The 144,179-nt window shown below is 49.4% G+C and overlaps 1 protein-coding gene across 1 annotated transcript; it reads right to left on the reverse strand.

The window, feature by feature from the left end:
• Positions 1 to 10,153: 10,153 nt before the first annotated feature.
• Positions 10,154 to 94,094, reverse strand: STIMATE (STIM activating enhancer). The gene is made up of 8 exons (XM_075321765.1): positions 93,856 to 94,094; positions 80,456 to 80,504; positions 78,601 to 78,696; positions 76,199 to 76,320; positions 54,597 to 54,709; positions 52,309 to 52,389; positions 38,443 to 38,592; positions 10,154 to 13,319 (listed from the first exon to the last, which is right to left on the reverse strand). Exons 1-8 carry the CDS (start codon positions 94,001 to 94,003, stop codon positions 13,203 to 13,205), a joined length of 876 nt encoding a protein of 291 aa, XP_075177880.1. The 5' UTR covers positions 94,004 to 94,094; the 3' UTR covers positions 10,154 to 13,202.
• Positions 94,095 to 144,179: the final 50,085 nt, after the last annotated feature.

Here is a 144,179-nt window from a genome sequence, read left to right on the forward strand (position 1 = left end):
CGAACAGGCAGCGAAACGAAGAACGGAGAAGACAGCCTGCGCTGGAAGAAAAACACCGAAGACACCCGCTCGGCAGAAGAACAATCGGACCGGAACACCGCAAGGCAGGAAAGACCAACGGACAGAGCCGGATAGGCGCGAACACGCCCCGCAGAAGCAAGGGCGACCAAGAGATAGCACCGCAACGGACGAGGAGGAGAAGAGACGCAGAGTCGAAGCAGGAAGCCCAAGGCACCAGGGCAGGCGGAAGGCCAGGGAGGCGCAAGGCGGCAGCGGCGCAATGCCAAGGCAGGAAGGACCAACCAGGAGCGCCGCAAGAAGCAAGCCCATACGACCAGGAGGCCCCAAGGCACAGAGGCCAAGAGGTATAGAGGTACAGAGGCACAGAAGCCAAGAGGCCCCAAGGCCCAGAGGCCCAGAGCCCAAGAGGCCCAGACCCAATAGGTCCCGAGCCCAAGAGGCACAGAGGCCCAGAGACACAGAGACCAAGAGGCACAGCGCCCAAGAAGCACAGAGCCCAAGAGGCACAGAGACCAAGAGGCACAGAGACCAAGAGGCACAGAGACCAAGAGGCACAGAGACCAAGAGGCACAGAGACCAAGGGCCCAGAGGCCAAGCGGCACAGAGGTCAAGCGGCACAGAGACCAAGCGGCACAGAGGCCAAGCGGCACAGAGACCCCGAAGCCAAGAGGCCCAGAGGCACAGAGGCATAGAGGCACGGAGGACAAGAGGCCCAGAGGCCCAAAGGCCCGGAGGCCCAGAGTCCAAGAGGGCCAGAGGCCAAGAGGCCCCGAGACCAAGAGGCAGAGAGGCGAAGAGGCACAGAGGGCAAGAAGCACAGAGGCACGGAGCGGAGGCCAAAAGGCAAGAGGCAATGCGGCACAAGGGCCAAGAGGCACAGAGGCCAAGAGGCACAGAGGCCAAGAGGCACAGAGGCACAGAGGCCAGACGGCACAGAGGCCAAACGGCACAGCGGCCAAAGGGCACAGAGGCCAAGAGGCACAGAGGCACAAGGGCCAAAACGACAAAGGCCAAGAGGCACAGAGGCCAAGAGGCACAGAGGCATAGAGGCCGGAGCCAGGAGGCACAGGGTCAGGAGGCCCAAGCCAGCAGGTACAGAGACCAGGAAGGCCCAGAGGCCAAGAAGGCATAGAGGCCAAGAAGGCACAGAGGCCAAGAAGGAACAGATGCCCAGAAAGCACAGAGGCCAAGAAGGCACAGAGGCCAAGAGGCACAGAGGCCAAGAGGCACAAAGGCCAAGAGGCACAGAGGCCCAGAGGCACAGAGGCCAAGAGGCACAGAGGCACAAGGTCGGAGCCAAGATGCACATAGGCCAAGAGACCAAGAGGCACAGAGGCCGGACACAGCAGGCACAGAGGTACAGGGCCGGGAGGCCCAGAAGCCAAGAAAGGCACAGAGGCCAAGACGGCACAGAGACCAAGAAGCCAAGAGGCACAGAAGGTCAAGAGGCACAGAAGGTCAAGAGGCACAGAGGCCAAGAGACACAGAGGCCCGAGCCAGAAGGCACAGAGGCACGGGGCCAGGAGGCCCAGAGGCCCGGAACCACACAGAGGTCCGGACCCCACACAGAGGCCCGGAAGGCACACAGAGGCCCGGAAGGCACACAGAGGCCCGGAAGGCACACAGAGGCCCGGAAGGCCCACAGAGGCCAGGAAGCCACACAGAGGCCAGGAAGCCACACAGAGGCCAGGAAGCCACACAGAGGCCAGGAAGCCACACAGAGGCCAGGGAGCCACAGAGACCAGGAACCCGAGAGGCCAGAGGCACCGAGGCAGGAGGCATGAGGCCAGGAGGCAACCGAGGCGCGTGGCCAGGAGCCCAAGGTGCAGCGACAGTACACACAGAGGCCCGAAGGCAGGAGGCACCGAGGCCAGGAGGTACACAGACCCCAGGCTAAGAAGGCACAGAGGCCCGAAGCCAGAAGGCACAGAGGCCCGAGGCCAGAAGTCCCAGAGGCCCGAGGCCAGAAGTCCCAGAGGCTCGAGGCCAGAAGTCACAGAGGCCCGAGGCCAGAAGTCACAGAGGCCCGAGGCCAGAAGACACAGAGGCCCGAGGCCAGAAGGTACAGAGGCCAGAAGGCACAGAGGCCCGAGGCCAGAAGGCACAGAGGCCCGACGTCAGAAGGGATAGCGGCCCCAAGGCCAGGAAGCACAGTGGGCAAAGGCAAGGATGAACAGCGGCCCCAGGCCAGGAGGCACCAAGGGCAGGCAACACAGAGGGCAAAGGCCATGAGGGACAAGGGACCAAGGGCAGGCAGCATAGAGGAACAGCATGAGGCCGAGAGACACAGAGTCCCGAGGCCAGGAGGCCCGGGCCACTACGACCGAAGGCGCAAAGGCCAGGAGGCTCAGAGGCTGGGAGGGCCCGAGGCCCGGAGGACCCGAGACCAGAAGACAGGAGGTCCAGAGGACACAGAGGCCACAGAGACCAGGAGGCTCAGGAGCCACAGAGGTCAGGAGACCCAGAGGCCAGAAAAAACACACACAGGCCACATGGGCCAGGACATACAGAACACACAGGGGCCCGGAGGACACAGAGGCCACAGGAGCCCGGAGGCCACAGGGACCAGGAGGGCACAGAGGCCCCAGGGGCCAAGAACCTACAGAGGCCAGGAACCCACAGGGGGCCATCACGAGTCCATAGAGCCCACAGGAGCCAGGAGTCCACAGAGGCCACGAGGGCCAGGAGTCCATAGAGGCCACGAGGGCCAGGAGTCCACAGAGGGCACGAGGGCCAGGAGTCTCAGAGAGGCCACGAGGGCCAGGAGTCTCAGAGAGGCCACGAGGGCCAGGAGTCTCAGAGAGGCCACGAGGGCCAGGAGTCCACAGAGGCCACGAGGGCCCGGAGTCCACAGAGGCCACGAGGGCCCGGAGTCCACAGAGGCCACGAGGGCCAGGAGTCCACAGAGGTTACAGTGGCCCGGAGTCTACAGAAGCCTTACAGGGGCCATGAGTCCACAGAGGGCACGAAGGCCAGGAGTCTCAGAGAGGCCACGAGGGCCAGGAGTCCACAGAGGCCACCGTGGCCCAGAGTCTACAGAAGCCTTACAGGGCCCATGAGTCCACGGAGGCACAGGGTGCCAGGCAAACACAGGGGCTACAGGGGCCCCTGGCCATGCGGCAGAAACCAGCTCCAAAGTTTGATCAGGAAGCCACACAGCCCGGCCCGAAGCCACGTACCGACCCCGGACTAGCGCAGGCAGGGACTCCGGGACGATCCTCCTTGCACTACCGGGACACCGCCGAGGAGACAGAGCGGGGACGCGGCCCCGGACACAGCGCACCCGCCGTGCAACCGGAGGCGCAGCCCGCTCCACAGAGAGGCGCCGGCTGCCGAGCACCGTACAGCAACTTACCCCGCGTCCGGCACAGGAAGGAGGGATCCACGGCCTTCCAAGGAACCTGCTCGGTCCACTCCCCCGGAAGCGCTCCAGTGCACTTCCGGGTCACGGCAGCAGAGAGCGCGCGGACACGGCAGGGTCCCCCCTGCCGTCCACAGAGCCAGGCGCGCGCAGGTGCCGGCGTCATTACCCCGGAGGCAAAGCCGAACCAAGGGGAAGAGGACGAGGCACACCGGAGGACGGAGTCCACGACCGTGCTTCTGGACCTAGAGCTCCGCCGTTCCCACGGAGACCGCACGGACTCAACCGGACCCAGGTACTGTAGGTTCCTCTCCATTCAGGACAGGAAACCAACTGATGAGGGAGGGGGACTGCCCCTTTTTTTATCTGTAGGTTTCCTGTCCTGAAGGGGGCGGATCCCTCTCTCGTGGGTGCTGTCGTGACGAAAGGAAAATACTCATTTGCCTAATAATTCTGCACACAGTGTATTCCCCACCTTCCTCTGCTTGACTGATAGTTCGCTGTGTTGGTCAGGCCCTGAGTAGTGCGCTATCAGAGAAGCAGAGGAAGGTGGTGTTAGGTAGGAAATAGAGTCAGAAAGTCAAAATGTTGGGATGTGCTTTGACACTCCCGGAGCACTCAAGCCTCATTTACATCTGAATAAAACAGTCATTTTTCAGCAATAGATTGTGTGACGCCCTGGCTATACCAGCGTGTTGCTGGGTTCTGCACTGCCTTTATCTTAGGTGCAGGGCCCACCCTCCTTGGTTCTGGGAACCTTGACTCGGGGCACTGAACACCAGCACACAAAATCCTAAGCCACCTCACACCATACCCTGCCAGCACACCAGTGGGTAGGACCAGTTGGGAACGGGCCTGCCCACCTAGAGGCTAGAGAGGATGGTGGGAGGGATATAGTGAGGAGTTCAGGAAGTAGCAAGGAGTTCGAGTGGTGACTCAAGAGGAGAGGACACAGGGAGTTGGAGCTCCCAGGGAGGGATTGTAGCCCCTAGAAGACGGCTAGGTTGCAGACAGGTGGTCCAGGACCACAGGAGTCAGAGACCTGGTCGCAGGGGACTGGATTGGTGGTCCACTAACCAGTCCACTACTGAGCACAGCAGGGTACATGGACCTTAGGTCGGGGAGTAGCTGTATGCAACCCGGCAATCAGCCTGTAGCGAGCAGTCTACATGTTCTACTCCCATGCGCCCAGAGATTGACAGCGCCAGCACATCGAGGGGGATAGGCTTCCCAAATAATGGCCAGAAAATCCCACGTGCCTGCAGCCAAGAGCATTGCTCCACATAACTGGGGAGCAGGACCTGGCTGTTTCAAGCCTAAGGGTCAATCATTAACAATTTGTGCACGGAGGAGGGCCTTTGGATCACCCAACAGGGCCATAGGAAGAGGCATACCCGGATGGGTTCTCCCAGGAGGCAGTGGCACCCAGAGACTTGGTTTAACATTAGAAGTCCCAGAAATTTCGAGCTCACACCTGAAGTCCCGAAACAGGGTCAAATGACATACAATAAACTGAATAGAACTAACTAGAAACAAAATGGCTAAACTCAATGGAAAACAACAACCTCCTGTGGTGCGACAGTAATGGCCTTAATTACAGAACAAAAGGCAGTGATTATAGCATGTTAGCTAAAATCCTTCAGGTCATTCGACCAGTCTCTGGGTTCCAAAAGGTAGAAATGTTAAATGACCCCTCTCTGGGACTTCTAGTGTTAACATCTGTGCCTGTGAATTCTTCTCGTCTGCTTGCTACTACTATGATGATCTGAGTGAGTACCCTGCAGCCCAGACCCTACTGCCTGCCCTGCGACCCACACAGCGCTCCCCAGCATCATTCTCCCAAGTCCCAGGGCCTCCCTACCTGCGGAGGGAATCCCCACCAGGCTGACCCAACACCATCAGCCCCGATACTCCATTGGCAGCGGCGGTACTCCCAGTTACCGTAACCCGCAGGTGGCGTCACGAACTCTCCCCTGTATATATCCCCTTTTTATTCAGGAGTGTCCACTAGGCCCCCGGGTCCGGGTCCCTTAAGCCACGACCATCCCCGGATTCGAGCAGTCCGAGCACTCAGGGGCGGTACAATTGCATCAGTAAAGGTGAGGATAACATTATATGACCGTGCTGTTCTCTGAAATATAAACAGTTTTGGGTGGTGGGTTGTGCAGATTCCTTTTTAAAGGATTTGATTATTTTTTTTGCGGGGGGGGGGGGGGGGCGCAAAAAAACAGTGCAAGTCTAGTCCATGGTTTGTGTCTCACATCAAAATAATGGGACCATGTGAGGAATTTACAGGGACATACCCTCATTTGGTAACACCCATTTGTCAATTTATTCATAAACTTTTAGGAGGAAGAACAAAGGGTTTGCACAAAGCAGCGTTCATATGAGAATTGCTCAAATAATGGAATTTTTAGAGGAATAAATGTACTTAAAGGGAATCTGTCAGCAGGTTTTTGCTACCTCAGCTGAGGGCACCATGATGTAGACAATGAGATTCGGAATCCAATGATGTATCACTTAGATTACTGGCTGCAGCCGTTCTGAATCAACATTTTTAGATTTAACAATGCAGCAGAGCTGAGAGAGCTGTGCAACCAGCAACAGACTCTATAAACATTGAGCATTGACAGTAAGTTGTCAATCACAGCAGGGAACAATGTAGTCCGAGCAATGATAAGTCCTGATGCTTAAACAAAGATATCAAATAAACAAAATATCGGACTGTGACAAGACAGACATCCCTGAATTCTATGTTTTAACCATTGCAGCATGCGGTCTTCAGATTACATAGCAAAAACCTGCTGACAGATTCCCTTTAATACAGATATTATCAGTATGCTTAAAATAGATCTGAAGTTCAGGAGCAAAAATCTATGGTGAGTATCAAAAGTGGTCCACCTTCCACCTAAAGTATCCTTTCACTGTGTGGATCAAATGTTTTTCTAGTTCACAAATGTTACCACTGAGATATTCATACTTATGTTTATTCATAAAACAGTATGGTTAAAGAATTATTCCCAGCATAAAAAAACCTCTGAGAGCGTTTTGCAAGACAAGCAAAGCTTTGTACAAATTTGTAACTTGGTGTAAGACCAATGCTTTGCAAGAAGAGCAAATACTCACCATGCACACTTCCGCTTCTGTCCTTTTACCACACTGACCTGCACTGGAAGTAACTTTCTGTACATATGTACTGTATACATTGTACAGTATATACTATATATATCATGTTTATCAGTTTACATTTGTGGATACAGTATTGTACTTTCTTTCTGATAACCAGTACAGCACATTGCTTATACTGTGCCTCTTGCACACCAACAACAAGTCTATGGTAAGGTAATGTGCAGTTTAATTTGTTTTATATGTTTTTTACTGTACAGTATGTGTATTAGTGTACTGTAATAATTATATGAATTCAGTACATTTGGTATTACTGTAAGAAGTTTGTATAAATACAGTAAATATTTTTGGGTCATGGAATGAATTGTCTGCGTTTCAATTATTTCCTATGGGAAAATTCACTTTGATATCAGAGTAACTTGGTTTAAGAGCACAGTCCCGGAACCAATTATGCTCGTCATCCAGGGGTCCACTGTATATCGCTTGTGTATTTCCAGCAGTCCCAGGACAATGAATGGAGCGGAGGTGGCGTATAAGCATCTCTATTCCATGAGAGGCAAAAGAGCTGCAGAGCCAAATTTTGGGGATCCTTAGTGACGTTGTCAAGATTATAGGATCAGAAAGGGAATACAGTGCCTACAAGTAGTATTCAACCCCCTGCAGATTTAGCAGGTTTACACATTCGGAATTCACTTGGCATTGTGACATTTGGACTGTAGATCAGCCTGGAAGTGTGAAATGAACTGCAGCAAAAAAGAATGTTATTTCTTTTTTTATTTTTTTTTTAAATTGTGAAAAGTTTATTCAGAGGGTCATTTATTATTCAACCCCTCAAACCACCAGAATTCTGTTTGGTTCCCCTAAAGTATTAAGAAGTATTTCAGGCACAAAGAACAATGAGCTTCACATGTTTGGATTAATTATCTCTTTTTCCAGCCTTTTCTGACTAATTAAGACCCTCCCCAAACTTGTGAACAGCACTCATACTTGGTCAACATGGGAAAGACAAAGGAGCATTCCAAGGCCATCAGAGACAAGATCGTGGAGGGTCACAAGGCTGGCAAGGGGTACAAAACCCTTTCCAAGGAGTTGGGCCTACCTGTCCCCACTGTTGGGAGCATCATCCGGAAGTGGAAGGCTTATGGAACTACTGTTAGCCTTCCACGGCCTGGACAGCCTTTGAAAGTTTCCACCCGTGCCGAGGCCAGGCTTGTCCGAAGAGCTCCGGGAAGATCTCATGGCAGTGGGGACATTGGTTTCAGTCAATACCATAAGTAACGTACTCCACCGCAATGGTTTGCGTTCCAGACGAGCCCGTAAGGTACCTTTACTTTCAAAGCGTCATGTCAAGGCTCGTCTTCAGTTTGCTCATGATCACTTGGAGGACTCAGACAGACTGGTTCAAGGTTCTCTGGTCTGATGAGACCAAGATCGAGATCTTTGGTGCCAACCACACAGGTGACGTTTGGAGACTGGATGGCACTGTATACGACCCCAAGAATACCATCCCTACAGTCAAGCATGGTGGTGGCAGCATCATGCTGTGGGGCTGTTTCTCAGCCAAGGGGCCTGGTCATCTGGTGTGCATCCATGGGAAGATGGATAGCACGGCCTACCTGGAGATTTTGGCCAAGAACCTGCGCTCCTCCATCAAGGATCTTAAGATGGGTCGTCATTTCATCTTCCAACAAGACAACGACCCAAAGCACACAGCCAAGAAAACCAAGGCCTGGTTCAAGAGGGAAAAAATCAAGGTGTTGCAGTGGCCTAGTCAGTCTCCTGACCTTAACCCAATTGAAAACTTGTGGAAGGAGCTCAAGATTAAAGTCCACATGAGACACCCAAAGAACCTAGATAACTTGGAGAAGATCTGCATGGAGGAGTGGGCCAAGATAACTCCAGAGTCCTGTGCCGGCCTGATCAGGTCTTATAAAAGACTATTATTAGCTGTAATTGCAAACAAGGGTTATTCCACAAAATATTAAACCTAGGGGTTGAATAATAATTGACCCACACTTTTATGTTGAAAATTTATTAAAATTTAACTGAGCAACAAAACTTGTTGGTTTGTAAGATTTATGCATCTGTTAATAAATCCTGCTCTTGTTTGAAGTTTGCAGGCTCTAACTTATTTGCATCTTATCAAACCTGCTAAATCTGCAGGGGGTTGAATACTACTTGTAGGCACTGTAACTATGCATATTCGGTACATGATGGAAATCTTTTACATGTTGTAGTCTCCATTAAAACCACCAGGTAGCCACACAGACATAACAGCATAGACATCTTGTGGCATAGAGTATCACAGACTTGCATTTTGACTGGATTTTTCTCTTTAGAGAAAACTTTCCCCCCCCCATATGGTTTGCACTACTTTTCAAGCACTGATGCGCTTCCACAGCTTTCACTATGGCTTATCCAGATGTCCGTGCAAATCGGTCCGATTATAGGCCGCAATTTCCCAGGCTGGCCGGAGGTCTCTGAACTAAAGAGTCACAGCCTCATAGAAATATATGAAGTTGCCATGCTCCGGTCAGGACACATGCAGCCACCAGTCCACGCATTGCGGTCAGAGACTGAATTAACGTCTACATGAGGCATAACAACAAAAAAAAAAACAGACAGTTACACTCTGTAGTGTTAAGATATGTGGAACAATGAATATAAGTTTAGCTAAGAGCGCAAAATAGTGTCTTACCAGATATTAAAATAAAAGTATGTTACTGTACACTCACCTAGTGTGGTTGTGAAAGTCACAACCAACACAAAAAACACACAGATAATAGACAGCTGCCGCAGCCCCACATATAGATATCTTCAATGCTGGAGAGTAGAAGGGGTTAAAGCCGTGCTGTCACCAAAGAATGATAAAAAAAAATTTGTTGATTCAATGAAAGATTTTATTCCATAGGTCTACGCGTTTCGAGGTGAAGACCTCTTCTTCAGGACCTCAAAAATCAGAAAAATCAACAATATAAATTTGTGCTAAATTCACATTTGTTCATTGGCTCAATAACCTTCAATTAAAAATTCATTAAATAAAAAAATAAAAACTTAAAACATTTGGCACATTATGGAATATTGGGTAAAAATGTGCAGGTATTGTTGATTTTTCTGATTTTTGTGGTCCTGAAGAAGAGGTCCTCACCTTGAAACGCGTAGACCTCTGGAATAAAATAATCTTTCATTAAATCAACCAATTTCTTCTATCATCCTTTGGTGACACCACAGCTTTAACCCCTTCTACTCTCCAGCATTCAAGAGAACAATAAATATGAATATGCATTACTACTATGAAAAACATTTGATAGGGACCCAACATTAAAAGGTCACCTTGGTGTTGGCTGTTGGGCTCAGATAAAACTGGTCATTTTTGGGTGCCAAGTGTCTCAATTTTTTTTGTTTTTCATAACAGTAATGCATATTTATATTCCCATATTCATTGTTTACATATCTTAGCACTGCAGAGTGCAGCTGTCTTTTTAGTTAATATATCTCATGTTCAGTCTGCACCTGTTCACATTAGACTGTTAGGATGTGCCATCAGATTACATGAGGGCGGGTATTTCTCCAAACTGACAGACGTGATACAATCTTGTAAGTGAAAAAAACCCCAAACATTTGACACAGATACAAAACATAGGATGAATATTTGGAAACTTTTAATTATGGTAAGGAAACAAAAAAAGGGGGGAAAACACTTAGCAGCCCCCATCTCACCCCACTTATTAAAAAGTGCATACATCCAATACACGGATCCCTTGTAGGAAAGCACTTAGCAATGTAACACATTCCTTTAACCTCATGTCGGCCAAATCCCCATCACTGCTTTCCATTGGCAGGACGGGTTAAGAATCCCTGAAAAACATCATCTACGTACTAAAATGTGTCCTTGTCCATGTAAGATTATGTGCAAAATCCCAGACCCAAAACTGAAATACTCTCGGACTGAAACACGGTGGAACAAAACTAAAATCTGATTTTGTACCTCCAGCGTATTCCACGTAACACAAGATCACTTATGAAGAAATTAAACCCTTTTTGACCTGTTGCAAAAAAAAAAAAAAAAAAAAAAAAAAAAAATAGTATGAAAATATAAATTAAAAAGGCTCAAAATAACACTAAACATACTGCAAAACGCTCCAAGCTGCCGGAAGGAAGAGCGATGCGTTGCACAGCAATAGCTCGCCCCCCACCGAGAGCAAAGGAGTCTGGGAATGATCGATCGGAGGTCACCGGAACAGTAAAACAAAAGTTAAGGCAGAGTCTTCCATAAAGGATTAGGAGAGGGGTTGCGCCATACTGTGGATCTGGTTGGTTTGAAGCCTTTGTTCAGTCCATTTGATCTGGTGATGCTGTATGAAGTCACTTGTATATACAGATATGGGGGAGAATCCGTTTTCTTGAAAGACATCAGTGTTCCATGTATCAAGATGGAGAAGGTGTAAAGGAGTTCTCCCATTTCAGACATTAATGCCATAAATGTTTGATAGATGACAGAACGGGCCTTGCTGCCTCCAACAAGAAGCATGAATGTAGAGCTGGTCTGCTGCACGCACGCCGCTCTTAACTCATCATGTGCAGGGTCGTCTGGAATTTGCCAAGTGCTGGAGAGAAATACTCCTTTAAGGCCTACAGGTAAACTTAAAGGGGTTTACTCATCTTCAATTGGTAAAATGTCAAAGCACTTGTAATAACAAGCACAGCTCAGGCCAATGCCACAGCCATGCCCTCCTGAAAAACAACATGAGAAAACCCCTTTAAATGGGAATCTGTCAGCAGGTTTTTGCTATGTAATATGAATGCAGAATGATGAAGGGGCAGAAACCCTGATTCTGGTGAGGCTGTGATTTGCAGTTTCAATAAAATTAGTGTTTTATCAACAGGAGATTATCACTACTGGACTGGCTGACTCATGCCTCCTGGTCCAGTGCCGCCACAGCATTGATTAGCAGATTTCTGTCAATATACCCCTGTATGTGTATACTGGACCAGGGTACACAGAAAGCTACCGGAGTAATTTACTCATACCTCCTGATTCAGTCCTGTACCTACCACTGATTAGCAGCTTTCTGTGAATATACAGAGTACACAAAGCTACTGGACTAGCTGACTCAGGGCTCCTGGTCCAGCCCCCACCCCCACCATTCATTAGCAGATTTTTGTCCATATACAGAGTACACAGAAAGCTACCGGACTAGCTGACTCAGGACTCCTGGTCTAGCCCCACCCCCACCATTATCAGCTTTCTGTCCATATACAGAGTACACAGAAAGCTACCGGACTAGCTGACTCATGGCTCCTGGTCCAGCCCCACCCCCACCATTATCAGCTTTCTGTCCATATACAGAGTACACAGAAAGCTACTGGACTAGCTGACTCAGGGCTCCTGGTCCAGCCCCACCACTGATGATTAGCAGCTTCTGTCAATACACAGTGTACACAGAAAGCTACTGGATCAGCTGACTCATGCCTCCTGGTCCAGCCCCACCCCCACCACTGATAGCAGCTTTCTTTCAATATACAGCATACACAGAAAGCAGACAGTGGTGTGGGCGGGGTTATACACAGCTCAGCATTCTGAGCTCTACATCAGGGAAAACAAATTTTATCACAACTGCTGCACCCAGTAAGCTAAGTGATACATCACTGGAATCAGTGTCTCTGTCCCTAAATTATTCTGCTGTCAGACTACATAGCAAAAACCTGTTGACAGATTTCCATCAATGTATTAAGCCCACACTTAAAATAACAGGATTAAAGGCAATTAAATTAATATGAGGACATTGGGGTTGGGGACCCAAAGCCAAATCTGTAACAGGGTCCCATTTATGGAACCATTGCATTACTGTGCGAAAAATCGGTGTCTGCCCCCCTCTGGTACCAGGGTCCATGTCCAAATAAATGTAACCTCTCCTTGCCAGTAATTTAATGTAAATGGATAGGGAGAGCCATGAAGCCTTGGAAATGTCTTAATTAAATAACATGGCTTCGATCTTACGGCCACTGTCAAATGAACTGGTTACAGTGTAGTGTAGGCACAAGCTGAGATGCCATCTTGAAATGTAATAATGCATAGACAAGAATATATTGGAATGGAAAGAGAAGATTATGCCCAGTGTCCCTGCATTACTGGTACAATGACGGATGCATCTGGGATTATACGTCACATTCTGAGAAATAGCACAGCAGCGTGATGCAGATCAGAATAAAAGCATGCCCGCACCATACTATGATGTGTACAGCCGGTATCGGGCATGAGGTGTTAATGGGGGCAAATAAAATACCCTTGTCCTGATTAGTAAGATATATAAACAAAAGGAAAAAAAAAGGAACATTATGGGACAAGCAGATGGGTTAGAACAGTTATTGACCATTATCTCTGTAGAGAGCAGCAGGTATTTGCAGATTTTACACTTGCAGGACCTGTGCCGGGTACAAGTGGGCAGTATCTTGTAGTGCAATCAAAGTCCAATACCCACTCCGTAATGCTCCGACTGCTAAAATCACACAGTGTGTATCGCCGCCATCTCTGAACGCTGACAACACAGCAGAGGTAGTGGCTCAAAGTCTCCTGCGCGAAGAAGCCAGACCTGGTTTACTCCTGGAAACCTCAGTTCAGTGGAGGCATAATTGTGCAAAAGCTCCGGGCGCATCATACGGGCGCATCATACGGGCGCATCATACGGGCGCATCATACGGGCAGGCCGAATCGGTGCTTCTTTTTCTTGACAGACTTGGAATTTGTCAGCCTGCGGAGGTCCTCGTCGCCATCAGACTCTTCCATTTCATCATCGGCTGAAATGAGAATCTACAGAGGAAAATAACAAAAACCAAAATATTACATTATGCAAAATTCATATTTCAATCAGAGTTTAAATACAAGGAAATGCCATTAAACAGCACAGGAACAGGCCGACCCTGACGATTGATTACAGGAAACAATGAGGAAACATGGGGAACAGGGACAACCGGTGACCAGAGCTGGAATAAATGAGTTTGGTGCAAAACCACTTTTAAAGCAGTTTTCTACAGTATTTCCCAAAACTACTTCTTAAAGGGAACCAGTCACCAGAATTTTCGCTATTAAACTAAAAGCATCCCCTTCTGCAGCTCCTGGGCTGCATTCTAGAAAGGGTCATCTTGCTACTGGCCCCCCCTTTCAGACCTACATTATAAAATGACCAGAGCTGGAATAAATGAGTTTGGTGCAAAGAAGGGAATTTTGTTTACTTACCGTAAATTCCTTTTCTTCTAGCTCCTATTGGGAGACCCAGACAATTGGGGTGTATAGCTTCTGCCTCCGGAGGCCACACAAAGTATTACACTTTAAAAAGTGTAACCCCTCCCCTCTGCCTATACACCCTCCCGTGGATCACGGGCTCCTCAGTTTTGGTGCAAAAGCAGGAAGGAGGAAACTTATAAATTGGTCTAAGGTAAATTCAATCCGAAGGATGTTCGGAGAACTGAAACCATAACCAAAAGAACAATTCAACATGAACAACATGTGTACACAAAAGAACAACAGCCCGAAGGGAACAGGGGCGGGTGCTGGGTCTCCCAATAGGAGCTAGAAGAAAAGGAATTTACGGTAAGTAAACAAAATTCCCTTCTTTGTCGCTCCATTGGGAGACCCAGACAATTGGGACGTCCAAAAGCAGTCCCTGGGTGGGTAAAAGAATACTTCAATAAAAAGAGCCGAAACGGCCCCCTCTTACAGGTGGGCAACCGCCGCCTGAAGGACTCGCCTACCTAGACTGGCGTCTGCCGAAGCATAGGTATGCACTTGATAGTGTTTCGTGAAAGTGTGCAGACTAGACCACGTAGCTGCCCGACACACCTGCTGAGCCGTAGCCCGGTGCCGCAATGCCCAGGACGCACCCACGGCTCTGGTAGAATGGGCTTTCAGCCCTGAAGGAAGCGGAAGCCCAGAAGAACGGTAGGCTTCGAGAATCGGTTCCTTGATCCACCGAGCCAAGGTTGACTTGGAAGCCTGCGAACCCTTACGCTGGCCAGCCACAAGGACAAAAGAGCGCATCTGAATGGCGCAGGGGCGCCGTGCGAGACACGTAGAGTCAGAGTGCTCTCACCAGATCCAAGGAGTGCAAATCCTTTTCACATTGGTGATTTGGATTAGGGCAAAATGAAGGCAAGGAGATATCCTGATTGAGATGAAAAGGAGATGATACCACCTTAGGGAGAAATTCCGGGACAGGACGCAGAACCACCTTATCCTGGTGAAACACCAGGAAGGGGGCTTTGCATGACAGCGCTGCAAGCTCAGACACTCTCCGGAGTGATGTAACTGCCACTAGAAAGGCCACCTTCTGCAAAAGACGTGATAAAGAGACATCCCGCAGCGGCTCGAAAGGTGGTTTCTGAAGAGCCGTTAGCACCCTGTTAAGATCCCAGGGTTCCAGCGGACGCTTGTAAGGTGGGACTATGTGGCAAACTCCCTGCAGGAACGTGCGGACCTGCGGAAGCCTGGCTAGACGCTTTTGAAAAAATACGGAGAGCGCCGATACTTGGCCCTTGAGAGAGCCGAGTGACAAACCCTTGTCCATTCCAGATTGAAGGAATGAAAGAAAAGTGGGTAAGGCAAACGGCCATGGAGGAAAACCGTTATCAGAGCACCAGGATAAGAAGATTTGCCAAGACCTGTAATAGATCTTGGCGGACGTTGGTTTCCTGGCCTGTCTCATGGTGGCAATGACATCCTGAGATAACCCTGAAGACGCTGGGAGCCAGGACTCAATGGCCACACAGTCAGGTTGAGGGCCACAGAATTCAGATGGAAAAACGGGCCTTGTGACAGCAAGTCTGGGCGGTCTGGAAGCGCCCACGGTTGACCCACCGTGAGATGCCACAGATCCGGGTACCACGACCGCCTCGGCCAGTCTGGAGCGACGAGAATGGCGCGACGGCAGTCGGACCCGATCTTGCGTAACACTCTGGGCAGCATTGCCAGAGGGGGAAACACATATGGTAGTCGAAACTGCGACCAATCCTGAACTAACGCGTCCGCCGCCAGAGCTCTGTGATCCTGAGACCGAGCCATGAATGCCAGGACTTTGATGTTGTGCCGTGACACCATGAGATCGACGTCCGGCGTTCCCCAGCGGCGACAGATCTCTCGAAACACTTCTGGGTGTAGAGACCATTCCCCCGCATCCATGCCCTGACGACTGAGGAAATCTGCTTCCCAGTTTTCTACGCCCGGGATGTGAACTGCGGAGATGGTGGAGGCTGTGGCTTCCACCCACTGCAGAATCCGCCGGACTTCCTGGAAGGCTTGACGACTGCGAGTGCCGCCTTGGTGGTTGATGTATGCGACGGCAGTGGCGTTGTCCGACTGGATACGGATCTGCCTGCCCTCCAGCCACCGATGGAAAGCCAATAGGGCTAGATACACTGCCCTTATCTCCAGAACATTGATCTGAAGGGAAGACTCTATTGGAGTCCAGGTTCCCTGAGCCCTGTGGTGGAGAAAAACCGCTCCCCACCCTGACAGGCTCGCGTCCGTGGTGACCACAGCCCAGGTTGGGGGTAGGAAGGATTTTCCCTGCGATAGAGAATTGGGAAGGAGCCACCACTGAAGAGACGTCTTGGTTGCAAGGGAAAGAGAGACGTTCCTGTCGAGGGAAGCCGACCTCCTGTCCCATTTGCGGAGAATGTCCCATTGGAGTGGCCGCAGATGGAATTGTGCAAACGGCACTGCCTCCATCGCTGCCACCATCTTCCCCAGGAAGTGCATGAGGCGCCTTAAGGGGTGTGACTGACCCCGAAGAAGTGATTGTGTGACGCCCCTGGACTAGTCCAGGGTGTCACAGGGAACTGCACTATTCTCTATCCTTGGTGCAGGGCCCACCCTCCTTGGTTCCGGGGTCCGCAACAGTGATTCTGTACTAACAGCACAAATCCTAGTCACCCAAACACTACACTTGTCAGGCACACCAGGGGCGTGGTTCCAGCTGGGAAAGGAACCGCCCACCTATGAGTCAGACAGGCTGGTGGGAGGAGTCAGTTAGACAGTTGGTAGTAACTGAAAAAGAGAGAGGACCTGGGGATTAAGAGCTCCCTGAGGAGAGCCTGGCTGGGTCGCAGACAGTGGCCTGTACTTGACGGCTCAGAGATTAGCGGCGTCAGCACAGCGGAGGGATAGGACTTCCCACACAGAGCAGTCACAGAAAATCCCACGTGCCAGCTGCTAAGAGCAGGTCCCAATTAAAAAGAGGGACGGGACCCGAAGGTTTCAAGCCAACGGGGCCAGGGACACACACAGTATACAGTGTATGGAGGAAGGCTCCAGTCCACCACAGAATCACTGAAAGGGACCACCGGACGTGCTGTCACCGAGTGCAGCAGTACCAAGAGACTTTGTTTACCTCAGAGTCTGTGTCCACTGAATGCGTCATCACACCTGAGTGAGTACCCTGGCTCCCCAGCGCCCTGCCGGCCCTATATCAATATAGGCTGTTCCTACCTATTCCCTACCCTGAGTCCCGGGGCCCCTACCTGCGGAGGGAATCACCACCAGGCTGCCCCAACACCATCAGCCCCGGCACTCCCATACAGCAGCGGCGGTATTCCTTATTACCGCACACCGCAGGTGGCGTCACAAATATTCTCCCCCGTAAAAAACCTTTTTGTTTTTCATCAAAGTGTCTGCCGAGCAGTCCGACTGCTGCTAGGGCGTCACACATAGATTTTTGGCGTCACGAACAGGATAGGACTGGACCCACTAACCTGGGTGACGTGCGCCTTCTCCAAAACTGTTGAGCCCAAAGTGAATAAAAAAAAAAAAAATTCAGTTGCCGCCATCTTGCTGCTGAAAACCAAGGGGGCATAGAAAGATGTCGGCGCCGGGTGAAGCGAGCGCAGCGGCAGTTCCCCCTCAAGATCAAGGTGACATGGACGCACGAGCGACCGCGCAGATAATGCCAATGACTTTACCGTATGTGCCAGGCGCTACCTGGCTACCACAATATGATGGTTCCCCTGACACTCTGCAAGGATTCAAAAGAAAAATCCGCACACTCCTGGATATGTTTGGGATGAATGACCGGCAGCAAGCGTCTGTACTACTCGGCCAGTTATCAGGCGCCGCAGAGCTGGAGGCGGAGACCTGGACAGATCAGGACCGGGCCTCAGTAACTGCCATTTTTGAACGTCTGCGACTTTCCTTTGAAAACCGCACTGAGGCAGAACTCCGGATAAAGTTTTACAACTGCAAGCAGCGCCCACAAGAAAGCATTAGAGACTATGCTCTGAGGCTGCAATCAGCGCTACGGACTCTCAAACTAACCATTCCCATCAGTGAAGCTGAAGGAAACAAGGTGCTTGTTGAACAGTTTCTGCAAGGCCTGGGGTCAGTGGAGGACCGCAAGCAGCTACGGCTGTGGACTCTGGAATATCCTGCAATGGACTTTGCTGTTTTAAAAGACCGAGCCATCAAGGCTTTGCAAACCCCAGAGCCAACTGATTCTCCTGCTACGTCCTGGCAAGCCGGCACTTCTCCTCTACATGTGCCACCTCCTGTTAGAGCACTGCCAGAGCCAAAGACCCCAGCAGCGCCTGCAGGCGATACCAGTGATTTGTCTTTACAGGTGCAGCAGCTGAGCAGTGATGTTGCAAGGATCCTAGAGGCAATGCAGCTCAAGCCCAAGACCAAGCCGGCGGAGAAGATCCAGCTTGCTAACTGCCCAGATGACGTCCCTTGGATGAGAGGGAGGACCTCGACATACAGAGGAAGGAACCGTGACCGGTATGAAAACCTTGTTTGTTATAGGTGCAACAAGACTGGTCACTACGCCCGTTATTGTCCTTTAAACGGGCCACCCCTGGGGCCAAGGGCCACTCCCCAGGACTAAATCAACAAGGCCCAGCAGACTGGCGGGAGCGGTATGTTGGAGGAAGGACCATCGTTTCCATCACCTTGGATGGGATTCCGACTTCAGCACTTCTTGATACCGGCTCCCAGGTAACAACTATACCCCAAGTACTGTATACCAAATTCTGGTCAACTGAGGAACTCGCCCCACCGGACAATGACCTCACCATTTATGCTGTAAATGGTTTACCAGTAACACAACTCGGGTTCAAGGAGGTAACCATCAAGGTGGGCAGGGTGGAGTTAGCACGCCAAGGACTCATAGTAGTGCAGAATGACCCTAGTGACCGGAACCCTAAGATGATTTTGGGGACTAATGTTATTGAGAATTGTATGGGGGAAGTATTGTTTCTTCTCCAACAGCTCTCTGAAACTGCAGGAACGGGACGCCAGAGGGTCCTGCAAAGAGAGATTCGAGACCTCCAGCAGAGGCAACAGGTAAATTTGTCTGGTGGGGAAATTGGCGGTGTACGGGTAATGGATGCAGCTCCTGTGGTAGTGCCCCCACGGAGTGAGATGATGATATGGTGCAGGGCAGCTGTAGGCTCCCGTGGACAGAATTACCAGGCAGTGGTAGAGGCCCTACCTTCAGAGCACTGGTCTACAGTACTGACAGCCAGAGGGGTAGTCGATGTCCGTAAGGGGAGAGTGCCCGTGCGAGTGTTGAATTGCGGGGAGGAAGAGGTTAGACTGCCCAGGTATGCTACCATAGCCAAATTGTACACTGTGAGTGAGAATTTCATCCAGACAGTAAAGTCCTCAGCCACACCAGATCAGTCAGCCACAGACAGTTCCCAGATTCAGCAAGAACAGTGGTGTCAAGAGTTACATGTAGGTACTGACTCCACTCCACTACATCAAAAACAAGGGGTCTACAGGGTGGTTCAGGAGTATGAGCAAGTGTTTAGTAAACACCCATTAGACTTTGGGAGGGTGAAAGGGGTTCAGCATCATATACCCACAGGCATTCATCCACCTATAAAGGAAAGGTATAGGCCCATACCACCTGCTCACTACCAGTGTGCCAAAGACATGCTGAGAAGTATGAAGGAGGCTGGGGTCATCCGTGATAGTTGCAGCCCCTGGGCAGCCCCGCTAGTCCTAGTGAAGAAGAAAGACGGCACTATGAGGATGTGCGTGGACTATAGGAGAATTAACAACATCACACATAAGGATGCCTATCCACTGCCCAGAATTGAAGAGTCCTTGACTGCATTAAGATCTGCAAATTACTTCTCTACCCTTGACCTCACTAGTGGTTATTGGCAAGTGTCCGTTGCTGAGGAGGATCGCGAGAAGACCGCCTTTGCCACCCCGATGGGATTATGTGAATTTAACAGCATGCCATTCGGGCTGTGCAATGCACCTGGTACGTTTCAACGACTCATGGAGAGCTGTTTAGGCCATTGCAACTTCGAGACTGTCCTGCTGTACCTGGACGACGTAATTGTATATTCCAAGACCTATGAGGAGCATCTGGGACATCTGGCAGAAGTATTTGAAGCCCTTTCCAGGTACGGGATGAAACTAAAACCCTCCAAATGTCACCTGCTGAAGCCCAAAGTCCAATACCTGGGGCATGTGGTAAGTGCCGAAGGTGTGGCTCCGGACCCTGAGAAAATCACAGCTATCCAGAACTGGCCCAGGCCTCAGAACATCAAAGGGGTGCGCCAATTCCTGGGATTGATGGGGTACTACCGGAGGTTCGTGAAAGGCTATACCAAGATGGCATCCCCCTTACAAGATCTCCTAGTCGGACAAAGAAAGCACGGCAAGACTTCTGGCTCTCCATTCACATGGGGTGAGGAGCAGGAGAAGTCCTTCAAGTGGATGAAGTCAGCTTTGACAGGAGATGAGATTCTGGCATATCCTGACTATAACCTCCCATTTGTGCTGTACACTGATGCCAGCAACGTGGGGCTGGGAGCTGTTCTATCCCAGGTACAGGATGGCAAGGAAAAGGTGATTGCATACGCCAGCAGGAAACTCCGTCCAACAGAAAGAAATCCTGAGAACTATAGTTCTTTCAAGCTGGAGTTCTTAGCACTTGTTTGGGCAGTGACAGAGAAGTTTAAGCATTACCTGGCTTCTGCAAAATTCACCGTATATACAGACAATAACCCGTTGACACACCTGGACACGGCGAAGCTTGGAGCTTTGGAGCAGCGGTGGGTAGCACGACTGGCAAATTACGATTTCACTATAAAGTACAGGGCTGGTCGCAAGAACGCTAACGCTGATGCGTTGTCCAGGATGCCCCAGTTGTGTGATGATGGGAGGCATGAAGATGACCTGGAGGAGATTGAGATACCTGCTTTCCATCGCCCTACTGATAGAGTGAAACCCCGATATTATAGTGATCAGCAAGAGGCGACCTTCAACCCATTGCCCCACCATGGTTGGCAAGAAGCCCAAGATAATGACCCTGCAATCAGATTGATAAAGGCATTGATATCCGAGGCTGATTCACACCTTGAACCAGATGCTCCAGAAGAAGCTAAGAAATTGTGGAAAGAAAGAAGTCGTCTGTGTTTCCATGGAGGCAAGTTGTGCAGAAGTCTCATTAATCCAAAAACGCATGAGAGAATATGCCAGATAGTAATACCCACAGCATATGCACCAGTGGTGTTGGAGGCCTATCATGATAGAGCTGGGCACTTTGGTTGGAAGAAGTTGGAAATGTTGCTGAGAAGTCGCTTTTATTGGACTGGGATGAGAGATACCATAGAAGCTTGGTGCAGGAACTGTGGTCCATGTACATTAAGGAGAAAAGATAGCACCAGTCAGCGAGCGCCATTGCAACCAATAGTAACTACCCAGCCTCTAGAACTCGTTGCCTTAGACCACGTCAAGCTCACACCAAGCAGGAATGGGTACACCTATGCACTCACCATAGTAGATCACTATTCAAGATTCCTGGTGGTGGTACCTGTCAAAGATCTAACTGCCAGCACTGCGGCGAAGGCTTTCCAGGCACATTTCTGCAGACCCCACGGTTACCCAGATCACGTCCTAACAGATCAAGGTCCCGCTTTTGAAGCAGAAATCTTCCAGGAATTTTGTAAATTGTATGGGTGTAAGAAGATACGCACTGCCCCCTACCACGCACAAACAAATGGGATGTGTGAGAAGATGAACTATGTAGTCATCAACCTGCTGAAAACTCTACCCCTTGAGGAGCGGAACGAGTGGCCTGAAAAATTGCCAGATCTTGTGGACATGTACAATAGTATTCCTGTGAGTTCCACTAAATGCACACCCGCTTATCTCATGAGGGCTAGACCTGGGAGACTGCCAGTGGATCTGGAGATGGAAGTTGAGATGCCTGAAGTTTATTCCCCAAATGCAGATTGGGATACCAAGCGTAGAGCTCAATACAGGCAAATTCAAGAGTATGTCGAGGAGAATCTGGACCAAAGTAGGGAAAAGCAAGAAAGAAGCTTTAACAAGCAAGCCCAAGCCCCTCCATTTTCACCAGGAGAAGTGGTCTTAAAAAGAAAAAGAAAGATGCATAAACTGGACGACCAGTGGGAAAGAGAGCCATATGTGGTCCAGCCTTCCAATTTCAACAACCAGAAGACCTGTCTTGTCAGCAAGGACCAAGGAAGAACCACAGCTGTAATTTCCCGTGACCACTTGAAAAAGTGCCCTGAACCCCTGAACATCCAGAAGGAAGAACAGCCCCAACCTCAAGTGACTGAGAAAAAGAAGAGAGTGATCCACACCATCCTAGGTGACTTCCCGGAAGATTGGCCTATGTACAATGGTGCAGTGATTGTGCCTGTACTCACATTCCCGCAACCCGCGGAAGAACCAGAACCAAGGAGGCCTGAAATCATTGCACCTAGAGAAGTACCCATACCAGCACCACGAACACGTAGATTACCACCTACAACACCTAGCACCAGTAGTGGGGAACAGGTAGTAGCAAACACCACAGTACAAGGGTTAGAGGGAAGCCAGGAGCTGAGAAGGTCCACCCGTGTGAACTTTGGTCAGCCCCCACATAGGTTCAGAGATGAGGAATGGTAGCGGAACCCGGCTACTCTACCCTAATGTAAATAGTCTAAATATAGAGTAAATTTAAAAATGTTTAGTATTTTCCATGCTTTTAATTCTACTATTTTCCATGCTAAAGATAGTCATGTAAGACATGTTGATATAGAGTGTTGATAAGAAGAATGTTGATTTTATTTTAATTACCTGGATTCATGACCTGATTGACGACCAATGATAAGTTTTATTGAAAATGGACCTTTGGCTACAGGACTGGTGGTAGCCAGCACGAACTGGTGCTATTGTAAATGGTTATTTCCCATTCATAGCCACGGACTGCATCCCCACCTACAGGAGAAGACACAGGTGGAGGAGAGACCTGGGAGACATATGGCCCAGGTCTGGCCACCAACAGGAGCGGTGGCTTGCCTCCTTTTGGAACTTTGGGGGTGGGATGAAGGATTGGGAAAGCGAAACGTTGGGTTCAAGTGCCTCCCCTGCGTGGGATGGATAGATATGTTTTTCTTATTAAAATGTTCACTTTTTGCAGTTAAAAATAAACACTCTGGGTGCACTGTAGCTCGGGGACGAGCTACGTTTAACCAAGGGGGAATGTGACGCCCCTGGACTAGTCCAGGGTGTCACAGGGAACTGCACTATTCTCTATCCTTGGTGCAGGGCCCACCCTCCTTGGTTCCGGGGTCCGCAACAGTGATTCTGTACTAACAGCACAAATCCTAGTCACCCAAACACTACACTTGTCAGGCACACCAGGGGCGTGGTTCCAGCTGGGAAAGGAACCGCCCACCTATGAGTCAGACAGGCTGGTGGGAGGAGTCAGTTAGACAGTTGGTAGTAACTGAAAAAGAGAGAGGACCTGGGGATTAAGAGCTCCCTGAGGAGAGCCTGGCTGGGTCGCAGACAGTGGCCTGTACTTGACGGCTCAGAGATTAGCGGCGTCAGCACAGCGGAGGGATAGGACTTCCCACACAGAGCAGTCACAGAAAATCCCACGTGCCAGCTGCTAAGAGCAGGTCCCAATTAAAAAGAGGGACGGGACCCGAAGGTTTCAAGCCAACGGGGCCAGGGACACACACAGTATACAGTGTATGGAGGAAGGCTCCAGTCCACCACAGAATCACTGAAAGGGACCACCGGACGTGCTGTCACCGAGTGCAGCAGTACCAAGAGACTTTGTTTACCTCAGAGTCTGTGTCCACTGAATGCGTCATCACACCTGAGTGAGTACCCTGGCTCCCCAGCGCCCTGCCGGCCCTATATCAATATAGGCTGTTCCTACCTATTCCCTACCCTGAGTCCCAGGGCCCCTACCTGCGGAGGGAATCACCACCAGGCTGCCCCAACACCATCAGCCCCGGCACTCCCATACAGCAGCGGCGGTATTCCTTATTACCGCACACCGCAGGTGGCGTCACAAATATTCTCCCCCGTAAAAAACCTTTTTGTTTTTCATCAAAGTGTCTGCCGAGCAGTCCGACTGCTGCTAGGGCGTCACAATTGCACCCCTGCCTGCAGAGAAAGCTGTTTGTCCCGCGGTAGCTTGACTACGTCTGACTGTGTATGAAACTCCATCCCGAGGTAAGTCAGTGATTGAGTCGGTGTCAACTTGGATTTCGGGAAGTTGATGATCCACCCGAACTGCTGGAGAGTCGCCAGAGCGACGGTAAGGCTGTGTTGACACGCCACCCGAGAAGGTGCCCTGACTAGGAGATCGTCTAAGTAGGGAATCACCGAGTGGCCCTGAGAGTGTAGGACCGCCACAACGGATGCCATAACTTTGGTGAACACCCGTGGGGCTGTCGCCAGGCCGAATGGCAATGCCACGAACTGAAGGTGTTCGTCCCCGATGGCGAAACGCAAGAAGCGTTGATGTTCGGGTGCGATCGGCACATGGAGATAAGCATCCTTGATGTCGATCGATGCTAGGAAGTCTCCTTGTGACATCGAGGCGATGACCGAGCGGAGAGATTCCATCCGAAACCGTCTGGTGCTCACATGTCTGTTGAGCAGTTTGAGGTCCAGGACGGGGCGGAAAGATCCGTCCTTCTTTGGCACCACGAACATGTTGGAGTAAAAGCCGCGACCTTGTTCCTGAAGGGGAACGGGGATCACAACTCCTTCTGTCTTCAGAGCGTCCACTGCCTGAAAAAGTGCATCGGCCTGAGCGGGGGGCGGAGAAGTTCTGAAGAAACGAGCCAGAGGACGAGAGCTGAACTCTATCCTGTAACCGTGAGACAGAATGTCTCTCACCCATCGGTCTTGAACATGTGGCCACCAGGCGTCGCCAAAGCAGGAGAGCCTGCCACCGACCAAGGATGCGGCTCGGGGATGCCGAGAGTCATGAGGAGGCCGCCTTGGAGGCAGTGCCTCCTGCGGCCTTTTGGGGGCGTGACTTGGACCGCCACGCATAGGAGTTCCTCTGGCCTTTCTCCGGCCTGCTGGACGAAGAGGATTGGGGCTTGGCGGAGGGACGAAAGGACCGAAACCTCGATTGTATTTTCCGTTGCTGAGGTCTCTTAGGTTTGGACTGGGGTAAGGAGGAGTCCTTTCCCTTGGATTCCTTAATAATCTCATCCAATCGTTCGCCAAACAAGCGGTCGCCAGAAAACGGCAAACCGGTTAAGAACCTCTTGGAGGCCGAGTCTGCCTTCCATTCGCGCAGCCACATGGCCCTGCGGACTGCCACAGAGTTAGCGGATGCCACAGCTGTACGGCTAGCAGAGTCTAGGACTGCGTTCATGGCGTAGGAAGAAAAAGCTCACGCTTGAGAAGTCAAAGACGCAACTTGCGGAGCAGAATTACGTGTGACAGCATTAATCTCAGCCAGACAAGCTGAGATAGCTTGGAGTGCCCACACAGCTGCAAAGGCCGGGGCAAAAGACGCGCCCGTGGCTTCATAGATGGACTTCACCAGGAGCTCTATCTGCCTGTCAGTGGCATCCTTTAGCGATGAGCCATCTGCAACCGATACCACAGATCTAGCCGCCAATCTAGAGACTGGAGGATCCACGTTGGGACATTGAGCCCAACCCTTAACGACTTCAGAGGGGAAGGGGTAACGCGTGTCAGTGAGGCGCTTAGTAAAGCGCTTGTCCGGAACCGCTCTGGGCTTCTGGACAGCATCTCTGAAGTTAGAGTGATCGAAAAACGCACTACGTGTACGTTTGGGGAACCGAAACTGGTGTTTCTCCTGCTGAGACGCCGACTCCTCTACAGTAGGAGGCGGGGGAGAGAGATCCAACACCTGGTTGATGGACGAGATAAGATCATTCACTAAGGCGTCCCCTTCAGGTGTATCAAGGTTAAGGGCGACGTCAGGGTCAGAGCCCTGAGCTGCGACGTCCGCCTCGTCCTCCAGCGAGTCCTCAAGCTGGGAACCCGAGCAGCGTGAAGAAGTCGGGGAAGATTCCCAGCGAGCCAGCTTAGCCTGTCTAGGACTGTGGTCCGGGCAGGAGTCCTCCACGTGAGACCTAGGGCCCAACCTGGGAGCACGCTGCGGCGCGGACCGAGAGGGGCCTGGAGGCGACGATCCAACAGGGGCCGGGGCCTGTGTAAGGACCGGTCTGGACTGCAAAGCTTCTAGCAGCTTGGCAGACCATTTGTCCATAGACTGAGCCATGGATTGTGAAAGTGACTCAGTGAGTTTCTCAGCAAAAGAGGCAAACTCTGTCCCTGCCGCCTGGACAGGGGGAGCAGGGGGGTCTACATGAGCCGAGGGGCCCACTAGTGACCGAGGCTCCGGCTGAGCAAGCGAAACAGGGGTCGAGCATTGCTCACAGTGAGGGTAGGTGGAACCCGCAGGTAACATAGCCCCACAAGAGGTACAGGCCGCAAAAAAACCCTGTGCCTTAACAGATTTGCTCCTTGTGGACGACATGCTGTTGTCTCCTAGGAGAATGATCACTGAGGGTATACAGTTAGGTCCAGAAATATTTGGACAGTGACACAAGTTTTGTTATTTTAGCTGTTTACAAAAACATGTTCAGAAATACAATTATATATATAATATGGGCTGAAAGTGCACACTCCCAGCTGCAATATGAGACTTTTCACATCCAAATCGGAGAAAGGGTTTAGGAATCATAGCTCTGTAATGCATAGCCTCCTCTTTTTCAAGGGACCAAAAGTAATTGGACAAGGGACTCTAAGGGCTGCAATTAACTCTGAAGGCGTCTCCCTCGTTAACCTGTAATCAATGAAGTAGTTAAAAGGTCTGGGTTGATTACAGGTGTGTGGTTTTGCATGTGGAAGCTGTTGCTGTGACCAGACAACATGCGGTCTAAGGAACTCTCAATTGAGGTGAAGCAGAACATCCTGAGGCTGAAAAAAAAGAAAAAATCCATCAGAGATAGCAGACATGCTTGGAGTAGCAAAATCAATAGTCGGGTACATTCTGAGAAAAAAGGAATTGACTGGTGAGCTTGGGAACTCAAAAAGGCCTGGGCGTCCACGGATGACAACAGTGGTGGATGATCGCCGCATACTTTCTTTGGTGAAGAAGAACCCGTTCACAACATCTACTGAAGTCCAGAACACTCTCAGTGAAGTAGGTGTATCTGTCTCTAAGTCAACAGTAAAGAGAAGACTCCATGAAAGTAAATACAAAGGGTTCACATCTAGATGCAAACCATTCATCAATTCCAAAAATAGACAGGCCAGAGTTAAATTTGCTGAAAAACACCTCATGAAGCCAGCTCAGTTCTGGAAAAGTATTCTATGGACAGATGAGACAAAGATCAACCTGTACCAGAATGATGGGAAGAAAAAAGTTTGGAGAAGAAAGGGAACGGCACATGATCCAAGGCATACCACATCCTCTGTAAAACATGGTGGAGGCAACGTGATGGCATGGGCATGCATGGCTTTCAATGGCACTGGGTCACTTGTGTTTATTGATGAGATAACAGCAGACAAGAGTAGCCGGATGAATTCTGAAGTGTACAGGGATATACTTTCAGCCCAGATTCAGCCAAATGCCGCAAAGTTGATTGGACGGCGCTTCATAGTACAGATGGACAATGACCCCAAGCATACAGCCAAAGCTACCCAGGAGTTCATGAGTGCAAAAAAGTGGAACATTCTGTAATGGCCAAGTCAATCACCAGATCTTAACCCAATTGAGCATGCATTTCACTTGCTCAAATCCAGACTTAAGACGGAAAGACCCACAAACAAGCAAGACCTGAAGGCTGCGGCTGTAAAGGCCTGGCAAAGCATTAAGAAGGAGGAAACCCAGCGTTTGGTGATGTCCATGGGTTCCAGACTTAAGGCAGTGATTGCCTCCAAAGGATTCGCAACAAAATATTGAAAATAAAAATTTTTTTTTTGGGTTTGGTTTATTTGTCCAATTACTTTTGACCTCCTAAAATGTGAAGTGTTTGTAAAGAAATGTGTACAATTCCTACAATTTCTATCAGATATTTTTGTTCAAACCTTTAAATTAAACGTTACAATCTGCACTTGAATTCTGTTGTAGAGGTTTCATTTCAAATCCAATGTGGTGGCATGCAGAGCCCAACTCGCGAAAATTGTGTCACTGTCCAAATATTTCTGGACCTAACTGTATGGGCAAAAAAAGGTATACAGCCCGACCAAACAGAAATATATATATAAATACGTATCTATTCCGGCACCCTAGGGGGACCAGCACCGGGTGACCGGTGTGGCTTACCGACCGCTAAAAAGCGGAGTGTGTGTCCTCCAGATTCCCTGCCTTAGGTCCCCCGGAGCTGCAGAGCTCTTCACTGAGAATCCTCCACCGGCAAAATGCCAAAAAATGGCTGCCGGAGCTCTCAGGGGAGGAGTGGAGCCGTGGGCGGCGCCAGGAAAGTGCGGGAATCTGGGGTCCCCACAGTGATCAGTGAGGGGGGAGGAAACATACAGGATGCTCCGGCCCTCACATCAGACGTCAGGTCGGCAGTCCCGCCCTTACCCCTGACAGGCAGGCCCGGGGGCGGGATTTTTGCGACTAGGCCGCGATGAAGCCGGGGACTAAATTTGAGACCGCACCCGACAAGCAGGCACGGTCGGCGCGGAAGTCCGCCGGCCTTCTCAATTCAGCAGCTGCCGCAGCGTCCGGGAAGAAGGTGCGCTCCCTGCACAGTCCCCAATGGGGACACAGAGTACCTTAGAGTTGCAGGGCCCGGTCCCTGAGGTTGAATAGACTCCGGTCCGGCACATTCCCACAGGGGCTGCGGAGGGAGCACGGTCCCAGTAAATGGATGACCGCTCAGGATCCCACTTCTCCCAGAGCCACTAAGGGATGGTGAAGGAGACGGCATGAGGCTGCGGCCTTTGTACCCGCAATGGGTACCTCAACCTTAACAACACCGCCGACGTAGTGGGGTGACAAGGGAACATGCCGGGGGCCCCGTGGGGGCCCTCTTTTATTCCAACCGACATAACTAATATGAGAATGCATGAGTGGATGTGTGCCTCCTTCCACACAAAGCATAAAACTGAGGAGCCCGTGATCCACGGGAGGGTGTATAGGCAGAGGGGAGGGGTTACACTTTTTAAAGTGTAATACTTTGTGTGGCCTCCGGAGGCAGAAGCTATACACCCAATTGTCTGGGTCTCCCAATGGAGCGACAAAGAAACCACTTTTAAAGGAGTTTTCTACAGTATTTCCCAAAACTACTTCTTAAAGGGAACCAGTCACCAGAATTTTCGCTATTAAACTAAAAGCCCCTTCTGCAGCTCCTGGGCTGCATTCTAGAAAGGGTCATCTTGCTACTGGCCCCCCTTTCAGACCTACATTATAAAATATTACCTTTTCGTATGCTAATGATGTTTTATGGCCACGGGGGCGGGCTGTATTGCGTCCGTTATTCCCCCTCCTGCCGCTGTTCGCCATCCTCCAGTGTTGATTAACAGATGAGGCCGCCGCCCTCATGTTACTCAGTGCTCCTGAAGTCTGGAGCATGCCCAGTGGCAGTATCGCGGGACTGAGCACAGTTCAAATTGTGAGCGCCGGTGATCATATTGATATTGCGCAGGAGCGAGATTATGGGCGGGTACTTGAATGACGCTGGTGATGAAAGCCTGCAATCACAATGTGACTGCAAACTTCTGGATCCTCACAGTGCACACACTGTAAAGACGCAAGTAGGCCATTTGCATAGTTACGGTCACAAGTCAAAGGGAACCTGTCATGTAGAATATGCGTTCGGACCCATCAGCAGACGCATGTGTGCCCTAATTACACCTCCCCACCCATCCCTGTGTTGTAAAATTGTATAATATGAAAGTAATAAACATTGTCATCACCAGCGTCATTCAAGTAGCCGCCCATAATCTCGCGCCTGCGCAATACGATCACTGGCTCTCGCAATTTAAACTGTGCCCAGTCCCGTGATACTGCCACTGCGCATGCGCCTGACTTCAGGAGCACTGAGTAACAGGAGAGCGGCGGCGTCATCTGTCAATCAAAACTGGGAGACGGCGAACAGCGGCAGGAGGGGGGGAATAACGGATGCAATACAGCCCGCCCCCGTGGCCATAAAACATCATTAGCATACCAAAAGGCAAGATTTTATAAAGTTGTTATTTAGGTCTGAAAGGGGTGCCAGTAGCAAGAGGAACCTTTCTAGAATGCAGCCCAGGAGCTGCAGAAGGGGATTCTTTTAGTTTAATAACGAAATTTCAGGTGACAGGTTCCTTTAAATGGATAATATTGAAAAAACTATTTTACATTCTTCTGCTATGAAATGGAACAAGTTATTACTATTGAATTTTACTGTACTGTGAGATATCCTTCTAATGCAGAGTCTGCAGTGTATACTGTTTGGCCACTAGATGTCAGTAATGAAGGGAATTTTGTTTACTTACCGTAAATTCCTTTTCTTCTAGCTCCAATTGGGAGACCCAGACAATCGGGTGTATAGCTTATGCCTCCGGAGGCCACACAAAGTATTACACTAAAAGTGTAAAGCCTCTCCCCTTCAGCCTATACACCCCCCGTACTGCTACGGGCTCATCAGTTTTGGTGCAAAAGCCCGAAGGAGGAAAAAATTATAAACTGGTTTAAAGTAAATTCAATCCGAAGGAATATCGGAGAACTGAAACCATTTAACATGAACAACATGTGTTATACAAAAACAGGGGCGGGTGCTGGGTCTCCCAATTGGAGCTAGAAGAAAAGGAATTTACGGTAAGTAAACAAAATTCCCTTCTTCTTTGTCGCTCCTTATTGGGAGACCCAGACAATTGGGACGTCCAAAAGCAGTCCCTGGGTGGGTAAATAATACCTCATAATAGAGCCGTAACGGCCCCGTCCTACAGGTGGGCAACTGCCGCCTGAAGGACTCGCCTACCTAGGCTGGCATCTGCCGAAGCATAGGTATGCACCTGATAGTGCTTCGTGAAAGTGTGCAGGCTCGACCAGGTAGCTGCCTGACACACCTGCTGAGCCGTAGCCTGGTGTCGCAAGGCCCAGGACGCTCCCACGGCCCTGGTAGAATGGGCCTTCAGTCCTGAGGGAACCGGAAGCCCCGAGGAACGGTAAGCTTCGAGAATTGGTTTCTTGATCCACCGAGCCAGGGTTGACTTGGAAGCTTGTGTCCCTTTACGCCGACCAGCGACAAGGACAAAGAGTGCATCCGAGCGGCGCAGGGGCGCCGTTCGAGAAATGTAGATCTTGGCGGACGTAGGTTTCCTAGCCTGTCTCATAGTGGCAATCACCTCTTGAGATAATCCTGAAGACGCTAGGATCCAGGACTCAATGGCCACACAGTCAGGTTGAGGGCCGCAAAATTCAGATGGAAAAACGGCCCTTGAGACAGCAAATCTGGTCGGTCTGGCAGTGCCCACGGTTGGCCGACCGTGAGATGCCACAGATCCGGGTACCACGACCTCCTCGGCCAGTCTGGAGCGACGAGGATGACGCGGCGGCAGTCGGCCCTGATCTTGCGTAACACTCTGGGCAACAGTGCCAGAGGAGGAAACACATAAGGAAGCCGAAACTGCGACCAATCCTGAACTAAGGCGTCTGCCGCCATAGCTCTGTGATCTTGAGATCGAGCCATGAATGTTGGGACCTTGTTGTTGTGCCGTGACGCCATTAGGTCGACGTCCGGCATCCCCCAGCGGCAACAGATCTCCTGAAACACGTCCGGGTGAAGGGACCATTCCCCTGCGTCCATGCCCTGGCGACTGAGAAAGTCTGCTTCCCAGTTTTCTACGCCCGGGATGTGAACTGCGGATATGGTGGATGCTGTGGCTTCCACCCACAGCAGAATCCGCCGGACTTCCTGGAAGGCTTGCCGACTGCGTGTCCCACCTTGGTGGTTGATGTAAGCCACCGCTGTGGAGTTGTCCGACTGAATTCGGATCTGCTTGCCTTCCAGCCACTGCTGGAACGCTTTTAGGGCAAGATACACTGCCCTGATCTCCAGAACATTGATCTGAAGTGAGGACTCTTGCTGAGTCCACGTACCCTGAGCCCTGTGGTGGAGAAAAACTGCTCCCCACCCTGACAGACTCGCGTCCGTCTTGACCACCGCCCAGGATGGTGGTAGGAAGGATTTCCCCTTCGATAATGAAGTGGGAAGAAGCCACCACCGAAGGGAAGCTTTGGTTGCCTGAGAGAGGGAAACGTTCCTGTCTAGGGACGTCGGCATCCTGTCCCACTTGCGTAGGATGTCCCATTGAAGTGGACGCAGGTGAAACTGCGCGAAAGGGACTGCTTCCATTGCTGCCACCATCTTCCCCAGGAAGTGCATGAGGCGCCTCAAGGGGTGTGACCGACCTTGAAGGAGAGATTGCACCCCTGTCTGTAGTGAACGCTGTTTGTCCAGCAGAAGCTTCACTATTGCTGGAAGAGTATGAAACTCCATGCCAAGATATGTCAGCGATTGGACCGGTGTCAGATTTGACTTTGGAAAATTGATGATCCACCCGAAACTCTGGAGAATCTCCAGAGTAACGTTGAGGCTGTGTTGGCATGCCTCTTGAGAGGGTGCCTTGACCAGCAGATCGTCTAAGTAAGGTATCACTGAGTGACCCTGAGAGTGGAGGACCGCAACTACTGTAGCCATGACCTTGGTGAAAACCCTTGGGGCTGTCGCCAGGCCGAACGGCAGTGCCGCGAACTGAAGGTGTTCGTCTCCTATGGCGAAGCGCAAGAAGCGCTGATGCTCTGGAGCAATTGGTACGTGGAGATAAGCATCCTTGATATCGATCGATGCTAGGAAATCTCCTTGGGACATTGAGGCGATGACGGAGCGGAGGGATTCCATCCGGAACCGCCTGGTCCTTACGTGTTTGTTGAGCAGTTTTAGGTCCAAAACAGGACGGAAGGACCCGTCCTTCTTTGGAACCACAAACAGGTTGGAGTAGAAACCGTGGCCCTGTTGCTGAAGAGGAACCGGGACCACCACTCCTTCTGCCTTCAGAATGCCCACCGCCTGCAGAAGAGCCTCGGCTCGCTCGGGAGGCGGAGATGTTCTGAAGAATCGAGACGGAGGACGAGAGCTGAACTCTATCCTGTAACCGTGAGACAAAATGTCTCTCACCCAACGGTCTTTTACTTGTGGCAGCCAGGTGTCGCAAAAGCGGGAGAGCCTGCCACCGACCGAGGATGCGGTGTGAGGAGGCCGTAAGTCATGAGGAAGCCGCCTTAGTAGCGGCACCTCCGGCGGTCTTTTTAGGGCGTGATTTAGACCGCCATGCGTCGGAGTTCCTCTGATCCTTCTGAGGCCTTTTGGACGAGGAGAATTGGGACCTGCCCGCACCCCGAAAGGACCGAAACCTCGACTGTCGCCTCCTCTGTTGGGGTGTTTTTGGTTTGGCCTGGGGTAAGGATGTTTCCTTTCCCTTGGATTGTTTGATGATTTCATCCAATCTCTCACCAAACAAACGGTCGCCAGAAAATGGCAATCCAGTTAAGCACTTTTTGGAAGCCGAATCTGCCTTCCATTCCCGCAGCCACAAGGCCCTGCGTATTGCCACCGAATTGTCGGCTGCAACCGCCGTACGGCTCGCAGAGTCCAGGACAGCATTAATAGCGTAGGACGCAAATGCCGACGTTTGAGAGGTTATAGACGCCACCTGCGGCGCAGACGTACGTGTGAGTGCGTCAATTTGCGCCTGACCAGCTGAGATAGCTTGGAGTGCCCATACGGCTGCGAATGCTGGAGCAAAAGACGCGCCGATAGCTTCATAGATGGATTTCAACCAGAGCTCCATCTGTCTGTCAGTGGCATCCTTGAGTGAAGCTCCATCTTCCACTGCAACTATGGATCTAGCCGCAAGTCTGGAGATTGGAGGATCCACCTTGGGACACTGAGTCCAGCCCTTGACCACGTCAGGGGGGAAGGGGTAACGTGTATCCTTAAGGCGCTTGGAAAAACGCTTATCTGGACAAGCTCGGTGTTTCTGGACTGCCTCTCTGAAGTCAGAGTGGTCCAGAAACATACTCTTTGTACGCTTGGGAAACCTGAAACGGAATTTCTCCTGCTGAGAAGCTGACTCCTCCACTGGAGGAGCTGAGGGAGAAATATCCAACATTTCATTGATGGACGCAATAAGATCATTCACTATGGCGTCCCCATCAGGAGTATCAAGGTTGAGAGCGGCTTCAGGATCAGAATCCTGATCAGCTACCTCCGCTTCATCATACAAAGAGTCCTCTCGCTGAGACCCTGAACATTGTGATGATGTCGAGGGGATATCATAGCGAGCTCGCTTAATCGGTCTGGGGCTGCGGTCCGTGTCAGAGACCTCACCCTGGGATCCATGAGACACCCCGGGAGGACATTGCTGTTCCAACTGAGGGGGACCAGGGGGCAATGATTCCACAGTGCCCCTGGCTTGAGATGCCGGCCTGGACTGCAAGGCTTCTAATATCTTAGCCATAGTCTCAGAAAGTCTTTCAGTAAAAACTGCAAACTCCGTCCCTGTCACCTGGACAGTGTTAACAGGTGGTTCTCCCTGGGCCGCCCTTAGCAGAGGCTCCGGCTGAGAAAGTGCCACAGGGGCCGAGCATTGCACACAATGAGGGTCAGTGGAACCTGCCGGCAGTATAGCCGTACATGCTGCACAGGCAGCATAGTAAGTCTGTGCTTTGGCACCCTTGCTATTTGTGGACGACATGCTGTTGTCTCCTCTGAGCAATACAGGAGGGTATATAGACAAAAATCAACAGTGCACCATACAGTGTAAAGTATAGTCTATAATTATGTAATCTATAAGTACACTTCTGCACTAGTGGGGCCAGCACCACAGGTGCTGCTTACCGCCTTCGCAAAGCGGTTGTGTGGGCACCAGAAATCCTGCCTGGGTCTCCCTGAGCTTGTCTCTCCTCTCCAGCGTTAGCAGAGCTGAGAGGAATGGCTGCCGGCGTCCAGAGGAGAGGAGGGAGCCGTGGGCGTGACCCAGAAAAGTGCGGGAACTGGTGCCCCACTGTGCAGAGTGAGGGGGGTGGAGTATGCAAAGCATGCTCCAGCCCTCAGTGCTGCCGTCCTGTACAGCGTCCCGCCCTTCCCCTGACTGGCATTTCTGGGGGCGGGAAGAAAACGAGACTAGGCCGCAAAAGCCGGGGACTCGAGTTATAAGCGCGGCCGCCGTATAAGCGCGGTCGGCGCGGAAGTCCCCGGCGCACTAACAGTCCCAGCCGCGCCGTAGTGATAACCATGGCAGCGGCGGTCAGCGCGGCAGTCCCCCTACACGAACACACTCAGCGACGCTGAAGTGTGTAATGGCACAAACGCAGTCAGCGCTGCTGTCCCCGGTGCACTAGCACACCCAGCAATGCTGGAGTGTTGCTGTGCGCGGTCCCCACGGGGACACAGTACCTCAAAGTAGCAGGGCCATGTCCCTGAACGATACTCGGCTCCTATCCAGCATGGTCCTCAGGAGCTGTGGATGGAGCATGGTCTCCTGTGCCTGGAGACCGAAAAGATCCCACTTCACCCAGAGCCCTAATTGAGGGATGGGGAAGGAAAGCAGCATGTGGGCTCCAGCCTCCGTACCTGCAATGGATACCTCAACCTTAACAACACCGCCGACAAGAGTGGGGTGAGAAGGGAGCATGCTGGGGGCCCTGTTATGGGCCCTCTTTTCTTCCATCCGACATAGTCAGCAGCTGCTGCTGACTAAGCTGTGGAGCTATGCGTGCATGTCTGACCTCCTTCGCACAAAGCATAAAAACTGATGAGCCCATAGCAGTACGGGGGGTGTATAGGCTGAAGGGGAGGGGCTTTACACTTTTAGTGTAATACTTTGTGTGGCCTCCGGAGGCATAAGCTATACACCCGATTGTCTGGGTCTCCCAATAAGGAGCGACAAAGAAACTGAAAATTCTAGTGAAACGTCTCCATAAGACCTTACTTATAGGGGACCTGTCACCAGATTTGGTCACTATAAGCTGCGGCCACCAGCAGTGAGCTCTTATGCAGTATACAGCCTTCCAGAATACTGTATATAAGAGCCAAGGCCGCTGTGTATAACAAAAAAACACATCCTCACCTATGGGGTGGTCCAGTCCGATGGGTGTCTCTGTTCTCCGGTCCGGCGCCTCCTCTCTGCTGAGATCTCTGTCCTGCTTCTATTCCGTCCAGTGTGGATTATGCGATCTACATCTTCCACACAGGCCAGCATTGTGATCACCAGATCACCGTATTGTAGTGCATATGCATGGGTGGTCTTTAACCTTTACAAGCGAGTGCGCACTACAATACTTTGCTCTGCCCTTCGCAGCGCACATCACAGTGCTATATACTGCCCCCCGAGGAAGCGCTCTTAGTGAAACACGTCGGGGCTTCCCCCCTCTCTATTGGACTCTCATTCAGCATCTGCACTTGCACTTTACTATGGGTACGTTATTGTCTGTCCAACGTTATTCCACAGGGTATGGATTTTTCCTTACTATAGGCTTTTTAGGGCTTCTAACATTGTGATCCCCTGTGTCATTAACTATGTAGTCTATGGGATTACCCCATTTATTATGCTGCAGAGGTCCTGGACTGGGATATCTCTGATTCTTTTGTATCTCCAATCACTGTTGTATTTTACCTTTTGTACATTCCATGATAACAGTGCCCCTATATGCATTCTTGAAATAATAAAATCATATATATTCTACAGGTGCTTCTTGTAGGTTTTTTTCATAATGAATGGCCATATAAAACTCATTTTTCTTGTTTTTCTATGCACAGGACACAATGCTGGCCAGTGTGGAAGATGTAGATCACATCATCCACACTAGGCAGGATATAAGGAGGACGGCAATCGAAGCAGAGAGGAGGTGCTGAACCAAAGAGCAGCAACACCCACCTGACTGGACCGCCCCTTAGGTGAGTATTATACAAGTGCTTTTTATGTTACACAAAGCGGCCTGATCTCTTATATACAGTATTTTAGAATACTGTATATAACAACTTACTAGTGGTGGCCGTAGCTTATAGTCCCCAAATCTGGTGACAGGTTCCTTTAAGGGGTTTTCCAGTCTTGTGATGAAAGCCTGCAATCGCAATGTGACTGCAAACTTCTGGATCCTCACAGTGCGCACACTGTAAGGATGCAAGTAGGCCATTTGCATAGTTCCGGTCACAATTCAACTAGACGTGCACAGCCTTTCTTAATTGACTTTTATTGAACGAGGCTGAGAACATCTAGTTGGCACGTGACCATATGTATGCAAATGTGACTGTCCGGTCTGCAGACACTGGAGAATCCTGACAGCGTACAGTGTTCGCACTGTGAGGATCCAGACATTTGCAGTCACATTGCGTAACTCTACACTGTCACCACAAGACCAGATAGCCCCTTTAACCTACACCAGAGTTTCAATTTTCTTTTGTCCTGTGCAGAGCAGCCCTCCAGAAAACCATTTTTAGCGACTGTCAGATAGGTTTTCACTGATGAAACATAGACAAGGAGTGACAGAGCTTGTTGGTCTCACTACTTGGCTCAGCTACTCACAATCACACAATAAATGGCATCTTTGCACCACAATCATTGTAGAAAAAAAATTCAGAAGAGACCATATTACACCTCTGGGAGGAGAGAAGGGGTGAGCAACAACTTCTTTTAAAGGGAAGCTGTCACCAGATTTGGTGACTATAAGCTGCGGCCACCAGCAGTGGGCTCTTCTATACAGCATTATAACATGCTGTATATAAGAGCCCAAGCCGCTGTGTAGAACAAAAAAATTACTTTATAATACTCACGTAAGGTGCGGTGCAGACTGGTCGGATGGGCGTCTCCGTTCTCAGAGTTTGGCACCTCCTCTTTCGGCCATCTTTGTACTCCTTCTGAAGCCTGGGTGCATGATGCGTCCTACGTCATCCACACTCGCCGGCATTGAGGTCCTGCGCAGGTAATACTCGAGTTTAAAGGGAACCTGTTACCAGATTTGGCGACTATAAGGCATTAAGGTCCTGCGCCGGCGCACTTTGATCTTCCCTGAGTAGGGCAGATCAAAGTGCGCCGGCGCAGGACCTGAATGCCTTATAGCCGCCAAATCTGGTGACAGGTTCCCTTTAAACTCGAGTATTACCCTAATCATGATCCACTGACACATATTCAGGATTAATCCTCTTCAGTAAGGCAATCAGCAGAATACAAGACAGCATTGTTTCTGGAGAGGACGGGGTATTTGTGTGGCTTCATCAGGAAGTTTACACTTGGCATCCACACTTAAGCTAATACCTTTCCTTTCTAGGGCAGGAGCGTCTGCCAGGCGTACTGTGCCTCCAGCTATGTCGGTGCTACATAACACTAAGGACGTTGTTTTCTGCGCCTGATTTTAATACTACCGCAGATTCCTACTGACAACAAAAAAACATAACCAGCCAATCACTGAGAATTAATGGGGTTTCCGTAAGATAAACATTAAATTGTCCATCCACAGCTCGTGACCCCACTCCACACACCCGTGAATGACAGGTGAGTAACCATTATATCACATCAGGAAGGGGCTAAAATACTTTATATACCGCTCCTTTAATTGTTGCCTTTTGGGAAGATGGTGATCAGATTCAATAGGAGCAACTGGAAATAGTCAACAGATAGGAAAAACACTCACTTCAGATTCTGATTCGTCATACGAGGCTGCCCGCCGGTATCGGACCTTGTTACCATTGCGAGAATCCGGGCTGCCCGCTTTCTCCTCCGTTTTGGCTTTTGTCTTGCCTTTCTTCATCAGAAAGTTGTCCACTACCCAGAACATTAATGCCTGTTGAAGAAACAAGTTCTTATTTATGGAGTTATAGATTGACCAATACAAAATTCAGAAATGAAGCTGCTTGAAAAAGTAATATAAAAGACTAAAGATTAAGTCGATTCATTTTCAGCCGCTTCTGGACCACCCATAGACTTAAAACATCCGGGCGGTCCCGCTCCTATTCCGACTCTGATCTTCTAAAACGCGCCTGCACAGCTGCGGCAGCAGGGATCCTCATGAATATGGCACAGATGGCTTATTACAGTCTGCGCCTTGTCCATCGCTATATACATAGGGCCAAGAAGCGCTGTATACTCCGTAATAAGAAGCACCCGATAAACAGCGGCCATGTGATTGCAGTGTATAGTGAGGAAGCAGGAGCTGCTGGGTCATAAGAGACAGACAGCTCTGCTGTATTGCCAGGAGGCTGCATTTCTCCTGCAACTTGGGCCAATATACCCAATTACACGTGAAATAAGCTGAAAGAAGGGAATTTTGTTTACTTACCGTAAATTCCTTTTCTTCTAGCTCCTATTGGGAGACTTAGACAATTGGGTGTATAGCTTCTGCCTCCAGAGGCCACACAAAGTATTACACTTTAAAAAGTGTAACCCCTCCCCTCTGCCTATACACCCTCCCGTGCATCACGGGCTCCTCAGTTTTGGTGCAAAAGCAGGAAGGAGGAAACTTACAAGTTGGTCTAAGGTAAATTCAATCCGAAGGATGTTCGGAGAACTGAAAACCATGAACCAAAAGAACCATTCAACATGAACAACATGTGTACACAAAAGAACAAACAGCCCGAAGGGAACAGGGGCGGGTGCTGGGTCTCCCAATAGGAGCTAGAAGAAAAGGAATTTACGGTAAGTAAACAAAATTCCCTTCTTCTTTGTCGCTCCATTGGGAGACCCAGACAATTGGGACGTCCAAAAGCAGTCCCTGGGTGGGTAAAAGAATACCTCGATAAAAAAGAGCCGAAAACGACCCCCTCTTACAGGTGGGCAACCGCCGCCTGAAGGACTCGCCTACCTAGACTGGCGTCTGCCGAAGCATAGGTATGCACCTGATAGTGTTTCGTGAAAGTGTGCAGACTAGACCAGGTAGCTGCCTGACACACCTGCTGAGCCGTAGCCCGGTGCCGCAATGCCCAGGACACACCCACGGCTCTGGTAGAATGGGTTTTCAGCCCTGAAGGAAGCGGAAGCCCCGAAGAACGGTAGGCTTCAAGAATCGGTTCCTTGATCCACCGAGCCAAGGTTGACTTGGAAGCCTGCGAACCCTTACGCTGGCCAGCGACAAGGACAAAAGAGCGCATCTGAACGGCGCAGGGGCGCCGTGCGAGACACGTAGAGCCGGAGTGCTCTCACCAGATCTAATGAGTGCAAATCCTTTTCACATTGGTGAATTGGATTAGGGCAAAATGAAGGTAAGGAGATATCCTGATTGAGATGAAAAGGAGATACCACCTTAGGGAGAAATTCCGGAACAGGACGCAGAACCACCTTATCCTGGTGAAAAACCAGGAAGGGGGCTTTGCATGACAGCGCTGCCAGCTCCGACACTCTACGGAGCGATGTAACTGCCACTAGAAATGCCACCTTCTGCGAAAGACGTGATAAAGAGACATCCCGCAGCGGCTCGAAAGGTGGTTTCTGAAGAGCCGTTAGCACCCTGTTAAGGTCCCAGGGTTCCAGCGGACGCTTATAAGGTGGGACTATGTGGCAAACTCCCTACAGGAACGTGCGGACCTGCGGAAGCCTGGCTAGACGCTTTTGAAAAAATACGGATAGCGCCGATACTTGTCCCTTGAGAGAGCCGAGAGACAAACCCTTGTCCATTCCGGATTGGAGGAATGAAAGAAAAGTGGGTAAGGCAAAGGGCCAGGGAGTAAAACCATTATCAGAGCACCAGGATAAGAAGATCCTCCAAGACCTGTGATAGATCTTGGCGGACGTTGGTTTCCTGGCCTGTCTCATGGTGGCAATGACATCTTGAGATAACCCTGAGGACGCTAGGAGCCAGGACTCAATGGCCACACAGTCAGGTTGAGGGCCACAGAATTCAGATGGAAAAACGGCCCTTGTGACAGCAAGTCTGGGCGGTCTGGGAGCGCCCACGGTTGACCCACCGTGAGATGCCACAGATCCGGGTACCACGACCGCCTCGGCCAATCTGGGGCGACGAGAATGGCGCGACGACAGTCGGACCTGATTTTGCGCAGTACTCTGGGCAGCATCGCCAGAGGAGGAAATACATAAGGCAGTCGAAACTGCGACCAATCCTGAACTAAAGCGTCCGCCGCCAGAGCTCTGTGATCTTGAGACCGGGCCATGAATGCCGGGACTTTGTTGTTGTGCCGTGACGCCATAAGATCGACGTCCGGCGTTCCCCAGCGGCGACAGATCTCTCGAAACACGTCTGGGTGAAGAGACCATTCCCCCGCGTCCATGCCCTGACGACTGAGAAAATCTGCTTCCCAGTTTTCTACGCCCGGGATGTGAACTGCGGAGATGGTGGAGGCTGTGGCTTCCACCCACTGCAGAATCCGTCGGACTTCCTGGAAGGCTTGACGACTGCGAGTGCCTCCTTGGTGGTAGATGTATGCGACGGCAGTGGCGTTGTCCAACTGGATACGGATCTGCCTGCCCTCCAGCCACCGATGAAAAGCCAATAGGGCTAGATACACTGCCCTTATCTCCAGAATATTGATCTGAATGGATGACTATCGGAGTCCAGGTTCCCTGAGCCCTGTGGTGGAGAAAAACCGCCCCCCACCTTGACAGGCTCGCGTCCGTGGTGACCACAGCCCAGGTTGGGGGTAGGAAGGATTTTCCCTGCGACAGAGAGTTGGGAAGGAGCCACCACTGAAGTGACGTCTTGGTTGCAAGGGAAAGAGAGACGTTCCTGTCGAGGGAAGTCGACCTCCTGTCCCATTTGCGGAGAATGTCCCACTGGAGTGGCCGCAGATGGAATTGCGCGAAGGGCACTGCCTCCATCGCTGCCACCATCTTCCCCAGGAAGTGCATGAGAAGCCTCAAGGGGTGTGACTGACCCCGAAGAAGAGATTGCACCCCTGCTTGCAGAGAAAGATGTTTGTCCAGCGGTAGCATGACTACCGCTGACTGAGTATGAAACTCCATCCCGAGGTAAGTCAGTGATTGGGTCGGTGTCAACTTGGATTTTGGGAAGTTGATGATCCACCCGAACTGCTGGAGAGTCGCCAGGGCGACGGTAAGGCTGTTTTGACACGCCATCTGAGAGGGTGCCCTGACCAGAAGATCGTCTAAGTAGGGAATCACCGAGTGGCCCTGAGAGTGTAGGACTGCCACAACAGATGCCATGAGCTTGGTGAACACCCGTGGGGCTGTCGCCAGGCCGAAAGGCAATGCCACGAATTGAAGGTGTTCGTCCCCGATGGCGAAACGCAAAAAGCGTTGATGTTGGTGCGATCGGCACATGGAGATAAGCATCCTTGATGTCGATCGATGCTAGGAAGTCTCCTTGTGACATCGACGCGATGACCGAGCTGAGAGATTCCATCCGAAACCGTCTGATGCTCACATGTCTTGAGTAGTTTGAGGTCCAGAACGGGACGGAACGAACCGTCCTTCTTTGGCACCACGAACAAGTTGGAGTAAAAGCCGCGACCATGTTCCTGGGGGGGAACAGGGATCACAACTCCTTCTGTCTTCAGAGCGTCCACCGCCTGAAAAGAAGGGAATTTTGTTTACTTACCGTAAATTCCTTTTCTTCTAGCTCCAATTGGGAGACCCAGACAATTGGGTGTATAGCTTATGCCTCCGGAGGCCACACAAAGTATTACACTAAAAGTGTAAAGCCCCTCCCCTTCAGCCTATACACCCCCCGTACTGCTACGGGCTCATCAGTTTTGGTGCAAAAGCCCGAAGGAGGAAAAAATTATAAATTGGTTTAAAGTAAATTCAATCCGAAGGAATATCGGAGAACTGAAACCATTTAACATGAACAACATGTGTTATACAAAAACAGGGGCGGGTGCTGGGTCTCCCAATTGGAGCTAGAAGAAAAGGAATTTACGGTAAGTAAACAAAATTCCCTTCTTCTTTGTCGCTCCTTATTGGGAGACCCAGACAATTGGGACGTCCAAAAGCAGTCCCTGGGTGGGTAAATAATACCTCATAATAGAGCCGTAACGGCCCCGTCCTACAGGTGGGCAACTGCCGCCTGAAGGACTCGGCTACCTAGGCTGGCATCTGCCGAAGCATAGGTATGCACCTGATAGTGCTTCGTGAAAGTGTGCAGGCTCGACCAGGTAGCTGCCTGACACACCTGCTGAGCCGTAGCCTGGTGTCGCAAGGCCCAGGACGCTCCCACGGCCCTGGTAGAATGGGCCTTCAGTCCTGAGGGAACCGGAAGCCCCGAGGAACGGTAAGCTTCGAGAATTGGTTCCTTGATCCACCGAGCCAGGGTTGACTTAGAAGCTTGTGTCCCTTTACGCTGACAGCGACAAGGACAAAGAGTGCATCCGAGCGGCGCAGGGGCGCCGTTCGAGAAATGTAGATCTTGGCGGACGTAGGTTTCCTAGCCTGTCTCATAGTGGCAATGACCTCTTGAGATAATCCTGAAGACGCTAGGATCCAGGACTCAATGGCCACACAGTCAGGTTGAGGGCCGCAGAATTCAGATGGAAAAACGGCCCTTGAGACAGCAAATCTGGTCGGTCTGGCAGTGCCCACGGTTGGCCGACCGTGAGATGCCACAGATCCGGGTACCACGACCTCCTCGGCCAGTCTGGAGCGACGAGGATGACGCGGCGGCAGTCGGCCCTGATCTTGCGTAACACTCTGGGCAACAGTGCCAGAGGAGGAAACACATAAGGAAGCCGAAACTGCGACCAATCCTGAACTAAGGCGTCTGCCGCCATAGCTCTGTGATCTTGAGATCGAGCCATGAATGTTGGGACCTTGTTGTTGTGCCGTGACGCCATTAGGTCGACGTCCGGCATCCCCCAGCGGCAACAGATCTCCTGAAACACGTCCGGATGAAGGGACCATTCCCCTGCGTCCATGCCCTGGCGACTGAGAAAGTCTGCTTCCCAGTTTTCTACGCCCGGGATGTGAACTGCGGATATGGTGGATGCTGTGGCTTCCACCCACAGCAGAATCCGCCGGACTTCCTGGAAGGCTTGCCGACTGCGTGTCCCACCTTGGTGGTTGATGTAAGCCACCGCTGTGGAGTTGTCCGACTGAATTCGGATCTGCTTGCCTTCCAGCCACTGCTGGAACGCTTTTAGGGCAAGATACACTGCCCTGATCTCCAGAACATTGATCTGAAGTGAGGACTCTTGCTGAGTCCACGTACCCTGAGCCCTGTGGTGGAGAAAAACTGCTCCCCACCCCGACAGACTCGCGTCCGTCGTGACCACCGCCCAGGATGGGGGTAGGAAGGATTTCCCCTTCGATAATAAAGTGGGAAGAAGCCACCACCGAAGGGAAGCTTTGGTTGCCTGAGAGAGGGAAACGTTCCTGTCTAGGGACGTCGGCATCCTGTCCCACTTGCGTAGGATGTCCCATTGAAGTGGACGCAGGTGAAACTGCGCGAAAGGGACTGCTTCCATTGCTGCCACCATCTTCCCCAGGAAGTGCATGAGGCGCCTCAAGGGGTGTGACCGACCTTGAAGGAGAGATTGCACCCCTGTCTGTAGTGAACGCTTTTTGTCCAGCGGAAGCTTCACTATTGCTGGAAGAGTATGAAACTCCATGCCAAGATATGTCAGCGATTGGACCGGTGTCAGATTTGACTTTGGAAAATTGATGATCCACCCGAAACTCTGGAGAATCTCCAGAGTAACGTTGAGGCTGTGTTGGCATGCCTCTTGAGAGGGTGCCTTGACCAGCAGATCGTCTAAGTAAGGTATCACTGAGTGACCCTGAGAGTGGAGGACCGCAACTACTGTAGCCATGACCTTGGTGAAAACCCTTGGGGCTGTCGCCAGGCCGAACGGCAGTGCCGCGAACTGAAGGTGTTCGTCTCCTATGGCGAAGCGCAAGAAGCGCTGATGCTCTGGAGCAATTGGTACGTGGAGATAAGCATCCTTGATATCGATCGATGCTAGGAAATCTCCTTGGGACATTGAGGAGATGACGGAGCGGAGGGATTCCATCCGGAACCGCCTGGTCCTTACGTGTTTGTTGAGCAGTTTTAGGTCCAAAACAGGACGGAAGGACCCGTCCTTCTTTGGAACCACAAACAGGTTGGAGTAGAAACCGTGGCCCTGTTGCTGAAGAGGAACCGGGACCACCACTCCTTCTGCCTTCAGAATGCCCACCGCCTGCAGAAGAGCCTCGGCTCGCTCGGGAGGCGGAGAGGTTCTGAAGAATCGAGACGGAGGACGAGAGCTGAACTCTATCCTGTAACCGTGAGACAAAATGTCTCTCCCCCAACGGTCTTACTTGTGGCAGCCAGGTGTCGCAAAAGCGGGAGAGCCTGCCACCGACCGAGGATGCGGTGTGAGGAGGCCGTAAGTCATGAGGAAGCCGCCTTAGTAGCGGCACCTCCGGCGGTCTTTTTAGGGCGTGATTTAGACCGCCATGCGTCGGAGTTCCTCTGATCCTTCTGAGGCCTTTTGGACGAGGAGAATTGGGACCTGCCCGCACCCCGAAAGGACCGAAACCTCGACTGTCCCCTCCTCTGTTGGGGTGTTTTTGGTTTGGCCTGGGGTAAGGATGTTTCCTTTCCCTTGGATTGTTTGATGATTTCATCCACTCTCACCAAACAAACGGTCGCCAGAAAATGGCAATCCAGTTAAGCACTTTTTGGAAGCCGAATCTGCCTTCCATTCCCGTAGCCACAAGGCCCTGCGTATTGCCACCGAATTGTCGGCTGCAACCGCCGTACGGCTCGCAGAGTCCAGGACAGCATTAATAGCGTAGGACGCAAATGCCGACGTTTGAGAGGTTATAGACGCCACCTGCGGCGCAGACGTACGTGTGAGTGCGTCAATTTGCGCCTGACCAGCTGAGATAGCTTGGAGTGCCCATACGGCTGCGAATGCTGGAGCAAAAGACGCGCCGATAGCTTCATAGATGGATTTCAACCAGAGCTCCATCTGTCTGTCAGTGGCATCCTTGAGTGAAGCTCCATCTTCCACTGCAACTATGGATCTAGCCGCAAGTCTGGAGATTGGAGGATCCACCTTGGGACACTGAGTCCAGCCCTTGACCACGTCAGGGGGGAAAGGGTAACGTGTATCCTTAAGGCGCTTGGAAAAACGCTTATCTGGACAAGCTCGGTGTTTCTGGACTGCCTCTCTGAAGTCAGAGTGGTCCAGAAACATACTCTTTGTACGCTTGGGAAACCTGAAACGGAATTTCTCCTGCTGAGAAGCTGACTCCTCCACTGGAGGAGCTGAGGGAGAAATATCCAACATTTCATTGATGGACGCAATAAGATCATTCACTATGGCGTCCCCATCAGGAGTATCAAGGTTGAGAGCGGCTTCAGGATCAGAATCCTGATCAGCTACCTCCGCTTCATCCTACAGAGAGTCCTCTCGCTGAGACCCTGAACATTGTGATGATGTCGAGGGGATATCATAGCGAGCTCGCTTAATCGGTCTGGGGCTGCGGTCCGTGTCAGAGACCTCACCCTGGGATCCATGAGACACCCCGGGAGGACATTGCTGTTCCAACTGAGGGGGACCAGGGGGCAATGATTCCACAGTGCCCCTGGCTTGAGATGCCGGCCTGGACTGCAAGGCTTCTAATATCTTAACCATAGTCTCAGAAAGTCTTTCAGTAAAAACTGCAAACTCCGTCCCTGTCACCTGGACAGTGTTAACAGGTGGTTCTCCCTGGGCCACCCTTAGCAGATGCTCCGGCTGAGAAAGTGCCACAGGGGCCGAGCATTGCACACAATGAGGGTTAGTGGAACCTGCCGGCAGTATAGCCGTACATGCTGCACAGGCAGCATAGTAAGTCTGTGCTTTGGCACCCTTGCTATTTGTGGACGACATGCTGTTGTCTCCTCTGAGCAATACAGGAGGGTATATAGACAAAAATCAACAGTGCACCATACAGTGTAAAGTATAGTCTATAATCATGTAATCTATAAGTACACTTCTGCACTAGTGGGGCCAGCACCACAGGTGCTGCTTACCGCCTTCGCAAAGCGGTTGTGTGGGCACCAGAAATCCTGCCTGGGTCTCCCTGAGCTTGTCTCTCCTCTCCAGCGTTAGCAGAGCTGAGAGGAATGGCTGCCGGCGTCCTGAGGAGAGGAGGGAGCCGTGGGCGTGACCCAGAAAAGTGCGGGAACTGGTGCCCCACTGTGCAGAGTGAGGGGGATGGAGTATGCAAAGCATGCTCCAGCCCTCAGTGCTGCCGTCCTGTACAGCGTCCCGCCCTTCCCCTGACTGGCAGGGCTGGGGGCGGGAAGAAAACGAGACTAGGCCGCAAAAGCCGGGGACTCGAGTTATAAGCGCGGCCGCCGTATAAGCGCGGTCGGCGCGGAAGTCCCCGGCGCACTAACAGTCCCAGCCGCGCCGTAGTGATAACCATGGCAGCGGCGGTCAGCGCGGCAGTCCCCCTACACGAACACACTCAGCGACGCTGAAGTGTGTAATGGCACAAACGCAGTCAGCGCTGCTGTCCCCGGTGCACTAGCACACCCAGCAATGCTGGAGTGTTGCTGTGCGCGGTCCCCACGGGGACACAGAGTACCTCAAAGTAGCAGGGCCATGTCCCTGAACGATACTCGGCTCCTATCCAACATGGTCCTCAGGAGCTGTGGATGGAGCACGGTCTCCTGTGCCTGGAGACCGAAAGGATCCCACTTCACCCAGAGCCCTAATTGAGGGATGGGGAAGGAAAGCAGCATGTGGGCTCCAGCCTCCGTACCCGCAATGGATACCTCAACCTTAACAACACCGCCGACAAGAGTGGGGTGAGAAGGGAGCATGCTGGGGGCCCTGTTATGGGCCCTCTTTTCTTCCATCCGACATAGTCAGCAGCTGCTGCTGACTAAGCTGTGGAGCTATGCGTGGATGTCTGCCTCCTTCGCACAAAGCATAAAAACTGATGAGCCCGTAGCAGTACGGGGGGTGTATAGGCTGAAGGGGAGGGGCTTTACACTTTTAGTGTAATACTTTGTGTGGCCTCCGGAGGCATAAGCTATACACCCAATTGTCTGGGTCTCCCAATAAGGAGCGACAAAGAAAGTGCATCGGCCCGCGCGGGGGGCGGAGAGGTTATGAAGAAACGAGTCGGGGGACGAGAGCTGAACTCTATCCTGTAACCGTGAGACAGAATGTCTCTCACCCATCGGTCTTGAACATGTGGCCACCAGGCGTCGCAAAAGCGGGAGAGCCTGCCACCGACCGAGGATGCGGTTCGGGGATGCCGAGAGTCATGAAGAGGCCGCCTTGGAGGCATTGCCTCCGGCGGGTTTTTGGGGGCGTGGCTTAGCCCGCCACACATAGGAGTTCCTCTGGCCTTTCTCCGGCCTGTTGGACGAAGAGGATTGGGGCTTGGCGGAGGGACGAAAGGACCGAAACCTCGATTGTATTTTCCGTTGCTGAGGTCTCTTAGGTTTGGACTGGGGTAAGGAGGAGTCCTTTCCCTTGGATTCCTTAATAATCTCATCCAATCGTTCGCCAAACAAGCGGTCGCCAGAAAACGGCAAACCGGTTAAGAACCTCTTGGAAGCCGAGTCTGCCTTCCATTCGCGCAGCCACATGGCCCTGCGGACTGCCACAGAATTAGCGGATGCCACCGCTGTACGGCTAGCAGAGTCTAGAACTGCGTTCATGGCGTAGGAAGAAAAAGCTGACGCCTGAGAAGTCAAAGACACAACCTGCGGAGCAGAATTACGCGTGACCGCATTAATCTCAGCCAGACAAGCTGAGATAGCTTGGAGTGCCCACACGGCTGCAAAAGCCGGAGCAAAAGACGCGCCCGTGGCTTCATAGATGGATTTCACCAGGGGCTCTATTCTGCCTGTGAGTGGCATCTTTTAGCGATGAGCCATCTGCAACCAATACCACAGATTTAGCCGCCAATCTAGAGACTGGAGGATCCACCTTGGGACATTGAGCCCAACCCTTTACAACGTCAGAGGGGAAGGGGTAACGTGTGTCAGTAAGGCGCTTAGTAAAGCGCTTGTCCGGAACCGCTCTGGGCTTCTGGACAGCATCTCTGAAGTTAGAGTGATCGAAAAACGCACTCAGTGTACGTTTAGGGAACCGAAACTGGTGTTTCTCCTGCTGAGAAGTCGACTCCTCTACAGGTGGCGGCGGGGGAGATATATCTAACACCTGGTTGATGGACGAGATAAGGTCATTTACTATGGCGTCCCCTTCAGGTGTATCAAGATTGAGAGCAACGTCAGGGTCAGAGCCCTGAGCTGCGACGTCCGCCTCGTCCTCCAGAGAGTCCTCAAGCTGGGAACCCGAGCAGCGTGAAGAAGTCGGGGAAGATTCCCAGCGGGCCCGCTTAGCCGGTCTGGGACTGTGGTCCGGGCAGGAGTCCTCCACGTGAGACCTAGGGCCCCCCCTGGGAGCGCGCTGCGGCGCGGACAGAGAGGGGCCTGGAGGGGACGATCGCACAGGGCCCGGGGCCTGTGTAAGGACCGGTCTGGACTGCAAAGCTTCAAGCAGCTTGGCAGACCATTTGTCCATAGACTGAGCCATGGATTGTGAAAGTGACTCAGTGAGTTTCTCAGCAAAAACGGCAAACTCTGTCCCTGCCGCCTGGACAGGGGGAGCAGGGGGGGTCTACCTGAGCCGGGGGGCCCACTAGTGACCGAGGCTCCGGCTGAGCAAGCAAAACAGGGGTCGAGCATTGCTCACAGTGAGGGTAGGTGGAACCCACAGGTAACATAGCCGCACAAGAGGTACAGGTCGCAAAATAACCCTGTGCCTTGGCACCCTTGCTCCTTGTGGACGACATGCTGTTGTCTCCTAGGAGAGTGATCACTGAGGGTATATGGGAAAAGGTATATAGCCCGACCGAACAGAAATATATATAAATATATAGTATCTATTCCGGCACCCTAAGGGGACCAGCACCGGGTGACCGGTGTGGCTTACCGACCGCTAAAAAGCGGAGCGTGTGTCCTCCAGATTCCCTGCCTTAGGTCTCCCAGAGTTGCAGAGCTCTTTCCTGGAAATCCTCCACAGGCAGAATGTCAAAAAATGGCTGCCGGAGCTCTCTGGGGAGGAGTGGAGCCGTGGGCGGCGCTAGAAAAGTGCGGGAATCTAGGGTTCCCACAGTGATCAGTGAGGGGGGAGGAAACATACAGGATGCTCCGGCCCTCACATCCGACGTCAGGTCGGCAGTCCCGCCCTTACCCCTGACAGACAGGCCCGGGGGCGGGAGTTTTGCTACTAGGCCGCAATGAAGCCGGGGACTAAATTTAAGACCGCGGCCGACAAGCAGGCGCGGTCGGCGCGGAAGTCCGCCGGTCTTCACAAATCAGCAGCTGCTGCAGCGTCCGGGATGAAGGCGCTCCATGCACAGCCCCCATGGGGACACAGAGTACCTTAGAGATGCAGGGCCCGGTCCCTGAGGATAAATAGACTCCTGTCCGGCAGATTCCCACAGGGGCTGCGGAGGGAGCACGGTCCCAGTAACTGGATGACCGGTCAGGATCCCACTTCTCCCAGAGCCGCTAAGGGATGGTGAAGGAAAACGGCATGAGGCTCCGGCCTTTGTACCCGCAATGGGTACCTCAACCTTAACAGCACTGCCGACGTAGTGGGGTGAGAAGGGAACATGCCGGGGGCCCCGTGGGGGCCCACTTTTCTTCCAACCGATATAACTAAAATGAGAATGCATGAGTGGATGTGTGCCTCCTTCCACACAAAGCATAAAACTGAGGAGCCCGTGATGCACGGGAGGGTGTATAGGCAGAGGGGAGGGGTTACACTTTTTAAAGTGTAATTCTTTGTGTGGCCTCCGGAGGCAGAAGCTATACACCCAATTGTCTGGGTCTCCCAATGGAGCGACAAAGAAATAAAAAATATTTAAATGCCCCAACATAAGGCCATAAAAGACCTTTGTGAGTCATTTCAATATTTATATATTGGTTTACACAATGTATAAAATAAATGGAAAAAATATATTTTTTTTAAATTTAGCAATGTAACAGTTAAGAAAAGAAAATGCCTCTGTCAATACAAATTGGTTACTACTAGCCTGGGACCAAAAAAAAAAGAAAAAAAAGTGACCAATCTATAAAAATAGTTGTTAATGAACAACGGAGCACACCTTTAAATGTGTTTCAGTGGTCATACAAACATAAAAACAACAAAAAAAAACCAATGACATTTCTTTAAGAGGGTGGTTCACTACTCTACATTAGCAGCCACATCCCTGTAAAACTGATAGGGAAGGCTTTTTCTAAATACCTTGTTCAGCCAATTCTGCCTGTGAGCGGTGCTATCGTGGTCCATTCATACCAAACACGTGACCCACCCCAGGCTCCATTACCTCTGAGATCAGGTGATGGCACATCAACTTCCAGTTGATCTGACATCAAAGAGCAGTCCCCAGTCTTCCTGAGTGACTGGTCTGTGGGCGGAGTTTCACTGCTCATCACAGTGCAGCATCTCGCGCGCGCTCTCTCTCCTTCACTGCAAAGTGCCGCAAGCAAGAGCCATGCTGGGCTGTGACAAGTGGTAAACTTCCACCCACAGTCCAGTCACTCAGTGAGACTGGGGCCGCCTCGGTGATGTTGGTCAACTGACGTGACATCATTGGATCTCAGAGGTCATGTGATGGGTATGAGCGGTCCGTAATAGGTCTGTTCAGGAGGTAAAATGTACTACACAAGGTATTTGAGAAAAGCCTTCCCTATCAGTTTTAGGCACCCTTCAAACGTCTGTGAAAATCATGCACGTTTTTCACGGACGTGTCAAAGGTGCGTATTGCCCTCAGTGTGCTGTGTTTATGGCACAAGTGTGTTCTCCGTGTGTTATCTGTGATAATACACGGAGAACGGGAACTTTCTACTCACCTGTCCCTAGCGTTTCTGTCCGTGGTGCTGATCTTCGGTCTCCGGCCCTGCAGAGTCCCTGCTGCTTCCGGCCCACAGTCGAGTGAATATGCAATGAGCATAATGAGCGGGGGTCGGAAACATGTGACAGCAGTGGCAGAGACAGCAGCGCTTGAGAATGGGAGTATAGAATTTTTTTTTTCACAGACATGTGTGTTTTCTCCGGTGCGTGTCACACGGATCACATCCGTGCCGTCTGTGTGACACCAGTGATGCCAGAGAAAAACTGACATGTCTATGTGTGGATTACACGGGCACATGGTCCATGGCAAAACACGCACGTGATTTTAATGGGTCTACGTGTGCCCGTGAGGAAACGGACCAAACACGTACCGGAGACACAGACGTGTGAAAAAGGCCTTACAGAGATGTGGCCACTATGCTGAGTAGTGAACCAACCTTTTAATTTTCCCACTGGTAATGACATAATATAACATATCTCATAATGTGATTGATAGAAAAATGAAGCAAAAAAAAAAAAGGTTAAAAAAAAAAAAAAAGAAAGACTAAGCCAATGAGAAAGAAAAAAAAACAAACAAACCAACATTTCATAGCACTGTAAAGACTGCATCAACAAAAAATCCCCCCAAAATTGCCTGGTAAGCAACGGGGATAAATAGCCCGTTCTTTAACTTTTTAAATCTCATTAATAAAGTAACAAAAAAAATAAAGGAAACAATAAATGTGAAGATAACTCACATTAACAAAGAAAGGTACAATAAGCATGACGATGGCCAGCTCCAGCTCCGGGTTTGGAAAGGCAGGTTTTATCATGGCCACCTGCAGAGAAGAGGGATGTGAAAAGTATTAGTGTTCAGAGGATTTCACACCGCTCAGCTGCATTGTACAACACAAGGGTAGATGAACTTGGTGCACATTAATGGCGATGTATTTGGACCCCCTCAGCATATTCAGGCAGTCAGTTCTTCAGTTCTGTGTGTCATAGGGCTGAGATCAGGGCTCGTTCCAGATCAGTCCAGGAAAAAAAAATCCTCTCTAATGCCACCTATAGATTACAAATCATTTAAAGGGGTTGTCCAGGCTTGGGATAAAAACCTGTAGTCACTCTCCTCTCAAAGACTGCTGAATCGGCACAGCGTGCGGTGTACAAGCTCTCACGTCTGTGTGGTTGTCACGTGCAGACTAGATTTCTTTAAATTGAGAGAAGTTGAGTGATACTAGTGTGCAAAATCTCATACACGCGCTTACCTAACTGCACGGGGAACACGTATGCATCGCACAGCGTCACAATTCAGCGCGTACAGGGTGACTGCAGACTTTGGCCCCCAAGCCTGGACAACCCCTTTAAGCTTATACTCAACGTAAAATCAGCTAGTAATGGATGTTTCTACTGCTCAGCAACAAACGGGACTGATGGGAAAATGAAGAAGCTTGTGCAACCGACAAAACGACAGACATCTACAAATTACTTCTGGACCCGATAATAATATACACAAAGTGGCAAAAAGTATTTGGTCAGTGGGAGAATTTTCCATCACTTATGCGGGCGTTCACACGGTACGATCTATCGTGCGATCGTACCCGCCCCCGTCGTTTGTGCGTCACGGGCAAATTGCTGCCCGTGTCGCACAAAGTCGTTAAACCCCCGTCACACGTACTTACCTGCTGAGCGACCTCGCTGTGGGCGGCGAACATCCACTTCCTGAAGGGGGAGGGACGGTCGGCGTCACAGCGACGTCCACACAGCGGCCGGCCAATAGAAGCGGAGGGGTGGGAGGAGTGAGCGGAGACGCGAACATCCCGCCCACCTCCTTCCTTTCCGCATAGCCAGCGGGTTGCCGCGGGACGCAGGGTAAGCTGTGTTCATCGTTCCCTGGGTGTCACACGGAGCGATGTGTGCTACCCCGGGTACAAAGAACAACCAGCTGAAAGAAAAACGATTTTTTTTTTAAAAAATGAGCGACGTTGTGACAGATAAACGATTTGCACACGATTTGCGTCGCTCGTAGGTGTCACACGGGACGGCGTCGCAAACGATGCCGGATGTGAGTCACAAAAACCGTGACCCCGACAATGCATCGCACGATAGATCGTCTCGTGTGACGCCCCGCATTAGTCTCTGTACACTAGTAAATATGGATTTGAAACAAAGCTATCAAAATGATTGCATTACACAGGTGGTCCAATCTCAGATATTTATGACAAATCCTTGTGAGAAGCCATAGTTGTATAAGATGCCCTATCCCGCATTCTCCCAAGGCTCAGACACCCCCCTCGTCCCGCATTTTTCCCCAAAATCAGGCCCCCCAGTCCCGTATTTCTCCCAAGCTCAGACCCCCCCCTCGTCCCGTATTTCTCCCAAAGCTCAGGCCCCCCCCTCTCGTCCCGTATTTCTCCCAAGATCAGGCCCCCCCCGTCCCGCATTTTTCCCCAAGATCAGCCCCCCCCCCCAGTCCCGTATTTCTCCCAAGCTCAGGCCCCCCTCCTCATTTCTCCCAGGCTCAGCCCCCCCCCCCTTCATTTCTCCCAGGCTCAGCCCCCCCCCCTTCATTTCTCCCAAGCTCAGCCCCCCCTTCGGTTTGGCATTTCTCCCAAGCTCAGGCCGCCCCTCATCCCCCCCTCATTTCTCCCAAGCTCAGCCCCCCCCCCCCCCTCCAGCATTTCTCCCAAGCTCAGCCCCCCCTTCGGGTTGGCATTTCTCCCAAGCCCAGGCCCCCCACCCCCACTCATTTCTCCCAAGCTAAGCCCCCCCCCCTCCCGGGCCGGGATTTCTACGAATCTCAGGTCTGCTATCAGAATCAGAAGATGGAGCAGTTCTGTAACTGAGCATTTCCAGCTGTCTGCAGCTGCCACTGAGAACAGCTGATCGGTTGGGGTGTGGGGTGTTGTACTCTAGCCAGTCAGACATTGATGACCCACGTAGTGGACAACCCCTTAAAAAAAAAAAAAAAAAAAAAAAATCACTACCCATAGACATCGCAACTGTTTACCGTATACCTTGAGGGAAATTCAGAGTGACACCTCACCTCTTTCAGATTGGGTATGAGCAGGACAAGGACTATCGCCGTCTTCTCGAACATCATGATAAGGATGTAGAGTGCACACTGCCCAACCCAGGCATTACACTGTATAGGGTCGCCTGCAAAACGAAAAAAATAAAGTAAACTGGACAAACTATAGACCATAAAAACGGACCATTACCCAACTTCTGATGGATGTCTAGTCTACCTATCAATCGATCCTCATTTTAAAAGATGTGAACATTTCTACATATTAGCACCTGTAGTGCCAGAATTGTAATTTTACTTAGCGTAAATATTGACAGAGCATAAATGTCAAATAGACTAATATTTAACTGGATTAAATAAAAGGGAAAGTGAGAGCAGGATATAATAATAGTGCTGCGTTTGACCCGAATGCCGATTTCCAGCAACTCCAATGCTTAGAGAAAATTGCCAGCGTAACTGCAAAATCAGGGTTGTAGATTTGCATAGGTGAGATATGGAGGGGGTGGGGGTGTTACAGGAAAAGGCTGCCCAGTAATCATCCGTTAGGACGGATCGGCTGGCAAACAAGTTCTACAAACACAACTTTTATGTATATATAGGAAATATTGATTTTCACAGGATCCACGGTTTCCGCATCGGAGTCTATGGAGGACAGATCCGTTAACTGATTGCTAAAAAAGGATCCTTTACATATAAATGAAACGGATGGCTAAATAGCAACTTGTTAATCGATCAGTTTTCCACAGCGTAATAAAAACAATAATCAAAAACGCCAGAATTCCGTTTTTTTTTGTCGCCGCAACATTGCAATAAAATGCAATAGGAAGCGATAAAAATATTGTATCAGTAAAAATGTCAGCTCAGGGCGAAAACCCCCCCCCCCCAAACAGTCACAGCCCTTGATCCCAAAAACTAAGAACATGGGTTCACTGAAAATGGTGACGAAAACGAAAAATATATTTACAAAATGTATCCAAAATTTTCACCACTTAAAAAAACCAAACAAACAAAAAAAAAATCATAATGCCAGGTCAGTTTTATTATATACTTCTATAGTGTTAAAGGGAACCTGTCACCAGATTTGGGGCCTATAAGCTGCGGCCACCACCAGTGGGCTCTTATATACAGTATTCTAACATGCTGTATATAAGAGCCCAAGCCGCTGTGTAGAATGTAATAATCACTTTATAATACTCACTTAAGGTACTTTTCACACATCCGTTTTTTTTTTTGGCACAATCTGCTGTCTTGGGAATCAGCGGAATCCATTAACGGATTCCGCTGTTTCCCATAGACTTGCATTGATGACTGACTGTGCCAAAGAAGGGAATTTTGTTACTTACCGTAAATTCCTTTTCTTCTAGCTCCTATTGGGAGACCCAGACGATTGGGTGTATAGCACTGCCTCCGGAGGCCACACAAAGCAATTACACTAAAAAGTGTAAGGCCCCTCCCCTTCTGGCTATACACCCCCAGTGGGATCACTGGCTCACCAGTTTTAGTGCAAAAGCAAGAAGGAGGAAAGCCAATAACTGGTTTAAACAAATTCACTCCGAAGTAACGTCGGAGAACTGAAAACCATTCAACATGAACAACATGTGTACCCGAAAAACAACCAAAAATCCCGAAGGACAACAGGGCGGGTGCTGGGTCTCCCAATAGGAGCTAGAAGAAAAGGAATTTACGGTAAGTAACAAAATTCCCTTCTTCTTCGGCGCTCCATTGGGAGACCCAGACGATTGGGACGTCCAAAAGCTGTCCCTGGGTGGCTAAAGAAATACCTCATGTTAGAGCTGCGAAGACAGTCCTCCCCTACGGGGAGGCAACTGCCGCCTGCAGGACTCTTCTACCTAGGCTGGCGTCCGCCGAAGCATAGGTATGCACCTGATAATGTTTGGTGAAAGTGTGCAGACTCGACCAGGTAGCTGCCTGGCACACCTGTTGAGCCGTAGCCTGGTGTCGTAATGCCCAGGACGCACCCACGGCTCTGGTAGAATGGGCCTTCAGCCCTGATGGAACCGGAAGCCCAGCAGAACGGTAGGCTTCAAGAATTGGTTCTTTGATCCATCGAGCCAGGGTGGCCTTAGAAGCCTGCGACCCTTTGCGCTTACCAGCGACAAGGACAAAGAGTGCATCCGAACGGCGCAGGGGCGCCGTGCGGGAAATGTAGATTCTGAGTGCTCTCACCAGATCTAACAAATGTAAGTCCTTCTCATACCGATGAACTGCATGAGGACAAAAAGAAGGCAAAGAGATATCCTGATTAACATGAAAAGAGGATACCACCTTCGGGAGAAACTCCTGAATGGGTCGCAGCACTACCTTGTCCTGGTGGAAGACCAGGAAGGGAGCCTTGGATGACAGCGCTGCTAGCTCAGACACTCTCCGAAGAGATGTGATCGCTACCAGAAAAGCCACTTTCTGTGATAGTCTAGAAAGTGAAACCTCCCTCAGAGGCTCAAAGGGCGGCTTCTGGAGGGCAACTAGTACCCTGTTCAGATCCCGTGGATCTAACGGCCGCTTGTACGGGGGTACGATATGACAAACCCCCTGCAGGAACGTGCGTACCTTAGAAAGTCGTGCTAGACGCTTCTGAAAAAAGACGGATAGCGCCGAGACTTGCCCTTTAAGGGAGCCGAGCGACAAACCTTTTTCTAACCCAGATTGCAGGAAAGAAAGAAATGTAGGCAATGCAAATGGCCAGGGAGACACTCCCTGAGCAGAGCACCAGGATAAGAATATCCTCCACGTTCTGTGGTAGATCTTAGCGGACGTGGGCTTCCTAGCCTGTCTCATGGTGGCAACGACCCCTTGGGATAATCCTGAAGACGCTAGGATCCAGGACTCAATGGCCACACAGTCAGGTTCAGGGCCGCAGAATTCCGATGGAAAAACGGCCCTTGGGACAGCAAGTCTGGTCGGTCTGGTAGTGCCCACGGTTGGCCGACCGTGAGATGCCACAGATCCGGATACCACGCCCTCCTTGGCCAGTCTGGGGCGACGAGTATGACGCGGCTGCAGTCGGATCTGATCTTGCGTAGCACTCTGGGCAAGAGTGCCAGAGGTGGAAACACATAAGGGAGCCGGAACTGCGACCAATCTTGCACTAAGGCGTCTGCCGCCAGAGCTCTGTGATCGCGAGACCGTGCCATGAAGGTTGGGACCTTGTTGTTGTGCCGGGACGCCATTAGGTCGACGTCCGGCCTTCCCCAGCGGCGACAGATTTCCTGAAACACGTCCGGGTGAAGGGACCATTCCCCTGCGTCCATGCCCTGGCGACTGAGGAAGTCTGCTTCCCAGTTTTCTACGCCGGGGATGTGAACTGCGGATATGGTGGAGGCCGTGGCTTCCACCCACATCAGAATCCGCCGGACTTCCTGGAAGGCTTGCCGACTGCGTGTCCCCCCTTGGTGGTTGATGTATGCCACCGCTGTGGAGTTGTCCGACTGAATTCGGATCTGCCTTCCTTCCAGCCACTGCTGGAAGGCTAGTAGGGCAAGATACACTGCTCTGATTTCCAGAACATTGATCTGAAGGGTGGACTCCTGCTGGGTCCACGTACCCTGAGCCCTGTGGTGGAGAAAAACTGCTCCCCACCCTGACAGACTCGCGTCTGTCGTGACCACCGCCCAGGACGGTGGTAGGAAGGATCTTCCCTGTGATAATGAGGTGGGAAGAAGCCACCACTGCAGAGAGTCCTTGGCCGTCTGGGAAAGGGAGACTTTCCTGTCCAGGGATGTTGACTTCCCGTCCCATTGGCGGAGAATGTCCAATTGAAGAGGGCGCAGATGAAACTGCGCAAACGGAACCGCCTCCATTGCCGCCACCATCTTCCCGAGGAAGTGCATGAGGCGTCTTAAGGAGTGCGACTGACTTTGAAGGAGAGCCTGCACCCCAGTCTGTAGTGACCGCTGCTTGTCCAGCGGAAGCTTCACTAGCGCTGAGAGAGTATGAAACTCCATGCCAAGATACGTCAGTGATTGGGTCGGTAACAGAGTTGACTTTGAGAAGTTGATGATCCACCCGAACGTCTGGAGAGTCTCCAGTGCAACATCCAGGCTGAGTTGGCATGCCTCCTGAGAGGGTGCCTTGACAAGTAGATCGTCCAAGTAAGGGATCACAGAGTGTCCCTGAGAGTGCAAGACTGCTACCACTGCCGCCATGACCTTGGTGAACACCCGTGGGGCTGTCGCCAGACCAAATGGCAGAGCTACGAACTGAAGATGGTCGTCTCCTATCACGAAGCGTAGAAAGCGTTGGTGCTCTGTAGCAATCGGCACGTGGAGATAAGCATCTTTGATGTCTATTGATGCTAGGAAATCTCCTTGAGACATTGAGGCAATGACTGAGCGGAGGGATTCCATCCGGAACCGCCTGGCGTTCACATGCTTGTTGAGCAGTTTTAGGTCCAGAACAGGACGGAATGAGCCGTCCTTTTTTGGCACCACAAAGAGATTGGAGTAAAAACCTTGTCCTCGTTCCCGAAGAGGAACAGGGACCACCACTCCTTCTGCTCTTAGAGAATGCACCGCCTGCAGAAGGGCATCTGCGCGGTCGGGATGTGGGGAAGTTCTGAAGAACCGAGGCGGAGGTCGAGAACTGAACTCTATCCTGTACCCGTGAGACAAAATGTCTGTTACCCACCGGTCTTTGACCTGTGGCAGCCAAATGTCGCAAAAGCGGGAGAGCCTGCCACCGACCGAGGATGCGGAGGGAGGCGGCCGAAAGTCATGAGGCAGCCGCCTTGGAAGCGGTACCTCCGGTTGCTTTCTTGGGGCGTGAGTGAGTCCGCCAGGAATCAGAGCTCCTTTGCTCTTTCTGAGTCCCTTTGGACGAGGAGAATTGGGGCTTGCCCGAGCCTCGAAAGGACCGAAACTTTGACTGCCACTTCCTCTGTTGAGGTTTGTTTGATCTGGGCTGGGGTAAGGAAGAGTCCTTACCTTTGGACTGTTTAATGATTTCCGCCAATTGCTCACCAAACAGTCTGTCTCCAGATAATGGCAAGCTGGTTAAACATTTTTTAGAAGCAGAATCTGCTTTCCATTCTTTTAACCACAAGGCTCTGCGCAAAACTACAGAGTTGGCGGATGCCATTGAGGTACGGCTCGTAGAGTCTAGTACCGCATTGATAGCGTAGGTCGCAAACGCAGTCATTTGCGTAGTTAAGGACGCCACTTGCGGCACTGCTGGACTTAAGAAAGAGTCCACCTGTGCCAGACCAGCTGAAATAGCTTGGAGCGCCCACACGGCCGCGAATGCTGGAGCAAACGACGCGCCAATAGCTTCATAGACAGATTTCAACCAAAGGTCCATCTGTCTGTCATTGGCATCTTTAAGTGAAGCCCCATCCTCCACTGCAACTATGGATCTAGCTGCAAGCCTGGATATTGGAGGGTCCACTTTTGGACACTGGGTCCAGCGCTTGACCGCTCAGGGGGAAAGGGATAACGTGTATCCTTCAGACGTTTGGAAAAACGCTTGTCCGGATAAGCATGGTGTTTCTGGATTGATTCTCTGAAGTCAGAGTGGTCCAGAAAAGTACTCAATTTACGCTTGGGATACAGAAAATGGAATTTCTCCTGCTGGGCAGCTGCCTCCTCTGCTGAAGGGGCTGGGGGAGAAATATCCAACAGCCTATTGATGGCCGCTATAAGGTCATTTACCATGGCGTCACCATCTGGCGTATCCAAATTGAGTGCGGTGTCAGGACCAGACTCCTGATCACCCACCTCTGTCTCATCATATAGAGACCCTTCTCGCTGAGACCCTGACCCGCGTGATGACGTGGAGGGTCTCTCCCAGCGAGTTCGCTTAGGCGGCCTGGGACTGTCGTCAGAGTCAGAGCCCTCAGCCTGTGATGCCTGGGACCCCCTTGAAGTACGGATTAGTTCCAACTGAGGGGGACCGGGGAACATAGACACAGCAGTGTCCATGGTCTGAGCAACTGGCCTGGACTGCAAGGTCTCCAGGATTTTTGTCATAGTCACAGACATTTTGTCAGCAAAGACTGCAAATTCTGTCCCCGTCACCGGGGCAGGGTTCACAGGCGTCTCTGCCTGGGCTACCATCACCATAGACTCTGGCTGCCGAAGTGCCACTGGGACTGAACATTGCACACAATGAGGGTCGTTGGAGCCTGCTGGTAGATTAGCCCCACATGCTGTACAAGCAGTGTATACAGCCCGTGCCTTGGCACCCTTGCGTTTTGTGGATGACATGTTGCTGTCTCCTCAGAGCAATATAGGGGTATACAGCCAAGAAGCGACCGTACAGTGCAGTATATATATATATATATATATATATATATATATATATATCTGGTACAGGAAAAAGTACACCAATACAACACTGTGGCACTAGTGGGGCCAGCACATATGTGCTGCTTACCGCCCGCTAAACGCGGGTGTGTGGTCGCCAGAAATCCCTAGTCTGGGTCTCCCAGAGCCTGTGTCCGTCCTCCAGCCAGACTGCATGCAGGAATGGCTGCCGGCGTCCTGTGGAGGGGGGGGGCGGGCCCTGGGCGTGCTCAAACCAAAAGCGGGAACCTGCGTCCCACTGTGCCTAGTGAGAGGGCTGGAGCATGTAAATAAGGCTCCAGCCCTCGGCGCTGATGATTGCACAGCGTCTGTCCCATTCCCTGAGTGACAGGGAGGGGGCGGGAACGAAGCGGAGCTAGGCCGCAAAAGCCGGGGACTAAATTTATAAGCGCCGCCGCCGTAAAAGCGCGGTCGGCGCTAAGTCCCCGGCGCACTACAAGTCCCAGCCGCGCCGCCGCTCCGAGAGTGGCCGGCGCGGTAGTTCCCAGCACATGAAGTCACACGGCTAAGCTGCTGTGACTCAAACCCCAGCGTGCAGCGCTACTGTCCCCGGCGCACTAACACACCCAGCAAGTCTGGCGTGTGCGTGCCTGTCTGTACGGGGACACAGAGTACCTGAAAGTTGCAGGGCCTTGTCCCTGAACGGTACCCAGCTCCGTATCCAGCAGGTTCACTGGGTCTGTGGATGGAGCCCGGCCTCAGGGCTTGAGGGCCGGTAAGATCCCACTTCCTCAGAGCCCCTCAGGGGGATGGGGAAGGAAAACAGCATGTGGGCTCCAGCCTCTGTACCCGCAATGGGTACCTCAACCTTACAAACCACAAGTGGGGTGAGAAGGGAGCATGCTGGGGGCCCCATATGGGCCCTCTTTTCTTCCATCCGACATAGTCAGCAGCTACTGCTGACTAAACAGTGGAGCTATGCGTGGATGTCTGACCTCCTTCGCACAAAGCAGAAAACTGGTGAGCCAGTGATCCCACTGGGGGTGTATAGCCAGAAGGGGAGGGGCCTTACACTTTTTAGTGTAATTGCTTTGTGTGGCCTCCGGAGGCAGTGCTATACACCCAATCGTCTGGGTCTCCCAATGGAGCGCCGAAGAAAGTACCTGCGTTGCTTCCGTTGGCCGATGCTCCGTTGCTTCCTTGCGAGCGGAAGCAACGCTGAATGTAACGTTATTTGCTTGCGTCCGCCGACCAGCGGATTCCGTTGCTCCCGTTAAAATTTATAATGGCTCCCTATGGTAGCGGATTCTGTTGCAAAGTGCTTTACAATGGAATCCGCTGCTAGATTCCGCTAATTTCTACTGAGCATGCCCAGAATGAAAAAAAACAAAAAAACACAGAGCCGACGCATTCCGTTAGACGGACGCCTAACAGACGCCAAACGGATGCACCGGGTCCGTTATTTCACATGAATCAGCTAACGTATTCCTGTAAAGAAGGGAATTTTGTTACTTACCGTAAATTCCTTTTCTTCTAGCTCTTATTGGGAGACCCAGACGATTGGGGTATAGCTACTGCCCTCCGGAGGCCACACAAAGCACTACACTAAAAAGTGCAAGGCCCCTCCCCTTCTGGCTATACCCCCCCGTGGTATCACGGGTACTCCAGTTTTAGTGCCAAAGCAAGAAGGAGGAAGCCAATAACTGGTTTAAACAAATTAACTCCGAGAAACATCGGAGAACTGAAAAAACCGTTCAACATGAACAACATGTGTACCCGCAAACAACAAAAAAATCCCGAAGGACAACAGGGCGGGTGCTGGGTCTCCCAATAAGAGCTAGAAGAAAAGGAATTTACGGTAAGTAACAAAATTCCCTTCTTCTTCAGCGCTCTATTGGGAGACCCAGACGATTGGGACGTCCAAAAGCTGTCCCTGGGTGGGTAAAGAAATACCTCATGTTAGAGCTGCAAAAAACAGCCCTCCCCTACGGGGATGTCACTGCCGCCTGCAGGACTCTTCTACCTAAGCTGGCATCCGCCGAAGCATAGGTATGCACCTGATAATGCTTGGTGAAAGTGTGCAGACTGGACCAGGTTGCTGCCTGGCACACCTGTTGAGCCGAAGCCTGGTGACGTAATGCCCAGGACGCACCCACGGCTCTGGTTGAGTGGGCTTTTAGCCCTGAAGGAACCGGAAGCCCCGCAGAGCGGTAGGCCTCTAGAATTGGTTCTTTGATCCATCGAGCCAGGGTGGCTTTAGAAGCCTGCAATCCCTTGCGCGGACCAGCGACAAGGACAAAAAGTGCATCGGAACGGCGTATGGGCGCCGTTCGGGAGATGTAGATTCTGAGTGCTCTCACCAGATCTAGCAAACGTAAGTCCTTTTCATACCGGTGAACCGGATGAGGGTAAAAGGAAGGCAAGGATATATCCTGATTAAGATGAAACGAGGATACGACCTTAGGGAGAAACTCCGGAATGGGGCGCAGCACTACCTTGTCCTGGTGGAACACCAGGAAAGGAGCCTTGGATGACAAAGCTGCCAGCTCAGACACTCGCCGAAGCGATGTGATCGCGACAAGAAACGCCACTTTCTGTGACAGTCGAGAAAAGGAAACGTCCTTTAGAGGCTCGAAGGGCGGCTTTTGCAGAGCAACAAGTACTCTGTTCAGATCCCATGGATCTAACGGCCGCTTGTACGGGGGCACAATATGACAGACCCCCTGTAGGAACGTGCGCACCTTAGGAAGACGTGCTAGACGCTTCTGAAAAAACACAGACAGTGCCGAGACTTGCCCTTTAAGGGAACTGAGCGACAAGCCCTTTTCCAACCCCGATTGCAGGAAGGAAAGAAAGGTGGGCAATGCAAATGGCCAAGGGGATACTCTCTGTGCAGAGCACCAAGATAAGAAAATCTTCCACGTCCTGTGGTAGATCTTAGCAGACGTTGACTTCCTAGCCTGTCTCATTGTGGCTACGACTCCTTGAGATAATCCTGCAGACGCTAGGATCCAGGACTCAATGGCCACACAGTCAGGTTCAGGGCCGCAGAATTCTGATGGAAAAACGGCCCTTGGGACAGTAAGTCTGGTCGGTCTGGCAGTGACCACGGTCGACCGACCGTGAGATGCCACAGATCCGGATACCACGATCTCCTCGGCCAGTCTGGGGCGACGAGTATGACGCGGCTGCAATCGGATCTGATCTTGCGTAACACTCTGGGCAAGAGTGCCAGAGGTGGGAAGACGTATGGGAGCCGGAACTGCGACCAATCTTGAACTAATGCGTCTGCCGCCAGAGCTCTTTGATCGCGCGACCTCGCCATGAATGCCGGGACCTTGTTGTTGTGCCGGGACGCCATTAGGTCGACGTCCGGCACTCCCCATCGGCGACAGATTTCCTGAAACACGTCCGGGTGAAGGGACCATTCCCCTGCGTCCATGCCCTGGCGACTGAGGAAGTCTGCTTCCCAGTTTTCTACGCCGGGGATGTGAACTGCGGATATGGTGGAGGCCGTGGCTTCCACCCACATCAGAATCCGCCGGACTTCCTGGAAGGCTTGCCGACTGCGTGTCCCCCCTTGGTGGTTGATGTATGCCACCGCTGTGGAGTTGTCCGACTGAATTCGGATCTGCCTTCCTTCCAGCCACTGCTGGAAGGCTAGTAGGGCAAGATACACTGCTCTGATTTCCAGAACATTGATCTGAAGGGTGGACTCCTGCGGAGTCCACGTCCCCTGAGCCCTGTGGTGGAGAAACACTGCTCCCCACCCTGACAGACTCGCATCTGTCGTGACCACTGCCCAGGATGGGGGCAGGAAGGATCTTCCCTGAGACAATGAGGTGGGAAGGAGCCACCATTGTAGAGAGTCCTTGGCCGTCTGGGAAAGAGAGACTTTCCTGTCCAGGGACGTTGACTTCCCGTCCCATTGGCGGAGAATGTCCCATTGAAGTGGGCGCAGATGAAACTGCGCAAAGGGAACTGCTTCCATGGCTGCCACCATCTTCCCGAGGAAGTGCATGAGGCGCCGTAAGGGGTGCGACTGGCCCTGAAGGAGGGATTGCACCCCTGTCTGTAGTGACCGCTGCTTGTTCAGCGGAAGCTTCACTCTCGCTGCTCGAGTATGGAACTCCATGCCAAGATACGTTAGTGACTGTGTCGGAGACAGATTCGACTTTGGAAAGTTGATGATCCATCCAAACGTCTGTAGAGTCTCCAGTGTAGCATGTAGACTGAGTTGGCATGCCTCTTGAGAGGGTGCCTTGACAAGTAGATCGTCTAGGTAAGGGATCACCGAGTGTCCCTGAGAGTGCAAGACTGCTACCACTGCCGCCATGACCTTGGTGAAAACCCGTGGGGCTGTCGCCAGACCGAATGGCAGAGCTACGAACTGAAGATGTTCGTTTCCTATCACAAAACGTAGAAAACGTTGATATTCTGTAGCAATTGGCACGTGGAGATAAGCATCTTTGATGTCTATTGAGGCAAGGAAGTCTCCTTGAGACATTGAGGCCACGACAGAGCGGAGGGTTTCCATCCGGAACCGCCTGGCGTGCACATGTTTGTTGAGCAGCTTTAGATCCAGAACAGGACGGAACGAGCCGTCCTTTTTTGGAACCACAAAGAGATTGGAGTAAAACCCTCGCCCTTGTTCCTGAGGCGGTACAGGAACCACTACTCCTTCCGCTCTTAGGGAGTCCACCGCCTGCAGCAGGGCATCTGCTCGGTCTGGATGTGGGGAGGTTCTGAAGAACCGAGCTGGAGGACGAGAACTGAACTCGATTCTGTACCCGCGCGACAAAATGTCTGTCACCCACCGGTCTTTGACCTGTGACATCCAAATGACGGAAAAGCGGGAGAGCCTGCCCCCGACCGGAGATGCGGAGGGGGGGAGCTGGAAGTCATGAGGTGGCCGCTTTGGAAGCGGTTCCTCCATTTGCTTTCTTGGGGCGCGCGTGAGCCCGCCAGGAATCTGAGCTTCTTTGCGTCCTCTGAGTCCCTTTGGACGAGGAGAATTGTGTCTTGCCCGAACCTCGAAAGGACTGAAACCTCTGCTGCCACTTTTTCTGCTGAGGTTTGCTTGTTCTGGGCTGTGGTAAAGAAGAGTCTTTACCCTTGGACTGTTTAATGATGTCAGCCAATGGTTCGCCAAACAGTCTATCTCTAGATAAAGGCAGGCTGGTTAAACATTTTTTGGAACCAGCATCTGCTTTCCAGTCCTTTAACCACAAGGCTCTGCGCAAAACTACCGAATTGGCGGACGCCATTGAGGTGCGGCTGGTAGATTCTAGGACCGCATTGATAGCGTAAGACGCGAACGCGGACATCTGCGAGGTAAGGGACGCCACTTGCGGCACCGCTGGATGTAAGATAGCATCCACTTTTGCTAAACCAGCTGAAATAGCTTGGAGTGCCCATACGGCTGCGAATGCTGGAGCAAACGACGCGCCGATAGCTTCATAGACAGATTTTAACCAAAGGTCCATCTGTCTGTCATTGGCATCCTTAAGTGAAGCGCCATCCTCCACTGCAACTATGGATCTAGCTGCAAGTTTGGAAATCGGGGGGGTCAACTTTTGGACACTGGGTCCAGCGCTTGACCACATCAGGGGGAAAAGGAAAACGTGTATCCTTAGAACGTTTAGAGAAACGCCTTTCTGGATGAGCGTCGTGTTTCTGGATTGACTCTCTGAAGTCAGAGTGATCCAAGAAAGCACTTAATTTACGCTTGGGATAGAGGAAACGAAACTTCTCCTGCTCTGCAGCTGCCTCCTCTGCTGAAGGGGCTGGGGGAGAAATATCTAACAGTCTATTGATGGCTGAGATAAGATCGTTTACCATGGCGTCCCCATCCGGGGTATCCAGATTGAGAGGGGTTCCAGGATAAGACTCCTGATCACTCTCATCAGACGCATCACAGGGAGACTGATTGCGCTGAGACCCTGAGCAGTGTGATGACGTTGAGGGTCTTTCCCAGCGAGCTCGCTTAGGGTGGCTGGGGCTATCATCTGAGTCATAATACTCAGCCTGTGAAGCCGGGGACCCCCTTGCAGTCTGGATTAAATCCAACTGAGGGGGATTAGAGGACAGAGACCTCGCCGTGTCCATAGACTGAGCCCCAGGCATGGATTGCAAAGTTTCAAGGATTTTTGTCATAGTCACAGACATATTATCCGCAAAAACTGCAAAGTCTGTCCCTGACACCGGGGCAGGACTTACAGGCGTCTCAGCCTGGGTCACTATCTCTCCTGACTCCGGCTGGCGAAGCAGCACCGGATCTGAGCATTGCACACAATGGGGGTCCTTGGAGCCTGCTGGTAGAGCAGCCCCACATGCAGCACACGCAGTGTACACAGCCCTAGCCTTGGCAGCCTTGCGTTTTGCGGATGACATGTTGCTGCCTCCTCAGAGTGATCTGGGTATACAGCCAGGAAGCGACCTCACAGTGCAAGCAATAAGGAAATTTATATATGTCCAGTGACACAGTACACTAATACACACTGAGGCACTAGAGGGGCCAGCTGAAAAGCCGCTTACCGCCCGCTTAAGAGCGGGTGTGTGATCTCCAAAGCCCCCTAGTCCAGGTCTCCCAGAGCCTTGCGTCCTTCCTCCAGCCAGACATGCATGTAATGGCTGCCGGCGTCCTGAGAGAGGAGGGGAGGCGGGCCCTGGGCGTTCCTGGCTAAGAGCGGGAAGCCTGCTTCCCTCTGTGCCTAGTGAGAGGGCTGGAGCATGTAAATCAGGCTCCAGCCCTCGTCGCTGCCGTGAAACAGCGTCTCTCCCCTACCCTGATTGACAGGGTGGGGGCGGGAACGAATCGGAGCTGCCGGCGTCCTAGGCCGCAAAAGCCGGGGACTAGATTTATAAACGCCACCGCCGTAAAAGCGCGGTCGGCGTGTCCCCGGCGAACTAAAAGTCACAGCAGCGCCGCCGGTCCAGTGGGGGTCGGCGCTGCGTTCCCACACACAGAAAAAAGTCCCCCAGTTAAACTGTAGGAACACTAGCTCTAGCGTTACGGTCCCCGGCGCACTACAACACCCAGCCAGCCCGGAGTGTGTCTGTGCCTGCCGGGGACACAGAGTACCTGTATGATGCAGGGCCATGTCCCTGATGGTACTCCTGCTCGGCATCCACCAGGTTCTATGGGTCTGTGGATGGAGCCCGGCGTCAGAGCTTTGAGGCCGGCAGGATCCCACTTCCACAGAGCCCTACAAGGGGATGTGGAAGGAAAACAGCATGTGGGGCTCCAGCCTCTGTACCAGCAATAGGTACCTCAACCTTACAACACCATCAACGGGTGAGAAGGGAGCATGCTGGGGGCCCTATATGGGCCCTCTTTTCTTCCATCCGAAATAGTCAGCAGCTACTGCTGACTAAAATCTGTGGAGCTATGCGTGGATGTCTGACCTCCTTCGCACAAAGCTTGAAAACTGGAGTACCCGTGATACCACGGGGGGGTATAGCCAGAAGGGGAGGGGCCTTGCACTTTTTAGTGTAGTGCTTTGTGTGGCCTCCGGAGGGCAGTAGCTATACCCCAATCGTCTGGGTCTCCCAATAGAGCGCTGAAGAAATAACGGATCCGTTGCATCCGTTGACACCACAAAAATAACGGATGCGTCAAAACGACGCAGCAACGGACCCAGCGGATTTCACCCAACGGAAGTGTGAAACTAGCCTTAAGGGGCAGTGCAGACTGGTCGGATGGGTGTCCGGTACCGGTGCCTCCTCTTTCGGCCATCTTTGTCCTCTTTCTTCTGAAGTCTGGGTGCATGACGCGTCCTACGTCATGCACACGAGCCGACATTGAGGTCCTGCGCAGGCGCACTACAATACTTTAAACTGCCCTGCTCTGGGCAGATCAAAGTGCACCTGCACAGGACCTCAGTGTAGGCTTGTGTGGATGACGTAGGACGCGTCATGCACCCAGGTCATTGGGGTCTACAACAGCCCCCCAGCTGCTATAGTAACTCATTTAACCCAGACATTGAAGGAGGTTAATAGCAGTGATCGGAGCAAGATCAGGCCACTACTGTTAGAAGCGGATGCTGAATGCAGAACACAGCAGGCACCTACAGTAAGTGAAGCAGGCTTCTAAGCCATAAAACAAAATTGGGGCATGTGACATAGATATACATTACTGTGTGAACGTTTTAGGCAGAATTCTGTGTGGGATTACATGACCGTTAGAAGGATTTGTGCAAGCGTAATCTACAGATCTGTGATTAGTTCTCCAAGATGTTTGAAACAACCTACCTACTGAGTTCCTTCATAAAATGGCTACGTTTCCTCAGAAAAGAAGGGAATTTTGTTTACTTACCGTAAATTCCTTTTCTTCTAGCTCCAATTGGGAGACCCAGACAATTGGGGTGTATAGCTTCTGCCTCCGGAGGCCACACAAAGTATTACACTCAAAAGTGTAACCCCTCCCCTCTGCCTATACACCCTCCCGTGCATCACGGGCTCCTCAGTTTTGGTGCAAAAGCAGGAAGGAGGAAACTTACAAAGTTGGTTTAAGGTAAATTCAATCCGAAGGATGTTCGGAGAACTGAAAACCATGAAAACAATTGAACATGAACAACATGTGTACACAAAAGAACAACTAGCCCGAAGGGAACAGGGCGGGTGCTGGGTCTCCCAATTGGAGCTAGAAGAAAAGGAATTTACGGTAAACAAAATTCCCTTCTTCTTTGTCGCTCCATTGGGAGACCCAGACAATTGGGACGTCCAAAAGCAGTCCCTGGGTGGGTAAAAGAATACCTCGATAACAAGAGCCGACACGACTCCCTCTTACAGGTGGGCCACCGCCGCCTGAAGGACTTGCCTACCTAGACTGGCATCTGCCGAAGCATAGGCATGCACTTGATAGTGCTTTGTGAAAGTGTGCATACTAGACCACGTAGCTGCCTGACACACTTGTAGAGCCGTTGCCTGGTGCCGCAATGCCCAGGAAGCCCCCACGGCTCTGGTAGAATGGGCTTTCAGCCCCGAAGGAATCGGAAGCCCCGAAGAACGGTAAGCTTCAAGAATCGGTTCCTTGATCCACCGAGCCAAGGTTGACCTGGAAGCTTGCGAACCCTTACGCTGACCAGCCACAAGGACAAAAAGCGCATCTGAACGACGCAGGGGTGCTGTGCGAGACACGTAGAAACGGAGTGCTCTCACTAGATCTAATGAGTGCAAATCCTTTTCAAAGCGGTGAATTGGATTAGGGCAAAATGAAGGTAAGGTGATATCCTGATTGAGATGAAAAGGCGATATCACCTTAGGGAGAAATTCCGGAACAGGACGGAGAACCACCTTATCCTGGTGAAAAACCAGGAAGGGGGCTTTGCATGACAGTGCTGCAAGCTCCGACACTCTACGGAGTGAAGTAACTGCTACTAGAAATGCCACTTTCTGTGAAAGACGTGATAAGGAGACATCCCGCAGCGGCTCAAAAGGCGGTTTCTGAAGAGCCGTTAGCACCCTGTTAAGGTCCCAGGGTTCAAGCGGGCGCTTGTAAGGTGGGACTATGTGGCAAACTCCCTGCAGGAACGTGCGGACCTGCGGAAGCTTGGCCAGGCGCTTTTGAAAGAATATTGAGAGTGCCGATACTTGCCCTTTGAGAGAACTAAGTGACAACCCCTTATCCATTCCGGATTGAAGGAAGGAAAGAAAAGTGGGTAAGGCAAAAGGCCAGGGAGTAAAACCTTTATCAGAACACCAGGACAAGAAAATCCGCCAAGTCCTGTGATAGATCTTGGCGGACGTCGGTTTCCTGGCCTGTCTCATAGTGGCAATGACATCCTGAGACAACCCTGAAGACGCTAGAAGCCAGGACTCAATGGCCACACAGTCAGGTTGAGGGCCGCAGAATTCAGATGGAAAAACGGGCCTTGTGACAGCAAGTCTGGGCGGTCTGGGAGCGCCCACGGCTGACCCACCGTGAGATGCCACAGATCCAGGTACCATGACCGCCTCGGCCAGTCTGGAGCGACGAGGATGGCGCGACGGCAGTCGGACCTGATCTTGCGTAGTACTCTGGGCAGCATTGCCAGAGGAGGAAATACATAAGGTAGTTGAAACTGCGACCAATCCTGAACTAATGCGTCCGCCGCCAGAGCTCTGTGATCTTGAGATCGTGCCATGAAGGCCGGGACCTTGTTGTTGTGCCGTGACGCCATGAGATCGACGTCCGGCGTTCCCCAGCGGCGACAGATCTCTTGAAACACTTCTGGGTGCAGGGACCATTCCCCCGCATCCATGCCCTGACGACTGAGAAAATCTGCTTCCCAGTTTTCTACGCCCGGTATGTGAACTGCGGAGATGGTGGATGCTGTGGCTTCCACCCACTGCAGAATCCGCTGGACTTCTTGGAAGGCTTGACGACTCCGCGTGCCGCCTTGGTGGTTGATGTATGCGACGGCAGTGGCATTGTCCGACTGGATACGGATCTGCCTGCCCTCCAGCAACTGCTGGAAAGCCAATAGGGCCAGATACACTGCCCTTATCTCCAGGACATTGATCTGAAGGGAAGACTATCGGAGTCCAGGTTCCCTGAGCCCTGTGATGGAGGAACACCGCTCCCCACCCTGACAGGCTCGCGTCCGTGGTGACCACAGCCCAGGTTGGGGGCAGGAAGGATTTTCCCTGTGATAGAGAAGTGGGAAGCAGCCACCACTGAAGAGATGTCTTTGTTGCAAGGGAAAGAGAGACGTTCCTGTCGAGAGAGTTCGCCTTCCTGTCCCATTTGTGGAGAATGTCCCACTGGAGCGGGCGCAGATGGAATTGCGCGAAGGGCACTGCTTCCATCGCTGCCACCATCTTCCCCAGGAAGTGCATGAGGCGTCTCAAGGGGTGTGACTGAGTCTGAATCAGAGATTGCACCCCTGCCTGCAGTGACAGCTGTTTGTCTAGTGGTAGCTTGACCACCGCTGACTGTGTATGAAATTCCATTCCTAGATAGGTCAGAGATTGGGTCGGTGTCAACTTGGATTTTGGGAAGTTGATGAGCCACCCGAACTGCTGGAGGGTCTCCAGAGCGACGGTAAGGCTGTGTTGACACGCCGCCCGAGACGGTGCCCTGACTAGGAGATCGTCTAAGTAGGGAATCACCAAGTGCCCCTGAGAATGTAGGACCGCAACAACAGATGCCATGACCTTGGTGAAAACCCGTGGGGCTGTCGCCAGGCCGAAGGGCAATGCCACGAACTGAAGGTGTTCGTCCCCGATGGCGAAACGCAAAAAGCGTTGATGTTCTGGTGCGATCGGCACATGGAGATAGGCATCCTTGATGTCGATCGATGCTAGGAAGTCTCCTTGTGACATCGAGGCGATGACCGAGCGGAGAGATTCCATCCGGAATCGTCTGGTGCTCACGTGTTTGTTGAGCAATTTGAGGTCCAGAACGGGACGGAATGATCCGTCTTTCTTTGGCACCACGAATAAGTTGGAGTAAAAGCCGCGACCCTGTTCCTGAGTGGGAACGGGGGTCACGACTCCTTTTTTAGAGCGTCCACTGCTTGAAAAAGTGCGTCTGCTCGCGCGGGGAGGTTCTGAAGAAACGAGTCGGAGGACGAGAGCTGAACTCTATCCTGTAACCGTGAGACAGGATGTCTCTCACCCATCGGTCTTGAACATGTGGCCACCAGGCGTCGCGAAAGCGGGAGAGCCTGCCACCGACCGAGGATGCGGTTCGGGGATGCCGTGAGTCATGAGGAGGCCGCCTTGGAAGCAGTGCCTCCGGCGGTCTTTTGGGGGCGTGACTTAGACCGCCACGCATAGGAGTTCCTCTGGCCTTTGTCCTGTCTATTGGACGAAGAGGACTGTGGCTTGGCGGAGGGACGAAAAGACCGAAACCTCAATTGTATTTTTCGTTGCTGAGGTCTCTTAGGCTTGGACTGGGGTAAGGATGAGTCCTTTCCCTTGGATTCCTTAATAATCTCGTCCAATCGTTCGCCAAACAATCTCTCGCCAGAAAACGGCAAACCGGTTAAGAACCTCTTGGAAGCCGAGTCTGCCTTCCATTCGCGCAGCCACATGGCCCTGCGGACTGCAACAGAATTAGCGGATGCCACCGCTGTACGGCTAGCAGAGTCTAGGACTGCGTTCATGGCGTAGGAAGAAAACGCCGACGCCTGAGAGGTTAAAGATGCAACCTGCGGGGCAGACGTACGTGTGACCGCATTAATCTCAGCCAGACAAGCCGAGATCGCTTGGAGTGCCCACACGGCTGCAAAAGCCGGGGCAAAAGACGCTCCCGTGGCCTCATAAATGGATTTCACCAGGAGTTCTATCTGCCTGTCAGTGGCATCTTTTAGTGATGAGCCATCTGCAACCGAAACCACAGATCTAGCCGCCAATCTGGAGACTGGGGGATCCACCTTGGGACATTGAGCCCAACCCTTAACTACGTCAGCGGGGAAGGGGTAACGTGTGTCAGTAAGGCGCTTAGTAAAGCGCTTGTCCGGAACCGCTCTGGGCTTCTGGATGGCATCCCTGAAGTTAGAGTGATCAAAAAATGCACTCCGTGTACGTTTGGGAAAACGAAACTGGTGTTTCTCTTGCTGAGAGGCCGACTCCTCTATAGGTGGAGACGGGGGAGATAGATCCAACACCTGATTGATGGACGAGATAAGATCATTTACTAAGGCGTCCCCTTCAGGTGTATCAAGATTGAGAGCAACATCAGGGTCCGAGCCCTGAGCTGCAACCTCCACCTCGTCCTCCAGAGAGTCCTCAAGCTGGGAACCTGAGCAGCGTGAGGAAGTCGGGGAAGATTCCAAGCGAGCCCGCTTAGCTGGTCTGGGACTGTGGTCCGTGGAGGAGTCCTCCACGTGAGACCTGGGGCCCACCCCGGCCGGGGTGTACCGAGAGGGACCTGGAGGCGCCGTAACAGGGTCCGGGGCCTGTGTAAGGACCGGTCTGGACTGCAGGGCTTCCAGCAACTTGGCAGACCATTTGTCCATAGACTGGGCCATGGATTGTGAGAGTGACTCAGAGCTTATCAGCAAAAAACTGCAAACTCTGTCGCTGCCACCTGGACAGTGGAAGCAGGGGGGTCTGCCTGAGCCGGGGGGCCCACAAGTGACCGAGGCTCCGGCTGAGCAAGCGTAACAGGGGCTGAGCATTGCTCACAGTGAGGGTAGGTGCAACCCGCAGGTAACATAGCCCTGCAAGAGGTACATGTCGCAAAAAACCCCTGTGCTTTAGTGCCCTTGCTCCTTGTGACCGACATGCTGTTATATCCTAGGAGCGTGATCACTGAGGGTATATAGAAAAAAAGGGTATACAGCCCGGCCGAACAGAATAAGTATATATATACACGTTTCTATACCGGCACCCAAGGGGACCAACACCGAGTGACCGGTGCAGCTTACCGACCGCTAAAAAGCGGGGTGTGTGTGCTCCAGATTCCCTGCCTTGGTCTCCCAGAGCTGCAGAGCTGTTCTCTGTGATTCTCCACCGGCAGAATGTCCTAAAAATGGCTGCCGGAGCTCTCAGGGGAGGAGTGAAGCCAGGGGCGGCGTTAGGAAAAGTGCGGGAATCTGGGGTCCCCACAGTGATCAGTGAGGGGGGAGGGAGCATACAGGATGCCCCGGCCCTCACATCCGACGTCAGGTCGGCTGTCCCGCCCCTATCTCTGATAGACAGGTCCGGGGGCGGGAGTTTTGCCACTAGGCCGCGATGAAGCCGGGGACTAAATTTAATACCGCGGCCGACGAGCAGGCGCGGTCGGCGCGGTAGTCCCCGGTCTTCACAATTCAGCAGTCAGTTGCGGCGTCCGGAAACCAGGCGCTCCATACGCAGTCCCCATGGGGACACAGAGTACCTCGTGGATGCAGGGCCCTGTCCCTGAGAATAGATAAGCTCCTGTCCAGCAGATTCCCTCAGGGGCTGCGGAGGGAGCACGGTCCCAGAACCTGGATGACCGCTTCGGATCCCACTTCTACCAGAGCCCTCAGGGATGGAGAAGGAAACACGGCATGAGGCTCCGGCTGTCGTACCCGCAATGGGTACCTCAACCTTAACAGCACCGCCGACTTAGTGGGGTGAGAAGGGAGCATGCCGGGGGCCCCGTGGGGGCCCTCTTTTCTTCCAACCGATACAATCAGCAGCTGCTGCTGACTAAAATGGAGATGTGTGAGTGGATGTGTGCCTCCTTCCACACAAAGCATAAAACTGAGGAGATGCACGGGAGGGTGTATAGGCAGAGGGGAGGGGTTACACTTTTGAGTGTAATACTTTGTGTGGCCTCCGGAGGCAGAAGCTATACACCCAATTGTCTGGGTCTGCCAATGGAGCGACAAAGAAATTAATGCTGTTTTGAAGGCAAAGGGCGGTCACAAGAAATATTGATATGATTTAGAGTTCTCTTTTGTTCACTCACTTTTCATTTTGGTGATTGATAAAAATAAAAACTTTTAAACACTTGTAGTTTTGAAAGCTTTCTATATTGCAACCTGCCTATACATTTCTACATCACATTGTGCCACCACATGAGAAGGGATTAGTGACATTTGTTAAAGGGAACCTGTCACCAGTTTTTTGGCCTATAAGCTGCGGCCACCACCACTGGGCTCTTATATACAGAATTCTAACACGCTGTATATAAGAGCCCAGGCCGCTGTATAGAATGTAAAAAACACTTTATAATACTCACCAAGAAGGTCGCTCCGGTGCACAACAATCAGATGGGTGGCACCGTTCTCCGGGACCAGCGCCTCCTCTTTTGGCCATCTTTGTCTTCCTTCTTCTGAAACCGGGGTGCATGATACGTCCTACGTCATACACACTCGGCGGTATTGAGGTCCTGAGCAGGTGCACTTTGATCTGCCCTGAGGAGAGCAGATCAAAGTATCATAGTGCGCCTGCGCGGCACCGGCAAGTGTGTATGACATAGGACGCATCATGCACACAGGCTTCAGGAGGACGAAGAAGGCCGAAAGAGGCGGTGCTGGCACCGGAGACGCCCAAATGGTCCAACTCCACCGCAGCGCGACCATTAGGTGAGCATTATAAAGTGATTTTTACATTCTACACAGCGGCCTGTGCTCTTTTATACAGTATTCTAACATGCTGTATATAAGAACACAGTGGTGGTGGTTGCAGCTTATAGGCCGAAAAACTGGTGACAGGTTCCCTTTAAGGTTTGAGATGAACAAGCGCACTTGAGCTTTGTGAAGATAGAAGAATGAGAGTTGTCATTACAATGCATGATCCTCGGACTCAAACTACACTATACATTATTAAAATTACTGTTCTCTATAGATTTAGTCCTAAACACATCTGCTAGTTTGCCCAAAAAAAAAAAAAAAATAAAAAAATCACACACACGCAAACACACACGCAAACACACACGCAAACACACACGCAAACACTTACCATATTCTCCAAATCTTAAGGAGTCCCACTGCCTCCATTCAACCACACAGCTCACTGTTCGGACACCGGCATAAATAAGTAACATGCCCAATGTTGCATCAAGGAGGAAGTTGATTAAATACCTGTAAGAAAAAAACAAAAAATAACAAACGTCAAGAAATGTGCAGTTATATACTACAGCACCAATATACACACATTGGCGAGATTGTTGGTAACAATCTGGTAAAGTAAGAAAAATCCACAATGGTCAATGAAAAAACTGGACCATGACATGAGACATTTTCGGTTTAAATTAACTGATTATCAGCTAATGGAAATCAGACATTGCTTTTATATTGGGAAAACAACAAAAAAACACAAAACTAAATTACAGAAAATTGACCTGGACAAAAATGATAGTACCCCAAGAAAGGATTGAAAATAATTCGACTGTAGGGACATGATAAGCTAAAGTGTTTCCTCTAATTAGCATCAGAGGCGTCTACAAACTTGTAATCAGCCAGCCTGCCTTTTTACAGGGTGAAAAGTAGTCACTGTGATGTTTGGCATCTGTGTGTACCACAATGAACACAGACAAAAAAAAAAAGCTAAGGAGCAAGTTGTCTCAGGAGTAGACAAATTTCTAGACAAATATGATCACGGTAAAAGTCTACAAGACATCTCCAAACATCTTGATGTTCCTGTAACTACATTTGCACATATTACTCAGAAGTTTAAATGTATATGGAACTGTAGCCAACCTCCCAGGACGTGACCCCAAGAGGGAAATTGATGACAAATTGAATATAGATGAGAAAACCGGAGATTTTGGGCAAGTCACATCAGCTTTATGTTTACAGAAGCCTACAAAGAAAAGAACATTGTACCTACTGTGATACATGGAGGAGGCACAGTTATGTTTTGGGGCTGCTTTGCTCCATCTGGTATATGGTAGCAGCTTCCTATATACAATGTGTATTGTGAGCAAGCTGTCAATCAGTGCTAGGGGCGGGGTTATGACATTTGCTTGACTGGCCTGCACATGAGACCTAGTCCTCTACTGATTCCCTCCTACTGATAAAACACTGATTATATTGAAACTACAGCACACAACATAATAAGTGACACATCCCTGGAATCTGTGTCTCAACACTCAGGTTAAAACGTGCTGACAGATTAACTTAAAAATGCGATTAATAAATACAACAAGTTGTTGCAGAACGGTGACCATTTACACACTCCTTTCTTCCCGTCTTCGTCAGTAAGAGAGATAGACTATTTGGCTCAAGATATTTCGACAGCGTGATCACACCTATACTGCTGTATGGCAGCGAGGTATGGGTCCCAGTGGCCTATCCAGACCAAACAAAGTGGGATTCCAGCCCAACTGAAGTCTTCCATCTGGAGTTCTGCAAATATTTCCTCCAAGTCCATCGCAGCACCTCAAACATAGCCTGTCAGGCAGAGGTGGGACGATTCCCCTTATGGCTCAGTATACACAAGAGGGTGCTATCACACCAGGCGCACATACAGAACAGCAACCCCAGCTCCTACCATCATAAAGCCCTGCTGAGCCGGAGCCCAGAGCAAGCCAGGAACCCCGGCAGCCAGTCCAGCCAAAGTCAGCAACACACCCTGACAAAAGCCCAAATAAAAGATCTCAGAGAGCTGCAAGATGCAATACATAGAGGACTGGAAGAGTGAATTAGAGAACGCCCAGAAACTCACCATCTACCGGTCACTGCAGAGGGACTACACTCTGGCCCCGTAACTGGAAAGGTTACACCACCCCAAAGACAGGCAGACCCTGAGCCTGTACAGACTGAGTGCCCACAGCCTAGAGGTGGAAACAGGGCGGCACCTACAGACATACAAGCCGCGGGAGAACAGACTGTGCCAGCACTGCCAGAAGGGGGCTCTGGAGGACGAGGCGCACTTCCTGCTGCACTGTGACAAATACTCAGCAGTGAGGGCCTCCCACTTCCAGGTACTTACCGCTCATACCCCGGACTTTCCATCCATGGACGAGGAGAGGAAACTCCGCATCCTACTGGGGGAAGAAGAATCAATGGTGGAGATCGCCGCCCAATATGTCACCACTTGTCATAAGATGAGGGGTACCAAAGACCTCCAAATAGACCATCATTCCCTAAATTGTGGCCCCCAACACCCCATTCCCACAACCCTAACCCACTCCCCGTCACACTTCTTTTTTTGCTTTGGCAATGCTAATAGTTTTTTGGTCCTGCCAATAAAGCCTATTTGATTTGATTTGACTAACAACATTATTAGTTGCTAAAATACTAGCCCCTTTCATAGGGGATGTTTTTTCCCCAAAAACACATTACCTGGAAAGAAATGTAAATTATGCAGTAAAAAGATACAGATAGCCCGAAGAATGATAATAAATGTAGGGACCTTACAGTGAACACGGGTCTTCTCTTGTAAGATCTGATAAGTAGATATTTGCAAAGTGGATGAACAGCATTCCTATCGCCTGCTTGGACGTATCTAGGAACCTACAGACAAAAAGGATGACACTGTTACCGCTGTATGGGATTACCAAAATGTAAGGGATAAAAAAAAAAAGTCACATTATAACTGTCTAGAATTTCTGGAACATAAACACTGATACTTTGTTTTACAGGAAAAGCAATACCAGCTCTATTGCACCTAGATTATTTCGTAAAGGAGTATGACGGCACGTGTACTTATACCTGCCAAGATGGCACAAGCACACGGTGGCCTCGCAGTGTCAGTACACGTGACATGACAGGCCCATTTCACCTCCCGATGTGTGAGAGTGCAGCAGAAATATCCCTTTCATTTTCACACCTAGTTTAGTATACGGTGCAATTATTGCCCTGAATCTGGAGCACGCTGCACCGGAGCCTAGAGGAGTTGGGCCTCATCTTTCGGGTCTGGTGCGACATTGCAGGAGGAGACATGGTCACAAAATATACGGTCTCTATTTCCCATAGGAAAGGCCTAGAGGGGTGAGCTCAGCAGTTTCAATTTGTGACCTGCCATACAGTGCCGCATAAACAAAACGGTCACAGATATGGATATTGCAGCATCTCTGAAGATTATATGACTGGAAATCAGGCGAGTCAGTAGTCTGTAAAGACAGCGATCGACTGTAAAGTGCTCTTCCATCAGATCCCTGGGGACTGCGGCCCTCTCAGAGCAGTAAATGTGCTTTTAGGCCAGTAATGTATGCACTTCTTCCATAGGACATGCCCTCCACACTTTAGGCCCCGTTATACCAGTCCCATGCAATCTAGAAATATAATATTGTCAGGCCGCTAATTGTTTTAAAAATAAATAAATTAGAAAAAAAATATTCGGATTAGCCCTGAAATTTTCTGGTCTCCCCTGGTTGAATCTTAACTTTTTAGTTAAAGGGAACCGGTCACCAGTTTTTTCCCTATTAAACCAAACATATCCCCTTCTGCAGCTCCTGGGCTGCATTCTAGGAAGGTGCACCTGGCCCCCCTTGCAGGCCCCTAAAAGAACTTTATAAAATCTTACCGTTTCCTATGCAAATGAGTTTGATTGGCCAGATGGGCGGGCTCTAATTCAGCTCCTGTCCCCCAGTCATGATTTACATGGATGATGCCGCCCCGGTCATCGTCCACGCTGCTGGAGTCTCGCGCAGGCGCATTTTGCTGTGCCCCCATCGCGTGGCTGAGCATAAAGTTTCCCTCACGCGAGCGGCGGTGATGTAGTTGCGCAGGCGCGAGATTATGGGCGGGTACGAGGATGACGCTGGTGAGGTCACACACAGCGCCGCCCATAATCTCGCCCCCCAACACTAGGTGCTCCCTTCTAAAGGGAGTCTCACCCCCACACTAGGTGCTCCCTTCTAAAGGAAGTCTCACCCCCACACTAGGTGCTCCCCTCTAAAGGAAGTCTGCCCCCCATCACCAGGTGCTTCCCTCTAAAGGGAGTCTGCCCCCCAATACTAGGTGCTCCCTTCTAAAGGGAGTCTCACCCCCAATAGGTGCTCTCTTCATAAGTCTTGTCAGTGAGTGCTAAAGAACAGAATATTAAAATTAAGGTGCCTCTTGTGTAAGAAGCATCTTGTGGTCATGTGCTATGGCTGCCACCAAATACTGTCACCGGCATCCAATGATTTGATTTAAAAGTACCAATCTACTGGACGCCGTACCTGCCAATCAGGCACTGATCACACACCCACGGATGTGCCATACATGATGAATATATGAACACCCTTTTTAAAAGTAGTACATTTCCTAGACACGCATGAAAACCTACCATATCCTCCAGGGACGTCGCTCATGCTTTGGTTCTCGGAAACGTTTTACTGTGAATGAAAATATAGAATCTGTTATCAAAGATGAAAATCACATCACTATTAAAGTAAATGTGGGCACATGGTCAGTGTCTATAGGCGTCTGCCGGGAAGGGGTCCAGCTCCACTTTATGGTGTCAGTGCATATACTCAGCTCCATATAGCGAGGCCCGGTACCTATTCTGTACACCGGAGAGCAGTCACTGAATGCCCCAATCTAAGGCTGGGATTGCACAGACGTCTTGTAGGGAGACAGCCCCTTCTGCTTGTCTGATCGCAGGAGAAGACACAGTCACTGGAGAGCAGCCATAGCTGTGCAATGCTTCACATGATTCCCAGTGTGACCATTGGACAGGTCTGCGGAGCACTTGATCCAGCATAGACGTATGTATAATGTCAGCCCAGTACATGACAGAAACAGGGAGGCCGAGGGCAATCCAGGTCACCAGCCGCAGCTTGTGTGTCGCAGGCTGACAATTTCTACTGCCGTTATGCCTAACAGATGAGGGTTGCTAATGGTTTTCTACACGTTCTATGCCCAGCAACTCCCTTATGTAATGCCAATAAATAGTCTTTTAGTGTTAGGTAGCCACCCATAGCTTAAAACAGCTGCATATTGTCTGGCTTTTCCCTTCAAAAATGGTCAGCGTGTATAGGCTGGTCTATGAATGAAATAAATGGCAGCAGGGGCAGCCCGAGAGCCTGGCCAGCGGCATCTTATTTACCATCATATTTACCTTCCAGTAGCATCACCTTTTTTGGCGCCTTTCCGGTCCCGCGGCGCCATCTAGTGCTCATAACTTCTGACTGGCGGGAAGTCAGAAGTTACATCACAAGCAAATCTATGATAGCCAAAACGAGGTTCTCATAGACTTGTAATCTCCGTCCACTCCATGAAACACTAAAGCTGGAAACAAGTCACAAATCGCCGGACACCAACTGGAGCGGCGGTGATTGAAGGTAAAGCCATTGGAGGGGGGGACACAAGCCAGGGCAGAGGGTGGGGGGGGGGGACACAAGGCAGGGCAGAGGGGGGGGACAGGACACAAGCCAGGGCAGGGGGGGGGGGGACAGGACACAAACCAAGGCGGGGGTGGGGGAGGGGGGGACGGGACACAAGCCAGGGCGGGGGGGGGGGGGGTGGAGGGGGGACAGGACACAAGCGAGGGCAGGGGGGACGGGACACAAGCCAGGGCAGGGGGGGGTACACAAGCCAGGGCAGGGGACTTAGATTTAGAGCACCACTACAATGGTGCAATTAAAAAACAAAAAAAAAACAAAAAAAAAAAAAAAACAGCTGAGAGTGGTGCTTTAAGGTGCATTTACACGTCTGTGCTTCAAAACTAGTGATTTATGGACCAGCAAAGGGTCTGAACTCAACAGTCGCATAGGTATATATAAGGCTGTTCAGTACAGGAGACCCAAGGACCTAGAAACCCCTGCATGTAAATGTTGCACAGCATGAAATATCCTTCCACAATACAGCACAAGATGTGTGCATTACCGTCACACCGAGAGATTATACTGGTTACTTCTTCCAGTGTTGGAACCGCTCGCATTAGGGCTCAGTCACATGTTCGTTTGCTATTCATTTAAAAGGGAATCTGTCCCCAGGATTTTACGCCTTCATTTGAGAGCAGCGTGATATAGGGACAGAGACCCCAATTCCAGTGATGTGTCACTTGCTGGGCTTTTTCATGTAGCTTTTATAAAATCATTGGTTTCTCTGCTGCAGATCTTTCAGTTTGCCAATCAGTTCCACACCACTGATTGGCAGCTGGGTACACTTTGCATAGGAAGAAAGCTGCCAATCAGAGATGGGGGTGTGGTTCGACATGTGACATCAGGTTTACTAGTACTGTAGTGATAATATCCTGCTGATAAAACATAGATTTATTTTTTTTTTAAAGTAAAATGACACATCACTGGAATCAGGGTCCCTGCCTGTACATTATGGTGCTCTCAGATTAAGTGGCAAACACCTGGTGACAGTTTTCATTTGGAAACCTATCCATTTTCATATGCCTGATTGTCTGCAATAAAAACAAGTAGAGATTTGGTTGGATTCACAACCCAAACTCACGCATCAAATTAATCCATGAACGGACAATACGTGGTTGCACCCGTGGGCGATCTGTTTAAAACATGGACGTATGAATTCATCCTTATAGGTTGTTCTGTATTATCAAAATTAGCAGGGTGGAATTGTCCATGGAGAAGAAAGTAAAATCGGCCCCAAATGCTTCACCTGCCGGGCTGGGGCGTGCACTGGTATCATGGACACTGGGTGCCTGTAGGGGTCTGTCCCAAATCTGATCACTAAGGACAATGAATCACCATAAGTAGGATGCTGCTCCATGGAAACTATACGAGCTACAGAAAAATATATATTTTTTTAAATCAGGACAAAAAAGATGATTCAGAATATTACAAAGTCACCTATATTTTTTGTAGACCTGTGTAATGGGGGAGTGTGGCCGACAGTGATTGAATGACGTGGTCAATGAGGTTTCATCACTATGAACGCAATCACTGCGGGCTAATGCATCCCCGGCTGGAGGAGCTGGAGAATCTTGTAAGTAGATATCTACGGTAGTTGCCATTTGGGGAACTGTCTGACTCTCGCCCGACTCCTTCCTACAGCGTCTGTCACATAACAGATGTAGTGTAATCCGCGGTGCCACTTGGGTCTTCTACTTTTCCCTCTCATGAGAAAACAGAGCAGTAATTCAGCGAGCCAGGACAAACTGGTTATATTACATAGTAAAGAGCATGGCACAAAGCCGCTCACATATCAGCTAGTTAATAATTTAGGGAGACCGCAGCACTCGCTCTAGTTCACCGTGATGCCCCAGAACTTAGGTCACATAGGTTGGATCCACCATAGGAAAACCCAGCACGTTTACTACCCTGTTTTTCCCAAAAAAATAAGCCCTCCCCCAAAAATAAGCACTAGCAGGAATTTTCAGCCTTTTTGGTGTAAGGCTTATATATAAGCCCCAGCTTGAAAGTAAGCCCTAGTCGTGGTGCGATAATGAAGTGTCCATGAAGCTAAAATAGATAAAGGAATACTGCAGGACACTTCATTATAGAAAGCAGACCCCCCAAAAGAGAAGAAACAAGACCCCACAATCATTTACCAGACACCAAACAGGAGAACCTACAGGGATATGCATCAAGGACCTGCAGTCGAACACACACCCACACACACCAGATCACATACAGTACAGACCAAAAGTTTGGACACACCTTTTCATCTCTAGAACAACTGTTAAGAGGAGACTTTGTGCAGCAGCCTTCATGGTAAAATAGCTGCTAGGAAACCACTGCTAAGGACAGGCAACAGGCAGAAGAGACTTGTTTGGGATAAAGAACACAAGGAATGGACATTAGACCAGTGGAAATCTGTGCTTTGGTCTGATGAGTCCAAATTTGAGATCTTTGGATCCAACCACCGTGTCTTTGTAGAAAAGGTGAACGGATGGACTCTACATGCCTGGTTCCCTCTGTGAAGCATGGAGGAGGAGGTGTGATGGTGTGGGGGGCTTTGCTGGTGACACTGTTGGGGATTTATTCAAGCTTGAAGGCATAGTGAACCAGCATGGCTACCACAGCATCTTGCAGCGGCATGCTATTCCATCCGGTTTGCGCTTAGTTGGACCATCATTTATTTTTCAACAGGACAATGACCCCAAACACACCTCCAGGCTGTGTAAGGGCTATTTGACTAAGAAGGAGAGTGATGGGGTGTTACGCCAGATGAACTGGTCTCCAAAGTCACCAGACCTGAACCCAATCGAGATGGTTTGGGGTGAGCTGGACCGCAGAGTGAAGGTAAAAGGGCCAACAAGTGCTAAGCATCTCTGGGAACTCCTTCAAGACTGTTGGAAGACCATTTCCGGTGACTACCTCTTGAAGCTCATCAAGAGAATGCCAAGAGTGTGCAAAGCAGTAATCAAAGCAAAAGGTGGCTACTTTGAAGAACCTAGAATATAAGACATATTTTCAGTTGTTTCACACTTTAAGTATTTCATTCCATATGTTTTAATTCATAGTTTTGATGCCTTCAATGTGAATCTACAATTTTCAGTCATGAAAATAAAGAAAACTCATTGAATGAGAAGGTGTGTCCAAACCTTTGGTCTGTACTGTACACACACCAGATCACTCACACATCAGATCACATACACACACACACACACACATCAGATCACATACACACACACACACACACACACACACATCAGATCACATACACACACATCAGATCACATATACATACACACACACACACATCAGATCACATACACACACATCAGATCACATACACACACATCAGATGACATACACACACATCAGATGACATACACACACACACACACACACACACACACATCAGATCACATACACACACACACACATCAGATCACATATACACACATCAGATCACATACACACACATCAGATGACATACACACACACACACACACACACACACACATCAGATCACATACACACACACACACACACACATCAGATCACATATACACACACACACACACACACATCAGATCACACGCACGCACACACAGCTACACACAGATTGCACACACGCATCCGATCGCGCACACACACATCAGATCGCACACACACTCACCACATCCCGCAATACCAGCCGGCAAGTGAACCTGGGACGCAGGTCCTCGCGCTCCACTGCATCCCATTTTCCATGCCGGCCAGAAGCAATCGGTATCGCCGGATGTGGTGAGTGTCTACGATCTGATGTGTGCGTGTGTGTGTGTTTGTGTACGTTCTGATGTGTGTGAGTGTTGACCAGAAGCAGGGGAGCTCTACATGCAGCATACCTGCTGGGACCACCCGTTGAAGATCGCATGAGCCATGCAGGCATCCAGGGTCTGGTAAGTATGATTTTCTTTGGACAGTGGATCTGCTTTTTTGGGGGGGGGAGGGGGGGGGGTAAACTTACCCCATCCGTGTTTCCCCAAGAACAAGACCTACCTGTGTGAAAGTTTTTTCCCCCAGTGCAAATGAACTGGGTCACAAAGTCTATATGTACAGAATCGGTGTTAAAATCAGTGCAGAATTCACTGAATCCTGAATGTAGGATATTGCAAATCCAACAATTATTACATGAGCCGCACCTCAAACCTGAGGTTCACAATCAGATTTACACAACATATTGGAAACGTCTGAATTGGGCTTACGAGTTCTGCGGGCGTTTTATAGACAACCTAAGAAAATGAGATTTACGACTGAACCAAAAATAATCCACAAAAAGAAGAAGTGCAGGGTGCAGCTTCACAAACCACAGCAAGTGATGTAAACTGTGCAGAAAGAAAACCACAGAAGAGGAGAACATGGAAAGGAGAAAGCACAAAGTAACAAGGGGGTCTTAGTTTATGTCCTCCACAGTCACGAAGGAGGATATTGTCTGATTTGTCCCCTTCTTTTGAAAAATAACTACCGCCATCTTTTACTAATGTAACTACTGTATACTTGTATGGAGAGGGTTTAACACAGATAAGAAAAAAAAGAAAGGAGCCAATCCAAGCTTTCTCTGGGGGCTACCCATGCAGTGGGGCTAAGGCATTGGCTTCAAGGGGAATCCAACACTTCCCTTCCAATACACTGCACAGCTCAGCGCAGAGCTGCTCCCTTCATACTGAGCAAATAGCAGCTGTTTTCCCAAGGACATAACTCAGAAGGAAAAGTTCCAGGTAGCTCCAAACACAGGACTACACCCATATCCCAGCTGCTACACGGGATCCAGAACGGCGTGCGTGCCAACGGAGCAACGCGTCCAGAAGAATCACAATCTGCTCCATTACAATATTAATTTAGTTCATTTCCAGGTGCCAACAGCAGCAAAATAATTATGTGACATCAGTAACAAGATGTACTCAGCATATAAAGAAATAATAAAAGATAGAAGGGAAAACAACAGTCACCCCCGGGATTACACCAAGCAGCGGCCTGAAGGGAGCGTGCACACAGCTGGAAGGAACACTGCCGACAGCAAGAATGGACAACCAAATCCCCAGAAGGAGCTCACACACCGTGTGGGGATCGGAGCTAGAAATGCTCTGAGCTCCAAGTACTCAAGACTCCTTTTTGACAGTTTGTGTACAAAAAACACAGGTAGAGAGATCCAGCATGAAAATGGACATGAAAGTGATACAGCACGACATAGTACTACAGTAGTGATGAACGGGCACTACTATGCTCAGTACTCGTAACTGGTGAGTGAGCACTACCATGGTCGGTACTTGTAACTAGTGATGAGCGAGTACTACACCATGCTCAGGTACTCAGTACTCATAACTAATGATGAACGGACACTACTATGCTCGGTACTTGTAACTAATGGTGAGCGAGCACTACCATGCTCAGTACTTGTAACTAGTGATGAGCGGGCACTACTATGCTCGGTACTTGTAACTAATGGTGAGCGAGCACTACCATGCTCCGGTGCTCAGTACTTGTAACTAGTGATGAGTGAGCACTACCATGCTCAGGTGCTGAGTACTTGTAACTAGTGATGAGTGAGCACTACCATGCTCGGGTGCTCAGTACTCGTAACTAGTGATGAGTGAGCACTACCATGCTCGGGTGCTCAGTACTCGTAACTAGTGATGTGTGAGCACTACCATGCTCGGGTGCTCAGTACTCGTAACTAGTGATGAGCGGGCACTACCATGCTCAGGTGCTCAGTACTCGTAACTAGTGATGAGCGGGCACTACCATGCTCAGGTGCTGAGTACTCGTAACTAGTGATGAGTGAGCACTACCATGCTCAGGTGCTCAGTACTCATAACTAGTGATGAGCGGGCACTACCATGCTCAGGTGCTCAGTACTCATAACTAGTGATGAGCGGGCACTACCATGCTCAGGTGCTCAGTACTTGTAACTAGTGATGAGCGGGCACTACCATGCTCAGGACTTGTAACTAGTGATGAGCGGGCACTACCATGCTCAGGACTTGTAACTAGTGATGAGCGGGCACTACCATGCTCAGGACTTGTAACTAGTGATGAGCGGGCACTACCATGCTCAGGACTTGTAACTAGTGATGAGCGGGCACTACCATGCTCAGGTGCTGAGTACTTGTAACTAGTGATGAGCGGGCACTACCATGCTCAGGTGCTCAGTACTTGTAACTAGTGATGAGCGGGCACTACCATGCTCAGGTGCTCAGTACTTGTAACTAGTGATGAGCGGGCACTACCATGCTCAGGTGCTCAGTACTTGTAACTAGTGATGAGCGGGCACTACCATGCTCAGGTGCTGAGTACTCGTAACCAGTGATGAGCGGGCACTACCATGCTCAGGTGCTCAGTACTCGTAACCAGTGATGAGCGGGCACTACCATGCTCAGGTGCTGAGTACTCGTAACTAGTGATGAGCGGGCACTACCATGCTCAGGTGCTCAGTACTTGTAACTAGTGATGAGCGGGCACTACCATGCTCAGGTGCTCAGTACTCGTAACTAATGATGAGGGAGCACTACCATGCTCAGGTGCTCAGTACTTGTAACTAGTGATGAGCGGGCACTACCATGCTCAGGTGCTCAGTACTTGTAACTAGTGATGAGCGGGCACTACCATGCTCAGGTGCTCAGTACTTGTAACTAGTGATGAGCGGGCACTACCATGCTCAGGTGCTCAGTACTTGTAACTAGTGATGAGCGGGCACTACCATGCTCAGGTGCTCAGTACTTGTAACTAGTGATGAGCGGGCACTACCATGCTCAGGTGCTGAGTACTCGTAACCAGTGATGAGCGGGCACTACCATGCTCAGGTGCTCAGTACTCGTAACCAGTGATGAGCGGGCACTACCATGCTCAGGTGCTGAGTACTCGTAACTAGTGATGAGCGGGCACTACCATGCTCAGGTGCTCAGTACTTGTAACTAGTGATGAGCGGGCACTACCATGCTCAGGTGCTCAGTACTCGTAACTAATGATGAGGGAGCACTACCATGCTCAGGTGCTCAGTACTTGTAACTAGTGATGAGCGGGCACTACCATGCTCAGGTGCTCAGTACTTGTAACTAGTGATGAGCGGGCACTACCATGCTCAGGTGCTCAGTACTTGTAACTAGTGATGAGCGGGCACTACCATGCTCAGGTGCTCAGTACTTGTAACTAGTGATGAGCGGGCACTACCATGCTCAGGTGCTCAGTACTTGTAACTAGTGATGAGCGGGCACTACCATGCTCAGGTGCTGAGTACTCGTAACTAGTGATGAGCGGGCACTACCATGCTCAGGTGCTCAGTACTCGTAACTAGTGATGAGCGGGCACTACCATGCTCAGGTGCTGAGTACTTGTAACTAGTGATGAGCGGGCACTACCATGCTCAGGTGCTCAGTACTCGTAACTAGTGATGAGCGGGCACTACCATGCTCAGGTGCTGAGTACTTGTAACTAGTGATGAGCGGGCACTACCATGCTCAGGTGCTGAGTACTCGTAACTAGTGATGAGCGGGCACTACCATGCTCAGGTGCTCAGTACTAGCAACTAGTGATGAGCGGGCACTACCATGCTCAGGTGCTCAGTACTAGCAACTAGTGATGAGCGGGCACTACCATGCTCAGGTGCTCAGTACTAGTAACTAGTGATGAGCGGGCACTACCATGCTCGGGTGCTCAGTACTCGTAACTAGTGATGAGCGGGCACTACCATGCTCAGGTGCTCAGTACTTGTAACTAGTGATGAGCACTACCATGTTCGGATTCTCGATACTAAATTAGTGATGAGCGAGCACTAGCATGCTCAGGTGTTTGGTACTTGTAACCAGCAGTCGGAAGCTCGGATGGGGTCGACTCGAGTATAATGGAAGTCAATGGGAAACTCTTCCAGAAAAGTGCTTGAGTTTCCATTTAACTTCCATTATACTTGGTACACAAATTGCGCCAGTCCGACTACTTGTTACACGTACAGAGCACGGTAATGCTTGCTCATCACTCCATAGCACCAAGAAAAGTTACTTGGGAGGACCTCCAGACCGAATAGGAACCCCCTAAGGCCGAGGCCACACAGGGACTAATGCGATCCTCACATGACACTCGGCTCACACTGGTAGCACAGCAAGAGCAGAGCGTCATGCGAGTGTTATTGCGACTGAGGTCCGATCATGCAATTGGACCTCAGCTGAAAAGGGGCGGGCGCTGAAGAGGGCGGGAGGGAGGGATTTATCTCCCCATCTCCTCTGTTGCCAGCTATTGCTATTCTCGCTTTGCACTCGCAGTACACTGGTGTACCGCGAGTGCAGTGCGATCTTTCTCTCACCCCATACACTTCAATGGGTGCGAGAGAAAGGCTCGCATTACAGTTGCAGCATGCTGCGATTGGGGCCGAGAAAATAATCGCTCATGTGCGCTGACACACAGGCTAATATTGTTCCGAATGGAACGCGATGTTTTATCACACTCCACTCGCTCCAATTTTCATGCTGTGTGTCTTAGGCCTAACAATGAGGGACAGAAGCATAGATAATATTGGCAATAATTCATGAAAGTGAATAAATGTTTGTACAATGCCTTGGAGATGCTCAGTGTCTCCAGCAGGTGAGCCTCACTTATTTCACATTTACACTCTCAATCTGACACTAAACCTCCCGCACTTTAGACAAATAGTGACGTGTCTGCAGGACAGACCTACAACCCATGTGAGATTTCTGCAGTGGTCTGTGCCCATAATTCACACCCCGCTAAATGGTCACTTGTCAATACAGCCACTCACCACTCATTAACAGAGGGGGCACAGTGTATTCAGAAGCACCATGGGCGGCAGTGACAGGTGTCATGTATAAACACCATGCTGTCCCAGGCCTGTGACCCCTCAGTATTCGGCCACGTTCACACGCTGAGTATTTGGTCAATATATTACATTAGTATTTGTAAGCTAAAACCAGGAGGGGGTGATAAATACAGAAGTGCTGCCCGTGTTTCTATTCTACTTTTCCTTTGATTGCTCCACTCCTGGTTTTGGCTACAAATACAGAGGTAAAAATCTCACTAAATACTTAAGGTGTGCATGTGGCCTTACGGGAGGTGGGAAGCATGCCATGAGAAAAAGTGCTGGCACTAATACGGTAAAACCTGCGTAAACATGCATGGTATATACTGAAGGGGCGGAACAGGTTTCTAAAAGACAACCTGTCACCAGTGCCCATATTCTATTCCCGCTGATCTAGAGTATTCCGTTTGCTATTTTTCTTAAGGAGAATCTGTCAGCACGTTTTTGCTACTTAATCTGAGAGCAGCATAATATAGGCATTGAGACCCCGATTCCAGTGATGTGTCACTTATTAGGATGGGTACTGCAGTTTCAATACAATCAGTGTTTTATCAACAATAGATTACTACTACATGTCATGTGTCAGGCAGTCCAGCTAATCTGTGTAACCCCGCCCCCAACCACTGATGGACGCTTGCTCACAATGCAGTGTGCTCAGAACCCTGCCAATGAGGGATGTGGGCGGGGTTACACACAGCTTAGCATTCTAAGCTCTGCTACATCTTCAATGGTGAAAACAGGGATTCTATGACAACTGCACCAAGCAGCCCAGTAAGTGATACATAGCTGGAATCAGGGTCTCTTCCCCAGGTCATGCAGTTCTCAGACTTCTTTTACATTTTTTTTCCTTGTATAGTACACCTGAACATAAACTTTATTAGTATACCTTATGAGAGAAAATAGTTTCTTTCTCCGTCAGGACTGATCAATCTAAATTCAGATAGGAGATTGCAACTAGTGAACTTGCAGCAGAATGTCTGTGTCTGAATTCAACTCCTCCCTAGAATTTCATCGGCACCAACCGCCATTTCCTATCCCAGTAATTGGAAACCGTGTCTTCACCAAATACAGGTTTTACCCTTGATTGAGAATGAACAATCACTCCAGGAGGAGAAAGAAGCAGATTTCTCTGATAAGATATTTACATTATATGACTTTCAGTTGTACTACTGATTTATGAAATAAAAAGTTAAAACAAAGGCATAACTGCCTGGCACGTGAGATGTAGTCCAGGCGGTGATAATCTCCTGCTGATGAAATACAACACTCAGGCTAATAGGTGACATTGCTGGAATCAGGCTCTTGTACCCTATATTAAAATAGCAAAAAGCTGCTGACAGATTCCCTTTAAATCTGCTATACAGGTCTACAGATCTGGGCCTTTATATTTAGTCCTAATTTTATGTGCGCTTTACTAAGGAGTGTCTTTAGGCTGGAGTGCACCAATGCCCTAAGTCTCACCCCCTTGTAAAGACCATAAAAATAGGCACAAAATAAAATAAGCCCTTTATTACACAACTGTATGGAGAATTTTTTTTAAAAAAAAACAACAATAAAACAATGTTCATGGGAACACAGGAACTAAAATAAGCAAAGCAAATTAACTTTTCCAACCACTCATCATACGGGCGGCTTCCATTCCTAGTAATAATCTAGTTGCCGCCTGTGAACTGACTCTAACTTCTGAATGTCCTTTCTAAAATGCGGAGCCCAAAACTGGATCCCATATTCCAGATGTGGCCTTACAAGTGATTTATAGAGGGGTAACAATACGTTGGGATCACGGGATCTAATCCTTCTTTTCATATACTCTAAAATCTTGTTTGCTTTGGAAGTGTGTGTGTGTGTGTGTGTGTGTGTGTGTGTGTGTGTGTGTGTGTGTGTGTCATATGTAAAATTAGCAATATAGGTATAAAATATACAATAAATACTCATAAAATATAACTTTTACTTCAGAAAATTTAAAAGACCAATGGTCCCATAAAACCAAAACAAGGACACACATATATACACAGAGGCACAGAGTACACACGTGGATATGAGAGATGTGCCCAGGACTACTTTTGCAGTAACTTATGAGACTGTATGTGAACCTTACCTAAAAACTCCCCTGATGAGTGGTAAAACACGAAACGCGTCGGGAGTAAGGGAATATTGGAAGAAATAAATCCTCTGCAAAAGGATGGGAGGTTGTTTAACCCCATCATAAGTATCCCCTGGTGAAGATGGACGGGGAATGACTAAAGCTTTGAAAAGTCAACCCTGATGCCTGGAATCTGATGCCGGGAAATGGTCCTACACTTGACTGGTGAGATTGTTCCATATTCATATTAAAAGATTGTATTGTGAGATGTTGATATCTGCCTAATATTTGTTGCATCAGAATAGCCTTTGGACAGCTCACTTTATCCAAAATAATTTGTTAATCCCCACATTATATCCTTTAAAACCTATCCAGAGGGGCGGTTCCCCTAGGAGGTTATTTTGGAAAAACAGAGTGACTGCCATCTGATTAATTTATGGTGGAGCCTCTGGGGAAAAGTCCATTATACTGTGCCTTGCATGAGTGTGGCTTCTGTCTTGAGCTTATGAGCCAACACTTATGCTTTTTTTGTATATATGTGTGTCCTTGTTTTGGTTTTATGGGACCATTGGTCTTTTAAATTTTCTGAAGTAAAAGTTATATTTTATGAGTATTTATTGTATATTTTATACCCATATTGCTAATTTTTGATTGCCTGAATTGGGTTCTGATTGAAGAAAAAAAATATATCCAGCTGAGATCTGTATTACATATGTACACACACACGGCTCTGGCAAAAATTAAGAGGCCACTTCTGATTTTTTTCTTTATAGGTATATTTTTGAGTAAAATGTAAAATTGTTCTTTTATTCTATAAACTACTGACAACAATTTTTGTATTTTGAGGTAATACATTATTAGTATTGTTGTTTCTAAATGATGAACTTGTTTTCTTTGCATTATTTGAGGTGTGAAAGCAATGCATTTTTTGTTATTTTGACCAATTCTCAATTTCAGAAAATACAAAAAAAAATGTATTGCTTGGAAATTCAGAGACGTCAGAAGTATATATATATATTACACATACACACAGGGCGCCCCCTGCCCAGTGTGTGTGTGTGTGTGTGTGTGTGTCTGTGTAATATATATATATATATATATATACACACACACACTATATATACACACACAGTATACACACAGGGCGCCCCCTGCCCAGTGTGTGTGTGTGTATATATACACACACACAGGCACCCCTCACACACATACTGTATACACATGACATATATACACACAGGGCGACCCATGTACAGTGTAAATAGTAAATATATATGTCTATGTGTTATACACACAGGGAGACCCTGCATAGTGTGTGTGTGTGTGTGTGTGTGTGTGTGTGTGTGTGTGTGTGTGTGTGTGTGTATATATAATTATATATGTGTGTATATACATACATACCCCTCCCTCACAGCCCAGCCCCACAGGACACACTATGGGGGCGCTCCTCATATACTCACACATCAGGATGCTGAAGGCCATCACAGCCAGAAGGCCCTGCAGAAAGATCCCAAACCTGCCGGTAAGAGCCCCAGATTCGCACCCCGGAGGAGGGGTGGTGGGGCCAGCTCCGGTGGTCATGCTCCTATTCCCGGTGTTCGGGCCCATGGCTCCGTTACCGGGCCCGGAGCCAGCCCCAGCTGGTCACCGCAGCAACCACAAGACGGTAGCCGGGATGGGACGTGTCAGCTGGTCACGTGTCAGTGACACGTGATACAACAGAGAGGAGGCCGGGCTCAGACTGAGGCACGTCTAAGAGGCGGAGCTTAACCCATTGCAGACCGGTGTTACCATATGGCGGATATCTGTGTACCATGTGGAAGGAGCAGGCGCACAATAGGTGCATTTACCGGTGACCGAAGCGCATTTCTGAAGCCTCGGCTATAAAATCCATTAAAAAAAAAAACAGCGCTTAGTGTCCACAACATCCTATCAGATCGCTTGTTTTATTATGAAACCTCCTCTGTGAAAATTAAAGCTGCATTTTGATTGGCTGAACTGCTTGTATGAAACAGCAAACGATGATAAAAATCGAAATCTGCGGCGGTCCAGTTTCTAGTTGCATCTGGACCCGCCGTGTCATAAAGCGGCCCGCCACTAGGGGGAGCTCGGTGTATAGACTTTACACATCGTACACTGAGTGGTGGATAAATCCATAAGGAGTTAGCGCCCTCTGCTGGCGGCACGCGGCAGGAAAGACCATTGAAGAAACGGGTTATTAATGTGTGACCTCACTCAGACATGCGTGTGGATTTTATTTGTCACAGATACCACACGTACCTGCTATAAAGATATTCCAGCTATAAGAACGTACGTGCTACACTGACATGCTACCTGTTATAAGGACACACTCGCTACAAAGACATGCTACCCGTTATAAGTTAAAAGAAAAAGGTTTTGGTACCGTGTTAGCTATTAGTTTTATTAACTTAGTATTAGTTAGGTATCACAACTACAAAATTTTAATTTTGTTTCTCTCACTGAGAGCAATCAACCCGTTATAAGGACATACCCAAAATAAGAACATGCTACCCTTTATAAGGACATACCCGCTACAAGGACATGCTACCCGTTATAAGGACGTGCCCGCTACAAGGACATGCTACCCTTTATAAGGACATACCCGCTACAAGGACATGCTACCCGTTAGGACATACCCGCTACAAGGACATGCTACCCGTTAGGACATACCCGCTACAAGGACATGCTACCCGTTAGGACATACCCGCTACAAGGACATGCTACCCGTTAGGACATACCCGCTACAAGGACATGCTACCCGTTAGGACATACCCGCTACAAGGACATGCTACCCGTTAGGACATACCCGCTACAAGGACATGCTACCCGTTAGGACATACCCGCTACAAGGACATGCTACCCGTTAGGACATACCCGCTACAAGGACATGCTACCCGTTAGGACATACCCGCTACAAGGACATGCTACCCATTAGGACATACCCGCTACAAGGACATGCTACCCGTTATAAGGACGTGCCCTCTACAAGGACATGCTACCCATTATAAGGACATACCCAAAATACAAACATGCTACCCATTATAAAGACATACCCGCTATAAGGATATACCCGCTAAAATAACATACCTGCTATAAGAACGTACCTGTTATAAGCACGTGCACCCTATAAGAACATACCCGCTAGAAGGACGTGCCCGCTATAAGAACGTCACACATCTGGTGTCCGTTTTCATACGGAGACACGTTCACACATACTCAAAATCTCTATTGATTTTCACACAGACCATGTGATCCACAAGGAGACATGTCTGCTTTTTTACCGTCAACATGGATGAAAAGGGTTAACAAAAGTTGATACGTCTGTGAAAACCAAGTTCATGAACAACATCAGTGTGACAGCTCAGTGCCGCCCATATGACACAGACCAGAATTAAATATTTTCAATTAATTAATGATTAATTGATGTGCAAAGATAATAGCTAGATAGAAAAATAGATTGTACAGATATTAACCAAATTAATTAATTATATGAAAAAAAAAAAAAAACTACATGGAGGCCCCCCCCCATTTTTTGATAACCAGCCAAAATAAAGCAGATAGCTGGGGGCTGGTATTCTCAGGCTGGTAAGGCCCATGGTTATTGGGATCTTCACAGCTTAAAAATATCAGCTCAGAGCCGCCCCAGAAGTGGTGCATCATTTTAGATCTGTCAATTCTGGCTCTTTACCTGATTCTTCCCAATTGCCCTGGTGCGTTGGCAATCGGGGTAATGGTACTTGGAGTTGATATCGGCTGTGTAGTGTCAGCTGGCATCAAGCACTGATGTTAGTAATGGAGATGCGTCTATCAGACACCCCCATTATTAACCCAGTAAGTAAAAAGAAAGAAAAAAAACACACACATGACAATACTTTATTGAAACTTAAACACTCCCCAACACTTTAAAAGCAGGTCCACCGTATTCCAGGGAATCCAACATAGTTTATAAATGGAAAGAGCAAATCCAACCAACAAAGTCTATGGAGCATAGTTCTGACACTCCATAGACTTTGCATACAGAAAATTACTGTCCCGCGTGTGAGACCTGGCACCTCTGATGAGCGGAGATATCAGTAACATTACTGCTGGGTCACCAGGTCACGTGGCATCATGCTGTGTGTGACCTGGTGACCTTGAACAGCGGTAACATTACGCATGTCTGTGCTCTTCAGAGGCACCAGGTCTCGAGCAGCTTGAAAGAAATTGCCTGTAAGCAACTACCTGTACCTGTATCCACCTACTGCCACCTGGCACCCTGTCCTGGCTATGCCCGCCTGCTTCTGCTGTCTTGTCTGCCTCAGGCATCCCGGCTACATCTGTCAGCACCTGAGACCGCCCTTGTCCCAGCTGCCACAATCCCAACACTGCCCTGAGAGTGGTACCTGGCGTCTACCCGGTAGGTGCTTAGGCAAGCCCCCCCAATGACAGGGTAAGCCCGGGTCCCCCCTGTGGTCCATATGATAATAACGTTATGAATATGTAGGAGTTTGGCACTAGGAGCCGGAAGGGAAAGTAAAAATAAAAATAAATTGAAGTGATGTAAAAAAATATGAAATGTAATTCATGTAGTATGTATCAAATTTTCTTTAAGTAAGTGGGATAGGAGGTTCCTTTCTTTGTAACGTGTAATATATTGAATTGATTGTTGTCACTCATTAGATGTTCTGATTTCCGGTAGCTTTTGGCTATTTAATGTCCATGTTATCTTATGTTAATATGCCTAGGAGTAAGGACTTCACCTGAAACGCGTAAGGAGGGGCCGAAAGCCCGGAACACGTCGTTTTATACAAGATTTTAATGACTCAATAAAAAATTGGATTTTAGAGGAACAGAATACTGGATTTTCTACCTTTTTTATTATACAAATGCCCCCTATCTCAGTTTAATTTTCTCTAATATCACGTTCACATTTGTCAAAAGCCTATTTAAACTAGGTTTGAAAATGCAACACAAGATTCTCCTGATGAAAATTGCTTCATTTAGCCTCCAAGGACTTAATAATAAAGTACGGTATATATTAAGAAGTACCTTAATATGCTCCAACAACATATTGATTATGATTAGAGATGAGCAGATCCATGGAAGTTTGGTTCGCCGAGTGCAGCCGGACTTTAGATAAAGTTCGGTTTCGGACCCGGACTTGACCTGAACCCCAATGGAAGTCAATAATTGGACAGTTCGGGTCTCCCTACACATGCAGCCAGCCAAAAACAGATCACTTCCAGGGAAAGGAGGCCTAGTTTTCCCTTTTTTTTTTTTGGGTGCACACTACATTCAATATTGCTGTTGTTACCCTCAGTGAGAGCCGTTCAAACACTGCTAGTGGCTCACACAGGGCTGAGCACCGAGCGCACCCGATTCGGGCACAGCGATATTCGCATGACTTGTTTGCATGCATAAAGCACCCGAACTCAGGGTTTGTTCGGTAAAGTCTGTGTTCGGCACGAACCCCGAACCTCAGGTTCCCTCATCTCTAATTATGATCCTTGAGCAATGTATAAGCCCTTGTTCCCAAGTACGGAACCGGAAGTGTGTGCGGTGAGTATTTGCTCGTACGGCAAAGCATACTCAAACTGAGTTACAAATTTACAGCAAGCTTTGCTCGTATAGCGAAATACTCGAAAACCGAGGTTCCACTCTATCCCAGAAATCAGCTGTTGGTTCCTAAGCTGGGAAAATATGTACCCTTACCCTACCCTTATGTACCCTAAATCTTCTCTGAACAATGGTGGCTTTAAGATATTCCTCATGACTCAACATGTTCCACCAAAGTCTAATGCCTAACTTATGTGCAATTGTAATGTTCCTGGTTTGTTGTGAGAAATCAGGATAAGAAAATTTGCGCTAAAATGTTTACTACCACCTTATTCCATAATGCCTCACGGGATTCCCACTCAAGCGCCATACCTCTGCCACGTAAATCCCAGTAAAAAAACCAACAATCTATAAAAAGCAAGTCCACTACAGGTATAGCGTGCAATCTCCCAGAAAAAGTCAATTGTGACCTAGGTCACTGGATGATTAGTAATGATAGAGAAAGAGTTTGGAGATACACAAGCTCATACACCAATATTATATACTAGCTGTACTACCCGGCTTCGCCCGGGTTAATAACTGCTGTTAAAATAGAATGTATTAACAAAAATGTATTCTGCACACAAAAACCACAAAACAAATAGATAGAAATGTAATTATAATGTCTGTCTCCCCCTCTGTATATCTGTCTCTCTCTCTCTTTGTCTCTTTCCCTGTCTGTTTCTGACTCTCTTTCTCCGTCTGTCTCAATCTCTTTCCCTGTCTGTCTCTGTCTCTTTCCCTGTCTGTCTCTTTTCCTGTCTGTCTCTTTCCCTCTCTTTCCCTGTCTGTCTCTTTCCCTGTGTCGGTCTCTTTACCTGTCTCTCTCTTTCCCTCTCGTTCCCTGTCTGTCTTTTTACCCGTCAGTCTGTCTCTTTGTCTGTGTCTGTCTCTTTACCTGTCTTTCGCTTTCCCTCTCTTTCCCTGTCTGTCTCTTTACCCGTCAGTCTGTCTCTTTGTCTGTGTTTGTCTCTTTGTGTCTGCCTCTTTCCCTGTCTGTGTCTGTCTCTTTCCCTAGCTGCATTGTGACACGCCAACATTCCATATAAGGGCGTGGCTGCGCATTCTTCTAAAGTTCTGGCTGCACTGTGGCTCCCAGCTGCATTCGCTTTAATGGCGGCTGGTGAATAACTGTAAAGCGCGGGGTTAAAATTTCCTCTCAAAACATAGCCTATGACGCTCTCGGGGTCCAGAAGTGTGAGTGTGCAAAATTTTGTGGCTGTAGCTGCGACGGTGCAGATGCCAATCCCGGACACACACACACACACACACACACACACACACACACACACACACACACAGCTTTATATATTAGGTAAAGTATATATGGTGCACAATGTTAAACATATTAAAGAACAAGAAAAAAGAGGGACTTAACATATGACTGAGCACAACACTAGTAGTGGTAAAACTTTATTGGTAATAATACAAATATTAAAAACAGACCTTATATGTTTCGCTGCTACAGCAGCTTCATCAGGGGAAGGCAAATGTTAAAAGTGAGCCTTAATGGCCGATATATGAAGCACAAACAGCACACAAATCAATTGCCGATGTGTGGAAAAGCATAGCATTGTGTAATTTCAAGGGGGGATGGTGTCCACTATGATAAAAGTGCACATGTGTCTAAGGGGCTTACAGTGCTTTGCGAAAATATTCAACCCCCCCCCCCCCCTTGACATTCATGTTTTGCTATTTTAGAACCTGGAATTTCACTGTTTTTGCATCAGTTCATGTAAAGAATATGGGACTGTTCCAGCAAAAAAAATGAAAATGAATTTCATCAAAATCCATGATGAACAAGGAAAATATATTAAGTATATTTGTTACATACAGTGAAAAAAATAAATATTTGACCCATTGCTGATTTTGTAAGTTTGCCTACTGACAAAGACATGAACAGTCTATAATTTAAAGGGTAGGTTAATTTTAAAGAAAGATAGAAAAAACAAAAAAAAATCCAGAAAATCACATTGCATAAATTCTATAAATTTAATTGCATTTTACAGAGAAAAATAAGTATTTGATCCCTCTGACAAACAAGACTTAATACTTGGTGGCAAAACCCTTGTTGGCAGCACAGCAGTCAGACGTTTTTTTGTAGTTGATGATGAGGTTTGCGCACATGTCAGGAGGAATTTTGCTCCACTCCTCGTTGGAGATCATCTCTAAATCATTAAGATTTTGAGGCTGTCGCTTGGTAACTCGAAGCTTCAGCTCCTCCATAAGCTTTCTATGGGATTAAGGTCTGGAGACTGGCTAGGCCACTTCATTACCTTAATGTGCTTCTTTTTGAGCCACTGCTTTGTTGCCTTGGCTGTATGTTTTGGTTCATTGTCATGCTGGAAGACCCAGCCACTACCCATTTTTAATGTCCTGGCAGAGAGAAGGGGGTTGTCACTCAGGATTTTATGGTACATGGCTCCATCCATTGTTCCATTGATGTGGTGAAGTTGTCCCGTGCCCTTAACAGAGAAACACCCTAAAACAATGTTTCCACCTTCATGCTTGACAGTGGGGATGGTGTTCTTTGGGTCATAAGCAGCATTTCTCTTCTTCCAAACATGGCGAGTTAAGGCCAAAGAGCTCAATTTTTGTCCCATCTGATTACAACACCTTCTCCCAATCACTCTCAGAATCATCCAGGTGTTCACTAGCAAACTTCAGACGGGCCGGCTCCACATGTGCCTTCTTGAGCAGTGGAACTTTGCGGGCACTGCAGGATTTTAAAGCATTACAGCGTAATGTGTTACCAATGTTTTTTTTGCTGACAGTGGTCCTAGCTGCCTTCAGATCATTAACAAGTTCCCCCCATGTAGTTTTAGGCTGATCTCTCACCTTCCTCTTGATCCTGGAGACCCCACGAGGTGAGATTTTGCATGGACTCCAGATTGATGTCGATTGACACTCATTTTGTATTTCTTCCATTTTCTTACTATTGCACCAACAGTTGTCACCTTCTCACCCAGCGTCTTACTTATGGTTTTGTAGCCCATTCCAGCCTTGTGCAGGTCTATGATCTTGTCCCGGACATCCTTAGAAAGCTCTTTGGTCTTGCCCATGTTGTAGAGGTTAGAGTCTGACTGATTAATTGAGTCTGTGGACAGGAGTCTTTTATACAGGTGACAATTTATGACAGGTGTCTGTAATGCAGGTAACGAGTCGCCTAGAAGTGTCTAAGTTTCTGTAGGAGCCAGAACTCTTAATGGTTGGTAGGGGATCAAATTCTTATTTCTCTCTGCAAATACATTTATACAATGTGATTTTCTGGATTTTATTTTGGATATTCTATCTCTCATGGTTACAATTAACCCCTTAACGACCTTTGACGTACTGAGTACGTCATGGTGACATGGTGCTAAACGACCCATGACGTACTCAGTACGTCATGGCGAAATCGCGGTCCCGGAGCCCCGGGGAGTGAAATTTGTTTACTTAAACGGTAGATTCGGGAAGGAGGGGACCTCTGCCTGACCTCAGGAGGGGTGGTGCATCCTCCCCGAACCTACAGAGGCTGTGATTGGCTGACGAACGCCGCTCAGCCAATTACAGCCACTGTAATGTTCCAGCCATTGAAAATGGCTGGAACATTGAAATCCAGCCCTGATCAGTGCTGCTGTAGCACTGGCCATTGGCTGGAGCTGGGTGATCGATGCTTCACCCGCCCCCAGCTCTGATTGGAGAGACCGGTCTTGTGACCGCTCTCTCCAATCAATGTGGATCTGCGGCCTGTGACCGTCCCTGGAAGCCGAGGAGAGCGGTAAGTTGCTGTCCCCGCCGCCCGCCCCTGTCCCCGATCGCCCCGCCGCTGCTCCCGCTCCACCGCTGTCCCCGCCGCTGTCTCCGATCGCCCCGCCATGCTCCCGCTCCACCGCTGTCCCCGCCGCTGTCTCCGATCGCCCCGGCGCCATGCTCCCGCTCCACCGCTGTCCCTGCCGCTGTCTCCGATCGCCCCGCCATGCTCCCGCTCCACCGCTGTCCCCGCCGCTGTCTCCGATCGCCCCGGCGCCATGCTCCCGCTCCACCGCTGTCCCCGCCGCTGTCTCCGATCGCCCCACCATGCTCCCGCTCCACCGCTGTCCCCGCCGCTGTCTCCGATCGCCCCGGCGCCATGCTCCCGCTCCACCGCTGTCCCCGCCGCTGTCTCCGATCGCCCCGCCATGCTCCCGCTCCACCGCTGTCCCTGCCGCTGTCTCCGATCGCCCCGGCGCCATGCTCCCACTCCACCGCTGTTCCCGCCGCTGTCTCTGATCGCCCCGCCATGCTCCCGCTCCACCGCTGTCCCCGCCGCTGTCTCCGATCGCCCCGGCGCCATGCTCCCGATGCACCGCTGTCCCCGCCGCTGTCTCCGATCGCCCCGCCGCTGCTCCCGCTCCACCGCTGTCCCCACCGCCGCTCCCGATCCACCGCTGTCCCCGCCGCCATGCTCGCCACTGTCCCCGCCACCGTCGCACCCACCTTTTTCAGCCGCTGCTGCCCCCGAATCGGCCCCCACTGTTCCCGATCGGCGGCCGCCGCCTCCTTCATCGGCTGCCCCTTCTCCATCGCCACACCTCCTATCCCTCCATGTGCTGCAAGCCACCCTCCCCCCACGTGGGGGGAGGGTGGCTTGCAGCACATGTGGGGGGAGGGTGGCTTGCAGCACATGTGGGGGGAGGGTGGCTGGCTTGCAGCACATGTGGGGGGAGGGTGGCTGGCTTGCAGCACACCTCCCCCCACATGTGCTGCAAGCCAGCCACCCTCCCCCTACATGTGCTGCAAGCCACCCTCCCCCCACATGTGCTGCAAGCCAGCCACCCTCCCCCCACATGTGCTGCAAGCCAGCCACCCTCCCCCTACATGTGCTGCAAGCCACCCTCCCCCTACATGTGCTGCAAGCCACCCTCCCCCCGGGGCCCCCCCTCCTCCATGTGCCATCTCTCTCTCCCATCAGACTCTGCCCCCCTCCCCGATCTGCTGCCTGCTCTCTCCCATTTTCCATCTACTGCCCCCTCTCACCCTCCTCGATCTGTTGCCTCCTTCATCTGCTGCCTCTTCTGTCTGCTGTGATCCTGCTGCCTAGATCCATCCTGTAAGGTAGGTATCCCCATCTCACCTCCCCCCCCCATCCTCTGCCGCTCCTCCATCCGCTGCGCCATTTCCCATCCATCCGCTGCGCCATTTCCCATCATCCATCCTCTGCGCCCTTTCCCATCCTCTGCCGCTCCTCCACCCGCTGCGCCCTTTCCCATCTTCCATCCGCTGCGCCCTTTCTCATCTGCCGCCCCGCCCTCTCGCATCGCATTATCCAGCGCAGTTGCTCGCTTCCAGACTGCAGTGGATGATGCGATGCGAGACTCGTGCATTGCTCTCACGTTTGGCACTGGTCTTAGTGGCAGGCGCTCATTTTTTTTTTTTTTTACTGATGTCTGTATTTTTTATTTTTTATTTCGCCAAACTAATTTTTTTTGTATGGGGGGGGGGTCTAGTTTCCAAAATGGGATCACATGTGGGGGAGCTCCATTGTTTAGGCACCTCAGGGGGTCTCCAAATGAAACATGGCGTCTGCTAATAATTCCAATCAATTTTACTGTGAAATGGCGCTCCTCTTCTGAGCCCCGCCGTACGCCCAAACAATTGATTTCCACCACATATGAGGTATCGTCGTACTCAGGAGAAATTGCACAATACATTTTATGGTGCATTTTTTCCTGATACCCTTGTGGAAAAAAAAGCTACCTGTTTGAAAAAACAATTTTGTGGTAAAAAAAAAGAATAAAATATTTTCACGGCTGAACATTACAAACGTTTGTGAAGCCTCCAGGGGTTCAAAGTGCTCACTAAACAGCTAGATAAATTCCATGAGGGGTCTAGTTTCCAAAATGGGGTCAATTGTGGGGGAGCTCCATTGTTTAGGCACTTCAGGGGGGTCTCCAAACGCAACATGGCGTCCGCTAATAATTCCAACCAATTTTGCTGTGAAATGGCGCTCCTTGCCTTCCGAGTCCTGCCGTGCGCCCAAACATTTGATTTCCACCACATATGGGGTATCTGCGTACTCAGGAGAAAATGCACAATACATTTTATGGTGCATTTTTTCCTGATACCCTTGTGAAAATACTAATTTTTATGGCTAAAGTAACATTTTTGTGTTAAAAAAGTAAAATTTTCATTTTTTCGTCTACATTGCTTTGGTTGCTGTGAAGCTCCTAAAGGGTTAATAAACTTCTTGGATGTGGTTTTGAGCAGAGTGAGGGGTGCAGATTTTAGAATTGGGTCACTTTTGGGTATTTTCTGTCGCCTAGGTTTCTCAAATCACTCCAAATGTGATGTGGTACCTAAAAAAATTTTTTTTGTAAATTTTGTTGGAAAAATGAGAAATTGGTGATGAACTTTGAACCCTTCTAACTTCCTAACGGATTTTTTTTTTTTTTTTTCAAAAATTGCGCTGGTGTAAAGTAGACATGTGGGAAATGTTATTTAGTAACTTTTTTGTGTGACATATCTCTCAGATTTATGGGCATAAAATTTCAAATTTTGAAAATTGCAAAATTTTCGCCAAATTTCCGAAATTTTCACAAATAAACGCAAAACATATCGGCCTAAATTTACCACTGACATGAAGTACAATATGTCACGAAAAAACAATCTCAGAATCGCCAGGATCCGTTGAAGTGTTCCAGAGTTATAACCTGTCAAAGTGACACTGGTCAAAATTGCAAAAAATAACCGGGTCTTTAAGGTGAAAACAGGCTGGGGGCTGAAGGGGTTAATCTACCCTTAAAATTATAGACTGTTTGTGTATTGTCAGTGGGCAAACTAACAAAATCAGCAAGAGATCAAATACTTATTTCCTTCACTGTATATAATATATGAGCTTCCCTTTTTGTATTGTATTACTGAAATACATTAACTTTTTGATGATATTCTAATTTATTGAGATGCACTTGTATATTAACTGGACATTTAGATTTGCATAGAGTGTCATAACTTTTAAAACCATTAGTAATGCCCTCTGCAAATGTTTCTATGGAGCCATCTGGAGCTCCGGCCTTGAGAATAGCATTAGACATATGTTGTCAAACAGAAAAGTCAGTAATTTACTAGGGTGATTACCTAGCTCAAAATAAGACTAACAAGTTAAGCTTAGACTTAGTATCAATGTGTTGTGCATGAAAGGTGTTGAAACTGCAACCATCTCCACTTTGTTTGCCTTCATGGGGTTAGATATGCACGTATGTTCTGCCTTCCATAAGTTAGATTCTATATTCATGTCCTCTCTGGAACTTTCTTTATATACTAAATAGTAGAGGACAAGTGTGTCGCCCAGGGAAAGGGGGTACTCGGTCCCTGGCGGTTTACTACTGTGGAATGTCACTTTGGTGGCCGTTGCCCGGTCCCATGCCCTGGGTGCTTTTTTGGGGAGTATTTAGAGGGGAGATTAAAGTCATTTGTGTGACGCCATCTGCGGGTTGCGGTTAAGATGGTGAAACCGCCGCTGCTGAGTTTATCTCTAGGGCTGGTGGTAATGGCAGCTGTGGTGGTAGGCCCTCCGCAGGTAGGGCTGAGCCCAGGAGATGTATGATGGAGTAATAAGGGAGGCCACACCGTGGGTTGTAATTAACAGTCTCTACTCACTCTTGACCCTCGGACAGCTGGTTCAGATCCCTGTAGTTCCAGTGCCAGTTGATGATTCGGTTGCTCTGTCCCCGGCACCCTCAGTGTGCTTAGGTCCCCGTAGCGTGGAGCAGTTTAGGGCCTGACAGTCCCTTTTTGTGTCAGTCTCCTTGTCCATATGGCAGGCAGTGTGGACCCTGTAGGGCTGGTCTGTTTCCCGAACCCTGATCCTCGCTTTACTGCTGGTGCCCCCGGATCTGAGAGTCAGTAAGGTCCGTGGAGGTCCCCTCACTGTGCAGGTATTTGCCAGACCATAATAAACTGACATCTGACCTATGGCCCTGTGCCCAATCGGTGCTCTAGTCCCAGCGGTACTCTGGTGTACCTGCCCTGGCAACCACTCTCCTGTGCCCCCGGGTCACTGTTACACGACCCAGCTCTCAGGCACCTCTCCTCTCTACTTCTTCACTGCACTGAATAACTACGGTCCCCTCCCACCAGGCTGTCTAGTCTCTCTGGTCTGGCTCCGCCCTCTAGGTGACCATCCCCTTGTGTCCAACTAGCCAATTACCGCTGGTGTGGAGTGGAAACTGGGATTTTGGTGTGTGTGGGTGTTGCTGGCACTGGTGCTCCAGGTCCCAGGGGGTAGGCCTTGCATCCTGGTGAGGATGCAGTACCCAGTAGTGCCCTGAGTGGCTCAGGGGTGCTACACAAGAAATAGCTCAGATATTCCTTAAAGAGAACTTATCAGGTCACCCATGGCCCCAGAAACATCAGATGCTGTACCTATCTAAATTCCCAAAGAGTACCGTCTCACTAAACGACGTACCAGCGATTCCGACCACGATATGACCTGGTCAGGATCGCTGGTGCATTGCTACATGGTCGCTGGTGAGCTGTCAATCAGGCAGATCTCACCAGCGATCAGTGACCAGCCCCCAGCGACGCGTGGAAGCGATGCTGCGCTTGGTAACTAAGGTAAATATCTGGTAACTAAGCAAAATGCTTTGCTTGGTTACCCGATATTTACACTGGTTACCAGCGCACCTCGCTTAGCGCTGGCTCCCTGCACTCGTAGCCAGGGTACACACCGGGTTACGAAGCAAACCGCTTTGCTTATTTACCCGATGTGTACTCTGGCTACGCCTGCAGGGAGCCAGCACTGGCAGCCTGAGAGCGGCGTACGCTAGTAACCAAGGTAAATATCGGGTAACCAAGCAAAGCGCTTTGCTTGGTTACCCGATGTTTACCATGGTTACCAGCGTCCGCAGTTGCCAGACGCCAGCTCCCTGCTCCCTGGACATTCAGATCGTTGCTCTCTCGCTGTTAAACACAGCGATGTGTGCTTCACAGCGGGAGAGCAACGATCAAAAAATGAACCAGCACTGTGTGTAACGAGCAGCGATCTCACAGCAGGGGCCAGGTCGCTGCTTAGTGTCACACACAGCGAGATCGCTAATGAGGTCACTGGTGAGTCACAAAAGCTGTGACTTAGCGAGATCGATGTTATGTGAGAAGTACCCCTAACAGTTCTTTTATTACATTGTGCACAAACAAATCTTTAGAAAAAGTATTTCTAAACTTTGCTTATGATATGCAAATGACCCCCTTGACTAGTCGATGGGCTGCTAGTTCCCTAGACTAGTCAGCCCACTTAGCATCTCATCACACCCCTGTGAGGCTTGCGCTATTACCAGGGCTATACAAAACATGTGCATGCTAGTGGCTTTGTCTATTCACATCATTGAGCTTTTGAAGCCGGGTGTACTCGTCTCAGCTTCAGAGATGCACACTACGCATGAACAGAAGTCTTCATAAATGAAATTTAGACAGGTACACACAGCTGCTGGTGGTTCTGGAGGCATGGTGTACCTGACAGATTCCCTTTAAGAGTGTCCCAAAATTAATGTCTCAGAAGTTTGTGTGCAGTTGTGAAGCATACCATTTGGTCAGGAATTCTATAATTCAGACCTATGGGTGTCATCCAAAAGGGATTACATTTCCAGTGGGGGCATATGCACTATTTGGTCCACCAAGAACGTGAGTATTAACGGACAGTGGTCTGAAATTCCTCTGCACCCTTGCTCCACCTAGATAGGCACTCCAATAGAACCAAATTTATAATTTGTGATAAAGTATGCCTAGATGAGGCGTGGCAAGTAAACTGTAGAGTATCAGGATGGGATGCTCGCAATAAATCCACCCAACCATTACCTGCCATATGTGTCGACAGGGTTGTGTAGGAGGGTCCAGTCACGGGAGTTGTTCTTCTCAAGCGTTCCAGATCATCATTCATGACCATGTTAATGTCATTGATCAGTCTTTGACAGTAACAAACTTCCTTGCACTTCCATACTTGGTCCAATATCACCATTGCGGCACGTCTCAGAGCTAAATCACTGCTTGATCTCTGCTCTCTATTACAAAGCTATCAACCATTTCTATTTCATTATTCTTGATCTTTATAGTGACTTCCCCATGAGGGTAGTCATGATTTTGGTCTTTTTGATGTTTACATCTCAATAAATTAAAAGATCAACAAAAAGTTAATTTTAGTAATTCAATACAAAAAGGGAAACACATTATATAGAGTCATTACACACAGATAGAAATACTGTAAACAGTTGAAATAGATCTATTAATGTTGATGATTATGGCTTACAACCAATGAAAACTCAAAAGTCATTACCTCAGAAAATTAGAATATTATATGACCAACTGAAAAAAAAATGATTTTACACTCAGAAATGTTGGCACCTAATAAAAAGTCTGTACAGTAAATGAACTTGATACTTGGTCGGGCTCCTTTTGCACAAATTACTGCATCAATGCAGTGTGACATGGAGGCGATCAGCCTGTGGCACTGCTGAGGTGTTATGGAAGCCCAGGTTGCTTTGATAGCAGCCATCAGCTCGTCTGCATTGTTGGGTCTGGTGTCTCTCATCTTCCTCTTCACAATACCACATAGATTCTCTATGGGGTTTAGGTCAGGCAAGTTTGCTGGCCAATCAAGCACAGTGATACTGTAGTAACCAGGTATTGGAACTTTTGGCAGTGTGGACAGGTGCCAAGTCCTGCAGGAAAATTACATTTCCATCTCCAAAAAGCTTGTCAGCAGAGGGAAGCATGAAGTGCTCTAAGATCTCCTGGTAGACGGCTGCGCTGACTTTGGTCTTGATAAAACACAGTGGAGCTACACCAGCAGATGACATGGCTCCCAAACCATCACTGATTGTGGAAACTTCACACTAGACCTCTGCAGCTTGGATTGTGGCCTCTCCACTCTTCCTCCAGACTCTGGGACCGCGATTTCCAAATTAAATGCAAAATTTACTTTCATCTGAAAACAACACTTTGGACCACTGAGCAACAGTCCAGATCTTTTTCTCCTTGGCCCAGGTAAAAAAAAACTTCTGGCATTGTCTATTGGTCATGAGAGGCTTGACACAAGGAATACGACAGTTGTAGCCCATGTCCTGGATACGTCTGTGTGTGGTGGCTCTTGAAGTAATGACTCCAGCAGCAGTCCACTCCTTGTGAGTCTCACCCAAATTTTTGAATGGCCTTTTCTTAACCTTTTAATGACACATGATGTACTGGGTACGTCATGGATCATGTGAGGTTAATCCCCACCGCCTGCCGTGGGCAGACCGTGGTGATCTGCACACATATCAGCTGATTTCAACAGCTGATATATGTGCCTGCCAGACACGAGTGGAATCGCGTTCCACTCGCGCTTATTAACCCCTTACAGCTCGCTGTCAAATTCTGACAGCGACATGTAAGCGTGCTGCCATAAGCATAACTTACCCAGCCCATCGGAAGTCATGTGACGTGATCACGTGACTTCCGGTGGTTCCATGGTAGCACAAGATCATGTGATGACTCCTGTAGCTATCACGAGCCACTTTCTCTCATTGCCGGCATAGAGCCTTGTGTGAGTAAAGCAGCTTTACTCCAGATCTCAGCTCTGTAGCTGTGATCTGGAGAAAGGGAAGAGCGATCAGACTGCTGATTGTTATAGTCCCCTAGGGGCACTAGTAAAATAAAAACAAAAAAAAAAATTTTAAAAAAAGGTTTAAACAAATTAAAAAAAAAATATAAAACCTAAAAAGTTCAAATACCCCCCCCACCATTAGGCCCATTGAAAATTAAAAGGTTAAAAAAAATAATAATATACACATTTGGTATCACCGCATTGAGAAACACCCGATCAAAATATAAAATCAATTAATCTGATTAGTAAACGGCAGAGCAGCAAAAAGATTCCAAATGCCAAAATTAAATTTTTTTGGTCGCCGCAAATTTTGGACAAAATGCAAAAACAGGCGATCAAAACGTAGCATCTGCACAAAAATGGTACCTTTAAAAACGTCAGATCGAGACGCAAAAAATAAGCCGTCACTGAGCCATAGATCCCAAAAAATGAAAACGCTACGGGTTTTGGAAAATGGCGCAAAAAGTGCGTCACTTTTTTTGGACAATCTTGTGAATTTTTTTTTTAACTCCTTAGATAAAAGTACACCTATACATGTTTGGTGTCTACGAGCTCTCACTAACCTGAGGCATCACACAGACACCAGTTTTACCATATAGTGAACACAGTGAATAAAATATCCCAAAAAATATTGTGCTATCGCATTAGCAGTTTTTCCGCAGTTGAAATTTTGTTGCTGTTTTCCAGTTCACTATATGGTAAAACTTATGGTTTCATTTGAAAGTACAATTTGTCCCGCAAAAAACAAGCCCTTATATGGCAAGATTGACGGAAAAATAAAAACGTTATGGCTTTCGGAAGAAGGAGGAAAAAAACAAAATGGAAAATCACCCGGGGTGAAGGGGTTAACAATCCTATCAAAGCTGCGGTTATCCCGGTTGCTTATGCACCTTTTTCTACCTCACTTTTTCTTTTCACTCAACTTTCCATTAATATACTTGGATGCAGCACTCTGAACAACCAGCTTCTTTAGCAATGACCTTTTGTGGCTTACCCTCCTTGTGGAGTGTGTCAATGACTGCCTTCTGGACATCTGTCAAGTCAGCAGTCTTAATGTGCAGCCTATTGAACCAGACTAAGGGACCATTTTAAATAATGCTTAGGAAGTGTTTGCAGGTATTTTGTGGTAATTATTTTACATTTTCTTTATAAAAGAAAAAGGCAGAGTAGGCCCAAATGTTTTGGGTTTTTTTTTCCCCTCAGATGGGAAGTTATTGTATTAAAAACGACACAAACTTTAATCCAACAGCATTTCAATCCAAGCTGTCATCATCAGAAAACTTTATTAAACAGTAATAATGCGTGACAAAATATCATGTGCGTGACACATCAACAAGATCAAGCCACTGCTTGGTCTTCCAAACTCCCTCCGCGTCCACCTCTCCTTTTAGGCCCAAGTAAATGGTGCTTAATTAATGATGCCTGTAAAACAGGGTGAGGGAGTTGAATGTGAACAGCCTCCAACATTAGTTTTGATAGAAGCAGAAGGAATTTGGAAACCACACTGGGCATGTGCAGCATAGTGGGGGTCAGCCACCAGACCAATGAATCATTATAGAGAGGGGGGGAGCCAGCACTGCCTATGAATGGACTGCAACAAATAAAAAGTGTAAAATTCACAAATTCATTCCTACTGTACTATAATGCAAAATGAGATTTTTAGCAAACAAATGATCAATAATTTGAGCCCCCCCTGCCACGTCAGGGCAAATACACAGGTATATGTGTCGCTTTTATATGGTTCTGCTTATTAAAATATTTAGGAGGCCATATGGCACAATGGTAAATTATATAATATAGAGTAGGACACCCCTATGAGATTTGCCGTGACATGGCAGGGGTGGCTCAAATTATGGATCAATTGTTTGCTAAAAATCTCATTTTGCAGTACAGTAGGAATGAATTTGTGAATTTTACACTTTGTCGCATGCCATTCATAGGCAGTGCTGGCTCCCCCCTCTCTATAATGATTCATTGGTCTGGTGGCTGACCCCCACTATGCCGTGCACGCCCAGTGTGGTTTGCAAATTCCTTCTGCTACTATCAAAATTAATGTTGGAGGCTGTTCACATTCAACTACCTCACCCTGTTCCACAGGCATCATTTTTTAAGCACCATTTACTTGGGCCTGCTCCGCCTTTATCCATGGCTGCTGGTCAGACACTGAGGGCCATTTCTGACATTGTGCTGGTGTGTGTGGCCTTGCTGTATATGCTGGCACTTGGAATGCCTTTATTCGCAGTTATCTGTCTTTGCAACTTGGGAGCAGTTCTGAGATGTCACAGGTATGTGTGTTGCTTTTATATGGTTCTGCTTATTAAAATATTTAGGAGGCCATATGGCACAATGGTAAATCATATAATATAGAGTAGGACCCCCCTATTGAGAATTGCCATGACGTGGCATGGGTGACTCAAATAATTGATCAATTGTTTGCTAAAAATCTCATTTTGAATTATAATACAGTAGGAATGAATTTGTGAATTTTACACTATTTGTTGCATGCCATTCTATTCATAAGCAGTGCTGGCTCCCCCCTTTCTATAACGACCATAGTACTTGAGTGTATGAACAAACTAGTCCTGTAGGATACTCACATATACAGTGGGTACAGAAAGTATTCAGACCCCTTTAAATTTTTCACTCTCATTGCAGCCATTTGGTATGTAGAGCCCCTGAGCCATTCAGGTCACTACAGGGAACTGCATCCTCTTGGGGGTGGAGGACCTACCCCCTAGGACCTAGAGTACCAGTGCCTTTTCCACCAAAAACACAATCTAAATACTAGTTCTCTTCTCCACACTGGGCATAGGGGGTTAACCACGTAAGGGGATGGTCGCTATAGGAACAAGTCCCTTGGTATAGCCAGCCTGTTGGGAGGGGTCAGTAGTCAGTCAGAGAAGAGTCGGGAGTACACGGGAGAGGTGTGCGGACGTGCTTGAGCTGGGTCTGTGTAACTGTGACCCCGAGGGCACCGGAGCGAGGTCGCCAGGATGGGTACTGGGATACTGCTGGGACCGGAGCACGCACGGGGCACAGGGCCCTAGGTCAAGCGCAAGTTTTAGGCTGTTTGGAAAATACCTGCCCAGTGAGGACACGTTCACGGACTTCACCGAACCAAATAGTCCGGGGGCATCAGCAGTAAACTAAGATCGGGGTTCGGACACTTACCTCCCCGCAGGGTCCGCACTGCCCGCTGTACGGAGGAGACTGTACTCCACAAGGGACAGTCAGGGTCTCCAAACGCTCCACACTACGGGGACTCAATCTACAGAGACTGCCGGGGTCAGAGCAACCTGGGTCACTACATTGGCACTGGTTCTCCAGGGACCTGAACCAGCAACCCCTGGATCCACAGTGAGTAGAGACTGTTAAAGACAACCTGGTGTGGTCTCCATTATTGCCACTCTACAACTCCCAGGTACAGCCCCTACCTGCGGAGGGCCTACCATTGCAGCTGGCACTACCACCAGCCCTGGGAGTACCCACATTGAGCAGCAGCGGTTCTCCATCACTAACCGCAACCCGCAGGTGGCGTCACATGACAAAAACTCTTATCTCCCCTGTAAATACCCCCCATTAACAAAAGGGGCCCAGAGCACGGGTCCGGGCAATGGTCACCAGAGTGACATTCCCATTTGTTACCGCCCGGGAAAGAGTACCCCCTTCTCTGGGTGCTACAGGTAAATTCTAAAAAGTTCATTTCTTTTCTCATTAATGTACACTCTGCACCCCATCTTGACAGAAACAAACAAATGATTTTTTTGCAAAATTTATTAAACAAGAAAAACTGAAATATCACATGGTCATAAGTATTCAGACCCTTTGCTCAGTATTGAGTAGAAGCACCTTTTGAGCTAGTACAGCCATGAGTCTTCTTGGGAACAATGCAACAAGTTTTTCACACCTGGATTTGGGGATCCTCTGCCATTCTTCCTTGAAGATCCTCTCCAGTTCTGTCAGGTTGGATGGTGAACGTTGGTAGGCAGCCATTTTCAGGCCTCTCCAGAGATGGTCAATTGGGTTTAGGTCAGGGCACAGGCTGGGCCAGTCAAGAATGGTCACAGAGTTGTTCTGAAGCCACTCCTTTGTTATTTTAGCTGTGTGCTTAGGGTCATTGTCTTGCTGGAAGGTGAACCTTCAGCCTTGTCTGAGGTCCAGGGCACTCTGGAAGAGGTTTTCTTCCAGGATCTCTCTGTACTTGGCCACATTCATCTTTCCTTCAATTGCAACCCAGTCATCCTGTCCCTGCAGCTGAAAAACACCCCCATAGCATGATGCTGCCACCACTATGTCTCACTGTTGGGATTGTATTGGGCAGGTGATGAGCAGTGCCTGGTTTTCTCCACACATACCACTTAGAATTATTACCAAAAAGTTCTCTCTTCGTTTCATGAGACCAGAGAATCTTATTTCTCATAGTCTGCGAGTCCTTCATGTGTTTTTTTTTTTTTTGCAAACTCTACGCGGGCTTTCATATGTCTTGCGCTGAGTAGAGGCTTCCGACAGGACACTCTACCATAAAAGGCCTGACTGGGGGAGGACTGCTGTGATAGCTGACTTTGTGGAACTTTCTCCACAACTGGAAGAGTTCTGGTGATCCCAAACTTCTTACATTTAAGGATTATAGAGGCCACTATGCTCTTAGGAACCTTGAGTACTGCAGAAATTCTTTTGTAACCTTGGCCAGATCTGTGCCTTGCCACAATTCTGCCTCTGAGCTCCTTGGAAAGATCCTTTGACCTCATGATTCTTATTTTTATTTGACATGCACTGTGAGGTCTTATATAGACAGTACTTTATTTGGAAAGGCACACACCTATCAGTTTAATTAAACACAGCTGGACTGCAATGAAGGAGTAGAACCATATCAAGGAGGATCACAAGGAAATGGACGGCATGTGACTTAAATATGAGAGTCTGAGCAAAGGGTCTGAATACTTATGACCATTTGTTTTCAGTTTTTCTTGTTTAAAAAATGAACTAACAGAGTTAAATAGATGGGTAGAGTGCTCAAAAAGGGACTAACATGTAATCTCAACCCTATTTTGAAATGTACAATTTTTATTAATATTCATTAAAATGTACACACAAACATATAAATGAGAATGGATCACGTTATCCTTGTAAATAACCAAGGAGTTTTATATACACACTCACTTTAGGAAAGGGAAACTAATATAGCCCTATAAGGGTAGTGTATCCCTACCTAACAACGGAGGGTATAACACCATAAGTTACCGGGCGCCCCTGTTCCACGTCGGCTCTCCCTCTCCCTGACCCTGATATAGGGATGGAAAGCCCTAGAGTGGTGCTTGCACAGTACAATATATATGAGTTCCCAAATGGTAATACTCCTCCCTGTATTGTTTTCCTTAGATCAAGAAGGTATCAATTTACTGATCTATAACCAGGAATTTCTATTCATCCCATCCCTATATCAGGATCAGGTAGAGGGAGAGCCGACGTGGAACGGGGGGGCCGGTAACTTATGGTGTCCTACCCTCCGTTGTTAGGTAGGGATACACTACCCTTATAGGGCTATATTAGTTTCCCTTCCCTTTCCTAAAGTGAGTGTGTATATAAAACTCCTTGGTTACTTACAAGGATAACGTGATCCATTCTCATTTATATGTTTGTGTGTCTGTTTGTGTGTACATTTTAATGAATATTAATAAAAATTGTACATTTTAAAATAGGGTTGAGATTACATGTTAGTTCCTTGTTTAAAAAATGTGCAAAAATGTATACATTTGTTTTTTTCTGTCAAGATGGGGTGCAGAGTGTACATTAATGAGAAAAAAAAAATGAACTCTTTTGAATTTACCAAATGGCTGCAATGAAACAAAGTGAAAAATTTAAAGGGGTCTGAATACTTTCCATACTCACTGTAGCTCAGCATAGATCCTGATCAAGCACCTAACGCCTTTGGCTGTGAAACACCCTCATATCAGGCTTCCTCCACCAAACTTGACAACTCCTTCCATTTCTCGACTCGTTAGCCCCTTTTCCCCTTCGTTTCTTCCAAACCAATTTCCTTCCATCAGACCCTAGTCTATTCGTCTCATCGCTCCAGATCACCTGCTTCCAATCTTCTACCATTCACTTTTTGTACTTTTTTTGTTAACTTGAGTCGACGTTTCTCATGATGATAATGAAGTCGAGGCTTCTTCACCTTTCTTGGGCCACCATTCCAGGCTTGCATCGCACAGCGCTTGAATGGATGACTGATTTCACAATTACGAAGCAAGCGAGCCACCTCCACTGCCGATGGAACTGATCGATCTTGTAATGAGCAGACTTGTTGACGCTGATATTTTGCCTGGATGTCCGCCTCTTTGATTTTGAATGGCTGAACGGACTTCATTTCATATTCTTCCATCTGTCATGGCCTCACATGAATATCAGGAAAAAACTGTGGAGGAAGAAAGCGCAAAATAGGGTCTTATCTGGTGGACAAGAGATTAAAATGTAAAGAGACAGGTACTCACCTGTTTCCGTTGTGACAGGCACAACTCCTCTGCGAGCATTTAGGCAGAAAGTGCATATGGTGGTCAGCTGCAGCCCCGATGGGAAAGTAGATCACAAGATGTATGAGAAAAACGGGTTTGATGCTGCGCTAAAAACCACAACTCCAGGGGATTTGATGAAATCCTTTTCTTTATTTGCACGGGTCAACGCGTTTCGAAGGCACAGCCGCCTTCTTCTGATGAAGAAGGCGGCTGTGCCTTCGAAACGCGTTGACCCGTGCAAATAAAGAAAAGGATTTCATCAAATCCCCTGGAGTTGTGGTTTTTAGCGCAGCATCAAACCCGTTTTTCTCATACATCTTGTGATGGCCTCACATGAGACAGTTTGGCAATTTTCTTGGCCAGGAGACCGCTATCTATGAATTGGATGACGCTGTTTATTCATGGGAAATGATCTTCATGGCTGCTCCTCTATTCGACCCAGTGATCATTCATTTGGAAATCAACCTAACAACACACTAAGCTATTAGGGAATGTGTGAACAACTAAGTAGCTATGCTGCCATCTCGTGCCCACTCTTCATCCTTCTACATATTGTGATGCCTCTAGTGGTCACTAGCTCATACCCATTAGTTAATGATTTCTGCTGTTTCCACTTATGTATTGGAGCATTCAAATTACATTTATATCCATACACATTTAGGCAGTAAGAAAAGTGGTGCAAAAAACCTACAGAAAACAATTGTATATTTATTAATAGATTATTATGTTACAATAAAATACAAATGCTATAAAAAAAAAACAACAAAATATTTCTACAGTCTGGGTACTTGAGACTTTATTCATTATGCAAATATGTATGATATAATCTGCATAAAACAATATTCCATGTACCTAGTAAGATGTATAAATGTATTTTCACATCTGACATTCAGTTAAATGCAATCAATAGATTAAGGTGACCTAATATAGCATAAAAAAGATGAATATTTCATGTTACCTTCATTAAAGAAAATTAGAAGACCTCTATGAAAGACATCTTAATTTCAAGACCAATTATTAGCCCAAGACGCCAACAAATGGTCCAAATTGCACCGAGACCTTAACAATATAAGCATGTTCACAATAAAAAGATACAAAAAAAATGGTGCATTAAAAATTAATTTATATTGTAAAGCCATAACAAAATCAAATACCATATGAAACAGCTACGCGTTTCAGGCTCAATTTACTTATTCCATGCAATAAGGACAGATCCTGAAACGAGTCTGCGGTTCCTTATAGTGTTGCATTGGATTTTGTTATGGTTTTACATTAAATTATTTTGTCAGCATCCATTTGGCTGGCTTTTACAAGGTAGGACAAGTCCACTGCTACAGAAGAAAATGTAAAATCCAGCAAAAAGATTGGATTTTGTCATGGCTTTACAATAAAAAAAAAAATAATTTTAAAGCATCAAACACCTTATGAAACCGCAGATGCGTTTTGGACTCTGACGTCATTATATGGAATGGGAACAAGATAGACAGTCTTTAAATTTGCTTAATAAGAAAAGCCCATACAAGCCAAAGTTTGAAAGATATTAAATATTTTATTAATGTGCTGTTGGGTACAAAAATACATAAAATATACAATAGAACCAGAGGGAAAGGTGCTGAAGGGGAAAGAACCCCACGTGTCCTGGAAGATGGAAAGGGAAGATTATTCCTCAGCCGTGATCATAGAGAGATTATTATGGGCAATTGCCCAAGGCCACAAGAAGAGCTGCATCATAACAAAATAAGAAGAAATCCACGTGGAGTGAAAGGGCCTTCCATGTGCCGTGTAGTAAAAGGCAGCACTACTCACCTACTCAGATCATTAAGTACCGGGATAAACACGGGGGGGACCGGCGTCCCAACACGTGTTTCACGTTCAGGTACGCTTCGTCGGGGGACGGATAAAAAGTGTGTACATGTACTGACCTTAAATAGGCACCCAAAAGACCTCAGAGACCCACCCTCTATGTACGCATAATGGGGAGTCCTGGAGACCGGAAAACCGCCCAGGTTCAGCGTCCACAGCGGAGACCGGATGGAAGAAAACTTCCTGTGACGTCACCAGTGTTCCAGCCCCGCTGTTAAGGACGCCACCACAGCAATGTCCAAGCAACAGGCACGCCCCATGACGCGTCACAGGGTACCGCCCCCCTCCCTAACATGAGAGACCGCCGCTTATTTCCAAGGTAAGAAGGATATTCTCCGAATAACCCGGCAGGGATCGCCCGCCCCTTCACAGGAAAGGACGTCACCACAGTGATGTCCAGGCAACGGGCACGCCCCATGACGCCTCGCAAGATACCACCCCTCCTTCCCTGGCAAGGAGCAGCCGCCGCTTACTTCAAAAATAGAGGAGAAATTCTCCATATAGTGCAGGCGGCAAGGCCCCCACCCCCAAGAAGACCCATCCAATTAATTAATTATCCCACACCACAAGGGAAAAACCTTATGTTAGGGAGGGGGACGGTACCCTGTGACGCGTCAAGGCTGAGGAATAATCTTCCCTTTCCATCTTCCGGGACACGTGGGGTTCTTTCCCCTTCAGCACCTTTCCCTCTGGTTCTATTGTATATTTTATGTATTTTTGTACCCAACAGCACATTAATAAAATATTTAATATCTTTCTAACTTTGGCTTGTATGGGCTTTTCTTATTAAGCAAATTTAAAGACTCTGTCTATCTTGTTCTCATTATTTATGAGTTGTTGCTTGAACTATTCTGTGATTTACCTGTGTGTCCTGCATGTTTCAATTAGTGTTTCTGTGGATTATCAAGTTTATTTGCAGGATCCAATGGATCTCAAAGCCCGCGAAAAAGCGTGGGAGAACAACTGGACCGGGTGTTTGAAACTGAAGAGGAGGAGATACATAACCAGAGTTCCAGGACTGCCCTGGATCACAGGAGCGGTCTTAAAACAATGCTCAACAGAAAAACGCGCCTCTGGTGGAATGTGGCGTTTATGAAGAGATATGTAGAGAGGGGAGTGGGGTGCCGAGGGGGTTAAGGGTCAGAGTGTTTCCATCTTTTGTTGTCTCAGAGGAATCCTTTAGGAAGAGGTGGGAGGAGGCTGCTGCCAGCTGCTCCAACACCTTTATGAAGCTCCTCATTGAGATGAATGAGAAAACCATTCATGATCTAGAAATAGAAATATCTGACTCTCAGACCTAGCTGTCCTCGGAGCTAACCCCTGAAGAATTGAGTAAATTTAATGAGTCGTTAGACAGGGAGTTCTCCAAGTGGGAGAGGGAGATTCTGAGTGTTAAAACTAAGAAATATCAATGGGACGTGACGGATTATAGGAACGGCCAGATCTTTCACTGGCGGGGTACCTCCCAGAACAAGGAGAAACATCATGCCTCACCAGTGTGTTTCGGCATCATCTGTTTCCTCACTGGAGGAAGAATCAACATTGGAGAGGGCTAGGAATATTAGACCGAATACTAGAGCCGCAACAACCCAGAACAAAAATGTACCAGTTCCTGGTGGTGGGCGTGGGACTCCTCTTCCATCTCAAAGGAAGGGTGGTGATACTAATTTGGAGGTAACTAACCTGTCCAAACACCAGCTGACTCCACCCCAGCTGGAGGTCCTTAAACTGGGACTGACTTTTGTTCCGCAGTCTAATTTCAATGTTTTTACAGTGATTAAGGACCTCCATCTGTTCCTGCGGAAGCTGGTGCTGCATAAGCTACACTCCAAAAAAGATTCAGGAGAGCCATCTATGTCAGCTATGAAACAAGAAGCTCTAGCAGCACTTGAGGAGCTGGAGGAGGAGTCCGCGGGCCATCCACCAGGTATCTTCCCCTGACACGTCATGCCAAAATCGACCACGTTCCCCCCTTGTCACTTTGCCCCCCGATTCAGATCTTTGGGGACTTAGTCACCAAAGACATCCAGGAACTCTCTCGGAGAGGTGGTACTAATAACCTCTCATTAAAACAAGAACGGGCATTGAGAAAGATACAGGCCCTGGAGGGAGTGGTTATAAAACCTGCGGACAAAGGTGGGAATGTTGTGATTTGGCCGGTGGAGCTTTATGAAAAGGAGGCATGGCGACAGCTTAAAGATCAAGATCAAGAGGCCTATGCGCCCCTCCACACACAATCTTGAGCAGATACTGCTGAGGGCATTTGAGGAAGGGACTATCCCCAAAAAGATATATGAGGGCCTCCTCGTCAGATCACCAGTGGTACCAACTTTCTACCTCCTCCCAAAGATTCATAAAAACCCCAATACACCCCCTGGACGTCCTATTGTCTCGGGTATAGGAGGGCTTTGTGACGTCACGTGCAAGTTTATTGAACATTATCTGCACCCACTGGTGGAGACGTTGCCCTCCTATGTCCGAGACACTTCGGACGTCCTGAGGCGGTTGGAGGGTTTGGTTTTGGAGGAGGAAGTATCACTGGCGACTATGGACGTGGAGGCACTGTATTCCAGCATCGGCCATCAAGAGGGACTCAAAGCTGTGCGATTTTATCTGGATGCCAGTAATCTCGATAGGTCCTTGTCCAATCTAATTATGGAATTGTTGGAGTTTGTGTTGACGCACAATTTCTTCGTGTTTCGGGACCGGTTCTTCCTCCAGCGGCGTGGCACTGCGATGGGGGCGGCCTGCGCGCAGTCTTACGCAAACCTCTTTCTCGGGTTTTGGGAGAGGGAGGTTTTCGGGGACGGCGTGCCGGCGAGCTCCCATGCGCAGTGCTGGCTCCGCTACATTGACGACGTGTTGGTCATCTGGGGGGGAACCGGTTCTGAATTCGAGGTTTTTGTGCGTCGACTCAACACCAACAACCTTAACATCTTTTTGACCTACCATATTGGTCTACGGGCCATCGATTTTCTGGACATCCAGATTTCAAATCGAACAGAGCGGGATGGTATCCACCAATATCTTCCGCAAGTCCACTGCGGTGAATACTCTCCTTCATGCCACCTCGGGACATCCACAGTCCACAATTAACGCGATTCCGACTGGCCAGTTTTTGCGGTTGCGCAGACTGTGCTCGTCAGAAAGGGTTTTTGAAGTGGAATCACGGGACATGAGGGAGAGATTCGCCAACAGGGGCTACAGCGGTAGATCTATTAAACGGGGGTATCAGCGAGCGACATTCTCTCAACGAGATCAGTTCTTGGTGGAGAAAAACATTTCAGCGGCAAACTCAACCTGTGGCTAGGTTTATCTCCACCTACTGCCGCCAATGGGACCAAATAAAAGGGGTGCTGAGTAAACACTGGTGGGTCCTTCAGACCGAGTCCTCCCTGGTGGGATACCTTCCAGCACGTCCTCTTATGACAGCCAAAAGGGGTAGGAGCCTTAGGGACACTTTAGTACACAGCCACTATGTGGCCATGGCACCCCCCCTTTTCGGCTGTGGTCCTCAACGGGGTGGTTGTTACCCGTGTGGTAGCTGTCGTGGATGTCAGAATATTATTCGGGCCACTCATTTCTCCACAGCTGATGGGAAGAGAGAGTTTCGTATCCGAGAGTATATCTCCTGCAGCACATCTGGCGTAATTTATTATGCCATGTGTGGCTGTTGCAAGATATACATCGGATTGACTTCCCATGAGCTCCGAATACGCACAAGAGAACATGTGCATGACATCCTCGCAGCCAAGGAAGTCACGAATCCAGATACCTTGAAAACGATACCCCGACACTTCAGAGTGGCTCACAATTGTGATCCAAAAACTCTGAAGATTCGCGGTATCGACAAGGTTCACATGGGTATTCGAGGTGGAGATATTAAAAAACGACTAGCACAGGGCGAATGCCGCTGGATCTTCACTCTGGGAACTATGTCCCCGCATGGTCTCAATGAGCGCCTTTCCTGTAACCTGGCGTCTTAGTTTGTTTACTATAATTCCCCCTTCGCTTCCCAATTTTGGGGTAAAGTATATATAGGGGAAGCCTATCCATTATCTCCCTCCCTTATGGGGTCCCCTGTCTGACGATTTTTTGGTCACCCCATTTCCTTCCAGCTGATAAGTCGTACCAGCGCCTCTGGGGTGTGCGTGTTTTATACGCACACACCAATGAGACTGCATGATACTTTATGACATGTTTTGTTGCGTATTTTGGACCGCCTGTGCGGGCTGCATTTGGGCAGTCCTTATGGTTCTCGTTTTTAAAGGAGTTGTCCGACAAACTCAAAAATTTTTGGTAAGCTAATCTGTGCTGTATTGTCATATAAAACACCCCTACATTGTTATTTCTTGTTTTCTAACTTTTGTTCCTCTTGAATTCACCCTTTATTCTCTGCAGCTCCTTGTTTACATTCAGCTCCAGCAAACTGACCACTTCCTGTGCAAAACCTCAGTCAGAGCTGGCACCGCCCGGCCTCAGTGTCCAGCCCCGCCCCAGTGTCCAGCCTCGCCCCCTGCCCGCCCCCTGCACACACATTCCCTCCCTGTCAGTATTCTGCCCAGCACTGACCTGTTATCACTACAGCGTTGCAAATAACAGCCCCACATCAGGCTCTGCACACCACACGCGCACATATGGCTCTGCACACCACACGCGCACATATGGCTCTGCACACCACACGCGGCTCTGCACCGCACACATATGGCTCTGCCCACGCACACATTTGGGTCTGCCCACATTTGGCTCTGCACCGCACACGCACACACATGGCTCTGCACACGCACACATATGGCTCTGCACCGCACACATATGGCTCTGCACACGCACACACATGGCTCTGCACACGCACACATATGGCTCTGCACCGCACACGCACACATATGGCTCTGCACCGCACACGCACACACATATGGCTCTGTACCGCACGCGGCGCTCTGCACCGACCCCCCCACCCCCATCCCCATAGGGAACACATGTAGGGAATACATACTTACTCCTCCTCGGTCCCCGCCGCTCCTGCACGTTCGCGCGCTGTCTGTGCTCTGGCCATATCAGCACAGTAGTGACGTCACCACTGTACTGAAGAGAGCACAGACAGCCGGGCAGGGATGAGAAGCGCTGCGCTGCTTCTCATCAGCACTTTCAAATGTACCGGCATCTGTGATCTGTGATGCCGGTACATTTGAATGTGCGATCCTGAGCAGGGGGCCCGGTGCTGGCGGTGACACCACGGCAGCCGCCGCCAGGCCCCTCCCCCAGGTCACGGACCCCGTGCAGGGGGAGGTCGCGGGGAGAGTAAGGGGTGCGGGGGAATGTGTGGGAGGGTGCAGGAAAGGGGGGTGGGGCTCATCGCACTGTAGCCGCCCAGCAGGGAGGTGACATGCTGTTCCAGATTTGCATGTCAACATGGCCCTGCCCATGTTGACATGAAATGACCGGAAGCAGCAAAATCGTGGCAGGAGCGGTCACATGACCACTCTGAGCCGGGGGAGAAGGGCTGACAGCAGGGCAGGTAAGTGCTCTCTATCTACTTACCTGCCCCAATGTAGCCCAATAGGGAAATAAAAAAAAAAAATAAAAGTCAAAAGAAGCCGGATAACCCCTTTAACAGTGTGTTTTCTTGTGCTTTGTTTAGTGAGTGGGCACCCATTTCCACCCTTCCTCTCTCTCCCCTTCCCCCCTCCTTCCCCTCCCTTCCCCTCCCCCCCCCTCCTCATCTCTTTTCACATCCCTTCTCTCCACCCTGTCCGGAAGTTGGGCTGAAATATACGCACCGAAACAGATGGATTGCAACTATCAAGAAATAGTAGTATTTGCACACTGGAGTCCATTAAACATGGTGGATAACGAAGATGTAGTGTGTCAATATCATCTCGTGTATATATATATATATGGCCTTATGGACACTTTTGGAGTAATCTTTTGTACCCCTTGCTAAAATATCTTATTTGCGAAGGAAAATCGGCAGTTATATGCGTTAGGGATGATTTTGCATTGTATTTTGTATGTTGTCTCTTTCCCTACCTCCCTCCTATATTGGTGGTTTGATAGGGTATGTTGGATTCCCCTGCGCTCTTCTGCTCTCCTTCTATTGCATTGTGGTTTTTCCCTTGTGGTGTGGGATAATTAATGGATGGGTCTTCTTGGGGGTGGGGGCCTTCCCGCCTGCACTATATGGAGAATTTCTCCTCTATTTTTGAAGCGGCGGCTGCTCCTTGCCGGGGAAGGAGGGGTGGTATCTTGTGAGGCGTCATGGGGCGTGCCCGTTGCCTGGACATCACTGTGGTGGCGTCCTTTCCTGTGAAGGGGCGGGCGATCCCCGCCGGGTTATAAGGAGAATATCCTTCTTACCTTGGAAATAAGCGGCGGTCTCTCATGTTAGGGAGGCGGGCGGTACCCTGTGACGCGTCATGGGGCGTGCCTGTTGCCAGGACATCGCTGCGGTAGCATCCTTAACAGCGGGGCTGGAACACTGGTGACGTCACAGGAAGTTTTCTTCCATCCGGTCTCCGCTGTGGACGCTGAACCTGGGCGGTTTTCCGGTCTCCAGGACTCCCCATTATGCGTACATAGAGGGTGGGTCTCTGAGGTCTTTTGGGTGCCTATTTAAGGTCAGTACACGTACACACTTTTTATCCGTCCCCCGACGAAGCATACCTGAACGCGAAACACGTGTTGGGACGCCGGTCCCCCCGTGTTTATCCCGGTACTTAATGATCTGAGTAGGTGAGTAGTGCTGCCTTTCACTCCACGGCACATGGAAGGCCCTTTCACTCCACGTGGATTTCTTATTTTGTTATGATGCAGCTCTTCTTGTGGCCTTGGGCAATTGCCCATAATAATCTCTCTATGATCACGGCTGAGGAATAATCTTCCCTTTCCATCTTCCGGGACACGTGGGGTTCTTTCCCCTTCAGCACCTTTCCCTCTGGTTCTATTGTATATTTTATGTATTTTTGTACCCAACAGCACATTAATAAAATATTTAATATCTTTCAAACTTTGGCTTGTATTGGCTTTTCTTATTAAGCAAATTTAAAGACTGTCTATCTTGTACTCCTTATTTATGAGTTGTTGATTGAACTATTCTGTGATTTACCTGTGTCCTGCATGTTTCAAATTGTATGGAATGGGTACAAATTGAGTCTGAAATGCGTCTGCAATTTCATATGGTGTTGGATTGGATTTTATGGCTTTAAAATAAAAAAAAAAATAAAAAATTAAGGGTTCATTTTGTTGTGTTTTACAATCTTTTGTTGTGAACATGCTTTTATTGTTATTGACAAGAATATATTGAGGTGGTTGAAACAGAGTGAAATATATTGTAAAAGGAAAAAAGTTAACCCCTTTACCGCTGAGCGATTTTCTGCTTTAGTTTTTTCCTCCCTCTTCTTCTAAGAGCCATGACATTTTTATTTTTCCATCAATATCGCCACATGATGGCTTGGTTTTTGAGGGACAAAGTTGTACTTGTGATTGAAATCATTCATTTTACCATATACCAAAGTGTACTGGAAAATGCAAAAACAAATCCAAATACTGTGAAATGGCAAAAAAAAAAAAAAAAAAATGAAACTCCATGATTGTTTGGTTTTTTTTGTTTTTTTTTTATTTACCACGTTCACTATGTGTATGGAGATAGCAAACATTTATAGTTTTCAATGTAGGTAGTGAAGAAAAAAAAATATGCATTTGGCGCCATTTTCTAAGAACCATAATGTTTTTATTTCTTAGGATCTGGGGCTGCCTGATGGCTTATTATTTGCATTCTGAGCTGACGTTTTTATGGATACCATTTTTGGGTAGATAGATTTTTAATCGCCTCTTATTGTAATGTTGCGGCTGGAAATTAAGCATACTTCTGGAGTTTGGATTTTTCTTTTGATCGATCTATTAGATGCGACAAGTTCGCGCTTAACCTGCCTCTTTCCCGTTGCCCTGGTGCGGTGGCAATCGGGGTACAACAGGCCATAGCTGCTACTAAGCCCTAGATTAGTTATGGCAGGAGTCTGAGACACCCCCATCACTAATCTGTAAGTGAAAGTAAATAAAAACACAAAAACACAGTAAAAATCCTTTATTTGGAATAAAATAAACACCCAATTTCACCACTTTATTAACCCTAAAACACCCCTACAGGTCTGACGTAATCCACACAAGGTCCCACGTCGATTCAGATCTGCTACATCTCTGTCACATCGTGCAGCCATCAAGCATGACTGCCCGCTGTGAGTGCAGAGTATGAATGAGCCGCAGCGATCAGCGTTAACGTCACTCAGGTGATTTGCGGTCACAGCTGGACGCTCCCACGGTCCTTCACCTGTGACAGCAGGTAATCTGACCTACAGTAACCTTAGTAAAGTCAGTGAACACACCATCTCCTGGCAGAAAACCGTGTTTTTTGCCAAGAGATGTAGATTTAGTGCTGAAATTTTCACACTACATTCATGCACCCAATTTACACCTCCTGGCAGAAAGCTGCATCAATACTGCAGCAAAAAAACAGCATTTTTTGCGAGGAGGTGTAGATTGGATGCAGGAATATGGTGTAAAAATGTAATCACCAAATTTGCATCTCTAGGCTCAAATATGAAAAAATAAAAAGGTTTTTTTCTGCCAGGTGGTGCAAATTTGGTGCTGAAATCTGGTGCAGACGATTTCGGCACCCCCTGGCAGAAAACTGCGGCAAAAAATGAATCACAAAAACATGTTTTTTTTATCATCCGGTATAGATTGGATGTGTCAAATTTTCAGCACCAAATCTACATCTCTTAGCAACCCCCCCCCGTGGTTTTCTGCCTTTAGATGCAGGTCTCACCTGAGGTGAGGTCACTGACTTTACAGAGGTGAACTGAAGCCAGGTTACTTGCTGTTACAGGTGGAGGATCGTGGGAACTTTCCACTGTGAACACAAAAAACCTGAGTGACGTCACCGCTGATCGCACGGCTCAGTCTGTCTGCACTCACAGCAGCCAGTCATGTTCTATGCTCTATGGGACCTCGTGTGGAACCACAACTAGGGCTTATTTTTAAGCATACTCCTAAAAGCCCCCAAACTCCTACTAGGGCTTATTCTTGGGGTATATATTAACCATTATTTATTTTCGGTTCATACTATAACCTGGCTTTGTTCATTAAATAATTGTACCATAAGAGTTTCTTAAGTATCCTTTTCCTGTTTTAGATTTTTATGTGAAAATTTGCAATGTAACCAACTTATGAATTCTTATAAATAGAAGTCTCCATTTCTTGACAGGACCAGAATAAAGAGAATTTTGTTACTTACCGTAAATTCTTTTTCTTATAGTCCCGTCATGGGAGACCCAGACCATGGGTGTATAGCTACTGCCCCCGGAGGACACACAAAGTTACTACACTCAAATTGTGTAGCTCCTCCCTCCTAGCATATACACCCCCTGCTAGCCAGTCCTAGCCAGTTTAGTGCAAAAGCTGAAGGAGGACATCCACCCACAAGAAGAGAGAGTAAAATCCGGAAGAACCGGAACCTCTGTCTACAACAATAACAGCCGGTGAAGACACACGGAACAAGAAACCTGCCAACAGGCAATAGGGAGGGTGCTGGGTCTCCCATGACGGAACTATAAGAAAAAGAATTTACGGTAAGTAACAAAATTCTCTTTTTCTTTATCGTTCCTATGGGAGACCCAGACCATGGGACGTTCAAAAGCAGTCCATGGGTGGGAATAAACAGACAACTGAGAAGCAGGCAAACCTAACTTCACAAATGGGCGACAGACGTCGGAAAAATGCGTCTGCCGAAGCCCGCGTCTGCCAAAGCATGAGCATGCCTTGGGTAGTGCTTCGAAAAAGTATGCAGACTAATTCGAGCTGCAGTCTGACAGACCTACTGAGCCGTAAGCTGGTGCCTGAAAGCCCAAAAAGGCGCCGACAGGTCTGATCAAATGTGCTCTGATCCCCGGCGGGGAAGGCACTTGAGTACACTTGTAGGTCTCGGAAATGGCCGACCTAAGCCAACGAACCAGGGTCGGCTTAGATGCCGAGAGACCGCTACGCTGACTAGCAGTCAGCACCAGAGAGAGGTGCACCGCCTAATAACGGCGGTGCGAGACACATAGATCCGGAGCGCCCGCACCAGATCCAGGATATGCAACGCTTCCTCAAGCGATGAACAGAAGCCGGACAAAAGGAAGGCAGGAAAATTGCCCCGGATAAGGTGGAAGCAGTAACCACCTTAGGGAAAAAAGTCCGGAGTCGGACGAAGACCACCTTGTCTTGATGCAAAAGACCAAAAAAGGGGGTGACTCCGAGAGAGTGCAGCCAGAACTCTCTGGCGGGAAATTATAGCCACTAGAAAGACTACCTTCTGTGAAAGATGAAACAAAGAAACCTCCCCAAGAGGCGCAAAGGGGAGTTTCCGGGAACCGGGAGGACCGGATTAAGGTCCCAGGGCTCCATAGGCCGCCGGAAAGGCGGAATGATGTGAGATGCGCCCTTAAAGGAGCGCACCGGAGCCAGCCGGACGATACACCGCTGGCACATACTGACAGAGCCGAGACCTGTCCCTTAATGAGGGATAGTCCTAGCTGTAGACCGGACTGTGGAAGGGACAGGAGGGTTGGCAAGGCCAAAAAGGTCAAAGGACACTTTGGAGCTCGAGTCATAGCGGAGATGACTTCAGGAAGGATATCAGAAGTCGCCAAGATCCAGGACTCAAGAGCTACGCCGTCAATCTGAGAATCCAGAATTCTGACGGAAAAAACGGACCTTTTGAGAAAATCTGAACGGTCCGGAAGATGCCATGGCAACCCAACGGACAGAAGGAGCAGGTCAGAGTACCAAGCCTGCCTGGGTCAGTCTGGAGTATGAGAATGACCCGACGGCCCCCTTTACTGATCTTGCGCAGGACTCTGGACAAGAGGTAGAGACGAAGCTGGGATCAAACATGAACCAGTGTGTCTACCGCAAAACCTGAGGATTGTGGACCACGGTTGGACAGCTGAAATAGTCTGCCTCGCAGTTTTCACATCTAGGATGTGGGCTGCGGATACGGTGGACTAGGAGTCCCTTGTCCACTGAAGAATGTTGAGCCGCCAAGATTGCCAGGCGGCTGAGTGTCCCGCCCTGGAAGCTGATGTAGGAAAAAACTGTCACGTTGTCCAACTGGACTCGAATGTGCCTAGCCGCCAACAGATGGTGAAGGCTTAGAGAGCTAGAAATACAGCTCTGATTTCCAGCACATTGATCCAGAGGGCTGATTCGGACAGAGTCCAAGCGCCCTGCGCTCCACGGTGGAGATATACTGCTCCCAAGGTGGATAGGCTAGCATCCTGGTGAGGATCACCCGGGACGGGGCCAGGAAGGAGCGCCCCTGAGACAGAGTGGCCGAAGCCACCACTGAAACAAGCCCCTGGTCAGTGGCGAAGCCACCACCCCGTGGGAGGAGGGAGTTCGCTTGTAAAGCGGAAAACATCCAGTCTCAGAGGACGCAGGAGAAACTGGGCAAGGAATCGCTTCCATTGACGCCACCGTCTGACCAGCACCTGTATATGGTGTCTGATAGAACGACGTCGACCGCCAGCGGAGGGACTACTGATCGACTAAGAGCAGCCTCACAAGTGCCGACAGAGTCTCGAATTGCGTCCCTGAGAACCTCTGGTTCGAAGTCAGAGTGGACTTGGACAGAAAGACAAGCCACCCGAAAAGGTTAGAGTGGCGAGAGTGAGCGAAGCACTCTGCTAAGAGTCAGCACTGGATGAAGCCCCGACAAGAAGGCCGTCCAGGGCAAAAGATCACTGCCAATCCCTAGGGGTGCAGGACCCTAATCACAGCTGCCCCAATGAGAATACTCGAGGGGCCGTGGCTAACCCCAAGGGAAGAGCCACGAATTGGACCACTCAGATTGTCAAAACGTAGTCAACGCTGGTGTGAAAATGCGATTGACTCCTGCAGATAGGCATCTCTGATGCCGATGGCTGCTAGAGAATCTCCTTGGGTTCTTAATTGATCCGGTGAAAAAAACACACGGAACAAAACCGAGACTCCGTGAGAAAATGCCACACCTGACTATGCTTGAAAAGCTAAAGATCCAGGTCGGAAGGCACCGCCCTCTTCGGGGACTAGGAATAGATTTAAGCAAAAATCTCAGAACCGTTCCCAGTCGGGAACCGGTACAATTACTCCAATGGCCTGCAAGAAATGCCACGGCCTGTGAGAAGGCGGCGGCCTTGGAGCCGGGAGGAGTTGACAGAAAAAATCTGTTTGGCGGGTGGACAGAATTCCATCCTGTGGCCATGGGAGATATAATCCCGCCCCCACTGAACGGAGACGTGTTAGAACCCACGTCGCCAAGTGGAGAGAGCCTGCCACCGACCAAGGAGGTTGTTGGCGTGGCTAGATAGCTCGGAGGAAGCTGACTCAGTGGCAGCATCTCCTGCAGTCTACTGAAGATGCAGCTTCGAGCCATTTGGTTCTATGAACCTAGGCCGAGCTAGAGGACGATCAGATGGAGGAACGGAAACCACCGAAACCTCAACTGATTCCTGCCCTGGACAGGTTCCCTGGTTTAGGTTTGTGGCAAGGAAGAACACTCCCCGCCAAGAGCTTCCTTAATTTCATCCAGTTGGTTCCGAGGAAACTGGACCCTCCGAAGCCATAGGGGCCTGCGGATAGCGAGGAAAGTAGCCAAGACCACCGCCGTGCGGTGTCCAGCATGGCAGACCTGGCATAGGATGAAAAGACTGAAGTCTGGAAGTTCAGGCAACCGTTTTGGGCATAGAGTCCCTGTGAGGGAATGCATTTCCTCCAGAGAAGGAGAGAAGGTACAAAAAAACCGCACTGCTGTAAAGCTGAGGAGAACGAAGCTCCTGCCGCCCCCATACCGACTTGGCCAAAAGGACAACCGGGCGGACCGCAAAACCTTAAGTGAGGAGCCATCAGCCACTGACATAACGGTCCGGGCTGAGCCACCTGAGGTGAATGAGCCCACTTCTTGACCACCATTGGTGGACAGGGGAAACAGTCCTCAGAATCACGCTTCATGGGAAGCGACTGTCAGAGCGGACCCTGGGCTGGTCACAGGGGCCTGAAAACTGGAGTGGTTAAGGAACACACGTTGTGTTCACCTAGATAAGATAACTCCGGCGGATTGAGGTCCAGTACAAAATTAATGTACCGTGGGATCCTTATAGAGGTGCCGTCAGCCACTGATACAACTATCCGGGCTGAAAGTCTAGACACCGGAGTGGCCACCCTTGGCGAATGAGTACACTCCTTGACCACCTCTGATGGGAGGGGGAGACAGGCAGCAGAACCCCGCTGTGGGGTCTGCAGGACTGTGGGCTTGGACGCAGCGGGCTGAAAACTGGAGTGGTTAAGGAACACACTCCTCGTCCTGTTAAAGGTATACTGATGCCTTTCTGCCAGCGGGGAATACTCCCCTGATACAGGCGGATGGAGGTCCAGTACAAGGATAATGGACGCAATCCAATCATTCGCATCTGCGTCACCTACGGACGGATCAATGTACATAAAGTAGCGTCCGAGCCCCTGGTAGAGACATCCTCCTCGTCCAGAGAGTCAGCTCGTAATCAGAGCTGCGGGACGGGGAGGACAGGGGACCCTGCGTCTCCCTGTCAGGACGGGGTCTGAGCCCAGAAGGAGAGTCCCTTGTGAGCTTTGATGAGCGAGCTGAAGCAGAAAACGCCCTGAGAAGGGGGCTGCATGCTCAGCAGATGCCGGGACAGCCGACCCCTGGAAATAAGATTCCCCCAGGGGTCAGCCACCGAAACCGGAGCAGCTGGAGGGACCATTAATGAGCCTCCAAGCTGAGGGGCCACAGTGGTTATGAGCTCGGTACAGCCGTACGAGACTACCTGCAGTGGATAATAAAAAACAGCCTGCAGCCTCGCTCTGTTACATGCTGCAGAGGTGGGGGCTCTGTCTAGAATGTCTAGAAAGAAAGCCATGGAACCCATAGGGTGGAGGGGCGACATGACTAGAGGGAAGGGAAGGAGTGATGGGGTTAATGGAAACAGGAATGGTTTGTTTATAAGGCAGAGTAAAGGGATTGGTGGGTAGGAGGAGTTCCCTGGAGGAAGAGGTGGGACAGTTGAGGGGTGTAAGTAAAGGACTTTGACTTACCCCCTCTCTCTTGACTTCCGGATATGGAACGATCTGACTGGAGAGGTTCCTATAAGGTGTCAGGACGTCACCTTCTATTTCTCCATGGAGGAGTGGGAGTATTTAGAAGGACACAAAGATCTGTACAAGGACGTCATAATGGAGGTTCCCCAGACTTCCGGATATGGAACGATCCGGACGTGCGACAGGATGGCTGCTACCCGGGACCAGCGGATTCATCATGGCAGTGCACGGGCCCCTGGCAGCGCGGTCCCACGCCTTGGCTGCTGGGGGTTAACCCGTTGGCACTTTCCCCTCGCTCCCCTGTCAGCTGCGGGCGGCGTCCCCCCTCCCTCATATCTCAGGTACTTGCCGTGTGCGGGGGGAGCGAGGAGGAGATGTGAGAGCCCCTTCGGGGACCCTCCGCGGTAGGACGTGGGCAGGGCAGTACTCAGCTGCTGCTCCGGCCGCGGGAGGAATCTCCGTCCGGGCCGCAGCCGGGAGGGGGGCGTGGCTTGTCTGCGGCCTATTTCCGGTCCGAGCCGCGGCCTGGATTGCTGGATGCGGCGGCTCCCGGACGGGGAGAGCGCCCGGCGGTGACAGAGGCCAGCTTTACCCCTCGCGGACAGTGGGGGGGGCCGCGGAGCTGCAGCCAGTGGTGGGTCCGGCACCAGGGCAGGCGGGCCTGGGGCGACGGGTGCCCAGGAGGCGTCGGTGAGTGGGGGTGACGGCAGGGGCCCTGCGGTTTCTGCTTGGTCACCCAGATCAGGTTGCAGCTCCCGGCCGCGGCGGTCTCCCCCAGGAGGGGGAGGGCCCAGCGGACAGAGGCTTTCATGGGGCCCAGGAGGGCTGGATGCGGCGGCTCCTGGCCAGGAGAGCGCCCGGCGAGGACGGAGGCCAGCGTTACCCCCCTTCCCCCGTGGGTGGAGGGGGGGTGGCCGGGGGGCTGCAGCCAGCAAGGGGTCCGGCACCAGGGCAGGCGAGCCTGGTGCGACGGATGCCCGGGAGGCGTCGGTACGTGGGGGTGACGGCGGGGACCCTGCGGTCCCCGCCTGGTCACCCAGAGCAGGCGTGCAGATCCCGGCAGCGGCGGTCTCCCCCAGGGGGGCGAGGACCCGGCGGACGGATGCCTTCTGGGCCCAGGTGGGCAGGAGGCTGGCGGCTCTGGATGGGAGTCTGCTGGCAGCGGGTCGGGCCACAGGTACCCCCTGTCCTTGCAGGCAGCAGGGGGGGGGGGGGGTCGGGCCAGAAGATGAGGCCCGCGGTGGCAGCCCGTGGGTCGGGACAGTTTCCGGGGTTGTCTCCGCGGGACAGAAGATGGAGCTTGGAGGATGGTGCCCACGCGGCGTACCAGGAGGACGGCCGTGGTGGTGGCAGCGCTTCGGCGGCGTCTGCATTACATGAGCCAGAGGCGGTCGGCTCCAGCGAGGAGGAGGAGGAAGCAGCGACGGAAGAATCAGACGTCTGGATGGCGTGACTTTTATTCCAGGATACGCCGGGTCGCGGTCGGGTGAGACGGCCGTGGATTCGGCAGGGTTGGGGCGCAGTTGGTGGGGGGGGCGGCTGCGGACACGGCAGCGCCGAGTGGGTTTGTGTTTTGACAAGGTATGGGGTTTACTGCAGTGGTGTATACGGTTGTGGAGGGTGCGCATGCACCGCCGGCGGCATGGACGGGATCGGTGGTTAGTAGGCGCAGGTGCGGCAGGCAGAGTGAGGGCGCATGAGGCGGCAGGGGAGCATTTTCGGGCAGAGGCGGCAAGGGCTGTGACAGAGTGAGTGGTGAGGAGCGAAGAGGGGGATGAGGTGGTGCATTGGGCTGACAGTGGTCAAGTGTGAGAGTTATGGGTGCTTCAAAGGCCCGCTGGGGGGGGGGCTCACTTGCTGGAGGATGTGAGGGATAAGATTTGAATGGGGGAACGTGTAGCAATAGTTTCGCTGCTCCCCCTGGAACAGTTTCACCTGGATTAGGTTAAGCCAAGTGATTCCAGGAAGGATAAGTAGAGGGAGGGGAGCGCCGGTGGAGACTCACCCCTCGTACATTTGCAACGTGGCTGCGGGCATTTGCGTTTTTGGCAAGGGTATCGGGGGAAGGAATTGGGTAATTGGTTCGGCATGGTTCGGTTATATGGATCCATTTGGGGTGGCTTGTTTAGGTCATATGGCGGTTTAGTCTGGCTTCAGTACGCCGTGTAATTTCAGCAAGGGAAGGTGTTGCGTGCCAGTATGCGGTAGGAGCATACGGGCACATCCTTATGGCTGCAGTGGATGGCGGCTCCTAGTCAGCCCCCCCCCTTTTGGGGGGTAGTTGGCTGTTCGGGGCGTGGAACCCCGGCGACACGGTCGATGAGGGTTTTTTGGGGGGAATAGAATGATGGGTGGTGCAGATTTGGCGCGGACGGTTGTCTTAAGCATACGTGTTGGGTTGTGGTAAGGAACATAGTAATTCTGCGTCTTTCTATTTATATTGGTGGATCTTTGCCTCCTTATTGGAAGTTTGTGCTGGGCTAGGGGACACCTGGTGGTTGTCAGTGGAAAGAGGGGTCAGGACGTGGCCCTCCTTGTCATGATTGGGTTTCTCTGTTGGTGGGTAGTGCCGGAAATGAGCTGTATATAGATGTATATATTTCGGCTTGTTCAAAACGTATCTTATCTGGAGGAGTCATCGGTGTATGCCTGCTTGGCTCCAGAATTGTCGGCGGTTTATTATGTGTCGTTGGACAGAGGGTGGGATTTGGTAAAGGCGGTGAGCCGTGGAGCATTGATGGCAAAGGTGGATTTGGAGGCGGCATTTAGGTTGTTACTGGTCCACCCTGCTAGCTAGCAGTTCTGGTGCTGCGGTGGGGAGGGGAGTTATTATTATGCTGATCGGTGGGGGCTAATGGGTTTTGTCCCATTTTATGTTCCGTTGGGGGCGGTTATTTCTTTGTGGAGTGGTTTGTGCGTGGTGTGTCCCAGCTTACACCTCTTATTCATTATAGGTTGATTCTCTTTACATCGGGTTGGCGGGTTGATGATTCGTTGAGGTTGTTTGTTTCATTGCAGATGGTGGTGGATACTCTTTTGGGCCTGTTGGCGCAGGCGAAGACTGAGGGTCCAACGCCAGTGATACAGTTTGTGGGGGATAAAGTTTGATGTTATGGTCAGAGAGGTAGGATTCGAAGGTAATGGTGTGGTCCTATGGGCTGCGATAGAGGCAGTTAGGTCAGCTAAGACGGTGCGGTTTCAGGCGGTGCAGTCTTTGCAGGGGCGGTCGAACCACGGGTGCAGAGTTACGCCGCTGGGGGGCGTGTCTGCTGGACGGCTGGCGATGGCTGCGCCAAGGGTGCAGCCATCGGATCATTTGTGTGTGGTCACGAAGGAGATCAATGACGATCTGATGGTGTAGGAGGTTTTTTCTTACGGCGACTTAGTGGCCGCGGATTGTGGCTGGGTAAGGTGGTGTCTGATGGAACGTAGCTGCGGTACTCGGATGCAGCGGGTCCAGTTGGTTTTCTGGTTGGGCATTGTGGGGTAGCGCTTCCAATCGGTGGTAGTAGTCGGGTTGGGGAGGTTGGCAGTTTTTCCAAGAGGAAGGTGTGCTGTCATTCTGACTATCAGTTGGTGGAGAATTCGATTAATAGTTGGTTTGCTAATCCTGGGGCCAAGGGTGGCGTACTTGCGACAGTTGGTTTCGCAATTGTATGCGTTTAAAAAAAAAAAAAAAAAAAAAAAAAAAAATGGTATGCGTGGCGCAACCAGTACTGGGGTTCGCCAAGGGAATAGCAGCTGCTTTGTTTCCTTCCAGTTCTGCAGGTCTCGGGAGTTGAGGCCGCGTAACAGACGAGGTGGGCACGGTGTGTCCTGAGGGCTTGTGGAGTCTGGTGTGGCTGTGTTGGGGAGCGGCTCGGTGCCCAGTGACTGAGGTTATTTGGGGCTGATATCCAGAAGTGTGGGTGGCGCGGATAACGTTGTTTGGGACAATGTGTGAGGAAGGCCCGGTGGAGTATTTGGTGGGGGCGTTGGCAGTGGTGATTAACGGTTTTCAGGCTGCTAGGCCGGCGTCAGCAGTGGAGCAGAGGGTGGCGGCTGTGGCTGTCTTGTTGAGGATTAGATGTGGAGAGATGTTTTTTCGCAGGATCTTAGTGCGCGGCAGGCCTTGAAGGGTTTGGTCGTACGGGTGTGAGGCAGCGGGATACAAGGGTCCGTCTCCGTTGTTTTGTGGCAGCGTTTGGTGAGTGGTTTGTGGTGGCTATGTTCATCTGAGCACGAGCAGGTTTTGTTTCCCTTGTCCAAAACGGTTTGTGTTAGCCTTTTGGGAGGCTTTGAGATTGTGGGGTTGGTCAGCCCATCTACGGTTAGGAGCGGAGGTTGGATGTTGGAGGATGTGTCCGAGGTGGTGCAGTGGGTTGAGCGCCGGCTTTGTCGCTCACCGAATCAGATTAGGCGGGTGGTGAAGGTTGGTGTTGTTATACGCGGTCCCGGGTGCGGAATTTATGTTGTGAGGATGCCCAGGATCATTATTGTGTCGTGTTTGTTAAGGTACCATTTTGTGGCAGCGCTGCAGACTGGATTGCAGGTGGCGGGGGTGGGCGCCCGGAATACTACGGGTCGTCTTCCTTCTGGATTGGGCTTCCACGGAGGCCCCTCGGTGGGCTCAGAAAAGGGGTGGTGAGAAGTATTGGGAGGTGGGAGTCCTCTTGTTTCGGTGTTACGTTGGCCTCAGTTGTTATCGGGTTAAGGCCAATGGGGGCGTTTGAGTCTTTTGGGAGTGGAATGGGTTGGCGTAACAGGTTGGTGTTATCTGTGGGTTTATAACCTCTGGGTCTTGTGGTGAGGGTGTGCCTCATTTGGATATTTGGGCATTCGTTGGTTCTCGGGGCCTCGACGGTCTGAGGCTCGCCCAAATTTTGCCAGTGGGGTCTGGACGGGTCGATGGTACTGGTCCAGTGAGTGGGAGGCAGCGATTAGGTATCTCGAGAAGTTATTTATGAATGTTTTAAAAAATATCAATCGAGCCTTTATTGGGGGGCGGCGCCTAAAGTTGGTGGCGCTGAACTGGTGGTTTTGGTGATGCGATGGGGGTGCATCTTAACGTTCTTGGTGCTGTTTGTGGACGCTGGGATTGCGTGGAGGTGTGGTACAAGCTTTTGGTGTGTGGCGGGTCCAGGCCACGTAAGGAGTCACGTGCCCTGTCCTGTGGCGGGGGGTAGGTCTGGTCCAGAGGCGGTTGAAGGCAATGGTAACTGGACAGAGAGACACCATCTTGGTATGGTGGCTCCAGGTTCCGGGATGTTGCAGGCACGGGGTTCTGCAAAGTTGGAGGGTTAATCCGTAGGTGATTAATACCTCATCTCTGGGTCGGTGTGTTGCGGCCAGGGATACTGGGGTGAGAAGTGGTTCCTGGACTGGGCCTACTCAGGGTTGTATATTTACTGCATTGGTTACTGTGTTACCTATTGTTATTTGTTGGGGTCGCCCGTTGGACGGCGCCCCCTTGTGTTAGTATGTAAATAATAGGTAATAAAGGCTGCTGTGGCCAATTTTAAACCAAGTCACATGCAGTTCGTGTATTATTTACAGATGGTATTGGTGGGTAACACACATACAGCACGACTGGAGAATCCTTCCTCAATGGTCAAGAAAGCCATGGAACCCATAGGGTGGAGGGGCGACATGACTAGAGGGAAGGGAAGGAGTGATGGGGTTAATGGAAACAGGAATGGTTTGTTTATAAGGCAGAATAAAAGGGATTGGTGGGTAGGAGGAGTTCCCTGGAGGAAGAGGTGGGACAGTTGAGGGGTGTAAGTAAAGGACTTTGACTTACCCCCTCTCTCTTGACTTCCGGATATGGAACGATCCCCGCCCACCCTCCCTTGTGTTTAATACCGAGGGGAATTTTGTCTGGGTTGTTTCTTTGTCACAGCAGCGGGGGGTAGGTCTGGTCCAGAGGCGGTTGAAGGCAATGGTAACTGGACAGAGAGACACCATCTTGGTATGGTGGCTCCAGGTTCCGGGATGTTGCAGGCACGGGGTTCTGCAAAGTTGGAGGGTTAATCCGTAGGTGATTAATACCTCATCTCTGGGTCGGTGTGTTGCGGCCAGGGATACTGGGGTGAGAAGTGGTTCCTGGACTGGGCCTACTCAGGGTTGTATATTTACTGCATTGGTTACTGTGTTACCTATTGTTATTTGTTGGGGTCGCCCGTTGGACGGCGCCCCCTTGTGTTAGTATGTAAATAATAGGTAATAAAGGCTGCTGTGGCCAATTTTAAACCAAGTCACATGCAGTTCGTGTATTATTTACAGATGGTATTGGTGGGTAACACACATACAGCACGACTGGAGAATCCTTCCTCAATGGTCATACCCAAGACAGGGGTTCAGCCTGGGAAGACTCCAGGCTGAGGCACCACCACATAAGAACCATTACAGTGTGGGTCTGTGCTGGTTCAGACAATATAAGCTTACATGCAGAACATGTAGTGTACAGCCTTGGAGCTTTGCTCCTAGAGTGAGACATGCTGCTGAGGAGGAGGTTCTATAATAAAGAATTAACTCCTTCAGAATGCCCTGAGAGTGTATAATAGTGCACAACCAGAGGTTGTGACTTATCAGGCCGCTATTATGAGTGCCCTCCGGATTCCAAGCCTGGACCCCCAGCCAGATATTCACTCCCTCTGCACTGCAGAGCAGCCAGCGCCGACCAGTGTTCTAAGAACGCTGAGAAAATGGCGCCAGAGTGAGGGGGGGGGCGGGGGTTAACCCAGGAGCGGGAACCGGAGGGCTAAGGAGATGTACAGGGGAGGGAATCATCTCCTCAAAAAGGATTGTCCTCCCCTGTGCAGGGCGGGCGGCGCTGCAGTGTCCCCCTGCATGACTGACATGCAGGGGAACGAAAACGAAACTAGGCCGCGGCTGAAGCCGGGGCCTAGAGTTATGCATGCGGCCGACAATCAGGCATCATCGGCGCGGTTCTCAGTAAAAACCGTGGAACCGGCCGGAAACACAGTAAAAAGCAGCATTATCAAAGTAAATCACTGTCCCCCACAATAAAAGTGCCCCACATTGCAGAAGGACCCTCTGAATAACGTCTCTATACTTAGCTTTGAGACGCAGGGCCCAGTCCCTGGGTGGGGTGGGGGTTCAGTGCTCCGTCCAGCAGGGTCCTGCAAAAGGGCTGCGGATGGAGGCCGGTCTCCTGCAAGGCAGTGAGAACCGTGTTGGCTCTAACTTCAAGCCAGAGCCCCTAAGGGATGGTGAAGGAGCGCGGCATGAAGGGCTCCTGCCCTGAAGTCAACCTTAACAGCACCGCCGCCAGGGGGGTGAGAAGGGACATGCCGGGAGTCCAGTGGACCCGCTTTTCTTCCAAATCTTTAGAAAAAATGAAAAATCAAAAAAGGATGCATGTGTGTGTTGATCCTCCAGACACAAAGCATGAAACTGGCTAGGACTGGCTAGCAGGGGGTGTATATGCTAGGAGGGAGGAGCTACACGTTTTGAGTGTAGTAACTTTGTGTGTCCTCCGGGGGCAGTAGCTATACACCCATGGTCTGGGTCTCCCATAGGAACGATAAAGAAATATTTATTCATTTATATAGCGCTATTAATTTAATAATGCTAAAATGCTTTACATACATTGGCAACACTGTCCCCACTGGGCTTCACAATTTAAAGTCCCTATTAGTATGTTTTTTTTGGCGTGTGGGAGGAAACCAGAGAACCCGGAGGAAAGCTACGCAAACACGGGGAGAACATACAAACTCCTTGCAGATGTTGTCCTTGATGGGATTTGAACCCAGGACCCCAGCGCTGCAAGACTGCAGTGCTAACCACTGAGCCACCGTACCGCCCTATAATTAGTTTTTTTTAGTCAAGTAAATAGTTTCTGAAGGCTGACCTTCATATAGGATAAACAATATCTTGCCTAGTTATCTGTTAATATCCATTGATATATTGTCCATTTTTGCTACATGTCTTTTTTCTATTCCCTTGCACATATTTTCCTTATTCTTTCAGTAAACTATTAAGTTAATTTAGCCATTTTGTATGAATCATATTGAAATCCATTACATAACACTGGATCCTCTAGTCATATGTTGTCATTTTGGGACTGGACTTGAATATGATCCCAAACGCCAAACCCCATATAAGTCTAAAGGGGCCCGAACTTGAATGTTATAAAATAGTGGTTAGGGGGCTGGAAACTAAGCAAAATGGGAATTAAAGCAGGACAATTATACTTAGAGTCTCCATGCAGCTGTGACACTGCTTCTGGGTCAGTCATTAGAGCTCATGAATATTCACTGCTTTCCTGCCCACACTCTGAGACAGCTTTTGTGATTGGTTGCCCTCCCACTAGTGGCCCCGGAGAACGGCGCCAGCCATCTGACCAATTAGCATCCCACCAACCCCCTAGGTGAGTATTCTAGTGTTTTTTTTATGCTCTACACAGCGACCTGGGCTCTTATATACAGCATGTTAGAATACTGTATATAAGAGCCTGGTGGTGGTAACCGCAGCTTATAGGGCCCAAATCTGGTGACAGGTTCCCTTTAAGTTGCAGTGTAGCAGCAGCAAACAGTGGTCTTGGGCTAAGCTGCCAAGGAGCTCTGATAAACATGAAGATTAATTTACAATAGGACCTCGCTTATTAATGAAAACACTAGAACCATACATGTTAAAATATTACAAATTTATTAAAAACAGTGATTCAAGAAATCAAGTTTGATTCATTGTTTTCGAGTTTGTACATTATATAAACCAGTAAAACATTCCAAATATATATATATTTAAAAAAAAAATTAACTGCGAAACTGGAACATTTTAGCAGGGCTGTGGAGTCGGTAAGCCAAACCTTCGACTCCGACTCCGACTCCTCAAATTCTCTTGCACCGACTCAGACTCCGGCTCCGACTCCGACTCCTACATATATTGCTTATAGTTAGGTGAAAAATTTATTGTAGTACATGAATATGTGTATGTGAACATCAGACATTTAATAATTTTTATGATACAATAATCAAGATATTTGGATAGAACATAAAATATATTTATTGGAATACAACTTTAGAACACAAAAAACTGTAATAAATTGTAAATATGTAATACACTATGTAATATACAGTAGATTACATATATATCTTGTGTGTGTGTATATACACTGTATATATATATTATATATATTACATATTTACAATTTATTAGTTTTTTTGTGTTCTAAAGTTGTATTCCAATAAATATTTTATGTTCTATCCAAATATCTTGATTATTGTATCATAAAAACAATTAAATGTCTGATGTTCACATTGTACTACAATAAATTTTTCACTTAAATATAAGCATTATACTAAATGTTGTTATTTAGTAAAATATTCAGCACATTCTGCATTGCACTCCTGTCCCCAATTTATTATATATTTTAGGAGTCGGAGTCGGTGCATTTTATACCGACTCAGACTCCGACTCCACCAAAATGAGCTCCGACTCCGACTCCACGACTCCGACTCCGACTCCACAGCCCTGCATTTTAGACTACAAAAACAGTACCTGTAGGAAAGTCGCCCTCCATCTTTTACAGCGCAATCATGGAATAAATACAGAACCACCACTATGGTTGCCATTTTGTTGTTGAGGATTAAATTGGAGAAATTGAATAAAAGGTTTCCCACAACACAATAGATGCTGATGACAAAAAAACACAAAGTAAAAGCGCGACTTGATGCTCTTCTGATCTACAGAACTTTGTATGTCATTAATAATTGCGGTTTTACTTTATTAACTGTTATAAATTATAGCTAGTCTGCAGGTAAATGCTGAAATAAAAAAAATGCAATAAGTAAAAATATTGTACACAGCAATGGCTCAGTAGCAAGAAAAACAAAAATCACCACGCATTCTTTAAATAAGAGTGTTCACATAGGTAGCATCGATCGCACAGAACTGCACTAACTCTAGTCTTTAGAAGTCCATTGTAGTTTCATGTATATACACTTAGGTCCAGAAATTTGGAGAGTGACAAGTTTTGGTATTTTTGAAGTTTACCAAAACACATTTAAGATACAGTTATATAATTAATATGGGCTTAAACTGCAAACTTTCAGTTTTAATTTGAGGGTATTCTCATCCTAATTGGGGCAGGGGTTTATGAATTACAACTCTTTAATATGTAGCTGCCTCTTTTTTTAAAGGGACCAAAAGTAATTGATCTCAAATTCTCTTTATTGGGCTGCATAGGCAATTTCCGTGTTAATCCTTCATCAATTTAGTAGGTAAAAGGTCTGGAGCTGATTCCAGGTGTGGCATTTGAATTTGGAAAGGTGGCCTTGAACTCACAACATCAGGTCCGAGAGGCTCTCAGTGGAAGAGAAAGAGACTTAGGTGGAAAAAAAAAGAAGAACTCCATCAGGTAGATAGCAGAAATGTTAGGAGTGGTCAAATCAACAGTTTGGTACATTCTGAAAAAAGTGCACTAGAGAGTTTGGGAATTTAAGAAGGCCTGGACATCCACAGAAGACAACACTGGTGGATGATCACATAATCCTTTCTATAGTGAAGAAAGACCGCTTCACAACATCCACCCAAGTGAAGAACACTGCAGGAAGTCAGTGTTTCTGTATCTAAATCAACAATAAAAAAAAAATAAATAAAAAAAAAAGAAGACTTTGAGAGCAAACACAGAAGGGGGTCACCACAAGGTACAGATCATTAATCAGCCTTCAAAATAGGAAGGCTAGATTAGACTTTGCCAAAAACATTTAAGGAAGACGCCCAATTCTGGAAAAGCAGCAGAGGACAGATGAGACCAAGATCAACCTGGACTAGAAAGATGGGAAGAAGAAAGTTTGGAATCGCTCATGATTCTGAGCTCACCACATCCACTGTAACACATGGCAGAGGCGGTGTGATGGCCGGGCATACAAGGCTTCCAATGGCCCCGGGGCACTAGTGATTATTGATTATGTGACCAAAGACAGAAACAGCTGGATGAAATCTGAAGTGCACAGGGCAAGACTGTATGCTCAGATTCAACGAACTACAGTAAGGCTGATTGCACGACGCTTCACAGACAGATGGAGAATGACCCAAAACACCCTGCAAAAACAACCCAGGAGTTTTTAAAGAGGTTTTCCCACTAATAATTTAAACCCTTCTCTTCCTAATCATCATTTTTCTAATATACTTTTATTACCTGCCCTGCTCCAGTAAGCTGACTGCTATATTCCTCAGTTGTGATGCAGCAAAACTACTTCCGATCTGGGGACCGGATTTGGACACTGAGTGGCGCCCGTCATTGGTGGGAGATGGGCTACCTCAGTGAGTGACTGCAGTCTGAGCATGCATGCTAATTTGTCCAATCACTTTTGATCCCCTAAAATGAGGAGGCTTTGTAGAAAAATAATAGTAATACTTAAACCTTTCACAGGAGAGTTTTGTTCAACCCCTTTAATTAAACCTGAAAGTCTCCACTTCAAAAAGAGTGCTCTGCAGCGCCCAAATCACAGATTCGGCCACTGTCCAAATCTTTCTGGACCCAACAGTATGTACATATCACGGGGTCATTATAACCGGAGAGATTCTCCAGACATCTGGTTTCCATTCTGTAGGTGGTGGCAGCAGTCCAGGCTGCTTACAGGGTTTTGCCACTAGACAAATGGAATGATAGCGCAAGAATTTGTCTAGACTGTTCTTAAAAGCTCAAGGCGTTCGACTTCTGTAGAGAAGACGAAGTGCAATTGATAAACAGCCTCCTGCAAAAACCTAAAACATGTACGATTACAGCATCTTGTTGTTTTTTTTTATTAATGGATGGGGCCTAATCGAGAACGCTCCCTCCACTACTCATCGTAAATTGCAACTCCCCAAAAAGACTGAATTCTGCAAAATGTAAAATCTGCATCACATGCCAATTTACACGTGAGACCGAGATTTGTTAAAGGTACCATAATAGATTACATAATAAGCTGGTTACAGGATGTCGCTCAGTTGGACATTGTGTGGAAAACAGGCAACAACTCCCCCTACAGTGCCCCCCGCAGGTGAAACAGTATTGCACATATCTAAATGTATTCAACAGTGATAAAAGTTATTTTATGTAGTCAGTATAAACTCTGATAACCGATTAGGACTGTCCTAAACAATA

Source organism: Anomaloglossus baeobatrachus, chromosome 8 (genome assembly GCF_048569485.1).
Source record: "Anomaloglossus baeobatrachus isolate aAnoBae1 chromosome 8, aAnoBae1.hap1, whole genome shotgun sequence".
Classification (NCBI taxonomy): Eukaryota; Metazoa; Chordata; class Amphibia; order Anura; family Aromobatidae; genus Anomaloglossus; species Anomaloglossus baeobatrachus.

Excerpts from the sequence above, each read along its gene's own strand:
- STIMATE (XM_075321765.1), bottom strand. The coding sequence starts at position 94,003 with ATGGGCCCGAACACCGGGAATAGGAGCATGACCACCGGAGCTGGCCCC. Across the intron at positions 78,697-80,455 it reads CGACGTCCCTGGAGGATATG|GTTCCTAGATACGTCCAAGC; the intron begins GTAGGTTTTCAT and ends TTTTGTCTGTAG. Across the intron at positions 52,390-54,596 it reads TCATACCCAATCTGAAAGAG|GTGGCCATGATAAAACCTGC; the intron begins GTGAGGTGTCAC and ends TCTTCTCTGCAG.